At 37.5% G+C, this 144,179-nt stretch overlaps 8 protein-coding genes, 1 long non-coding RNA gene and 1 other non-coding gene across 11 annotated transcripts in view; 2 read left to right on the forward strand and 8 right to left on the reverse strand.

Moving 5' to 3' along the window:
* Nucleotides 1-2,865: 2,865 nt before the first annotated feature.
* LOC122089260 (nucleolin 1-like) lies at nucleotides 2,866-24,918 on the reverse strand. The gene is made up of 13 exons (XM_042658846.1): nucleotides 24,763-24,918; nucleotides 24,641-24,689; nucleotides 24,393-24,553; nucleotides 23,487-23,612; nucleotides 15,896-15,991; nucleotides 15,697-15,786; nucleotides 14,424-14,518; nucleotides 14,225-14,342; nucleotides 9,254-9,342; nucleotides 9,079-9,169; nucleotides 8,804-8,895; nucleotides 6,694-7,013; nucleotides 2,866-3,101 (listed from the first exon to the last, which is right to left on the reverse strand). The coding sequence occupies exons 1-12, from the start codon at nucleotides 24,784-24,786 to the stop codon at nucleotides 6,731-6,733; spliced, it is 1,314 nt and encodes a 437-aa protein (XP_042514780.1). The 5' UTR covers nucleotides 24,787-24,918; the 3' UTR covers nucleotides 2,866-3,101; nucleotides 6,694-6,730.
* Nucleotides 24,919-33,878: 8,960 nt separating this feature from the next.
* LOC122090250 lies at nucleotides 33,879-33,985 on the reverse strand. Its single transcript, XR_006143490.1, has one exon. It is a non-coding gene; the product is annotated as a small nucleolar RNA R71 (small nucleolar RNA).
* Nucleotides 33,986-59,621: 25,636 nt separating this feature from the next.
* LOC122089650 ((-)-germacrene D synthase-like) lies at nucleotides 59,622-85,912 on the reverse strand. Its single transcript, XM_042659364.1, has 8 exons — nucleotides 85,507-85,912; nucleotides 62,478-62,617; nucleotides 62,025-62,298; nucleotides 61,274-61,643; nucleotides 60,965-61,183; nucleotides 60,713-60,851; nucleotides 60,286-60,540; nucleotides 59,622-59,852 (listed from the first exon to the last, which is right to left on the reverse strand). The coding sequence occupies exons 1-8, from the start codon at nucleotides 85,910-85,912 to the stop codon at nucleotides 59,622-59,624; spliced, it is 2,034 nt and encodes a 677-aa protein (XP_042515298.1).
* A 5,706-nt stretch (nucleotides 85,913-91,618) lies between these two features.
* LOC122090088 lies at nucleotides 91,619-99,416 on the reverse strand. Its single transcript, XR_006143412.1, has 3 exons — nucleotides 98,936-99,416; nucleotides 92,064-95,149; nucleotides 91,619-91,969 (listed from the first exon to the last, which is right to left on the reverse strand). It is a non-coding gene; the product is annotated as an uncharacterized LOC122090088 (long non-coding RNA).
* Nucleotides 99,417-104,760: 5,344 nt separating this feature from the next.
* LOC122088550 lies at nucleotides 104,761-109,287 on the reverse strand. The gene is made up of 5 exons (XM_042657851.1): nucleotides 109,087-109,287; nucleotides 108,777-108,950; nucleotides 106,190-106,270; nucleotides 105,964-106,050; nucleotides 104,761-105,482 (listed from the first exon to the last, which is right to left on the reverse strand). The coding sequence occupies exons 1-5, from the start codon at nucleotides 109,103-109,105 to the stop codon at nucleotides 105,220-105,222; spliced, it is 624 nt and encodes a 207-aa protein (XP_042513785.1). The 5' UTR covers nucleotides 109,106-109,287; the 3' UTR covers nucleotides 104,761-105,219.
* A 383-nt stretch (nucleotides 109,288-109,670) lies between these two features.
* On the forward strand, nucleotides 109,671-120,081 carry LOC122088149. 2 transcript variants are annotated; one of them, XM_042657312.1, is made up of 4 exons: nucleotides 109,671-109,992; nucleotides 114,330-114,558; nucleotides 117,619-117,771; nucleotides 118,964-120,081. In XM_042657312.1, exons 1-4 carry the CDS (start codon nucleotides 109,771-109,773, stop codon nucleotides 119,641-119,643), a joined length of 1,284 nt encoding a protein of 427 aa, XP_042513246.1. In that variant the 5' UTR covers nucleotides 109,671-109,770; the 3' UTR covers nucleotides 119,644-120,081. The 2 variants fall into 2 exon arrangements, with proteins under 2 accessions (XP_042513246.1, XP_042513247.1); XM_042657313.1 differs by having other exon boundaries at nucleotides 109,904-109,992; nucleotides 114,330-114,373.
* Nucleotides 120,082-123,954: 3,873 nt separating this feature from the next.
* Nucleotides 123,955-124,530, forward strand: LOC122088675 (mitochondrial import receptor subunit TOM9-2-like). The gene has a single exon (XM_042657992.1). It carries the CDS (start codon nucleotides 124,018-124,020, stop codon nucleotides 124,315-124,317), a length of 300 nt encoding a protein of 99 aa, XP_042513926.1. The 5' UTR covers nucleotides 123,955-124,017; the 3' UTR covers nucleotides 124,318-124,530.
* Nucleotides 124,531-126,934: 2,404 nt separating this feature from the next.
* Nucleotides 126,935-130,567, reverse strand: LOC122090166 (cellulose synthase A catalytic subunit 4 [UDP-forming]-like). The gene is made up of 7 exons (XM_042660013.1): nucleotides 129,893-130,567; nucleotides 129,513-129,650; nucleotides 129,296-129,421; nucleotides 128,991-129,203; nucleotides 128,269-128,778; nucleotides 127,709-128,059; nucleotides 126,935-127,516 (listed from the first exon to the last, which is right to left on the reverse strand). Exons 1-7 carry the CDS (start codon nucleotides 130,550-130,552, stop codon nucleotides 126,935-126,937), a joined length of 2,580 nt encoding a protein of 859 aa, XP_042515947.1. The 5' UTR covers nucleotides 130,553-130,567.
* A 19-nt stretch (nucleotides 130,568-130,586) lies between these two features.
* LOC122089651 (cellulose synthase A catalytic subunit 4 [UDP-forming]-like) lies at nucleotides 130,587-132,312 on the reverse strand. The gene is made up of 3 exons (XM_042659365.1): nucleotides 132,182-132,312; nucleotides 131,034-131,106; nucleotides 130,587-130,744 (listed from the first exon to the last, which is right to left on the reverse strand). The coding sequence occupies exons 1-3, from the start codon at nucleotides 132,269-132,271 to the stop codon at nucleotides 130,587-130,589; spliced, it is 321 nt and encodes a 106-aa protein (XP_042515299.1). The 5' UTR covers nucleotides 132,272-132,312.
* Nucleotides 132,313-139,831: 7,519 nt separating this feature from the next.
* Nucleotides 139,832-144,179, reverse strand: part of LOC122089652 (cellulose synthase A catalytic subunit 4 [UDP-forming]-like) — a 4,691-nt gene continuing 343 nt past the window's right edge. Inside the window, exons 2-10 of the mRNA XM_042659366.1 lie at nucleotides 144,000-144,088; nucleotides 143,564-143,696; nucleotides 142,866-143,478; nucleotides 142,460-142,597; nucleotides 142,242-142,367; nucleotides 141,940-142,152; nucleotides 141,168-141,683; nucleotides 140,603-140,953; nucleotides 139,832-140,413 (exon numbers count right to left, since the gene is read on the reverse strand). Coding sequence (XP_042515300.1) covers nucleotides 139,832-140,413; nucleotides 140,603-140,953; nucleotides 141,168-141,683; nucleotides 141,940-142,152; nucleotides 142,242-142,367; nucleotides 142,460-142,597; nucleotides 142,866-143,478; nucleotides 143,564-143,696; nucleotides 144,000-144,088 — 2,761 coding nt within the window. The remainder of the gene's footprint in view (nucleotides 140,414-140,602; nucleotides 140,954-141,167; nucleotides 141,684-141,939; nucleotides 142,153-142,241; nucleotides 142,368-142,459; nucleotides 142,598-142,865; nucleotides 143,479-143,563; nucleotides 143,697-143,999; nucleotides 144,089-144,179) is intronic.

Below are 144,179 nucleotides of genomic sequence, written 5' to 3' on the forward strand. Positions count from 1 at the left end.
TCTTTGGCTAGGATTTCTCCCTTGTCTAGTCAGATTGGCTGTCTATTGTATTTTTTTTTTTTTTTTCTATTTTCATATATTTTTAATACACCTAAAAAAACTATAACCATGTAGCTTTGTAGGGTTGGTTTGGGTTTGAAAAAGAGGCTCCCTATTCAATTTGGATTTACACATCCTATCTCTTGAACCGAACTAAAACCAAACCAAAAAACTGAAACCGAATAAATTGGCTCCCTTATAGACATTAGCTGATCTTGGATAACTAGCTAATAGCCATTCCAATTGAAAATAAAAGTAATGCATCAGATAGTTCCTTCCAAGGACCAAGACTTTCAAGGAGAGGGACACCCATGGAACCTTCCCTTTTTATTCACAACTAACGGATCCACATATGTCCCTAATCCAAACCAGCAAAGGTGGCTTTGGTTGAGGGCTGGTCGTCCTCATTGCACTGACATCTGCAAACCCTACCCACACCTTTCCTTGAATATGGAGTCCTGCACCCAGGAGGGCATGGAATAAGATTGCAGTCAGGGTCAAAGGAACACTTCATCCCCACAGAGATGCCTTCTTTTGTTCCCACTTTCGTCACTCCATGCACCCTCGAGAGCAGACCCGCGTGCAAAGAAACAAAATATAAATAAGATTAGTTACTCAAAAATACATAAGAGAGAGAGGGGGAGAGAGAGAGAGAGAGAAACCTGAAGCAATGACCAAGAAAACAAGTAAAATGGCTAGCTTGATATTGAAGCCTTGTCCATGGTTTTCAGTTTGGTAAACTTGTGAAAGAAGCGGTAATAGATTTTGTGCTTATATTTGGTGGTGGGGTTGTGCAAGGGAAGGGAGCCTTATTTATAGGGAGAGACTTGTCTAAATTTGGTGAGATTTTAATTCCTTATTTTCATACTTTAATTGATTTTTGCCTTTTCTTGGTAAAGGATGAATAGCAAGGGAAAAATGGGATAAAATTTGGCTGCTATCCATACTTTTAGTAAAGTCACGTGTACGAGAGCAATATTTAATGCTGAAGTAAAATCTAATAGCAAGCTCCGTTAATTGATTTTTAATTCCAGTTTTAACCTTTCATTAATAAGGATAAAATAGAAATCAGTCCCACAAGTTTTAATAATGCCTCTTCTGGACAGCCCCTCCCTGGCTCCCTGGCCCTGCACTGCCACTGCCGAATCGGCCAGCCCCACCCATCCTCCTCTCTATCCCGCCCCGCTTCGCTCCCTTGGATTTTATTCCCAATCCACCGTCTTTTTTTTTTTTTATTAGATTAATAAATAGCTTAATACATGCTAATATTAACTAAAGTGTTCATAGCCTTGGCCTAGACAAACCATAAAAAGTACCTGAGCCAAAAATGGGTTACAAGTAACTAGGGGATTACGCTCAAAAGCCACGATGTGATACTACATCTAGAAAGAAGATCATGAATCTTGTTAGCATTGCTCCAAATCTCAGCAATGCTCCATCCCTTCAGACTTGCCTGCTTCAGTCCAAGATATAATGCCCTTGCACTTGCCTCAATAATCAGTGGACAATAAGACTCGATCCCTATGGATAATAATACAATAAGCACATCCTGATTTCTTATTCAAACTATCACACATGGTAGCATTGATAAGAATACGATAATCCAAATTCAGAAATTCAGGGATTATAGGATTGATAGGAAGACATCACCTGTTGAGGATTCTGTTTGCACATTAGACTTGACCATCATTGGGCAAAAGAGAGAATAAGGTGGGGGTTTCATTTGGGGATGTTTTCTGAAAATAATATCATTTCTTTGAAAAAAATAATAAAATCGAGTTCCTGAATCATATGGTGTTTCCCATAAAATGATATAGAAGAATAAATTTTGGTCATTGCCCAAATAGTTGAAACCCCTACTTGCAATCGTTGCCTCACAAGAACTATGAAACTAACTTAAAAACATATCAAATTTGGTTATTAAATTTTAGGAGAGAGATAGGTATACCTATATTAATTATGCTAATAGATAGCACCAATAGAATCACATGGAGTATCATTCAAGAAATATTTGGGTCATTTTAGACAAAGGAAAGAGAAAGATAGACACAACGGATACTACCATACTTGATATGGGTGGCATACTCAACCCTTTCCCTTAAATTTTGCCAAAACTTACAATAAACTTTCTTTACTTTGAAAATTAATTAATATTTTCACTAAAAACAAAACTACAATGACACTTTTTAAGTTACGAAATCATAATTAGAATACTTTTTGTTCCTTTTCAAAAGTCATTTCCCTATCTTCTACTAACAACCTAACAGATCCATAAAAATTTATATGAATGGTTAATTTTAGGTTGAAACCATCTTTTCTAAACGAGAAAAAAAAAAAAAAAAAAAAAAGCTCCATGCCACGTGCCGATTCAAACCCACACCCCACAACCTTTGCTGTTTTACCAGAAACAACCAACCTTTAGAGCACATAAAAATTCAACAAACCGTGAACTTTTAATCATGTCAGCTTATTTCAACAAGCCAGACTAATTATAACCACCGACCATGATTTGAGGAATTAGCTCAGCCTGAATCGGATGTATATCAGCCCTGCAAGATCTCAATTCTTTACTAATACTAAATTGCTGGATTGATACAGACGAGAGTAACAAGGTAAAACCATGGTGGCGACTGGCTACACCGATCTGAGCAAGCCCTTGAAAGATTTTGGGTTGCCTCGGAATGAGCTCACCAATGCGTGCTGTTAAAGCACGCCATGGAGGTCGCAAAATAGCCCAAAAACAGATGTAATTTTTAAGTTAAGATAATGAACTAGCTTCTGGGGCCCCAAATATTCTTCAGCACGCCTAAATGACTTGCTCAATCATAAAGATATAAATTATATCGCATTCAGTGAATTATGTCTAAATGACTGGTTCAATCATAAAGATATAAATTATATCGCATTCAGTGAATTATGTCTAACAAATAAATCAATTATCACCTGTCATAGATGAATAAAAACACACTACACATCTAAATCAACTAAAAGATGGGGGGAAATGCCGTAAGGTACGCGCAAGGAGGTAAAAGTTCAAAATCCCTCCAATATTTCGTCTTTCCCTGCATTTGCATCACAGAATGAGAGAACTGATTAGGGCAATAGACATGAAGCATAACACATACAAATAAGGAAATTGAAGTGCAGAGAATAATAGTCTCAACGAGAGAAAAATGTACAAGACTTGGAGGAGACTTTATTGAAAAGTAAGCTTCTACAGGTTCAAGGGTAGAGTACATATATGATTTAAAGAACATGGCAACAAACTGATAGACAACACCACTTCCAAATTGGTCAACTCTGTTTTGGTAGATCATGAAATGGACATAGAAAGTTAAAAAAATAATAATAATAACAGACTTTGTATTTGATTTATGGGAGAGTTCTCAGAGCAAACGGCATCTAGCACAGAAGAGGCAGCAAGGTCATTTCATGTGACAGAGATAGCCAATAGTGCTAGAATATCTAGCCCCGGCGACTCAAAGAACCTTTTCCCTTCATTTATTATTCAATCCATTCCCCAACTAGGATATGACTACACAATATGAAACAAACCATACAATCCACCACACAAAAATCTTTACCCAAAAACAAAAGAAAAAAAAACTACTGGTGGAAAGAGAAGCAATTCCTACCCATGTTAACAACTTTACAGGCAAATATAGCCCAGTCAAGAAAATACCCAGCAAATTTTCACTAGTCTGGGAGTAGGACTAACAATGACAATGTGTTCTAAAATAACATAAGCATTCTGGTAAATTATGAGGGGGAAACCGTCTACAAACCAAAAATACCCGTTTTTAAGGGCTAAAGGACTCGTTTATCTCTCAAGCATGTGCAGTACTATGAATTCAAATAATTGAATAACACAACTTGCTGATTCACCTTTCAACTTTACCACTACATTTATCAGCAAATTCATCTTGAAGTGCAACAATGATTTAATGTTTGGTTATCCATGACTACTTGCCATATGGCAAACTTGGATGGATGAAAGAAATTCAAGTGACCCTACACCCATCACACGGATCATGTTTCAGCTCAACACAAGGTAAGTGCTTAACATTGGGTTCACATTTTTATAAAATTACTAGAATTCATTTCATTGCAATGGAATCTACTAGCGTTATTGCAATTTCTATTAACCTGTGATCACACAGTTTAACCACCCACATCACACTTGTTTTGAGCAGAAGTCTGACCAGTAATATGTAAGTGGAGTCCTTTATCATAAGGACCACCTGCTTTCATCCAAATCTTCTATGCCAAACATATAGATGTTGCATTTTTGCTTTTTTCTATATTCATTCATTATAATACTAATCCATATTCATCAAAAAGGGAATCTCAATCATTTAAAGAATGAAAACTAATTTTCGCGAGATGTGCCATCTAGAGAAATATCCCTGAGACTGACTGAATTATACCATGTAGAAGTCTGACTAGACCAATCCAACCAATGGATTACACTCTGGATTTTATCAGTGAACCTCAACCAACAAATGAGTGGAGGCTTAATGTGCAATTTCAAACACTGAATAGATAGGTAACATGAATCTGCTAGATGTCAAATTCCAAAACCAGACTCAAAAATCAAATATCAAATACAAACTGAAGTATCAAAGCCAAACAAAATCATATGACCCACAAAGTATTAAACATTTTCCCTAAAGGACTACAAAATATGACAAAAACTAACTTGTTCATTGTGACAAATGGTGAAAACCTATTGGGCATTAATTGATCAAACAAAAGTGAAGTGGACAGCTTGCCCAAAATTTTTGTCACACGGCTTAATAAATTTTGTGCTTACATCCCAAAAAACAGAGTAACTTTCCTCAAATTTTCAGAACCATATGGCAGATAAAAGCACCCAAACAAATAAAATGGATATTAACAAGGAAGCATATAGACTAAGGTATAAGTAATCTCCTCTTTTTCTCCATTCTTGTGCTCTCCCCTTAACTAGGTAGGTTAGGCATATGAGTTGTATGCGGATTATATATTTATTATTAAAAAAAATTCTTTAAAATTGGTCAAAAAAATTTAATTTCCTTCAAATCCTATGAAATTGCAGAACATAGGAACATTTAGCATAACAGCATTCATGAAGCCCAAATAGGGAGGCCTCATTAGAACTGAATTCACCAACTAATCAGATGATTGTGTACACATTGAATCATTGAATAACCTACATAGGTGATATAAAAACTTCCATATAAAAAATATGCTAGAGGGTTCTCTGAATAACCTACATAGGTTATAAAAAAACTTCCATAGAGTAGTGCACCATAAGATGCAGAAAAACGATATTGTACATTAAAGGGTAGATATGTGAGGAAAAAGAGAGAGAGAGAGAGAGAGAGAGAAACAGAGGTGCTAGCATACCCTACCCCAGCGGCTCGGAGAACGTTCTCCCAAAAAATACATACCATGTTGCAACATTATCTAGAAACAACAACTGGGGGGAAAGGAAGCCACAGTATCATCATCTAATAAATAGATTGAAAAGTGTTCCTACTTGCCCATTGTAGGAAGTTTCCCTCCATGCCTCTATTTTTTTACCATGTGGACAAGATGATTTGGCACTCTGACTGGGGAAGACAATGAATCCCTAGATAGGTGGGATCTCAACCGCATTGTCCATCACGAATGGAGCTCTTCCCCTTGTTTGTTGAACAATCATTATTATTCAAATTCACTTTTCTAAAGAACTTCTCAAAGCAAGCTAACAAAACACTTCCAGAAGCCAGATTTCTTAAATTTTAAATACCAGCATGATAGGGCACATGCCCTGCTGCCAGACATGTTTAATTATGGAACATCATAGTGATGAGTTAACCACACTTAAACTTCGTTTACACAGCCGACACGATGACACAAGGATATTGCAATTGCAGATTCTTTTTCTCTGAAAATTAACTCTTGCAACACATGCTTATGGGCAACCTAGACAATTAATATTGAATGTATCGATCCAATTTAATACCCTACTAAAATAGATAAACTTAAGTTAAAAAAAATAATAATAATTAATTTAATTTATTACTGTAAATTTCCAATCGAACCATCAAAGAAATGGTTTTAGCAATAGTAGAATATAAAAGATTTTGCGAGTTGATTATTTAAAAACTAGTGAAACCAACCAATGATCATTAAAATAAAAATTGGTAGAAAAAGAATTTTAGCAACTATGGCTCAGAAGGCTCAAAATATTGAGATTCTTTTATATGACTGAAAAAACAAGTGATTAAAGATTAGTTAGTAAAGGGTTGAGGCAATCTCATGGACACATAAACACACAAATAGGGCAAGAATAAGAACTTTTGCAGATTTTCAAAATAACCTAAGAAAAACAAAAGGTAGCATAAAAGCAACAATCAAATTTAAGAACACAACTAGTTAAGAAAAAGGGGTAGGGAGAGAGGAGGGAGTGAAAACGTTGGCTTTATAAATGGCATTCCAAGCGCATGAAACAACTCAGCCTTATCCCAACTTAATGAACTCGGCTTTTCAAGAGCATGAAATTGAGGTCAACTGGCAAAAAGTGAACAATGTAAATGAACTACTCGGCTAATTTAATACCAGCACAACACAACCCAACAGACTCTAATCCATGTTTTAGAATCCAAGATAAAATTAAGAATTTCTAACCTGTCCCAGCAGCTGCCATGCCTGGCTAATGGGGTGTTCAACGTCCCCTGGCACCACGCCCTGAGTGGCCCCTGCCACCACTTCGACCACCTCCACGCCGGCCACCAAATCGGCCATCACTATCTCTACCACCCCTTCTGCCACCGCCATCTCTACCACCCCTCCTGCCACCACCCCTCCTTCCACTGCCACCACCATCACGACTATCAGTCCTTGGCTTTGCTTCTTCCACCACCAATGAATTACCTCCAAGTTCACATCCGTCGAGTTCTAGAGCCTTTGAGAAACTATCCTCATTTGGGAAGTCAATATACGCAATCCTAAAAATAAAAGATCAGACTAATTAGTGCCAAATACAGAAGATACCCTTTTTATATATATCCAAAGATCCATGCCCATATGCCCATGGACTATCTAGAAATGTACCCATCTAAGCAATAAGGCCTATTCTGTTTGATTTCTGCACAACTATAATGGGGCAGAAGGAACTATGTCAAGCGATCATTTAGGTACGCCTAAAATTGTAAGAGTAAGGACATTTGGTTCATTTGTCCTCGCTCCCCTCACCAACCAAGAAAGGTCTATATTCTTCATTTTGCAATCTCCTGCAATAACAGCATTCTTCAACGCAATCAAGTAATATCTACCACCAGCCTGAGAATTCTAGACTGGCAATGAACTACAAAGAAAAATAAACTGTATGAGGAAGAAAATAGAAAAACAGGACGAGCCAAAGGCATCTCTAATGCTAGCAGTAATTTTTGGAATTTAAAGATTAGACCCATTGCGAAGGTCATGGAAAGCATAGGACAGAGATGGACCACCAAAAGCTCTTTTCTGTGAGGTTAATGATGCATGTAATAGTGACGTTTTTCTGACCATCCCATATCAGGTTTTGTCAAGTAACCTATTGGTAAAAGCATCAACTCAAACACTAGATTTTAATTGTAAAAAATGAAAGTATCGTATGGGACCAGAGTTTGCTTTGTTAGTCCAGCCTAAGGTCATTTGAAAGTCTTCTTTTAACTTCTTGTGTATCCCATATTGCCTAAATGGAATTTTACACAACACAAATACTAAGGTCATTTCAAAGTCATCTTTTAACTTGCCGTGTGTAAATCCTTCCTACTCCCTTCCTTCTATCCTACACTAGTCGGTCTATTCTACACCCATAATCTGTTATCCCATTGGTTAATGGAGTCCAATTGGACGTCGGAAGACATTATTTTGATCCACTGTTCCATTTTATGGTCTTGGGCCTATTACTTTTTGGGCCTATTACTTTTGGGTCTATTAACATAATGGGCCTATTTTTAGAAAAAGTCTTCTTGTTAAATATTTTGCATCTTAATGTTTAGGTTAGTTTCCTTTTAGTCCATTTCTTGATTTGTTTCTATTTTCAGTTTTATAAAAGACATAGATTAGATTGGGTCCATATTGATTTACTAATTAGGATTGTTTCCATTTTGTTAAAAGACTGCTCAATATGGTATTATAAAATCAGTAACTTCTAGAAAGTTTCATTTTGGTACAGTTTTGGATCATTTTACAACCGCAGATCAATGTTGAATTGGCTTACAGTAAATTGTCCACAATGGATGATGCAGTACTGGTGAAGTATCAGGTAGAGGAGAGTATGAAAAGGGCCTACAATCGAAGGAGCTCCCTAGACACTTTCTAAGGGTGATACCGTGATAGTGCAAGTAAGCAACCTTCTCAATCAGAGAAGACATACAGTAAATTAGAGGCCAAAGGGTCTTTAATGGTATCTTCACGACCAAACCACACTTTTACTCCTCATGTGTGTGGTTCCAACAAACCTTATTCAAAGACAAGGGCATAGATAAAGTACTTCACATGCAATGGTATGAGCCATTCAGTTTCTTTGACCGATAAGGATTCTCTCAGCCACTGCTTCAGAAGAGCAATAGAAGAACGAGATAGTTTAATTATAGGCAGAGTGAGAGCCTATTGGTTGGAAGAGGCATTGCGCATGGCACAATGGCTTAATAAGCATCTATATGAGCCTCGGAAGAAACAATTTTGCGGTGGGATGGGGTAGGATAATAGAAGGGAAAAAAATCAACGGAAAAAAGGAAAATGTGCATACCCCTTAGGACCACCAGTTTCATAATCCTTTGGAATAGACACCCTTGAAATTTCCCCGCAAGATTCAAAATGCTCTTCCAATGCGCTCCGAATCTGCAATCAATAATAAAGTGAAAAACTCATCCAATAAACATAGCTGTAGGTAATATGTAAACAAAGACTCCACAGTGTAGGAGCAATATTTATACAGCATATTAACATTATCAAACACACAATTCCCAGGCATTGCCTCGTAGGCAATGTTTTATCTGTAGGTGATATGTTGCATAACCTTACCTGATCCTCTCCAGTAGATGCATCAAAACCGCGTACAAATATAGTCCGGGCCTGGCCTTTACCTCCTTTTTGGTATGAGTTGCTCTCTTTGCTGTAAAATGACAAGGTCAAGTGCAATTGAGATAATTCACTCTATGTAGTAAGAGACAGTGGTAGTATGAAGAGCCAAAAATACCTGCTATGAGGGGTAGAAGAGCCCCTCTCACGAGCAATGTCAAGTTTTACAGGCCGACCCAATAAATCTTGACCATTCAGTTCAAGAGCCTAAAATGTCAACAAAGTTAACAGGTAAATATTATTGCTCCCTCGAAATAGCACAAAGTTAAGGTGGAACAGCCAAAGAATTTGAAGTAGGTAATAGTGAATTGCTGTAATCAATGCAAGGGGTAGATGGTAAAGCTAATAAGTTATCACCAATGTGGGCAAACATTTTGGGGCATCAAAAAATAGAAAGGACTGTCTTTGCGGGATGGAGTATTTATTTTCAAATAGATGTAATCTACTAAACGCACCAAATCTGCTATTTAAAAAGCCCCATGTGATGATTGATGACAATAGGTGTCATTTAGGGCAATGCCCAAGCATGGTATGTAACCGAAGATGACATATTGATTCATTTTTAGAAGGGTTCCATGTTTCAGAACTTTAAGTTACCATATCATGTTTCAGTTCATTTCACAACTGTTATTTTTAAAGACCTAACGGCTCATCAGCCAATTGACCTCACTCCTGGGAAGAGGAGTCATTTTGAATCAACATATAACTATTAAAGACTCTAGACTACTATGACTTTTTTTTTGGCTGAAATAGACTATGATGACTTCAAATAGCCTTCCAAATAACAATGCTGACCAAAGCACCAGACCTTATTGATGTAGATAAGTCACTTGGGCTTATTTTATTGCAAATAAGTCTTGGGTTGTGTTATGTATGTGTTGGGCCTTTGATCCCATAGGTTTTCTTTGAAATGTGCCACTTTAATAGGCCTCAAATACGGGTAGAAGGTAGGAAAACGGGATTTTATTTATTAGTTTAATTAGTTTCTATTAAATTCAATAAAGGCTCATTAAACCATTAGTTGGTTGTAAAGTCCTATATGGACTATTAGTTAGCTAGTCCTACTCCATGTTGGAATCATAAAGTCAAGTCCTAGTCCTATTTTGGATTCCTAGTTGTAGTAAGAGTGTCTAGTTCTATTGGGAAACTAGCTCCTAGTTGTAGTAGGAGTGTCTAGTCCTATTGGGAAACTAGTTCCTAAGTAGTTTGATTGTTATTCTGCCCTCTATAAATAGAGGAGCCTATGTACTCATAATTGGAGATTGGAATGAATGAATTATTGAGTGATTAATCTTTAGCTAAAAAAATTGTGATTGAGAGGTGAGATGCCTAAACCTTTGAGGGGTGTGATACCCAAAACCTAAGGGGTTAGATGCCTATTCCTTTATTCTCTTTCACCCTTCTCAACCCTCCATCGATTTTTCTTTTTCTATTTTTATTTTCTGTTTATTGTTATTCGAAGTTCAGACCTGTTAAAGCATACAAAATCAGAATCAGCCAGCCAAAGAGTTCTTGTTCTTGAAGCCAATCGACCCTCATTGCTACCCAAGTTTGAGATCTGATCTACAGATCCTTTGGAGGACTGATTCTATACTCTAAGATCAATCGATCCTCTCTTGAAGGTTATCTGAAGAAGACAAGTTGATGTTTCTGCAGAATTCTTCACATTCTCTCTCTTAGGTCTGAAAATCAAGAAAGTGCGTAACTCCATAACCAGTAGTCTGAAGCCTTTCATATTTGGGGGCTTTTTGTGCCCTCCCTAGGGACTATCTACACCCAAAAGTATAGCTCAATCGGACTCCCACAAACCTGGCCGCACCTTTCTCTCTCCAGCTCTATAGAAGATCTTCTCTCTCCTATCAGGCTGGGTTTTGGGCTGGTTTTGCTCCTATATGGGTATTGTATCCTTGGGGGTTTATTTGATGGTATTATTTCTTTGTTTCTTGCTCCTATTTGTATTGTTTGGGGTTATAAACTGCGCAGTTAGTTACTTGTAATTTACTCCTGCATTAAGTGGTATCAGAGGTACGGTTGAAGAAAGCTCCAAACAATCTATCAAAGCCTAACTGAAGATGGTTCCATCAGTTCGTTACTTTGCTGGACAAAGGGACACATTCTACATCCTTGATTGGTTAGATTCTCTGGAGGAATATTTTGACTACTATAACTAGACAGAGACACAAAAGCTTCAAGTTGTTTGTTTTCGGTTGATTGGTCATGCTAGAGATTGATGGAGAGTCCATGAAAAGCGACTCCGAGTTTGAGGACATGAGCCTAGGACTTGGGAAGAGATGAAGTACGAGTTAGTGACACAATACCTCCCTGTATATTTCCAAAGAAGGCTCTTCCCTCCACAGGATTCCCATCAGAATACATCCACTGCTGCCCAATCTAATGATCAGCCACATTATTTTCATGGGGAATTCCTTAAATGGATGCGTGAATTGGATATGTATTTTGACAAGTACAACTTAACAGAGACACAAAAACGCCAATATGCATATTCCCAGATGAGTGATTGTGTTCTAATGCAATGGAAAGTCCGTGAAAGGCAACTTCAAGCTCAAGAATGTAAACCTAGAACGTGGGACGAGATGCAGTATGAGTTGGCAGGCATGTACCTATCTGAGCATGAACGAAACATGTACTTCCTTCTACCAGATGTCCAAAAGCCACCCACACTTGACAATAATATGAAGGAATCATCGGCCTCTATTGCGAATGAGCAACAAGAGAAGACACCTCTGACCAGTGAACTAGAGTCAAAAGTTGAGGTTAGTGTTAAAATTTTTTCATCCATTCCTATTGTTGAGGAAGAACTAGTCATTGATGTTTCCATCAACGAGACTCATGTGGGATAAGTAGAAAGCAACAAGATTGCCACAATGGACAATAAGGTTGAGACTAGGGAACTTGACAATACAACAACTGTGATGATTGTGAACAGCCAAGAGGAAGATTCTAAAGAGTTCAAGAATGAAGTTGTATTTGAACCATCAAGGGAACCGATTAGGAACCACCAGGTAGATGAACCAAAAGAGCTTTATGTTGCATTGAAGTTAAAAGAGATCAAAGGTGCATATGTAGATGACCCTATGGATTCATCCGAAGATGTTGAAATTGAGCATGTGGAGTTTGTCATCCAATTAAAGTATATTGAAGATCGAGCTCCTCGCATTCTAGACTACATCTTTATCATCAAAGAGCTACCTGAATTCTACGGCTTGAAGAGGGACGTACACCATGATATAATCACCCTCACACTCTACAAAATTCGATGATGAATTTTTTCTAAGAGAGGGCGAGTTGATGTAGATAAGTCACTTGGGCTTATTTTATTGCAAATAAGTCTTGGGTTGTGTTATGTATATGTTGGGCCTTTGATCGCATAGGTTTTCTTTGAAATGGGCCACTTTAATAGGCCTCAAATATGGGTAGAAGGTAGGAAAACGGGATTTTATTCATTAGTTTAATTAGTTTCTATTTAATTCAATAAAGGCCCATTAGACCATTAGTTGGTTGTAAAATCCTATATGGACTATTAATTAGCTAGTTCTAATCCATGTTAGAGTCATAAAGTCAAGTCCTAGTCCTATTTTGAATTCCTAGTTGTAGTAGGAGTGTCTAGTCCTATTGAGAAACTAGCTCCTAGTTGTAGTAGGAGTGTCTAGTCCTATTGAGAAACTAGCTCCTAGTTGTAGTAGAAGTGTCTAGTCCTATTGGGAAACTAGCTCCTAAGTAGTTTGATTGATATTCTGCCCTCCATAAATAGAGGAGCCTATGTACTCATTATTGGAGATTGGAATGAATGAATTATTAAGTGAGTACTCTTTAGCTAAAAAAACTGCGATTGAGAGGTGAGATGCCTAAACCTTTGAGGGGTGTGATACCCAAAACCTGAGAGGTGAGATACCTATTCCTTTATTCTCTTTCACCCTTCTCAACCCTCCATCGATTCTTCTTTTTCTATTTTTATTTTCTGTTTATTGTTATTCGAAGTTCAGACCTGTTAAAGCATACGAAATCAGAATCAGCCAGCCAAAGAGTTCTTGTTCTTGAAGCCAATCGACCCTCATTGCTACCCAAGTTTGAGATCTGATCTACAGATCCTTTGGAGGACTGGTTCTATACTCTAAGATCAATCGATCCTCTCTTGAAGGTTATCTGAAGAAGACAAGTTGATGTTTCTGCAGAATTCTTCACATTCTCTCTTAGGTCTGAAAATCAAGAAAGTGCATAACTCCATAACCAGCCGTCAAAAACCCTTCATATTTGGGGGGTTTTTGTGCCCTCCCTAGGGACTATCTACACCCAAAAGTACAGGTCAATCGGACTCCCACAGACCTGGCCGCACCTTTCTCTCTCCAGCTCTATAAAAGGTCTTGCTCTCTCCTATCGGGTTGGGTTTTGAGTTGGTTTTGCTCCTATATGGGTATTGTATCCTTGGGGGTTTATTTGATGGTATTATTTCTTTGTTTCTTGCTCCTATTTGTATTGTTTGGGGTTATAAACTGCGGAGTTAGTTACTTGTAATCTACTCCTGCATTACGTATTCTTTTGCAGGAAATTTGAGTTATAAGACCACTAAATATTTGGTTTTCTCAATGAAGTCTGATGTTTTCTATGCGAACACACTAATCAATTCTGCTCAAAACAGCCAACCAGACCCTCTTGTTAAATGTTTGACAACTAATCTGCGCTAGCCAAGCAATTAGACTCAAGACTATTGTACAAGCACAAAACTATGCCACAAAAAAATAGGGTAGCCAAAGCAGAAACCCTAGGAAATCACTAGAAACAAAAAGCTGTGATACCATAGTAAGTCTTGAACTACCATGGCATAGGAGAAAATTGTGAATTTGGCACCACCCCTTCACATACACATGACACACCATGCAGTCTTTCTGAGAATTAAATAAAATAAACCTGAAATTTGTGGTTATAATTACAAGGCAAGAGATACATTCACCTGACTGAAAATTTTTTGAGGAAAAAACCCTAAAAATTAATCCAGATTTTGACCAGCTAAAACATAATCAAGTTAACCCCTTTTTTCTTGTTTTGGTGGGCATGGAGGGGAAACATTTACCTTCTTTGCTTCTTCTTCAGTGGAAAATTCAACATGGCCAAATCCACTAAATCTTCCTTCTTTATTTGTTGAAAAACGGACATCAACAATTACACCAGCATCTTTGAAGAATTCCTCCCTTTAAAAAATAAGGTGAATAAAAGAATACAAAATGCGAAACAGAAAGAATGCCTCCCATTCAGAAGTAATAAATACATACACATCATTTCTTTCGATCTTGAATGATAGGTTCCCCGCAAATAATGTTTTCACTGCCCCAGGAGTTTGGACATTTGTGGTAGCTGGAGTCATGTGCTGCATAATTTCGAAATGAGTTCAGTACTCCAAATAATACAGAATACCACCAATATAGCTTGCATAAAGAAAATAAGTAGAATAATTATGAGTACATCTTCCTCCCCAAAATTTTATCAGCTTGCTAAATTGTTTTCCCTGGGTGTTGCAAAATCTGTAATTACTTCATCGGTGTTTTGCTTGATGCACAAAGATCATCCATTAGCCACCAGGTTAAACACTAAAAGCATTAAACAGCAAGTCCTTGATCATATGAGGCTCCCTAGGACTCAAAACAGCAAAAAAATAATTTTCATCCAGATTTGTGCTAGCTAAATTCTACCTTTATGGTTTTTGATGAATCTACTAAAGACCTAATGTTTCCACACAATTGCACTTGAAGATCTTTCCTTCTTTTCTGTTGTAACAGAACAATTTTATTAAACAGGAAACTATACCACATATTACAATCAAAAGAAGAGATCCCTTTGGAGTAAAAACCTTAAGCACATCAATGATGACAGTGACTTCAAGTTCTGTCATTTTTTTCCTCAAGCACAGAAAAAGTTTCACGCTGCCCACATAAACAATTCAGTGTTGAATTACTACTAGGCCTTCTCTCTTGGAAGAAAAATAATCACTAAGAAAGCATATAACTTTCATCAAATCCATTTTGACTTGACCAATCTCCGAGCGTACTGGTCGAAGTCTTCGAATCTCCAATCAAAGTTATCAAGAACTTTGAAGGCTGCAAGAGTTCCAGTTGGGCCCAGGCAAGTACTTGGATGATCATGATACAAACTGGACCAGATCCTGTGAAACCCAAAACTTACATCCAAGTTTCCCTATCCTCCTTTGTGTTGGTACTAGAAACTAAATACAGGCGGGTGTTTTAAGTTCTAAACCAGGATTAGATGGGAAGCGTTACCAGACACAATAAAGGATCCCAGATTCAAGTCTGTATCATGGTTATCGGCAGTAGCATTTTTCTGCCATCGGTGTGAAACAAAAGTGTCTATTGGGATGAAAGAATGGCAAAGGATTGTACTTAAACAAAGGGGCAAAGGATGATCAGATTATGAAGTATTTAATTTTTGGCATTTACCAGTAGACAATGGATTCACTATTCCTTTTACTTTACTACTTTAGGAAGAAGAGCTACAATTAAGCGCAGAATTAGGTCGAAAAGCACCACTTACTTTGTTCTTCGGGGTCTTAGCTGGTTGCTCCTCCTCACTTTCCTCCTCGGATAAAGAATCCTCAGAACAGCTACTTTCCTTCGTTGACTGCTGCAGATGAGTTTGCAAAAAAATAAATAAATAAATAAATCTCATTGAGCATAAAAATGTTTGTAGATTAAATTATAAACTTGGTCAAACATTAAATTTACAAGCTTACTTTCTTCTTTGGAGTCATAGCAGGTTCTTCTTCCTCACTTTCCTCCCCAGATGAACCATCTTCAGAACCATCGATTTCTTTTGGTGCTTCGGTAGGCTGGTAGAAGGACATGGGGCAATATCAACACACAAGATTTTTCAAGCATGCGAATAATGATATATCTTCTAGCTAACAATATTTTTTCAAGCCGATATACTTATAATTTTAAGATCCTCTAACCTTACTTCTTATGCCACTGAAGGCTCATCATCAGAACTTCTTTTATTTTCCTTTTGGATGGGGGCGCTAGTACTGTTATGACTTGTGAGATCACAATATTTTTTCTTGGTAACATGAGATGGCAACATTGATTGTACAGATTAAATGATGAATAGCTTCATCCAAGTTTAGAATATAATAACTCCATGGACCAATGAATAGAAACTTTAGACATTTATGCAAAAGATCAATCTACATTTGCCAAATTCAAGATACAAGGCAAAGCAAGTCTATTACATGCTTTGATGCTTTTGCACCAATACTCACAGACTGTCTCTTTGCATAGGAGGAAGAGGAATATGTGGGTCCCACTATTTCACATTTCAAAACAAAAACAGAAATATAACAATGACTAATATGGACTACACAAAGAAAACATGTCGCCCAAAGAGGTAAGGGGGAGTGTAACTCCTCTCCCTGCATGGGGGAGGACCTGGAAATCGACCGCTATGAAGACACTAATATTACTCAAAAGGAACCAAAAAAATTGCCACTAGGATCATTCTACTTATGTATTTGACAACAAAACCTGCTATTATGTTTTTGTAATCACATTCTATTTGTGTGTGAAAAAACTATTATGCTCTTCCAAGTGCTTTAATGAGTATACAGAATACAAGAATTGTGAAGCGTGTTCTTGAGCCAGAGCATCAAAATATGAAGATATCATCTACTCAAGAGAGTCACGGAGTGGAGCTTAAACTAGAAGATACAAATCAAAGCCATCCATGAGGATTCAAGCAACTCGGATCAAGAAATGGAAAATCATTTTAGTTTGCTTGAATGTATCCTAGGGGTTGGTTTCATCTTGCATGTATCAAGATGATCCTAGTATGTAATGATATGTATACTCAAGCTCAACTCATCACCTATGGACTTAAGACTGGAATACCTAAGATAAGTGATTTATAATGTAGACTAAGTCAACTAGACCTAATGGTGACATATATCATGAATCTTGACGTAGTACACGGTAACCTGAATGGACCTTATTTTGGTTCACTTTGCATGGTCTGCAAACCAACTGAAAAGTCTGTCCAAGTGATGTGCTTCAAAAATGTGAAAATGTCCATCGTTGAAAGCGCAATACGGAAGCACAAACTCAATTGATTCAATCAAAAAATCAGCAAATTTATGCTCCTCCAAAGGAGATTCTTCAAAGATAACTAGAATCATTGTCTTCCATTATCAGTGGTTATTCATCTTGTCATTCCCCGCATTATTATTCAACAACTGTATTCAATTTTTTGAACAAAGATCCCATACGATCAGATGTGATCAGCAATTGGTTATTGAATTCTTTACATTGTCATTGAGGTTCTTCGATATTCGAGTGCTAGTAATAATGTAGGACTAGATTTGAAAGCTCAAACTAGACCCAAACAATAGGATCTTGTAAACCAAAGAACAACCAATAATCACCCAACAGTAGACAGCAGACAACAGTTCAGAAATAATAGCTAAACAGTCCTTGTAAACCAGTAGTTTAAGCACAGAATTCTGGAATTCCTGAGAACAGAAGTATACCAACAAATAGGGGCCCGTTTGATAACGTTTCTGCCGTTTCTGTTTCAAGAAACGGCAGAAACATAAATTTCCATTTCTAGAAACAGAAACGGAATTGAAGGTGTTTGATAAGTCATGTTTTTAGAAGTCGATGGTAACCAGTGAAAGAATTGCCACAAGTCGTTTCCAGAAACGGCGATGGGTCGTTTCTTGAACCACAAATAAGTAAAAATTTCTATTTCTATTTCTAAAAATAATTGAAACGAAACAGTTTTATCAAACGCTTTTTGCTCCGTTTCTGCTGTTTCTGGAAACAAAAATGGCAGAAACGCGCTTCTTGAAACGTTATCAAACAGGCCCTAGGACTAACCAGTAACAGGTATTTGATAGTAACAACTCACGACCAGTCAGAAAAGAACACAGAAACAGATCAGCCAAACCAGATCTAGAACTTGGGCAAAATAACACACTCGGCCAGAACTGAAAATAATGTCAGATCAGTCAAATCCCTGGTCTGATGATCCTCAAACTAGGATTGAGCCCTCCCCTAATCTGGTCTAACAGTCGACTAAAAGTTGAGCCTCATCAGGTGGCTGATTCCTCAAATCAGTGAGCGATCGGTAGGTAGAAAACTGGGTTTCTAAAACCATAATTTTAAAATACGAACAGATTACTTATATTTCAATACCCTAGGTCAGAACGACCTCATACTTGGATCAAAGGAAGCCTCCAAGGAGTGAATGACTCGACCCAAATTGTAGAACAAACCAGAAACCAGAAGTACTTCAAACCACATAAACCGATTGTGAAAATTAAGAATTTTTGGGCAGAATTAAATGTCTAAGTACCTGGACTGTGGAGCAATAATAGTACTTGTGTAAAAATTGAGAAATAAGAAAGAAGAAACTGTAGAACCCTCCTGGACTTCACGCCACAAGGGGTCGCTTGGATCAAACACCAAACCCTTCTTCTTTGATCAAACACAAAGAAACACTCCAGAGGAGAAAGCGCAACAGCATCTTTTTTATTCATAAAATTCGTGGGCTACTAATGAGCCTTCTCTTTATTTATAATAGTGATGGGGGAGTGAATTACAAAATAGAAGGTTCCTAAAAGGGAAACAAAATATTCTCCTAATACAATAGTTACTAAAAAGAAATTAGAAACTAACTAAAATTAGAAACTAGTTGAAAAATAAAACTAACTACTAATGACTTGACTCAATTAATAGCTTGACTCTTAAGGAAACAAATATAACTCAAATCAAACCCAACTAAAAAAAGGAAACTAATGAAAAATGGAAACTAACCGGTAATCCCGTACTCAATCTTAGAGCCCCCCTTTTAGACCCATAAAAGTGGTATATTACACTCAAAACACATGGGATCAAAGGCGCAACATATATAGAACCCAACCCTAGGTCTATTCCTAATAAAACAAGCCTATTTTGGTAATTAATCTGCATCAAGTAAGTTCTCTTGCACAAGTTGAAGTTGATAACAGATAGCAAAGAAGGTAGGATCTATGGTCCTAATGGCTAAGTTTGGATTTGATACCATTTAATGCAATATGAAGAACCAGATTATGGATCTCAGATACAAGCAAGCCCAATAATCAAATCTATGATAAGATCCAAGATAACGGAAGCAACTACGTTGTAAAGGGTAGAATTCAAATCGATGTAAAGGGAAAGAGAGATGAGATTGATCTATATGGGAGGAAGAAAGAAGAGAAAATAAGAAGTCAGATACGGGGGGATTAATGTCCAATGCACTGCATTGGACATTAACGTCCAAAGGTCAATTTCAACCCATCGGACTACCAATTGCTCTTTAAGGACCTTTTAAATTTACACATAGGCACATCCATAGGGGATTAATGTCTAATGCACTGCATCAATATATCCACGATTGGCCCAGCAAAACATCTATCAACTTCATAGGTTCACATCACATCAAACTTCCTCCTTGTACCTCAAGCTTTAGCGAAATTAAATATTTGAGGTTAACGTCCAAAGTGTTGCCATTTAGCAGAGAAGCCTTGCAAGGTTGGGTATGCTTATCTCAGCCGGCAATGCCCGGCATAGGGTTGGGACACTATGTTGACACAATTCCCGCTTGTAATAATAACTTCAACAATCTTAAGCCACTAGACAAGCGGGTGTAGAAGATTCAATGTCTCCAATGCTCAGCCATTACAATGTGGCTAAACACAAGGACCCCAAGGGCTTCTCTTCCTCTTCCTCCTCATCGTCATCATACACCCTATCATCATCAAGCTGACATGCATCATGTTCCTCTATTGTATCGTCCTCAAACAATGGTGCCAACACCATTATTCTTCCTGATAGGGCAAAATTTGGTAGTGTCATGGTAGTAAAGGCTGCATTGCCTTTGTTGACATGGGTACTAAAGGGTTGATCTGTAGGTCTAGCAACTACAATGGCTCTTCAATACCACCTGCATTGAGAACCAAATCCCAAGAAGGGAGCTTCAAGTTTTCCTCACCCATATAGCCTTCTGAAAATAATCCTACAAGTCATACAAGACATGGACAATGATTCCCTCAACCCTTACTTGAACAGAAAAACCAGCTTAATTATCCTCATCGATCCCTAGACATAAGATAAATACATCAAACTACTCCATGTCATTTGCAATAGAAAAATTACCATGTCATAGGGTACTGCGCTTATCATGCAGTAGAGCTCTAAATGTAGGAGAAAGATATTTAGACTTTTAACTCTTCCTTCATCTCTTCCTATGCCATAGGTTATGTGCCACTAACATTTAAATTACTCGTACATCCTCCACCACTCCTTAGCTGGACCTATCAACTTGGCTCATGCAAGATTTAACTTTCTCTCATCAACTAAATTGTACCAGTCAAACTAGTCATCTAGAGAGGCATGCCACTCATAGAATACTTGGGAATCGAGTTTCCCGTTCTTTGAGTTCCAACTAGTTCCAACTTAGCCTTTTGGCATCACCAGACCATCGATTAGTAAAATCAGTTTCCGCAATGGTGTGCAAGCATCATCTAGAGAGACATGCTCTGTACGGACTCTGTGCAGCTCTTCCAAACATCCCAGAGAGTTGTTGGCAGTAGAATAAGAAGACAGTCCATCAGCTCTGTGGATATTAGGGTGGTCAGGTCTAGGAAAATGAGAAATCCCATCCCTTTGCTGTCTTAAGGCAGTCATTTCATCAAACAATTCTCTTTCAGCCACCTGACTAGTAGAATCTTACGGACTGACCATATCAAGGTTCCTTGACATTGTAGGCATAGCCCTGATGTCAAATTAATTGGTTTACTATTCACCAAAGAAGTTAAGGTTCAGAAAAGGAGGAGAAATCCAAAATCGAAGGTAGGAAACTGGCCCGAATTAGGAGAAATTTAGTAACTGCGGAAACAGTTATCCAATTAGGCTAATCCTCCAGTCGGGTGGCCAATGTAACAAAGAGAATAAGCCAGTAAAGTACGATGAAATCTGATGGTCTAATGAAAGCTTGAGAACTGCAATATCAATGGGCAGTCTTTAGGCTTTCAGATAAGAAATCAATTAAGGTAGTAAGTAGATACTTTAGCAAGCAATTGAAATCAGAATCTCAGATTTGAATAAGTATAGCTGCAGTAGGATTACAGAGTTTGCTAAGAAATTTTAGGTTTGAAATCAGAACTAAAACTGGAACCGGAAACTAGAAACCAGAATATCATATTGAAGGAAAATAGAGCAGAAACCTAACTAACAGAATAGTATATAAGTGAGCAGAACATAAGTACCATTGGTAGAGAAGTGCAGAAAACTTGACCTGAATTTTATGGAGAGTAGTAATAAAAGAAAAATATAACAATTAAGGAACCCACTTAATTTATGATTGGACATATGCTAGAGCTTAATCTGGAATCCCACCGGGCCTTCACTACTGAATCTCACAGTAGTATAGGGTCCGAAATACACAAAACCAGTAAAGTAAAGCCTTCATTCAATCATCAAAACCATATGGCAGCTGTGTAGCCTCTTACGTTTATTATAGACGTGTAAGACTGGTTCAGATTGGAAACTCCAATCACAGTCTATATGGACACGTCCTAATGCTACTAGGACTCAGATAAAATAAGTGAAATTTTGATTCCAAACTGGTCTGGAATTTATAATTCATATGCCAGCCTTGACAAAATAACATAATAATAAGGAAATTAAAAATAAAAAATAAAGGCCCTAAACAAGCCCCATGATAGGAGATTCCAGAAGGAATCAGAACTGAAAACAGGCCATAAAACCTGAAAACTGGTTTAGAATAAAAAGCAGACCTAGGGAAAACCTTCAAGCTCTTCAAGCCAATACAAGCCCTACTTCTTCCTCTGATTTTTCAGTTAGAATCTGGATTCTGCATCAAAGGTCCATGATCCACCCCACCTACCCCATTGTCTGATGAATCTCTCTGATGAACTTTCAGTAGGTTCTTTTTTCCTTTGTTATTGTTGACCCAGGCATACACCTTTCCCTGGCAATGGTTTCTAAGGAACTGGTAGAAACTTGGGCAACATGTTTCTGCTCCCATTTGCATCATGATGGTCAAGACACCAAGCAATCACAAAATGGTCAGAAACCCGACAAAAAAGACATTCAAATAGCAACTGCAAAGTAAGCCCAGAGGAGAAAGCCAAGAACCTCATCCTCCTCAGATTCACTCTCAGAAAAGCTGCTACATGAATTTTCTTTCCTTTTAGAAGCTGGGGGAGGCAACCCTGATTTCTTAGTTTGCTGAGTGGTCTTAGCTTTAATTTTATGCTTATTACATGATTTCATGATTACATGAAAATGAGAGTGGAATTTTAGAAAAATTAATAAATAAGAAATCATTAGAGGGCTAAGTGAAACAGAGAATATAACTTTAGAACAACAATAATTATCAAACAAAGAAATCCCGGCATCATTCGTCATCTTCCTCGGAATCATTCTCAAAGGAATTATCTCTTGATTCAGCTTTCTTGGGAGTCACTGCAGGTGCATTCTTTACGGCAGGGGAGTTGGGAATTTACCGGCTTGCTTAGTAACCTTTGGGGCTTTCTATAGGCATAAAAATATAATAATCCAAGTCAATAAACATGTAGAAGCCTGGTTTAGCATCATCTATGAACCAGTTCTGCCAAAGGCTTTCATCTGGTGTTAATGATAGCATCAGGCCAACAGATGATTGTCAAGGGAGATCATTTGCCAGGGAGTCACATTATGTGATATTGCACAGGTGATATGACTACTGATTTATTTATACATACATACCTTAAATATACAAATATATACAAGTTTCTTTGATGTAATAAATATGAAAGTTCTAGAAGAAAAATCAGTTGTGAAATTCATGCTACAACCACATTTACATATGATGCAATGTCAAATGTTTGGGCTTAGAAAGTCCAGAGGACAATTCACAGGGTCGGCTGAGTAATCAGAGAGGTTTATCGACTATCCATGACAGGCAATTTCACTACTCTTCTGTAGACACAAGAAATGTTCCAACATTACAACGTAATGTGAAGTTTTGACATTAGTTAGAGGCATGTTATAACAATGCAACCACAATATGCAGCCCCCACCACCCCCCCCAAAAAAAAGGACCCCAAATCGTCCCTTTTGTTAGGTATACGAAATACATTTATTCCTCCTTTGCTCAGAAGTAATTCTGAGCAAAAATTCGTTTCCATTTCAATAATCCATAAATTAAAGAAAGAGCAAATTTCTTTTCTTCCCATGCTAACCAAATGTAAGCTTAAGAAATCCTAATGGATAAATTTACACCAGGGAGAAAAAAGAAACACTCACATCATCCTCATCTGAATTGTTATCTGAATCAGAACCATCACTTGATTCATCTTTCTCCTTAGAAATTACAGCATGGCCATTTTTAGACTTAGCAGCTGGCAACTTTGTGACCTTTGCTTCGGTTTCCTAAGAACATATTTAAATGTCAACAGTTACAATGCAATTACATAGCACGTTACAAACTTGATTCAAACCATAAAAATTAAAAATTAAAAATTAAAAATTAAAAATTAAAAAAATGAAAGAGTAAATCTCAAAAAAAAAACCCAGAAATATCTAACTTTGTCTGTGACTGATGCTAACTATTTATATTATTTATCTTTTTAGCCTTAGCAGCGGGCAATTTTGTGACCTTTGCTTCAGTTTCCTAAGAACATATTTAAATGTCAACAGTTACAATGCAATTAGATAGCAAGTTACAAACTTGATTGAAGCTATAAATATGAAAACAAAAAAACAAAAAAAAAAAAACAAAAATGAAAGAGTAAATGAGAAAAAACCCAGAAAATATTTAACTTTGTCTACACATTTTGACTGATGCTAGCTATTTAAAATATTAAAAGATAACCCTTCATGCGAAAAAGGTCAACAATAAACAGTAAAATATTCATATAATCTTCCACCCAAGCTGCAATCCGAATCAGAACTGTGACTAGATTCATGTTTCTTTTTCCGTAGCCACAACAGCTGGCAACTTGTTTGCAGTCAGAACGGGTTTCTTAGATCACATAGTTGAATACGATGATTATAATGTTACCATACAACAAAGTCACTAACTCCATTGAAGCCAGAATCTAAATAGAAAACGAATAAAAGTACTACAGGTATGAAACTATGATTGATAAAACAAAGGCAAAAAAGACGCAGACATAACAAAACCCGGATTAGAAAAGATTCAGAACAGACCTCTTCGGATTCAGATGCAGAGTGATCCTCCGAGCTACTGGGTTCTTTCTTCTTTATCGTCTTAACGACTTTGTTCTGCTTCTTCAGAAGCTGTACCTCAGCTATCTTCTGCTTCTTAGCACTCACCATTTTCTCTAAGGTTTCCCCGGCATTCCTCTTACCTAAAAACGAAAACAAAAGAAAAGCACCCAAACATCAATTCATTCCCATGAACAACAAAACAGCTTATTAGGTGAAACACCTAATACCTTTCTTTCCCGATTTCGCAGGTGGAGTAACAGAGACAGCTTTAGCGACCTGCAAGTAATCTTTACTTTAGAAATCATCAATCTACAAAACCTAATAACACGAAGATGACAGAGACGGAAACCTGTTGAGCTGATTTCTTCCCCATTTCGAGCAACGGCAAAAAAGAGTAAGCGATTCGAGGTAGGTTGAAGTTCCAAAACCCTAAGAGGCTTATTAGGGTTTTAGAAAAAGAGAAGGGAAAAGCAAACTCTGCCTACACTTTTATGGATGGCGGGATTTGTCTGTGGGTGCATAATGCTCCGTTAGGTTACCGTTAGTGGAGTGGGTGGGTGGGAGGGAAATTTGAGGAATTGAAACCCGGGTTGAACAACGGCAATGAGTGAACTAACGGAGGTGTTAATCAGTTCGGTTCTGGTTCGATTAAAGATTAAATGAACGTAAATGGAAATTGAACCGATTATTAATCTATTTTTTATTTCTCATATCAAAATTGATTACAATCTGACGATTCCGGCGTTGCAAGAATATGAAGATCTATCAAAATTGACAGAAACAAAACAACAATGAGAAATGAGAGAGCAATAGAGTAAAGGAAGAACAAGAGATAGAAAGTGTGAGGGTCAAATTTCCATGTTTGCCTCTCTCTCTCTCTCTCTCTCTTGTAAGGAATATTGAAATTCATAAAGCAACCAGCCTATAAGGAGGTAACACCTACATATTGTCATCACAGTCGACCACGTGTCTAACAATTTCTTCCCCAAGCCACACGTCCATTACTGTTGTAACATCCAAGGGGTAGCCTCCATTAGCAGATGAGCGACTCATGACTCTCGGCGAGGACCACAATCACGGAAACGGTTACAGGGGCATCCTCGTCAAATAAAGTGGGAGAGAGCCCCTTGCCCCCTTCTAGTAACCATTGAGGCAAGCAACAACAAAAAAGAAAAGAAAAAAAAAAGGGAGGGAGGGAGACCCACTAGAGGCTCCTCCGGTCACATCTCTTGTTCTTTGTGCGGTTCCAACAAAATAGGAATACGTATCATCAAATAGTTTAGGAAAATTATCTTGTACCACTCCTATTTTAAAACCTTATATGATGTATCACCCTAATTTGTCCAAAATATCTAGTACGTACCTTATTTTATGAAAAAAAAAACTCTTAAATCCATTATGTTAGATCAAAATCTCAAGTGATGAAGTAGTAAGGTTGTTATTTTCAAAATGACAAGTTTACCCTTCAACTTCCCATTTTACCTTACAATGTAAAAACCCCATTTCAGGTGACCAAACCTTCTTCCCCGATTCAGGCAACTAAACCTTCTTCTCTGGTGAATCGCCTCCTCTGAAGGTGAAGTTCACAAGAGGATTGCAACCTATTGTGACCTGAAACCTCTTCCAACAGTGTTCATCTCTTTGATATATCTAGAGCGATTTATCAGCATTCATCTCTTTGATATATCCAGAGCGATTTATATTGCTATTTATAACAAACATTTATCAATCGCTTTGATGTTTTTAGTTGGGCTTAAGGAACTCATGAAGATTCTGTGACCTGGAAAGAATATTGAACTAAGTACCTAGTTGTTAGTGTCGCAGCTGCTTTCGTAGTTATTTTTTGTGTGTGTGTGAGAGAGAGAGAGAGAGTTTATATATCCATCTACCACTTGGTCAGTGAATATGAACAATGAAATGAACATGGGCAAACCTTTTGGGCTACTCTCTATCGAATCTGCCAGTGTCCAAGAGGTAAGAATTATATAAAGTTCTTACAAAAAAAAAAATGAATTATATAAAGTGAGAGAGCCATAACATTCCGCTCCATTCCTTCACGATGTGAAATGATGAACAACAAACATAGAACCATAGAAGATTTTAAGCCTCACCGGGTAAAACACTGAACCTTGTCTTCTACCCCCATTCACTTTTTTTTTTCCCCTAAAAACCTCAAGAAGACCACTTGATTCTGTAATCTACCCCATTCTGGGGAAACTCCTCCATGGCAAACAGTTCCAATCTGTTGGTCTTCAGCACCTTCAGTCCTCAAACTAAAATGCAATTGCTTTGTTTTTTTTTTTTTTTTGGGGGGTGGGGGGAATCAGACTCAGATTTTTAGGTGTAGATCGTTGTTTTCTTTGAAATTGAATATGTCGGTTTTTGGCTACAAATTCATTATAGGGTTCAAAAGTCTGGTCTTTGAGAGCAAAAAACAGAGGGGAAAACAATGAGAAATAGGTTTTAGTTCAAATCTCATTCTAGGGTCAAAAGAGTCATTGCCATCTCTAATCTAACGTGTTAGGCTTTAGGGGTATGTTAGATATTTTGGGCAAATTAGGGTGATATGTCATGTAAGATTTTAAAATAGGGGTGGTACAAGATAATTTTCTAATATTCTAATATTTAGTTAGTTTAATGATTTAACTATTTGTCGGTTTACAAGAGATGTTTCTCAATTAAAACCAAACTGATTATTAGACTTAAAAACCAAACTAAGTATTAATAGTTTGATTTCAGATGATCCATTTTGAGTTGGTTTATTGGTTATAGTTCAAAATGGACATACTTTTTTTTTTGGTAGGCAGTGGACATACTTAACTAATGCTTTTTTGTAGGGTGGAGTAAACCTTAACTAATGCACTTTACCATGATCATGACATGTTTAGATATCTAGGTTTGTGATTGATCCAAAAGTTGCTAAACAATATTATAATTACAACCATACCATTACTTTCACACACCGTCAAAAAACTTATAGGAACTCCCTTCCCTTAAGGTTCTACTATGTGAGCTCATAATTTTGTAATACAAAATCACGTTAGATCCATTGATATATTTTTAATTTTTTTAATTTTAAAAAATAAAGTTTATATTAATTTTTCCACAAAAAATGTTGTGAGTAGAATAATTAGAGATTAACTAAATTTATATATAACAAAAAATGGCTATAATTTGGTCCAAAAGTACAAACTACACATTTAATACGAGAAAGAAAGTTTGACATCTTAAAACAAGTAGCTACGTGGAATATATCTATAAATTTGATTATGTTAATAAGCATCTCAAGGGTCCTTCTACCCACTGGGGTCTTATTATTGTCAGTATTTCCAAAGAAAGTTGCCCTTTAAGAGACATCAAATGTTATAAATACTTCACCCTCAGAGAGGATCTCTATGTTCCTAGCGTCTATAGGATCTTTAAACCAATGGGGAGGGAAAGGGGAATTCCTTAGCCAATGGGGGCAAAAAGTTATTTTTTTGGATCAATGGAAAGAAAGTATAAAAGTTTGGATCATTGGGAGGGAGGGGGATTTTCTCAGACTAATAGGAAAAAGGTGAAATTTTTTGGGCCAATAAGGTAAAAAGATTCTTTTCCCAGGCCAATGGGAGGTTGCAGTGTAGGGTACACTAGCGGGGTAGTGCATATGCACAAGTGGGTGAAGAGAGAATCCACCAGGTAAGTGGAATACAAATCCCGGTCATTGATGGTAGCACACGAGGTTGGGTCAAGGTGCACTGGTTATGCATGAGCATATGTGGGAGACTGGCAGAGGAGGCACAGTGGCTGGCAAGGTGCACGGGGCATGCAAGCAGGCTGGATTGTTACTGCACACAGGTTGCCCTGTGTGTGCAAGGGTTGGCCTGCGGCTACACGTAGGCTAGCCTACAGGCATGCATGGGGTGTGCTGTGGGTGCTCGCAAGGCTTGCTACGGGGGCACGCAAGGCGTGCATGGGGGTGTGTGAGGGTTGCCAATTGGCTGGATGGCCAACGCGCATAGCATGCGTGCGGGCTAGCCTGTTGGCTGGTTGGCCAACCCTCACAGCATGCGTGCAAAAAATATGATTTTCCAGGGATGATTGTGGGAGATCTGATGGTTTAATTTTGACGTACCATAAATCATTGGAATTGTATTTTCAAGCACTATCCATCCGTATGGTCATCTTGACTAGATTGCTCCGTATATAAAATGTCAAAATTGGACCCTCTTTTCTTCAACACGGGGTTTTTGGGGTTTTTTTAGGTAGGGGATGTTTCCAAGGGAATTTGGGGTATTTGGGTACGTGGGGGATGTTTTAGGGTTTCCAACAAGCTGACCGGCATATGTGACATGTGTGCGAAAAAATCTGATTTTTTTGGGACGATTGCGGGAGATCCGACGGTCCAATTTTGATGTACCATATATCATCAGAATCATAATTCCAAGTACTATGCATCTGTGCGGTCATCTTGACCAGATTCCTCTGTATATAAAATGTCAAAAATTGGACTCTCTTTTTTCTCACATGGGATTTCAAGGTTTTCAGGTAGGGGGGAATGTTTTCAGGTTTCCTTAATCAATTATCATCTTGTTGATCAGAAGTCGGAAGTTACATCCAAGATTCAATCCTGCAAAAGTTTTTAGTATTTTAATCTTTGACTTTTCCTTAGCTGGGCTTTACAGATGCCAGTTCAAGGAATTTGGTCTCCAGGCTTGGTCTTTCGAACCAATCTGGACTATCTGGGACTGATGGTTACAAGAGAGGAATTTGCTACTCTTCCAATCTTGCAATAGGCAAAAACATTTAATTCTTGGATTTTCCTTAGTTGGGCTTCAAATGTGCCAGGTCAAGGAATTTGGTCTCCAAGATTGGGTCTTTTGAACCAATCTGGATTATCTGAGACCAGTGTTTTCAAGAGAGGAATTCACTACTCTTCCAATCTTGCAACAGGCAAAAACATTTGATTTTTAGATTTTCCTTAGCTGGGCTTCACATGTGCTAGGTCAGGGAATTTGGTCTCCAGGCTGGGTCTTTTGAGCCAATCTGGATTATCTGGGACTAGTGGTTACAAGAGAGGAATTCGCTGCTCTTCCAATATTGCAATAGGAAAAAATATTTGATTCTTGGATTTTCCTTAACTGGGCTTCACATGTGCTAGTTTAGGGAATCAATAATGAGATCGGGCCACTCGAAACCGATTCAAAGAGATTGGCCCACCTGGGGCCAGGTAGATGCAATTGGGCCACTTGGAGCGGGGTGAATGCAATTGTTTCTTTTCTTTCTGTGATTCTTGATTTTTGGCTCTTTGATTTGGAATCTTGATTTGCTCTTGATTTGGATTTGATTTGAAATCTTTGAACTTTGAATTTTGGCTTTTGATTTGGAATCTTGAACCTTGAATTTTGACTTCTGATTTGGAATCTTGCTTTTACTTTTGATTTTGACTATGAAAAATTCTTTTACCCATCAATAAAATTTTGACTTTTACCTTCCTCTTTTCCATGTGATTTAATTTTCACCAACCACTTTCATGTGTTTTTATCTACCAAGTAGATTTTACTTTCCATATGATTTTGATTTTTTACCTGCCACAAATTATTTTGAATTTTGTTTTTTGGTGGTAAGAATTTTTTATTTGTACCTTGGAATTGGAATCATTTTTTTTTTTTGGGGAAAACGAATTTTTTCCATAAAATGGTCCCCCCTCCTCTGTTTATTCCTCATTCTGAATTTTCTGAGTTAGGAACGATTTGTGAGTGAGTGAGTTTGGGTTTTTAGAATCTTCTCGAAGATCTGAACCATTTCGCATTTTCTCAAGTTTCTTCACATTTCTTCAAAGATCTTCGAGTTTTCCTTGATGTTCTTCATCTTCTCCTTGAAGATCTTCATAGTTCTTGAGGAGGGAGTTATTTGGAGAATTTGACATTTTTATGGGCGTTGGTGCTAATTTGGGAACTTCTTGGTGTTTTTTTTGTGATTTTGGAAAATATGGCTGAAAGAAGAAAGAGAAAAACTTGTGGAGAAATTCAGCTGGATGGTTGCAGCAGTTCCTCTCAAAAGGACGAGAGCCTTACAGACTGGTACTCCAGACAGACTCTGCATAACACCCGAAACCATATCTACAACTCCACATGGGGTTCTTGAGTAAGTCTTTACATTTCATTTATTGTTTGCTCCTTCATTCATTTTTTTATTATTATTTTTATTGTTACCCTTTTTTATTAGCATGAAGGGGGGTACCACCAACCTTGGCCCTGTATGGCCATCAGAACATGGTTTGGTCATGGTACAAGATACCTCGTAGAGTGAAGGAGATGGTTGACTCATCCTGCCTAAGTCGTTTAGCTTTCATAGAGACCCAAAAATTCATTCTAGCACTGGTAGGGGCCTTGATGGAGCGATGGTGGCCGAGTACCCACTCATTTCATCTTCCTGTTGGCGAGATCACCATCACGTCTCTTTGCTTTTATGCCTTGACGGGCATACCATTTGGGGGGAGACCCTTGACCCTTCCTGAGACTTCGATTGCCAGGGAGTTTGCAGACTTGACAGGCATTGACATTATAGCTGATTAGACACATATCCGCCTTGGTGAGATCAGTGCACATTGGTGGAGAAATAGCCTATTGGTAAACCCCGGCAACATAGCACAGGTGACACGCTCTTTACTTTTGTTTGCTGTGGGTCAGTGCCTCTTCAGCGACCTTCGAGGGGGGTGGATATTCGCCTGGTAGCCTTCTTCCAGAATCTTCGAGAGGTAGGTTCTTGGGATTGGGGCAGGGCAGCCTATGCATATCTGATGAGCACATTTATGTGTGAAATCTAAGGTAGTAAAACATGTATTTTACATATTTAAAATGGAGTTACCTTGGGTTTTACTCTCTTTTTGTAGATTTTATATTTTCGAGGCCTTAAGGACTATCGGGCGTTATATATCCAATTTTACACATAAAAAGGTCCTGTTTCTTTTCATGGTTACGAAGAGGACAAAATTCTGAGCAAGATGAACGTGTTCAATTAAAAATACACATTCGTTTGGTCAACCGTACAAGTGATTATTCTTTTCGGGTCAGAAAAAGAATAATGGATTAGAACTGAACCGAGATGCCGAACCAGCCTATTTGTAGTTGTCCCAGAGGTACAAGAAATATTCCAAATGCCAACAAGGATTGATGAACCACACCCTTAAGTGATCGAAGATTCTTTTTTGGTAACAACTACCTAGCGTAGTTGGTGAGTTGTGGTGCATAAAATCTCTTCTTTATTAGGAGGTCTCAAGTTTGAACCTCTTAGTTGCTACTTTTTTGTGGAGGTTTTTTTTTGGAATATTTTCTCTCTCCTACTCATCACTCAAAGGAGCCCGGCCAAAGGGTATCTTACGCAAGAGGAGAGAGAAATAAGGAAATAAAAGAGAAAAATAGAAAAAAGGGAGAAAAAATAGGAAAGGAAAAAAAAGGAAAAAATTAAATGAAAAATCATCGAAGAGGCTGCCCACTTTTGAAGGAAAGAGAGAGAAAGAAATAAAAAAATAAAAAAAGAAGGAAAAAGGAAGCAAAATCGTTGGGGATTCCCTACTTCCTACGATTCTCTCTCTTTTCTCTCCTCTACCTTACCACAAAATTGTCCAAGGGGATCCGCCCTTAGACATCCTCCTCTCTCTCCTATTCCCTATAAAAAGGAGTCCACAAAACCCTAAAGGGTGATCCCTCTCTTCCTCTCTACTTCTCTCTTCTTATGTTTTTTTTACTTGCTTTTTCTCTGGTTTTCTCTTTCTCTAGTTTTAGTTCTAGGTTTATACTTTAAACACTTTTGTAATTTCTTTTTATTCAATTAATGCAAGCACTTTTGTTTTTAATTCAATCTCTTATTTTTATTGTTTAAGCAATTGAAGTTGTAACTTTCAAGTTCTAGTTCTAGGCTTAGTTCTAGGTGACAAGAACAAGTTATGGAGCATGTCTTTCAAGTTCAATTTTTTTCTTTAGATTTGTTTACTCTAGTACTAGAAATTTCATATTTGGTATATTCTAGATCTGGTTTTTAGTACTAGTATCTCAAATCGATCAAGTTGAAGTTCAAGTAAGTAGGCCCCTTCAGTTGTCTTCTCACCCCCCCTCTTATTCCCTCTTCTGACTACCCTTTCTTTCTTAATTTAGGATTTTAATTTCAGTCGTTACATTACTGCTTTCCCTTTCCCCCAAGGTTCATGGCTAGTGTATGTGTTGGCTTTGCCCCTCCTAGCCATAGAACCATCATTTTATTATTTTTATTTTAATTGCCTCCCTTTCCCTAAAGCCAAGTAGAATAACCCTTATAAGAGTGACTCTCTGATCAAATAGGGAAGCTTATATTATGATGCATCATTAGGGCTAAGTAGAGAAACCTACTTGTGAGCTTCTCTCTAGCTTTATCCCCTTTCTTTTACTTTATTTTTATTTCAGCATTTTTTCCTTCATTGCTTTTAATTGCATGTGTTTTTTATTTTCAGTTATTTATTTATTTAATTTTAATTGCTTGGCATGCGTATTTAAATTCTTAGATGACGAATGGTTAGGACGTTATTTTAGATACATATGTTTAGGATGGTAGTTAGAATTAGATCACAACCGTTAATCAATTCACTTTTGTATTATTAAAAGAAGCCAAAAATAAAGTGGCTATTCTCTCTATGTTCAACCCATAGCTACACTGATCTGTATGCTTGCAGTGACATTTTAAATTTCAAAAACAAGTTTTTGACGCCGTTGCAGGGGAGACAGTTCCATGTTATTTTTCGCATTCTTTTGGTAAATCGGAGTGCTTTGTTTGCTTTGTATTGTTTTTTTTTTCTTCTATTGAATTCCTGAGAAGAACAACTTGCAATAATAGTTATATCAGTGGAGGCCACCATGCCTCACAGTATGATAAAGATAGGTTTCGCCCTGTAGCAGTACCTCAGGAATTGACCTAAGCAACCCCAGATCCCTGTCGGTAAGCTCCCAAAAAAAACAAGAGAGTTTTTCTTTCTATTCTATTGTGCTTGTCTTACTCTAGCTGTGGGTAGTTTTCTATTGCATGAGTGTATGGACCCGTGATTCTACCAATCTTTTAGTAAGAGTATCTATTTTAAGAATGACAGAACAACCTAAGCCTACTTTAAATGATAGATTCTACCCAGCCAGGGCAGCCCAACCTTCCTACATAGTTCTACCACAAGCCCAGGGTAATAATTTTGAACTCAAATCTCAATACATCGCTATGTTGCCCCACTTCCATGGGTTGACCTCTGAGGATGCATACCTATTTCTAAGGGAATTTGAAGAGGTATGTGTTCTAATTAAGATCCAACAATTTTCTGATGATGCTATTAAGCTTAGGTTTATCACTTTTGCATTGAAAGACCAAGCTAAGAAGTGGTTGTATGGGTTATCCACAAATTCCATAACCTCATGGGAACAGTTCATAGTTGTCTTCCTTAAGATGTTTTTCCCAACTCACAAGACCAATAAGCTTAGATGTGATATCCTTCAGTTTAGGCAAAAGCCTAGTGAGTTATTTTCCAAACTTATGGAGAGATTCAAGGATCTACTCCAAGAATGCCCTCACCATGGCCTAGACTTATGACATTTATGTTAAATAATTTATGAGGGTATTGATTACCTAACTAAACAAATGATAGAGTCTATGTGCCCTGAGGGATTCACATCCTTTACAGATAAAGGAAAGGTATGGGAATTCTTACTTGACTTAGCTGACAAAACCCGTGAGTGGGAATCAACCCAAGAGAGTGAAAAAACCATAGGAGGGAAATGATATTTTGTGGATGGGATAGTAGCCAAGGAAGCCCATTTAGATAGCCTAATCAAGAGGATTGAGGCTATTGTTCCTAGAGGCCATCATCAATCAATTTAGTTAAGATGTGTGCTTGGTGCCAGTCCCCTGGACATGTCATAGAAGAATGCCCCAACACCTTTGGGGGAACTTCTAATGATAGTGTTAATGCCTTATACTAGAATAATCCATATAGTAACACTTACAATCCAGGATGGAAAAATCACCCAAATTTCTCCTGGAATCAGGGCAACCAAGTAGGACCTTCCAATTTCTATAATCAAGGTCAACCTGGACCCCAAAGGCCCCCCTTTACACAACAATCTTTTTCCAAAATAATTTTTCTAGGCCAAATGTAGGACCGCAAGCTAGTTTTCGTAGGGTCCCTCTCCTATCATCTTATTAGCAACCCCCTGGGTTTACCAACACTGGAGAAATAAGTAGAATAAGTGACTTAAAAAAAAATATGGCCCTCCTCATGACAAGCCATCAAAATATTATGAGAGAACTTACCCAAATTGTCTTAATTATGCGTGAGAGGGAGAAGGAAACTTTACCCAGTCAACCAGAGCCTAACCCTAGGCATCATCAGCCTGTATTTTACAAGCACCAACTAATGCACCACTGAATGTAGTACAAGGTTAGACCCAACAAGGACCCTCCAAAAAATGTAATGTTGTTTATACCCTTAGGAGTGGTAGAGAGTACCAATAGAGTGTTCCTAATTCTTCCTCATCCTTTACTCCTATTAACTCTCCTTTAGTTGAGGACACAAGTGTGCCTCTTGTTCCAGGTTCATTTGATGAACCTAAAGATTCTTCTGAAACTAAAGATGATTTGGTTGAGGAAACCAAAAATGATTCTTCTGAAAAAGGGCAAGTCCCTAACAGTCCTTATGTTCCTTTTGTCCCATTTCCTAATCACTTGGTAAACAAAAAGAAGATTGCTTCAATGGATAAAATTTTAGAAGTCTTCAAAAAGATAGAAGTGAACATCCCTCTTTTGGATGCCATATCTCAGATCCCCGCCTATGCAAAGGTACTGAAAGATTTGTATTCACAAATGTATAACTAATGTGCCCCAAAAGGCATTCTTGGCAGGTAACATTAGTTTCATAATTACTCAGCTTATAGTAGCCAAGTATAAGGATTCAGGGAGCCCTACCATAGCTTGTGTCATCGGCAACACCTAAATTGAGCATGCCTTACTTGACCTTGGTGCAAGTGTGAATCTTTTACCTTACCATGTGTACATGCAACTAAAATTGGGAGAATTGAAAGCCACTAGAACTACTCTTCAGTTGGTAGATAGGTCTGTTAAGATTCCTAAAGGGATGGTTGAGGATGTCTTACTAAAGGTGGGAGAATTTATTTTCCCTGTTGATTTCATTGTGTTAGATACCAAACCCTTCTTAACCAATGATGAAATCCCAATAATTCTAGGAAGACCATTCTTGGCTACTAGTAATGCATTAATCAATTACCGAAATGATTTCCTAAGGTTATCTTTTTGTAATGAAACTGTTGAGTTTAACATGTTTAGGATAGGCAAGCAACCACATATGGAAGAAGAGATTAATATGCTTGAGGATTTTCTATATTTTTTTGATGATTTAATTACTAATTTTGATATTAATTTTGATTCAGAATTCTAAGAGTGTATGGATGAGTTAAATGATGATAGTGAAGCTTTATTTTCTGAAGTCCTAAGTCTTCACACATCTCTGGAGCCCTTAGGACCCCTTTCCAATTCCATTCCCAAACCTTTCATAGTTGAGCCCCCTAAGCTAGATCTTAAGGAATTGCTATCTAATTTGATGTATGCTTTCCTAGGGCTTGACCAGACTCTTCCTGTAATAATTTCTTCAAATTTGACTTCTAGCCAGGAAGAGGAATTACTTAAAGTGTTAAAAGATAATAAAAAAGCCCTAGGTTGGACCATGGCTGATATCGAGGGTATAAGACCTTTTATTGTTCAACATTATATACATCTTATGGAGGATTCCAAACCATCCATGGAACCCCAAAGAAGAGCTAACCTAGTGATGATGGAAGCCATTAAGAAAGAGATCCTAAAGTGCTTGGATCATGGAATAATTTATCCTATTTTTGACAACCAATGGGTAAGCCTAGTTCACGTAGCGTCTAAGAAGTCTAGTGTGACTGTAGTTCCCAATGCCAATAATAAACTAATTCCAAACCGTGTCCAATCAGGGTGGAGAGTGTGCATAGACTACATGAAACTTAATGCAGTAACCTGGAAGGACCACTTCCCATTGTCATTCATTGATCAGATGTTAGAGAGGTTAGCGGGACATGAATATTATTGTTTTCTTGATGGATATTCCGGCTATAATCAGATCCCAATTGCTTTAGAGGACCAATATAAGACCACTTTTACATGCCCATATGGAACATTTGCTTACAGGAATATGCCCTTTGGGCTTTGCAATGCCCCTGCTACGTTCCAACAATGTATGATGAGTATCTTTTTTGACATAAATTCTTAGAAGTATTTATGGATGACTTTTTAATTCATGAGAATTTCTATTATGAATGTCTTCATCATCTTTCTCTAGTTTTGAAAAGGTGCATATCTAATAATTTGGTTTTGAATTGAGAGAAATTCCATTTTATGGTTAAATCTGGTATTGTTTTAGGCCATGTAATATCCAAGGAGGGAATTAAAGTAGATAGAGCTAAAGTGAATTTAATTGATAATTTACCACCTCCTCAATCTGTTAAGGACGTCCAGTCTTTTCTAGGGCATGCGGGCTTCTACAGAAGATTTATTAAGAACTTTAGTCAGTTAGGCTGACCTCTCACTTCATTACTTACTAAAGATCAAACTTTTGAGTTTTATAAAGACTGCCTAGAATCCTTCAAGCAACTTAAGAAGGAGTTGACCAATGCACCCATTGTTCAACCACCTGTTTGGACTGAACCTTTTGAACTGATGTGTGATGCTTCAGATTTTTTCTTAGGAGTGATTTTGGGTCAAAGAATTAATAAGTTGCCCACTGTCATTTACTATGCTAGTAGGACCTTAAATGATGCACAACTCAATTATACAACTACTGAAAAACAATTTTTAACAATTGTGTTTGCATTAAAAAAGTTTCGGTCTTACTTAGTTGGTTCACATGTGGTGGTGTATACTGATCATTCTGCTCTTAGATACCTAGTTCAAAAGAAGGATGTCAAAGCCCATCTCATTAGGTGAGTTTTACTTCTACAAGAGTTTGATTTAAAATTAGGGATAAGAAAGGAGTTGAAAACCTAGTTGCAGACCATTTATCTCGGCTTCCCAATTCCTTGGCTGTTGATTTTCCAATCAATGAGAACTTTCCAGATGAGCAGTGCAGTGTCCAGTGAACTATGGTTTGTTGATATTGTCAACTTCTTAGTTTCAAGTGTGACTCTGGATCACTGGTCCACCCAAGATAAGTATAGGTTTCATTCCCAAATTAAATGATTTTTCTGGGATGATCCTTATTTGTTTAAGATATGTCTGGATCAAATTATCCAACGATGTGTTATTGATCATGAGCAGCATTCTATTCTCTCTTTTTTCCATGATCATGCATGTGGTGGACACTTTGGACCTAAAAAGACTGCTGCAAAGGTTCTCCAATGTAGATTTTATTGGCCTATTGTTCTTGCCCTTTGATAGACTTTTGAGTAACATAGGTGATGTCAAACTCTGATAGCAAAAGTAACCAACAGGCCATTCTTCTGGTTAGGGCCGGTTTCTCAAAGAGATACTTGATTGGATCCATTATGGAGATTAAACGTACTGGATAAGCTACCATGTAGTGTCACAACCTTTTTTATGCTCAAATTAATGTGGCATAAGTTTTTTCAAAAGATGTGTACCGGGTCTCATACTCCAGGAATTTCTTGTTGAGGTAATATATGGCATGCTCTGCCCCATTTTCTATCTCTTTTTGTGCTAGCAATGAGCCCATGGAATATTCTCCCACTGATAAGTACAATAGAAGTGGCTCTCCTTCCACCAGTGGTGTAAATACTAGTGGGTTCATAAGGTATCCTTTGATCTTGTCAAAATCTTATTGGCATTGATCATTCCATTTCATGGGCTGATCTTTCTTCAGTAGTTTGAAAATTAGTTCACAGATTGTAGTCAACAAAGCCATGAATCTACTGATATACTGGATGTGACCCAAAAATCCTCATATTTGCTTCTCAATCCGAGGCGTGGACATCTCCTAAATTGCCTTGATCTTGATAGGGTCGACTTCAATGCCTCTTTCACTTACCAAGAAACCCAACAATTTTCCTGTTGTTGCCCTGAATACACACTTCTGAGGATTCAACTTTAGCTGGTACTTCTTGATCCTTTCAAAGAATTGCCTTAATGTGGGAATATGGCCCTACCGATCTTTTGACTTCACTATGGCCGTGGCTGCTCTTTGATAAGTTGCCCTGGCATTCTTTAGCCCAAAAGGCATCACCTTGTAATAATAAGTCCCCCATGGGGTGGTGAAGGCTTTCTTCTCATGATCCTTTGAGTGCATGCTTATTTGGTTATACCCCAAGAATCCATTGATAAATGATAACAAGGCATGTCCTGCTATGTTGTCCACCAATACATCAATATGGGGCAATGAGAAGTCATCTTTAGGGCTTACCTTGTTAAGATCCTAAAAGTCCACACACATTCGTACCTTGCCATCTTTCTTCGGCACTGGTACAATGTTGGCCAACCATTAGGGGTATTTTACCACTTGTAGAAATCCTACATTCCACTGCTTCACAACTTTTTCTCTGATCTTCTCACTCCATTCAGGCCACATTCTTCGAAGCTTCTGCTTTACCGGTTTTGCCCCTTGATAGGTTGGCAATTGATGCTGTACAATGTCGGGATTGATACTAGGCATATCTTCATAAGACCAAGCAAAGACCTCGACAAATTCCTTCAGAAGACTAACTATTTGTTCTGCTTCTTTGTCGTCAAGGGTAGAGCCAATTTTTACATCTTGAAGGCATTGGTCGGTTCCTAGATTAATAACCTGAGTATCCTCACGGATAGGTTGGGCTTTCTTTGGTTTGCATTGCTTTATTAACTCTTGATATTTATAAAGATCATCATCAGAAAAAGGAGGCAAGTCATACTCGGAATCAGAAACTTCATTCATGAAAGAAGGAGAAATAGACTCGACTTACACGGACTCTGGGCTCTCCTCGAGAGGAGAGGTTGACATGAAATCATAAACAACAGACTCAACTAAAGACTTGATAACTGGATTGATTCTTTGCCAAGGGTATTCGGCTGGTTGACTCGATAGCATGAGCAAACTTAAAGTCTTCTCCAATGCTTGTTCAGTTCAGGAGCGGGTCAATGGCTCGATGAATGAGTAGATGCGGCGAAGGACCTTCTTCTCCTTCTGAGAAAGTTGCTACTTTTTCTTCCATGGTTCAATGGTTCTTCTGGATAGGTGCCTGCTTCCTCACAAATACTAGCTGATCAACCTCATGCTCTCGAAAGCCGAACTTTCTGAGGGGTGAGGATTGGTGGAGACTGCTCAATCCTCTTTTTATAAAGTCCATCTTTTCAAGCCTTTTGAGGGATGCCATCCTAGTGCCTTGGTCACATCTTTGACTACCTTCACAGACCTTCCTGCTGCAGTTGATTTGGGCACAGTACATATAAACCATCATTCTCTGTGCTCTTCTTTGCTTTGCATATGCACTTCTTCCTCTGAAAGGATGAGGCTTGAGCTCATGTAGCTCTTGGGCTCTTGGTTCTTGTAGGAGTGATCAAATGTAGTTTTTTAAATCAATGGGAAGCTGTAGACTCCAGGTGAGCCTTATCTTCTTTTTCCATTCTCTTTTTAGGAGGACTCGAGGACTTAGTGCCTCCTTTGATTGGATCAATGTTGTAGGGTTACTAGATGAAGGCTCATTTTCAATTAGTACAATTTCTGCTATCTCGGTGATGTAACTGTCTTAATCACTTTCTTTGACTAGCATTTTCTGTTGTTCCTCATGAGTTACCCAGTCGAACTCATCTTAGATGAATACTTCAAATCCTGGTTGCAGCTTCGTGGCGGTTTCATTGAATCATGGCTCCACATTTCTGCAGAAGGGGAAATCTTCTTCCTCCCTTACAAAATATCCATTGAGAGTAGGGTAGTAAGAGACAGAGATTTTCCTAACCATTCTCAATACTTTTTGCCCCTTGGTGGTTGGAGGAGTGTACCCGAGAGCACTCTTTCCTTTGTTTATTGCCAAACTAGGCTGCTTTAGAACTCCTTGATGATATTTCCCTTGTCCTATGCCAGGAAAATATTGCATATTCTTCATCATTTGATTCACTGGCGGACTCCAGATGGCCTTATAGTTAGCCAGGATTTCCTCCTTTGGAACTTCTTTGGTAATGGCTGCACAAGTTGTTTCTAATTCAAAACCACTTAGTTGAACTTCTTGGTCTTGTTCTTCACCATTTTCAATATTGGCTAAGGTATTAACCACCTCAGGATCTCTGGCTACTGTAATTACCTTTTTTTCATGAATGAACTTCATCTTTTGATGGAGGCTAGAGAACACTACCTTCGCATGATGCAACCAAGGCCTTCCCAAGAGCATGTTGAAAGATGCCGGTATATCAATGACTTAGAAATCAATATCAAACTTCACTGGGCCAATATTTACAGTAAGGGTGAGGATGCCAAGGATTTTCCTTTTGCTATTGTCATATGCCCGTTTGGTTTGGGTAGTCGGCCTCATTTCTTCTAAGTTGATGCCAATATTCTTTGCCGACCATAATGGTAGGACATTTAAAGAGGACCTGTTGTCAATGAGCACCTGGAGAATCACTTTGTCAAGACATTCTACTGTGATGTGGAGGGCCTTGTTGTGCTAGGCTCCTTTGGGGATCTCTGAATCTGAGAATATCAAGGATTGTACTGCATATGTTGCCCCTACTATGTGTGCGAGATGTGTCAAATTTATCTCATTCGGCACCTCCACAATGGTGAGAGACTTTAAGACTGCTTCACGATGTGTGGGGGATGCCATCAACAATCCCCAAATTGAGATATTAGCCTGGGACTTCTTAAGTTGAGCCAAGACTGGGTTCTCTGGTTCTTTCTTCAAGTTGCTAGTTCTTGCCTCACTAGCCCTTGACTGTTCTACTGCTAAGGCCTTGCCCTTATAGTCTCTTCCACTTCTGGTCTCTATCACATTGATAGGTTTCTTTACAATGATCTCTGTGGGATAGCAATCTTCATCATCGTTATTTGTTATGGTAATTATCCTTACCATTGGATCATCTTCTTCCTCAGATTCCTCTTCACTACTTGGGTAGGAGGTTGAGGTCCTCCATAAATGTCCACAACCCTGGCTCGTACCATCTTGACTGCATTAGAAAGCCATGTAACTACTGTATCTAACATTTCTGTAAGTGTGGAATGTCCCCCTGTTTTCTCAAGGATTATCAACTGCTCGGTGTAGCATTGTTCACTGATGGCTACTTCTACTAACATTCGGTTAATTCCATTGACCTCGAGTTTGATGCCAACCAAACGATTATAGATATGAGCCATGTGTTCCACTATAGGATTCACTTCACCTTCAACAGTAATCTCATACTCTTCATTGTCTTCTGAGTCTGATGCCAAATCTCCCCCTTCCATATGAATTGTGAGTGCCAGTTGAATAGCATCTGTGTGATCAATCATTGGGTCATCTTCGCCAATTGCATACATAGAATATCCTCCCAGATCCCTGGGTGAGTAGTACCCTGATTCATCGTCATCATCAATGTGCCAAGGCCCCTGGTAGTCATCCCAATCCTGGTACTCATCATCATCTTGAGAATTAGAGTCATCTCCATCATTCTCATCTTCGCTCTCATCCTCATCGTCGTCGTCATCATCTTCTTTTTCACTAATTTCCCCCTCACTTGGCTCTTCATTAGATTCCTCTTGACCATCACATTCTCCTGCATCCAAATGCTCGTAGTATTCAGAGCATATGGACTGGAAGATTTCCATAGGGATAGACTTGACATCATTGGCTCGAAGTTGGATCAGACCAGATTCATCATCCTCTGTGTCACTCTCTATGTGGATTAGGAAAGCTTACTCTTTAACCTGCTCTCCCACTACTAATGCCATTACTGCTCTGATAAGGTCACCCATAACTTCTTCAATGTTCTCTGGGTTTCCTTTTGAGGATATAGTGGGCTGAATTAGAGAAGTGGGATCACCCTCTTGACCTTCTTCTAAAGCATTCACTGATCCTATTGATGTGGTCATCTTCGGGGAGTCTGGTAGTGCAAGCATATCCTTCCAATTGTACCCGTCCATCCATCCTTCTTTTGGGTTATTCACTAAACCTTGAGAATGGGATTGGTATGAGGGTGATGAGGGATATGAGGTGGGGTGGTATGAAGGTGATGTAATGTGAGAGGTAGGATATGAAGATTGGGGGTGATAAGGTGAGGAAATTCCTTCTCCTTGATAATGTGGTGAAGGTTGATGATACGGTGGAGGTTGGTAATCTGGTGAAGGTTGAAGGTATGGTGTGGTGGATTCTTCTATTGGTGGGGATGGATGAATGGAGGGTGACCAATCTTTTAGCTCTTCTTCTAACGACTCCTTCCTTTGGGGAGTCCTCATGGCTCTGGCTCTTTGACTCATAAGTCTTCTATAAGCGCGGGCATTCATGTGATTCTTTTGAGCTCAGAATTCAATGAGTTGAGTGGGATCACTCTCTGTTGTTTCTTCATCTAGATTGTTCACATGATCGGGAAGTGGATTGGTGCTGACATTGGGAAATTGCTTAATCTTGACTTCAATAGTCCCGTTGTCTACCAAGTCCTAGATCGCATGTTGCAAACTCATGCATCTTTCAGTATTGTGCACTTTCTGAGTGTGGTAAGCATAATAGTCATGATCCCTATACCAAGCTGGAGGAGGATTGTTGATCACTCTTGGAGCCACTGTCCCTAGAAATCTTTGTTTCTTTAGTTTTTCATACACTACTGTCATGGGCATTCCCAAATTTTTTTAGTAAACTGCCTTTTTTGATGAGGAGCCTTCTGGGAGGATGCATCTGCTTATATCACAAATGGTTGTGAAGGAGTGATAGAAGAAACTGACTGTTGGACGATACCTACCACATTGGTTTCGGGACCCTTTTCCCATCCAACTCTAGTGTTCTTGCCTGCATCTTGGGAGGATCCTTGATATTGGGCTTCTCTCAGAATTTTGTTTTCCACACTTGTGCCGGTGGCTTTTAGGGCATCAAAAGTCTGTTGATGTTGATAGTAGAGGACATCATAATAAGGCTTTGATAAATTCTCAATCAACGCCTTCACTTACTCTGCTTCTGAAGGCTGATCTGCCATCTTGGTGGCCTTATCCCTAAACCTCATCAAGAAGATGGTGAATCCTTCTCTAGGTTGTTGTCTCAATGTTTCAAGCTCTCGACGTTTCACATCCACTTTAGTATTGTACGAACACTGCTTGGTGAAGGCTTTCACCACTATTGTCCAATTCTGAGTTTGAGATGACTCCAACTGTGTGAGCCATCTTAGTGCCGGTCCTAATAAAGTTAACATGAAGGCTCGCCCCATCAGGTTGTCTGTAAGTTGCCATGACTTGGCAATGCTGAGAAAAACTTTGAGGTGAGCTTTGGGGTCTCTGAACCATCAAACTTGTTAGTCTGCCATTTGAATTTTTTGAGAATCCTGGTTTTATAAAAGAAACTCATTTCATCTGAATCCACTATTTGGTTTTCTGAACTCTTCCCTATTTGGAGCATATTTTTTAATTTTTCTAACTACTATCTGACTTTTCTTTCCCTCTCCGTTTCTGGAGGTTCCATCCGGATGAGTGCTGCAAACTCCTCTTCCTCGTCTTCAATCACTAACCTGGGAAGAGGGACCCTGGAGTAGGTTACTTGTTGACCATTTGGATGGGTAGGTGAGACTCCTCTCTGACTGGTTGGCCTAACTTGCTTTGGCTCTCTTAAGTCAACTCAGGAAGAGTTCCTGTGATGACCGGTAGGTCCGTTCTAATCCAACTCTCCAGTAGCTTTTGCTGGTTCAGCCCTGGGAGAGTTCTAAAGTGCATGCAGTATCTGGGCTATTCCTCTCTTGACTTCAGCCATCTTTGTCTGCAAAGTCTCTACGAGATGGACCCATATTTTCTCGGGTGATTCGGGGTTGTGTGGATCCATGCTAACTGGGCTATAATCACTTGGCGGTAGACAATCTCAGAGAGACGACAAGGATGATGTTGTAACCCGGCAGTCACTGAGAGGGGGGGTGAATCAGTGAGTTCAATTCTGGTACCTAAAAACCTGTCCGATGTCTGGCCAAGAAGAACCTGATATACCTGTCCCTGTTTGCACACAGTCGTATGCACACTCAGCCTCTCATAGGCACTTCCAAGTATGCACACCCATTCCACATTCCACGCACTTCAATATCAAATGCAAACAACAAGCACCCACAACACAGGGTTTTTACGAGGTTCGGCAATTTGCCTACATCCCCGGAGTAGTGCCTGTAAAGGCTTCGTACCTACTCAATACACTACTTTTGACTGCACCCACAGTCGGGAGCACCCACACCCAATTTTCTCAAGCCGAAGCTGAGATGGCACTCGTAGTGCCGATACAATGTGTAGCACCCACTACACGGGAGCACCCACTCCCGGTGCTTAGCACCCACTAAGCACACAATAAATAATACAATTAAATTGGGCTTATAACAATGCCCTATAGTGAAGCACTCATACATGCAAATTTCCCCCAAATAGACTACAACTATCACTTAGGCATTTTATCAAACATCTTGCCTACAATGATTTATAATAATGGAAATTTGGCAAAATTGAGGTTACCTTGGCAAGGAGTAACCGGAGATGCAATAATGTCAATCTCCACTTGATGCGGACCACAACCACGTTGTCTCGGTGCCGCCAATGCTTCAACCCCGGTTGGCACTTGGGTTTCTTGAAGCAACTCACAAGAACCAAATTCTAGGTTCTTCTTCTTTCTTTTCTCCTTGTCTTTACTTTCATGGAGCAACAATGGCATTCACATTCACATTCACACACACACAAAGAGAGGAAACAACTTCTTCTCTATTTCCCTCTTCTTCTCTTCTCTTCTCTTTTCTTTTCTTTTCTCTTGGCAACAACCAATATGACTTGCTACCTTGGTTTCCAGCAGCTTCCTAAGCCTCTAATGGTGGCTATGAATGAAGTGCAAGAGGATGGAAGTCTTTCATTCAAACCTTTAGCCTTCCACGAGCTTCAACTCGTTTTTCCGACCACCTCAGCAAGCCCTCTGCCTGATTTCTTCCCTCTGATGTGTAGAGCTCGGAGAGATGAAGAATCTCCAACTTGAATCACTCAAATCCGACTTAAAATGAGGGAGATATGACCTTTTGAAGTTGGAGCAATGAGATAGCCTGAAATGGAATCTTCGTACGAGTGGCGTAGGCTACACCGGCGGCGCGCGCAACAGGGGCGAAATCTGACCGTAGATCTCATATAAGAGATCTTATAATCCAAACCGTCCGATTAAACCAACGGACAACAGATCCAAACCGTTAGATTTGAATCTCGATGACGTCATCATGACGTAAGCGCTGACATCGTCAGAAGTGTTGTCGATCTATGATTGGTTGCTTTTCCGGATTTTAAGGGAGCTTGTCTTCCACTCACAAAAGTGAAAATGCATATTGACCGTTGGATCCGAATCTTCCATGATGGCTTTAATCAGATTTCATGAGATCATTAAGATCGGAATCCTTTTTATACCTTCTGTACACGTGCGAAACACAATAACATACCTTGATATAGTGTAGCGCCAGTGCATCAAGAATTATGCATCTAACCAATAAAATCCCACGCGCAAGCATCTATCTCGTACATATCACACCAAAATCTCAGCAACCTTTGGATGGGCATCAAACATACGTGGTCGAATCTTGGCCGTCCATTTCACTTCCCTTGACTCCTCTTTATTACAATCAAGCCCCTGCCTCCATATGTTTCAGTGCTTAAAGACCCCTTGCAACTCAGACCTTCAAAATCTTTAAATTACACAAAAGCCCTTCGAATTTCAAAATAAATTCCGAAAAACCCACCCAACACCGAGAGCAACTGATGGATTTTCGGTTTGGATTTTCGAACCGACTTTACGGAAATGCTTATAACTTTTTCATACGATATCCGATCGATATGAAACGAAGTGCGTTGGAATCGTAACTGGATGCTCTACGACTTTTCAGAAGACTCAATTATCTGAATCATCCATGTAAAAAGACCAAAATGCCCCTACACATTTCCAATGACGTATCTTTCTCATACGCAATCGGAATGCGATGAAATCAGAACCGTTGGAAAGATTGTATTTTTGTCGTATTGTTACATGTAGAACACTTCCTTTAAAAAAATCATCTTCAATGCCGAAACTGCCCTCGACTGCCATAAATGCCATAACTTCTTCATACGGTATCGGAATGTGACAAAATCAAATGCACTGGACTAAGAAAATTACAATCTATCTTTTTCATGAAGAACTGATCTTCCAAAAATGTCATTTTCATTGCCGAAAATGCCCTCGATCGTAAATAGGCCAATTTTGCCAGTTTTGACCCAGAAACCCGCACCACCTATTAATGATGTATTAAACCACTCCATGCATACCAAGCTGCTCTGTTATCTCATCGGTGACATTGGATACTGCCATGTCATCATTTTCATCCACGTCACCCAAACTGGCCACGTCATCACCGCCACGTGGCCGAGTTGCCAACAAGGACAACCATAAAACAACATTATTATCATCAAAACCATGATCTGGGGCATCATATATCTGCTCCATTGCCTTCTCCATCTCTCCTTCAAAGTGATATGCCACACCAAGCCTTTGCAATGAATCAATCAAGCTCAGTTTCTTTAAAGACTCATTAGCATGAGCCACTAGCATCCTCCTCACTTCTTTCAATTCTTCAACTTGTTCAAGGGAATAAGCTTCATTCGTCTTCTACAAAACATTGTTTCAAAATTCAGCTTAAGATTCCATAAAAAAAAAAAAAAAAAAATTCCGCTTAAGAAAACATATGCGGCAATAATAGGGCCTACCCTTAATGCGTTGCTCATATAAGTCCTTAAAAATTTGGGAGCAAATATACGAGCATATTCATTATGCGTCAAGCATATACATTATCCAACAAACAGAATAATATATAACAGTGTAGAATATGAATTTACCGAAGGGAAATACCTTTTTTTCTTTTGATGAATGAAAATTATATTAAAAGAAAAAAAAATAACACAACACTGCAATGGCTAACCGAGAGCTAGAGCCAAACAGAGGTCATACAAGAGATAGGGCCTAAACCCTTGAAAGGTAATCCAAATCATTTGGTTGGGGGGGGGGGGGGGAACAAAGCAACAACAAAAAAGAGGGGTGCAAGAAAATCCAGGGATGGGAAGAAAACATGGGATTGAGACAAAACAACAATAGAAAAGTGGGATCAAGCCTATTTTTGCTAGAATCAGGGAAAATTGCACAATATTAATATCTAAGTTACCTAAGTAATATATTGTATCCAAATAATAATAATTAAATTCTCGTTGTTGCATAAAAGAGAGGGTCTTTTTTATCTGCATAAATTTTGAATTACAAAACATAAAGATGGTTTTTATATTGTGATTTATAGCTTCAACAATTAAACCTAGGGTAAATATAGATTAAGTTTTGATGTTTACAAGTATAGTTTATGTTTAATGGATTGAATTTAATGGGCAAAGTAACACTGCTTGCCGTGCCCAAACATAGCTTCGTGTCAAAATACCTACCGGGTAGGGACAATTGGGTCTTTTCATCTCATCTGTATCTAGGCATGGGGAACACTAAATAGACATCTTTATTTCTCTTGAACTTAATAAATGTTATAAGGTAATGAGACTTCAATGACATTTTGAATCATGTATTGTGTGGGTGCTACTCTCTCTCTCTCTCTCTCTCTCTCTATAGTTGAGAGAAGGCGGAGAAACACCCCCGCCAAGCGATCTATTTACGAAAATAAATGTATGATTTGACAGAAGGACAGGATTTACAAAGAAAGGAGATGGGTGCATCCATCACACCTTAGAAAAGTATAAGTTGCAATAGAGATCCACAACTGGCCCCACCATTGATCTCTACCACTAAGAACACTAGAAGCCATCGGGTTTTCATTAGTAAATTGGTGAGGGCTTCATCTCATTTCTCACTTCTTTTTGTGTGAGGCTCTCCCTCTTGGCAACTCAAAATTGCAATTTTAAAATAAAATAATAAGAGAAGGGGTTTTTTTTTTTTCCTGGCATTCCATGCCACCAAGCATGGTTAGGTGCCTACTTTTATCACATGGCATATCGGATTAGTCTAAAATTTTTGGGGTACGTAAGTAGACCGGCCCTAAGGTCCATACATGTCAAGTTTTAATCCAAACAGAATTGTCCATGCACAACTGACCATTGAAAATCTTGAAATTTGAGATGGATCTAAAGTACTACTGAGGGGGAATTTGAATTTAATATATGATGTATCTAAACCATGCAATGAGTATTCAACTATAAGATTTATCATTCGATCTTATAATATAGTGGTATTAAGTATCCAGCCAACAAATAAAAAAATAAATCAATAACCAACTAATTACCATATTCTGATCACCAGGGGCATTTTTATGAAGCGATCACTCCAAATGCTAGGATGGAAATTAGCTAATGGGCGAATGATCTTTGAGTTTTCATTTGAAGAGGCAACAATAGAAGATTGGAGAGACATTTCTTTTAAGACAGCTAAAATAAAAGATAAAACTGAAATGGAGAAAAAGAGTTGATGGTCTAGCTTTGAATAAGATGGAACTGAAGTAGGTGCAACTATGAACGAAATGTGACCAGCTTTTATAGTTATATTGGCCTTTAGAATATTCTTCTATTAGCGAAGAAAACAACATAAACATGTTTCTTAAAATCATTTAGTCACCACAAAAGAAAAACAAAAAAATATATGTTTCTTTTTAAATCATATGCCACCTAAGCTAATTTACAGCTTGGTGGCGGCCAGGGAAAAAATGTAATGAACAAAACTTGGTTGCTACCTAAGTTACAGCCAAGGGAAATATAGGATCATAAGGGTATGGGTGAAAAATTCCAACCTAGGAGAGTATTTGCTAACTTGCCCCAAGAATCCTATTTACTTGGATGCTACCCGGGGTTGCAACAGTTTTTTGATAAGATGTAATGATAGAACTTTAAGCTTTGCATATAACCACATAGCTCTACGATGATATGCAACACATCTCTATAGGGTAGTTATTCTCCTAGGTTGGAATTTTTCACTCATACCCCTATGTTTCTTCACTTGATGAATGCTCAGAAAGTATTGTCCTTGACATTTTGGCTACTATCTACTCCTTGCCTCCGTGATTCTTGCTTAGCGAATGCTCTTTTGTCAGTCGGGCCTAGTCGGACTTGACCACTTGGATGCCTTGCACCGTGAATGCCCGTTTAAGTAAACGGACGTAGCTTTGGGGCGCATGATACGGTTTATAATCGGGTTGGTCGGTGTCACTCTCTAATGGAGTTTCCTTAAACGGGTCTTAACCAGGCTACAGACCTATTTGTTGGGTCCTGATTGACACTGAGAGGGGGGTGAATCAGTGTGCCAAATATTTTTTCACTTTCCAACTGTACCCCTGATGTGGCAATCACTATTTGCACTTCAATAGCACAGCCTATTGATGCTGCCCAGAGCTGCTATGTATACTACTGACCATTCTTACTGTTGCATGAAACTTACTCACATAACCTGTATTGCTGCCCAGAGCTGTCTCATAAACATCACACGGTAATCACTGTCACATACATACACAGTCGTATGCACATCCACACTGTACCACCAAGTGGTCAGGTCTACCAGATGTACACACCCATTCTGCAGTCAAGCACTCCAATCCATAATACAAATACGAGCATATACATCCACAACACAAGAAATACGTGCTTCGGCCAGTTGCCTACATGCACGGAGTAATGCCCACTGTCGGGCTCAACATTTACTTAATACTAGTTATGACTGCACCCACAGCCAAGGGAACACATTTCTAATTTCCACCAATGACATACAATGGCTAGGTCTTCACCCTAGTTTTTTCAGAATGATCTGAGAGGCCGCACCCACGGCAAATAGGTTTAGGTAGTTGTACCTACCAAGGAACACATAGCCCCTGTGTCCAGCACCCACTGAACACCAATAAAATAAAGTTGGGCTTATAACAATGCCCTATAGTGAAGCACTCATACATGCAAATTTTTCCCAAATAGACTACAACTATCACTTAAGCATTTTATCAAACATCTTGCCTACAATGATTTATAATAATGGAGATTTGGCAAAAGTGAGGTTACCTTGGCAAGGAGTAACCGTCGGAGATGCAATAATGTCGGTCTCCACTTGATGCGGACCACAATCACGTTGTCTCGGTGCCGTCAATGCTTCAACCCCGGTTGGCACATGGGTTTCTTGGAGCAACTCACATGAACCAAATTCTAGGTTCTTCTTCTTCTTTCTTTTCTCCTTGTCTTTACTTTCATAGAGTAACAATGGCATTCACATTCACATTCACACACACACAAAGAGAGAAAAAAACTTCTTTTCTATTTCCCTCTTCTTCTCTTCTCTTCTATTTTCTTTTCTTTTCTCTTGGCAACAACCAATAGAACTTGCTACCTTGGTTTCCAGCAACTTCCTAAGCCTCTAATGGGGGCTATGGATGAAGTGCAAGAGGATGAAAGTCTTTCATTCAAACCCTTAGCCTTCCACGAGCTTCAACTCATTTTTACCACCACCTCAGCAACACCTCTGCATGATTTCTTCCCTCTGATGTGTAGAGCTCGGAGAGGTGAAGAATCTCCAACTTGAATCACTCAAATCGGAGTTAAGATGAGAGAGATATGGCCATTTGAAGTTGGACCAACCAGAACACTCAAAATGAAATCTTCGTAGAGGTGGCGTAGGCTACACCAGCGGCGCGCGCAACAGGGTCTGACCGTAGATCTCATATAAAAGATCTTATAATCTGAGCGGTCGGATTAAACCAACGGACAATAGATCCAAACCATTAAATTTGAATCTCGATGACGTCATCATGATGTAGGCGCTGACATCGTCAGAAGTGTTGTCGATCTATGATTGGTTGCTTTTCCGGATTTTAAGGGAGCTTGTCTCCCCTCACAAAAGAGAAATGCATATCGACCGTTGGATCCGAATCCTCCATGATGGCTTTAATAAGATTTCATTAGATCATTAAGATTGGAATCTTCTTTATATCTTCCATACACGCGCGAAACATGCTAACATACCTTGATAAGGTGTAGCGTCGGTGCATCAAGAATTATGCACCTAACCAATCAAATCCTACGCGCAAGCATCTATCTCGTCCATATCACACCAAAATCTCAGCAGCCTTTGGATGGGCATCAAGCCTACGTGGTCGAATCTTGACCATCCATTTCACTTCCCTTTACTCCTCTTTATTACAATCAAGTCCATGCCTCTATATGTTTCAGTGCTTAAAAACCCCTTGCAACTCAGACCTTCAAAATCTTGAAATTACACAAAAGCCCTTCAAATTTCAAAAATAAATTCCGAAACATCCACCCAACACCGAGAGCAACTGATGGATTTTCGGTTTGGATTTTCGAATCGACTTTACGGAAACACTTATAACTTTTTCATACGATATCCGATCAAGATGAAACGAAGTGCGTTGGAATCACAACTGGATGCTCTACGACTTTTCAGAAGACTCAATCATCTGAATCATCCATGTAAAAAGACCAAAATGCCCCTACACATTTTCAATGATGTATCTTTTTCATACGGAATCGGAATGTGATGAAATCAGAACCGTTGGAAAGATTGTATTTTTGTCGTATTGTTACATGGAGAATACTTCCTTTAAAAAATTCATTTTCAATGTCGAAACTGCCATCGACTGCCACAAATGCCATAACTTCTTCATACGGTATCGGAATGTGACGAAATCAAATGCACTGGACTAGGTAAATTACAATATATATTTTTCATGAAGAACTGATCTTTCAAAAATGTCATTTCCATTATCGAAAATGCCCCTGAGCATAAATAGGCCAATTTTGCCAGTTTTGACCCAGAAACCCGCACCACCTATTAATGATGTATTAAACCACTCCATGCATACCAAGCTACTCTGTTATCTCATCGGTGACACTGGACACTGCCATGTCATCATTTTCATCCACGTCACCTAAATTGGCCACGTCATCACCGCCACATGGCCGAGTTGCCAACAATGACAATCATAAAACAACACTATTTAAGTCTAAAAGAGCTTTAAACGTGCCTATATTAAAATTCTTTTCTTAAGCGGGCTGAAGGCCCAAAAATATGTGCCACAAATCTTTAATAAATAAGATAAGTGATATGAAATTATGGTTGTTCTTAAAAAAAAAAAAAAAAAAAAAAAAAAGAGATTATGGCCATTATAACTTACAAATCAAAGCTTAATTAAGTCAAATCCTATTACAAAGCAAAGGGTAAAAAAACTTAATAAGTTTCTTACTAGTAGTGGCAAAATATGAATTTTATGAAGTATTAAAAGGGTCATGCTAGGTCGGGCTACAATGAGTCGATTTAAGTCGGGTGTATAAATGTGTTGGTATAGTCGGGTGCCCAACGGGCTAGCTACCTGCACCGTGAACGCCGATTAACAGCAAGAAGAGCAATCCCTACCGCAAGCATAGTACCATAAGCAATACCACAAGCCGTACATCATGGGTCTAGTTCTATGTGGACAATACTAGGCCTTAGACCCAAGAAAAATTATACAACATTGTTGTCTGGACTATTCTACCGACACATCATTTTACATTATTAAATTCATGATAACATGAATATTCCTTTGAAATCAAGAAATCAAGTTGCTTTCAAACAAAAAACACCCCTAAATTAGGGGTGTCAATCGGTCGGGCTGGGCCGATATCGGTTGGGCCAGTCGGGCTTGACCACTTGGATGCCTTGCACCGTGAACGCCCGTTTAAATAAATGGGCCTAGCTTTGAGGCGCATGATACAATTTATAATCGGGTCGGTCGGTGTCGATCTCTATTCGAACTTCCTTAAACGGGTCTTAACCGGGCTATGAACCTATTTAAGTCTAAACGGGCTTTAAACGTGTCTGCCTTAAAAAATCTTTTCTTAAGTGGGTTGAAAGCCAAAAAATATACGCCACAGATCTTTAATAAAGAAGACAAGTGATATGAGATTATGAGATTATGGTTTTAAAAAAAAAAAAAAAAAAAAAAAAAAAAAAGAAAAAAAGAAAAAAAAAAGGAAGAGATTATGACCATTACAACTTACAAAGCAAAATTAATTAAGCCAAATCTTATTACAAAGCAAAGGGTAAGAAAGCGTTACAAGTTTCTTATTAGTAGTGGTAAAATAAGAATTTTATATAGTATTAAAGGGATTAGGTTGGGCTGGGCTACAACGAGTCGGTTCAAGCCGGGTGTATAAACATATTGGTACAGTCGGGTGCTCAATAGGATAGCTACTTGCACCATGAACACCAATTAATAAACGTGTTGGTTTCAAGCCCAAGCCCGACGTGTTTATTAATCAGGCCTATCTAGGTCAGGCCATAAGCATGTTGGACTTGGACCTACCGGTGCAGGCTCAAAATTGACACACCTACCCCAAATTATCTTACACTATCTATAGGATGTGGTCCCCACACCCCAATAGATGGTGTGAAAGATGGGATGGGGTGGTTACTAACAGGGGAAGTGAAACACGTTCTTATTTTTTTACTATTTAAAACATGTTTTGCCGTATGTTTCCCAAAGATATCGGAAAAAAGGCAAACAAAAAGTATTCTTGTTCCATACATGTTTATAACGTATTTGAAACACTTTTTTTTTTAAGACTTGACTTGTTGGACATAATATCTTTTTAATTGATCTTCCCCCTCCCCCCCCCCCCCCCCCCCGGCCCCGGCCCCGGCCCCGGCCCCGGCCCCGATTGACCTGATTCTTTCACCAACATTAAGCTAACTCAATGGCCTACACTTTTCATGATATTACCTTCAAACACAAATTCAATGCATAGACTGCAAAATTGAATTACAAATTGATGCATTCGCTAGAAAGTGTTTCTAAAATGATGACTCTCAACTCCAACTAAACGTGCATCATTTCTATAGTTTTTGACTATGTTGACAACAATGAACGACATCATAGCTAAGCTATATTGCTCAATAAAATCTTAGAAAAGTGAGGTGTATGAATTAAAATTGTTGTTGGATGATATTCGATGATTTATCTTAGAAGTTATAGTAAGTCATGATTCCTTAATTATAAGAGTATATTATCGTTTTTTCCTTTCTTGAAAGCCGTACCATCTATTTTCTTTTTATTCACCATATCAATTATATTTATTCACTGTTTAAAATTCATACCGTACATTGACTTTTTTGCAAATGCCCTTTTTTTTTTTGCTAATTATGAATGTAAATCACATGTTTATAATGTGACGTACTTTTGCATTTTTTTTTTTTTTAAATCAGATGTAAATGATAGAGCTTTGAACTTTCCATAATATGCATATAAGGATTTTACCAAAACAAAAAATATGCATACAACGATAAAAGTTTTGTAAATTGAACCACGATTTATATAACAGCCCGTAAATAATATATTTTAATTAAAAAACAGACATTTTTTTTAAGGAAAACTATTAGATTACCCTCTATTGTATCAGTACTGGTTGAGGGCCGATACCACTACTTGACCGAATCAAATAAGGTATCAGTATCGGATCAAGGGTTAAAAAAAAAAAATGATGAAAAATAAAGATAAAATTGATCGATCCAATCTGGATCGGTATTGTATCACCACCTATATTTTATTGATACTTTTTCCCCCATTGCATCTTCCTTGACATGTTCTTTCCCATCTGCAACTCCCACGGCCTTTCCTCCCTCCCTTGTACCCACCCCTTCCTTCTCTGCAACCCTGCCTCCTCCTTCTCCTCCTCCTCCTCTTCAACATTCCCCTTCACTCCAACCCACGGTATCTGCTGCCCTTTCCAAACGGGAGAGGAGAGGGGTTGTTAGTGGAGATGTGATTCGGTTCACATTCTTTTTTTATAGAGAAAAGAAAACTAAGTCCATCACACAAATAAGAAAGAAATTACATCATTATAAGAGTTTCGTGTAGTATAAAATGATCTTGGTCACCCAAAAAGCAAGATCTTGCTACCACATCATTGCTAGGTTAACAAAAAAAAAAAGGTGTTTAGACAAAAGGCTATTTATGTCCAAAAAAAGTAGAACATCACTTAAGGGCAATGATGTGAAACTAAAATAAAAAAATAATGGGTAATTTACAGCGCCACTCCCTGGAGAATGCCATAATTATAAGAACATCTTCTCTGTTTCACCAAATTAGACTCAGACCCCTTATCGTTCGTCACTGTTAAGGATATACCTTATATGTTGATATCAACAACTATATTTTATTTTAAATACTAAAATGCCCTTATTAAATTTGAAGTACCTAAAATACCCTTGTAAATGGCAAGGAGGAAGAGGTTGGATTGGAGTATGTGGGGCTTGAGCTTTTAGACCACTGTAGTGAAGACTGGGTAGGAGAGGCTATAGGAGGAGCGCCACTAGGTTTCGCGCACGGGTGCCGCCATTGGGTGTCACGCATAGGTTCCAAGAAACATCATCTTCAATTCTCACAGGAAACAAAAGCGGTTAGGCGGTGCCAGTGGAGTCATCCAAGGGACAAACATGACAAGAAATCATCATCTGGGTCTTTTTCAACCCATGGCCGAACACTTCAACTCAAAGCAGCAGACATGACAAGATATTTGTATAGTTTCTTTTTCTGGGGTCTGTATTACATCTATAGAGCTAATGCACATTCAACACTCTGTATTGACTTATGAATCTCAAAACTTGTCTTAAATTGAAAATGAATTAACGACTTTTGTATCCATTCATGGAAATTTTGGTTATTTGAAATTTCAACATTGCCAAATAAGGACTTGTTTGTTTTTCCTGATGTGGTTACTGAAAGTCAGAAAATATTCGGAGTTCTCAGACTTCACAAATCTATTTTCCATTTGTCCGATTAATTTTTATTTATTTATTTATTCGTCCTATTGAAATGTAGCCATAAAGAAAATTGAATCTTATGATTCAACATGAGTAGAGACGTAAAGTCATCCAAGAGATAAACATACAAGAAATCAATCGTCTCAGTCTTTTTCAACCCATGGTTAATTACTTCGACTCAAAGCATCAATACATAACAAGATTTTTTTTTTCATAGTCACCTTAGACTCTGTTTCAAAAATTGAAATCATATTGGTCGATTTGAATCAGATTCTACGATGATTGTTCCCAACTTTGGACAATTTGATTGGAACAATTTTTAAGTTTTTTCTGGGTTGAATCCGTATTAATAGCTAAGTTACTTAAGTTATTTATTGTATCCAAATAAAGTAATAATAATAATAATAATAATAATAATAATAATAATAATAATAATAATAATTAAATTTTCATTGTTGCAGAAAAGAGGAGAGGTCCTTTTTATCTGCATGAAGTTTGAATAACAAAGCATAAAGGTGGTTTATATTGTGATTTATAGCTTCAACAATTAAACCTTGGGTAAATATAGATTAAGTTTTGATGTTTACAAGTATAGTTTATGTTTAACGATTGAATTTAATGGGCAAAGGAACATTGCCTGCCCATGCCCTCTACACCTAAACATAGCTCGGCATGATAATAACTACTAGGCAAGGGCAGTTGGGTCTTTTCACCCCCACTTGTGTCTGGACATGGAAAACACTAAACAGACATCATTCTTTCTCTTGAATTTAATCAATGTTTTAAGATAATGAGACCTAAATAACAATTTGAATCATGTATTGTGTGGTGTCTCTCTCTCTCTCTCTCTCTCTGTCTCTCTCTCTCTCTCTAGTTGAGAGAAGGCAAGAAACACCCCCGCCAAGCGATCTATGTACAAAAATAAAAGTATGATTTCCTAACTTGCAAAAGGGCAGGATTTACAAAGAAAGGGGACGGGGTGCATCCATCATACCTTAGAAACTAGCTAGAAGCCACAATCGGCCCCAACCATTGATCTCCACCACTAAAAACACTAGAAGCTATCGGATATTCATTAGCAAATTGGTAAGGGCTTCATCTCAACTCTCACTTTTTTTTTTTTTGGTGAGGCTCCCCTCTCTTGGTAACTAAAAATTGCAATTTTGAAATAAAATAATAAGAGAAGGGTATCTTTCCTTGGATTCCACATCACCAATCCATAGTCAGGTGCCTACTTTTATAACATGGCATATTGGATTATTCAAAAATTTTGGGGGTATGTACGTAGATAGGCCCTAATTAAGGTTGATAAGCACAATAATGTGTGAAATCTTAGGGATATAAGTGTACATTTTGCCCCACTTTGGATAGTACTACTTTTATTTTTCTTGTTTTTTTTTTTAATTTTCAAGTCTACAAGACAAAGTGTTTAAAGTGAATCAAGAACCAGTCCAAAGGTGGGACCCACTCATTGATTCTACATCTTCTCTCCTACAAAATCCTGAAGATTATTCTCTCTCCTTGCCACCTCACAAGATCTTGAAGATGCTATGCAGAGAGTCCGTTCTGATTTAATCAAGATTGTAAGATAATGATTAATATTGCAAGGAAAGAATAGAATTTGTTAATTTTGGAAACAGATTCTCTCTTTTCCCACACAATATCTCAGAGAATGAGGATTTTTACCAAGATTAAATTAAATTAAATTTTTTTCTTTTCTTAAACAAGACTTGTAGAAGGAAGGAGGCAAGACAAAAGTCCTATAAAAGCCCCTTCTCCCCCCCTCCTATTTATTATTATTCCCCTTAGTTTATTTTCTAGTTTATGCTTAGTTTTCTTCTCTCTCTCCCTCTCTCACTCTCTTTAGTTTTAGTTCTTCTTTATTTTTGCTTTAATCACTTTTGTAATAGTTTTTTATGTCAATTAATGCAAACATTCTTATTCAGCCTTTTATGTTTATGATTTATGCAATTGAAATGTAATTTTTAAAGTTATAGTTCTAGGCTTAGATCTAGGTGACAAGATCACGAGCCGTGGAACATATATATATATTTTTTTTCAAATTCAATTTTTTTTTTCAAGATTTGTTTTCTTTAGTACTAGAAATTTCAGATTTGGTTTATTCCAGATCTGGTTTTAGTACTGGTAGTATCTCAAATCACCCAAGCTTTCAAGTTTAAGCATTGATTCAAGTAAGTAGGCTCCTTTAGTAATTTTCTTTCCCCCCTCTCATTCCCTCTTCTGACTACCCTTTCTTTCTTAATTTGGGATTTTAATTTCAATCGTTACATTGTTGCTATCCCTTTCCCCCAAGGTTCATGGTTAATGTGTATGTGTTGGCTTTGCCCTTCCTAGCCATTGAACCATCAATTTATTACTTTTATTTTAATTGCCTCATTTTTCTTCGAGCCAAGTAGAGTAACCATTATAAAAGTGACTCTCTAGTCAAGTAGGAAAGTTTATATTATGATGCATCCATCGGGCTAAGTAGAGAAACCTACTTGTGAGTCTCTCTTTAGCTTTATCCCCTTTCTTTTACTTTATTTTTATTTCAGTATTCTTTTCCTTTATTGTTTTTTTTGTAATTGCGAGGGTTGTTTATTTTTAGTTATTTATTTATTTAATTTTAATTGCATGGCTTGCGTCTTTAAATTCTTAGATGACGAATGGTTAGGACGTTATTTTAGATACATATGTTTAGGACGGTAATTAGAATTAGATCACAACCATTAATAGGTTGACTTTCGCATTATTAAAAGAAAAAATAAATAAAGTGGCTGCTTTCCCTGAGTTCGACCCGTAGCTACACTGATCCGTAGCGAGCGGCTGGGCTGCCTAGAGAAGCATCATGGTCGGATCCTCCAGACATCGAATGTGTGTGTGTGTGAGAGAGAGAGAGAGAGAGAGAGAGAGAGAGAGATTACAATAAGTTGCAATGTTCTAGTAAGTACGAAAGAAATAGAAGTTTGATGAACATAACACATTTATTCATTGGAGATAAGAGTACAAATTCAAAAGATATAGAAGTAGATAATCTTGTTACAACAGACTCCATTTTGCACTTATTAATAAAGTATTCATCATTGCAGGTGTCTCCATTAATAAAGCCCAGCTGATCAAGCAAAGCAATTCACACTCTTTCAGTGAAGGGTCCCTTCTGGATGGTGCTGCACAGGAGTTGTCATTACTAGTACTACTACTCCATGCAATAAGCCCAGTGCTACATGGGTATTGGATCTACAAACAATGAGGTGATGGTCTCCTTCAACACTTCATGGGGAAGAGTAAAACCATCTTTATACTTGTAGTTGTAGATGAAATCAGTTATACGAAGAAAGTTGACACAAAGTAACAGTACTGGTGTTGGCACAGTGGTCGGTTTCATGCATGCTTCATTTACAACTTTATATGCTTCTGCTACTCCTCTTAAATTCATCATATACCCCTTGCTCTGAGATGATATCATATTGCTTCATGTAGCACTCCACAGCCGAACAAATATGCCCTCTCTCTTGCTCAAACTTCAAATATTCAAATTTTCTTATTGTGTTAGAATACGTGTTTGGGAAGCTAGCTTTATATAACTACTGTGCAGTGTGTGTTCTATGTAAGGAAAATAATTAATTTAAACCCCAAGAGGGCAATGGAGTTGGCAAAGACCTTCGTCTCAGGAATTATGTGGTTTTGAGTTTGACTCCTCTTATTTCCTTAGGGCCATTAATAAGGGGTGTTTAGTGCTTTGACTACTTTCAGTGAAAGTTAATGGTTCTCTTTCAACCTGGTATGACTCGATCCATGAGATTATAGGGTTTGTAAAGACCCGCGGGACTAGTAAGGCCAGGATACCCATTTTTAGGACAATTTTTTTTTTTAATTTTATTTACCTTGTGGGACGTCATATCATCCAAAAGCCTCCCAATTAAGTTTATACCCTTGACAAGCTTATTAGATTCATTCATTGCCCAATCAAAGGTTTCCTTTGTCACAACATCTCCTCTCATGCCAACCAAGGAAGTGACTATTAGACTGAGACATGGAATGCTAATTGATGCAGTTTGCATATACTCTTCGAATGTTGGAGTATATCCTTCATTAAACCATTTGGCCTCCATGAAGTAAGCTCTAATTTGTATTTTCATCTGAAATATATAATAAAACCAAACAAACCCAACTAGTGATTAGAATTTTAAAATTTTAACATTTAAAATTTGAATTGTCTACTTTATGTATTTGTAAAAACTGATCAGCTTTGAAAAGAGAAATTAACAAATAAAAGAATGACCCAGTAGTAGAGTTATTGATGACACACACCACTTTTTTTGCATAGTTAATACGATAAGATTGTCCATCCTTTCTGAAATCTTCCTCAATTTCATTGTAAACATCTAAGATTGCCGAGTAGAGCACCTTCATGTATTTAGGGAGTCGATTGATGGCGCTAAGATCCCACCTGAAAATTTAATAACAACAAACTCAGCCTTATCCCAACTTAATGGGGTCGGCTACATGGATCCATACGAAATGACAATAGTTAAGAGAAGATGCGGGCATATATCATCAAACCTCTCAATCGCATCTGTAAAGAGTTGGAGTTCTTCAAGGGTACCATAGGCATCATAGGTATCATCAATAATAGTAAGCAGGGCAGTAACTTTTGTTACAATCTTTCTTCCAAGAGCATAATGAGGTTCAAAATATATTCCCACTACAAAAAAATATGACTCCACAAGTCGGTCTCTAGCATAAGGTAGCTTTGATGCTAACCCTAATTCTTTCCACCATCTGCAATTATTTTCAGGTATGAATATCATTAATTAATGAGTATATTGGAATCTAGTTTTGCACGTTAAAAGAAATTTTCTAAAACCCTACTTTGAGAGTTGGGTTAGCTCCTGTTGGTGGATGGCCTGTAGTAAATTGAAATCTATTTTTGCAAACTTAAGAAGAGATTCATTCTTTGTCTTGTCTTCTTGGTAAGCCGAGATGTAGTGCCTAGCTTCAATCCTTGGTGGGCTGTTGCGGAGGGATTGTTTCAACGCATGCATCACTTGTGTTGCAAGAGGATGATCATTTGTGACTATGGAATTAAGTCTAGCGGTTGTGAACTCCAAGGCTTCATCTAGAATATCTTCTCCATGTACCCTCCAATGTGTTGCTTCGTATAAGCATAGCATCCCACTCACATCTTCGGTGAGGTCTTCCTTGAACTTACCATCGCTGCTCTTGAATTTGTTGAAAACCTCTGCAATTCAGCACCAACCAAAAGGTGACCAAAAGATAATAGTAAAAAGGGGAGGGTTCCCTCTGACGCTCGTGCGCAGTTTCGGGTGTTGGAGTGAGGTATTACGAGAACTCTGTCAAATAGGTGGTATTTAGGATCTTTTATGGGGAAGGGGTTGCCATAGTGTTTTGGGGTGGGGAATGGATGCCAAGGTCTGGTAAGCTAGTAGAAAACACCAATGGAGGCGTGGGTGGGGCATCATACAAGAGGGCCAAGGGTCATTTCAAGGGGGGAAGAAAGATATAGACACAGTGTGCCCAGCCTTTCCCAAGATCATGACCATATAGACACCAACATAGTAAGACCAAATAAGATTGAGTTATAAGCTAGCTAGGGACTTACCACAAGGGACATTATACCCTTGTTGTCTCAGTAAGCGAAACCGCAGAGCCACGGTATAAAGGTTATTATTATCGTCAAAACCATGATTTGGGGCATCATATATCTGCTCCATTGCCTTCTCCATCTCTCCTTCAAAGTGATATGCCACACCAACCCTTTGCAATGAATCAATCAAGCTCAGTTTCTTTAAAGACTCATTAGCATGAGCCACTAGCATCCTCCTCACTTCTTTCAATTCTTCAACTTGTTCAAGGGAATAAGCTTCATTCGTCTTCTACAAAACATTGTTTCAAAATTCAGCTTAAGATTCCATCCAAAAAAAAAAAAAAAAAAATTCCTCTTAAGAAAACATAAGCGGCAATAATAGGGGCCTACCCTTAATACGTTGCTCATATAGTGGTATTAAGTATCCAGCCAAAGAATTTAAAAATAAATCAATAACCAACTAATTACCATATCCTGATCACCAGGGGCACTTTTTATGAAACGATCACTCCAAATGCTACGATGGAAATTAGCTAACGGGCGAATGATCTTTGAGTTTTCATTTGAAGAGGCAGCAATAGAAGATTGGAGAGACATTTCTTTAAAGACTGCTAAAATAAAACATAAAAATGAAATGGAGAAAAAGAGTTGATGGTCTAGCTTTGACTAAGATGGAACTGAAGTAGGTGCAACTATGAACGAAATGTGACCAGCTTTTATAGTTATATTGGCCTTTAGAATATTCTTCACACAAGGGGAGAGGAGAGGGGTTGTTAGCGGAGATGTGGTTCACATTCCTTTTTTTATAGAGAAAAGAAAACTAAGTCCATCACACAAATAAGAAAGAAATTACATCATTATAAGAGTTTCGTGTGGTATAAAATGATCTTGGTCACCCAAAAAGCAAGATCTTGCTACCACATCATTGGTTGAGAAGAATTAGTTGGAACTTACTTTCTGCAATTCTTTTTTATCCATACACTCTCACACCCAAAACCCTCCTCTCCCATAAGTTTTGAATAAAAAACAATGGTGGATTGCTACTCTACCACCAAAATCAACTTCTCTCTCTCTCTCTCTCTCTCTCTCTCTCTCTCTCTCTCTCTCTCTCTCTCTCTCTCTCTCTCTCTCTCTCTCTCTATAGTTGAAATAGGCAAGGGTGAAGAGGAATTGGGTTAAAATGAGTTTTAGTGAAAAGGGTATAACAGTCATTTTAACTGTTGACTTAACAGTAACTTATGGTAGGGGGTTTGAGTCTAATTTGGTAAAATAGAGGGGGTGTTCTTATAATTGTAGCATTCTCCAGGGGGTGGCGCAGTAAATAACCCAAAAATAATTTTCCAATTCATTTGAGTTGCTCCAAATCTCCCTAAGTTGCCATCCTACATCGCTTGCCTGCTTTACGCCCATGAGAAGTCCCAAAATGCATGCATCATTGGTATTTCCTGTCATCTTATAATCAGCACTTAATGGGATACCTTTTTCTTTACCCAATATACAAAAAGTGTGGAGTATTTGTATTGCTTTTTCATGTGCCCTTGAAGCCACTCGGGTGTGTATTACCGACCTTGGTAGATGGACCCGGAGACCCGAGACCCGAGACATGCTGTGTGCTAGGTTTAGTTTGAGCTTGAACCATGTGCATGCAGAAAGTCACTAGCTGCTTGCTGTGATTAAAACTAAGAAAAGTGGTTAAAAATTCAATGATTAAAGACGGTTTAATGGCAGATTTAGTTAGTGAGATGTTTACATTTGACTAGCAATTCGTGAATATTATGGTGATCAGCAGCTAATAGTGATGATGTGTCAAAACCTAGCTTGAACCAATAAAATCGGTCAGACCAAACCAGAAAACCTAGATCAAATCAAACCAAAGTCTTATTGGGCTGATTCCGGGTTGAGACATGATGACCCCAAAACCAGACTGAACTGCAGTGGAAATCAAACAGAAACCAGCACTATACCCAGACTGAAATCAAAATAAAACTGTGAGAAACCGAAACCAACTCAAAACTCATAAGAAATCAGGTTATTGCATAATTTTGTATAAATGTGCATGGTAAAACTGAACACAAACCAGACCAAAATCAACCCGATTACAAACCGATGCTAGAAACAAAGCTGAACCAAAACCAGAACCAATCCAAAGGCATATTTTCTTATTGGTTTGATTTCAGTTTTACCATTCTCACGCTAAAACCGATTCAAATTGGATCAAAACCAGACCAGCCATGGATTTCATTTTCAATCTAGCTTGTAAACCTGTCCCTAATAGTAGGGATAATGGACAGAGACAATGTAACGTAAATATAACAGATATTTAATACTAGTTAAAAAAAAAAAAAAAAAACCGACCGATTGACAACCTATTGAAAATATATGATTCACCGATTGACACCCTTATGACACCCTATGGATAAGGGTGTCAATTGGTCCGGAACCAGGTATTCGGTCTGGTTTCGGTTTTGGTTCCAAAGACTGTTAGTGTGATCCAGAATTGGATCAAGTCCCGTTTTGGTTCTGAAAATTGGTACTCGTACCATATCTATCCGGTTCCGGTTTGATTCTGGTTCCTATTCGGGAACATGCAATAAGGGACAAAGGTCCCTAGCTCAATGGCTCATTGAGATTTGTCTCAAACGTGAGATTGGATGAGTACCAACATTATATCTATAAATAAAGAACAATAATTTCCAAGTTCCGTTTCAAGAAAAAACACAAACACATCAGAAAGATAAGAAAGCTCATACAAAAAGTTGCAATGCTATTGGATATTGAAAATCAAACAAGTGCAACGTTGTAGGAGATGGAAAAACCGACCTACTGTAATGTTGTTGAGAAGAATTGACCGATTGACCACTGAAATTCGTGAAAGAAGGAAGAAGGGATGCTTTCAATTGCAACTTTGTCTAAAACAAAGAGTCTCTGCTATGCCAATAATTGTGAGAAGAGGAAGAACATAATACTTCAAACTTAAAGAGTTATAGCTAAGTAGATTATTTAACTCACGATTCATGAGTCCCAAGGCAACAAAAACAAAAAAAAATAGGGTTTTACAATTGGACTATATTATAACTCTAGAAGACGATTTATCATTTAGGTGATTAATTATGTCAGTTTCCATATAAGTTACGTCAAGTTTTAGTTAAAGAGGAAAAAGTGACATTAAGTTATTCAGTTTGGTTTTGGTTAGATTCACCGGTTCTTGGTATAAATCCAAATCCGAACCAAACCGAATTATAAATACTTATTTTAGATCAAGGATTTAACCATATTATAATGGGTTGGATTCGATTCAGGTTATTCAGTCTAGAACTGGATTCGGTTTTTGGATTAGATTCCGAATTGACACCCTTACCTATGGATGTCTGTAACTATCTGATCAAATGAGCAATGCTGAAGCAAAGAAGAGTAACATAATGCATTTCGAACGTGGAATTGAATAAAATAGTTCTTTTTTCCATATTCGGATTTCCCAAACCTCATAATTCTATTTTACATTTTTTTTCTAGTAAGAAAATCTATTTTCCATTTGTCCTATTGGAATGTAGCTAAAGAAGGAAAAAAATTCTTTTTTATTTTTGGTAGATATGATTCAACATGAGTGGAGTCATCCGAGGGACAAACATGACAAGAAATCATCATCTGAGTCTTTTTCAACCCATGGCCGAACACTTCAACTCAAAGCACCAGACATGACAAGATATTTGTATAGTTTCTTCTTCTGGGGTTTGTATTACATCTATAGAGCTAATGCACATTCAACACTCTGTATTGACTTATGAATCTCAAAACTTGTCTTAAATTGAAAATGAATTAACAACTTTTGTATCCATTCACGGAAATTTTGGTTATTTGAAATTTCAACATTGCCAAATAAGGACTTGTTTGTTTTTCCTGATGTGGTTATTGAAAGTCAGTAAATATTCTGAGTTCTCAGACTTCACAAATCTATTTTCCATTTGTCCGATTAATTTTTATTTATTTATTTATTTGTCCCATTGAAATGTAGCCATAAAGAAAATTGAATCTTATGATTCAACATGAGTAGAGACGTAAAGTCATCCAAGAGATAAACCTACAAGAAATCAATCGTCTCAGTCTTTTTCAACCCATGGTTAATTACTTCGACTCAAAGCATCAATACATAACAAGATTTTTTTTTTTCATAGTCACCTTAGACTTTGTTTCAAAAATTGAAATCATATTGGTCAATTTGAATCAGATTCTACGATGATTGTTCCCAACTTTGGACAATTTGATTGGAACAATTTTTAAGTTTTTTCTGGGTTGAATCCGTATTAATAGCTAAGTTACTTAAGTTATTTATTGTATCCAAATAAAGTAATAATAATAATAATAATAATAATAATAATAATAATAATAATAATAATAATTAAATTTTCATTGTTGCAGAAAAGAGGAGAGGTCCTTTTTATCTGCATGAAGTTTGAATAACAAAGCATAAAGGTGGTTTATATTGTGATTTATAGCTTCAACAATTAAACCTTGGGTAAATATAGATTAAGTTTTGATGTTTACAAGTATAATTTATGTTTAACGATTGAATTTAATGGGCAAAGGAACATTGCCTTGCCCATGCCCTCTACACCTAAACATAGCTCGGCATGATAATAACTACTAGGCAAGGGCAGTTGGGTCTTTTCACCCCCACCTGTGTCTGGACATGGGGAACACTAAACAGACATCGTTCTTTCTCTTGAATTTAATCAATGTTTTAAGATAATGAGACCTAAATAACAATTTGAATCATGTATTGTGTGGTGTCTCTCTCTCTCTCTCTCTCTAGTTGAGAGAAGGCAAGAAACACCCCCGCCAAGTGATCTATGTACAAAAATAAAAGTATGATTTCCTAACTGGCAAAAGGGCAGGATTTACAAAGAAAGGGGACGGGGTGCATCCATCACACCTTAGAAAACTAGCTAGAAGCCACAATCGGCCCCAACCATTGATCTCCACCACTAAGAACACTAGAAGCTATCGGATATTCATTAGCAAATTGGTAAGGGCTTCATCTCAACTCTCACTTTTTTTTTTTTGGTGAGGCTCCCCTTTCTTGGTAACTAAAAATTGCAATTTTGAAATAAAATAATAAGAGAAGGGTTTCTTTCCTTGGATTCCACGTCACCAATCCATAGTCGGGTGCCTACTTTTATAACATGGCATATTGGATTGTTCTCAAATTTTGGGGGTATGTACGTAGATAGGTCCTAATTAAGGTTGATGAGCATAATAATGTGTGAAATCTTAGGGATATAAGTGTACATTTTGCCCCACTTTGGATAGTACTAATTTTATTTTTCTTGTTTTTTTTTTTTAATTTTCAAGTCTACAAGACAAAGTGTTTATAGTGAATTAAGAACCAGTCCAAAGGTGGGACCCACTCATTGATACTATATCTTCTCTCCTACAAAATCTTGAAGATTATTCTCTCTCCTTGCCACCTCACAAGATCTTAAAGTTGCTATGCAGAGAGTCCGTTCTGATTTAATCAAGATTGTAAGATATTGGTTAATATTGCAATGAAAGAATAGAATTTGTTAATTTTGGAAACAGATTCTCTCTTTTCTCACACAATATCTCAGAGAATGGGGATTTTTACCAAGATTTAATTTAATTTAATTTTTTTTCTTTTCATAAACAAGACTTATAGAAGGAAGGAGGCAAGACAAAAGTCCTATAAAAGCCCCTTCCTCCCCACTCCTATTTATTATTATTCCCCTTAGTTTATTTTCTAGTTTATCTTTAGTTTTCTTCTCTCTCTCCCTCTCTCACTCTCTTTAGTTTTAGTTCTTCTTTATTTTTTGCTTTCATTACTTTTGTAATAGTTTTTTATGTCAATTAATGCAAACATTCTTATTCAGCCTTTTATGTTTATGATTTATGCAATTGAATTGTAATTTTTAAAGTTATAGTTCTAGGCTTAGATCTAGGTGACAAGATCACGAGCCGTGGAACATCTTTTTTTCTTTTTTTTTCAAGATTTGTTTTCTCTAGTACTAAAAATTTCAGATTTGGTTTATTCCAGATCTGGTTTTTAGTACTGATAGTATCTCAAATCACCCAAGCTTTCAAGTTCAAGCATTGATTCAAGTAAGTAGGCTCCTTCAGTAATCTTCTCTCTTCCCTCTCATTCCCTCTTCTGACTACCCTTTCTTTCTTAATTTAGGATTTTAATTTCAATTGTTACATTATTGCTATCTCTTTCCCCCAAGGTTCACGGTTAATGTATGTGTTGGTTTTGCCCCTCCTAGCTATAGAACCATCAATTTATTACTTTTATTTTAATTGTCTCCTTTTTCCTAAAGCCAAGTAAAGTAACCATTGTAAAAGTGATTCTCTGGTCAAGTAGGGAAGCTCATATTATGATGCATCCATTGGGCTAAGTAGAGAAACCTACTTGTGAGTCTCTCTTTAGCTTTATCCCCTTTCTTTTACTTTATTTTTATTTCAGTATTTTTTCCTTTATTGTTTTTTTTAATTGCGTGGGTTGTTTATTTTTAGTTATTTATTTATTTAATTTTAATTGCATGGCTTGCATCTTTAAATTTTTAGATGACGAATGGTTAGGACATTATTTTAGATACATATGTTTAGGACGGTAATTAGAATTAGATCACAACCATTAATAGGTTCACTTTCGCATTATTAAAATAAAAAAAATAAAGTGGCTGCTCTCCTTGAGTTCGACCCGTAGCTACACTGATCCGTACGCTTGCAGTTACATTTAAAATCTCAAATAATTTTTTAGCGCCATTGCCGGAGAGACAGTTCCATGTTATTTTTCGCTTTCTTTTGGTAAATCGGAGTGCTTTATTTGTTTTGTTTTGTTTTTTCTTTTATTGAATTCCTAAGAATATCAACTTGCAATAATAGTTGTATCAGTGGAGGTCGCCATGCCTCACAGTATGATAAAGACAGGTTTCACCTTGTAGCAATACCTCAGGAATTGACCTGAGCAACCCCGGATCCCTGCCGATAAGCTCCCAAAAAGCCAAAAAAAAAATAACAATAAAAAAAAAAAGAGTTTTTTCTTTCCTTTCTTTTGTGCTTATCTTACTCTAGTTGTGGGTAGTTTTCTGTTGCATGAGTGTGTGGATCCGTGATTCTACCAATTGTTTAGTAAGAGTACCTATTTTAAGAATGGCAGAATAACATAAGCCTACTTTAAAGGATAGATTCTACCCAACCAGGGCAGCCCAACCTTCTTGTATTAGATTACCAGTTGCCACAGGGAACAATTATGAGCTTAAAACTCAATTCATCACTATGTTATCCCACAGAGAATTTGAGGAAGTTTGTGTCCTCATTAAGATACAACAGCTCAGTGATGATGCTGTTAAACTTAGATGCATTACCTTTTCGCTCAAGGATGGAGCAAAAAGATGATTATATAAGCTGCCAACTAATTCCATTACCACATAGGATCTGTTTACAGTAGCGTTCTTAAGAAAAAAATTTTCCTTGCATAAAATAAACATACTTAAGAGCGAGATCATGCAGTTTCGACAAAAACCTCAAGAGTCATTTTCTAAACTCATGGAAAGGTTCCAAGACCTTCTCCAAGAGTGTCCCCATCATGGGATTGACAAATGACATCTTTGCCAAATAATTTATGAAGTGATAGACTACCATACCAAGTAGATGTTAGAGTTTATGTGTCCTACAAGTTTCACAGGTTATGCGGACGAAAATGAAGCATGAAACTTTTTGGTTGACCTAGCTGAAAAGACAAGAGATTGAGAGTCTACTTGGGAAAGTGAAAGAACTATATGAAGTAAAGGATACTATGTCGATGGGATAGTAGCCAAAGAGGCCCATTTAGATAGCCTCATTAAGAGAATAGAAGCCCTTATCCCTAAAGCACATGCCCCAGTCCACCAAGTCCAAAATCAGGTCTCTATGTGTAATTGGTGTCACTCCCCTGGACATGTAAAGGAAGAATGCCCCAACAGTTTTGGGGGCAATGAAAGTGTTAATGCACTTTACCCGAACAACCCGTTTAGCAACATTTATAATCCAGGGTGGAGAAATCACCCTAATTTTTCATGGAGCCAAGGGAATCAAGGAGGTCCATCCAACTTTCACAACCAAGGGCAGCCTAGTCCTCAGAGGCCCAATTTTCCACTACTACCTAATTATTTCCCTTGGCCTAATCTAGGTCTTCAGTCAAATTTTGTTAGGCCCCCTCTCCATGCACCTTATCAACAACCCCCGGGGTTTATATCCACTGGAGAGGTGGCAAGAATTAGTGAGCTAGAGAAAAGCATGACCCTTCTCATGACAAGCTATAATAATGTGGAGAGGCAACTCACCAAACTTGTCATAATCATGTATGAGAAGGAGAAAGAAAAATTGCCTAGTCAGCCAGAGCTGAATCCTAGACATCAGGTGCTGACTCCACAAGGGCTACCTGCTCCTCAGCTCAATGTTGTATAGAATCAACAACACCAAGGGCCCTCCAACCAGTGTAATGCGGTATATGCCCTACGGAATGACCGAGAGTATCTACGGAATGGTACCACTCATTCTCCACTATCTGACCTTTCTATAGACACTCCGACTATCGAGGTTACTACTGTGCCTCCCATTCTAAGTTCGTTAGATGGACCTGAAGAGATTAAGGATGATTTGGTGGAAGCCATAAAAAATAAATCTATTAATGAGAGAACTTCTGACAGTGTTTATGTTCCTCCTGTCTCCTATCCTAACTGTTTGATGAATAAGAAGAAGACAACTTCAATGGAAAAAATTTTAGAAGTATTCAAGAAGGTAGAGGTAAACATCCCTCTTTTGGATGTCATAACTCAAATCCCAGCCTATGCCAAAGTCCTCAAAGACTTATGCACTCACAAGCGTACTATAAGTATGCCCAAAAAGGTGTTTTTAGCAGCTAATATCAGTTTAATGGTCATGCCCAAAAAGGTGTTTTTAGCAGCTAATATCAGTTTAATGGTCACACAACCTATAACAGCCAAGTATAAGGATCCCGAGTGTCCCACCATCTCTTGTGTCATTGGCAACACTCGTATTGATCATGCCTTACTTGACCTTAGTGCAAGTGTGAACTTTCTACCTTATTATATTTATCAACAACTTGGATTAGGAGATTTAAAAACTACTGGGACAACTCTCCAGTTGGTCGATCGTTCTGTCAAGATTTTGAAAGGGATGGTCGAAGATGTCCTACTTAAGGTAAAAAAATTTATTTTTCCAGTCGATTTTATTGTTTTGGACACCAAACCCTTCACCACTAAGGATAAGATCCCTATTATTCTTGGAAGACCATTTCTGGCTACCAGCAATGCATTAATCAATTGCTGGAATGGTCTACTAAGGATATCTTTTGACAACCACACTATGAAGTTCAACATGTATAAGTTGGGCAAGCAACCCATAATTTCTTCTGATGATATTGATGAAGATATCAATATGCTTGAGGATTTTTCTGATGATATTGTTCAAACTTTTGACACTGACTTTGATTCAGAATTCTAAGAGTGTATGGAAGAATTAGAGGATGATACTGAAAATTTCTTCTCCGATGTTTGGAGCCTTCATACACCCATGGAGCCCATTGGTCCTCTATCAAATTTTCTTCCTAGACCCTCAATTGTTGAGTCTCCTAAGCTTGATTTGAAAGAGTTGCCCTCTAACTTAAGGTATGCTGTCTTAGGAGAAGATCAAACTCTACCAGTTACTATCGCCTCAGATTTAACTTCAAGTCAAGAGGAATATTTGATCAAAGTTTTAAAATAAAACAAGGAAGCCCTAGGTTGGACCATGTCAGATATTATAGGAATTTGCCCCTCAATCGTTCAACATCATATTCACCTCATGGAGGATTCAAAACCTTCTAGAGAACCACAAAGAAGGGCTAATCCTATGATGCAAGAAGCTATCAAGAAAGAGATCCTAAAGTGCTTGGATCATGGTATTATCTACCTTATTTTTGATAGCGAGTGGGTAAGTCCAGTATACATGGTGCCAAAAAAGTCAAGGGTCACAGTAGTCCAAAATATTGAAAATGAGTTAATCCCTACCCATGTCCAAACAGGATGGCGTGTGTGCATTGACTATAGGAAGTTAAATGTGGCAACTTGGAAAGACCACTTTCCTTTGCCTTTCATTAATCAAATATTAGAGCGGTTAGTTGGATATGAGTATTATTGTTTCCTTGATGGTTATTCTGGCTATAACTAGATTCCCATTGCCTTAGATGACCAACACAAGACCACCTTTACATGCACCTATGGAACCTTTACTTATCGACGTATGCCTTTTGGGCTTTGTAATACCCCTGCAACGTTTTAAAGATGCATGATGAGCATTTTCTCTGATATGGTGGAGCATTTTTTAGAAGTATTTATGGATGATTTTTCTATCCATGGCTCCTCATTTTCTAATTTTTTGCATCATCTTTCTTTAATACTCAAACGATGCAAAGCGACTAATTTAGTCCTTAATTGGGAGAAATGTCATTTCATGGTCACACAGGGTATAGTGTTGGGTCATGTCATTTCCAAAGAAGGAATCAAGGTCGATAAAGCTAAGGTGGAATTAATTTCTAATTTACCACCACCCAAGTCAATTAAGGACGTTCGTTCCTTCTTAGGTCATGCAGGGTTCTATCATCGGTTCATCAAGAACTTCAGTCACATGGTTAGACCTTTCACCAATCTTTTGACTAAAGAGCAACCCTTCGAATTTTCTATTGAATGCCTCATGTGCTTTGAGAAATTAAAGTAGGTGTTGACTACAACCCCTATTATTTAAGCTCCCTTATAGATTGAACCCTTTGAATTAATGTGTGATGCATCTAATCTTGCTATAGGGGCAGTATTATGGCAAAGAGTTGATAAACTTCCTCGTGTTATCTATTATGTCAGTAGAACTCTCAATAATGCATAACTGAACTATACAACTGAAAAAGAATTTTTAGCTATTGTATTTGCATTAAAAAAGTTTCGTGCATATCTGATAAGTTCTCATGTAATTATTTATACTGACCATGCAGCTATCAGATATCTTATTTAGAAAAAGGATGCCAAAGCACGTCTTATCAGATGGGTTTTGCTTTTGCAGGAATTTGACTCAGAAATTAAGGATAAGAAAGACAGTGAAAATTTGGTTGCAGACCATTTGTCCTAGTTACCTAATTCTTTTACTGTGAATACTCTAGTTAACGAGTATTTTTGCGATGAGAAACTCTTTGCAGCATCTAGTGAACCTTGGTTTGTAGATATTGTAAATTTTTTAGTTACAAACAAGATTCCAGATCATTTGTCTTCCCAAGAGAAGTACCGTTTTCACTCACAGGTTAAGTATTTCTTTTGGGATGATCCTTACCTTTTTAAATCATGCCCTGACCAAATTATCTGGAGATGTATCTCTGATCATGAGCACCATTCTATTCTTTCCTTTTGCCATGATCAGGCTTGTGGCGGCTATTTTGGGCCTAATAAGACTGCAGCTAAGGTATTGCAATGTAGATTTTATTGGCTCAGTCTCTTCAAAGACTCCTTTGCTTATTGTAAGGCTTGTCCTTCTTGTCAGTCTTTAGAAAAAATCAGTAAAATGAACATGATGCCTCTCAACCCAATCCTCGTGGTTGAGGTTTTTGATGTTTGGGGAATAGATTTTATGAGCCCTTTCCATAAGTCATGTGGATATGAATATATTTTGTTGGTTGTGGACTATGTATCCAAATAGATTGAGGCTCATGCTTGTAAGACCAATGACCATAAGGTGGTCATTCAATTTTTAAGGGAAAACATTTTTTCCCGATTTAGTACCCCTAAAGCTATCATTAGTGATAAGGGAAAACACTTTTGTAATAAGCCTTTTGAGGTCATAGTGAAGAAGTATGGGATTACCCACAAGTTGGCTACCCCATACCACCCCCAAACCAGTGGGCAGGTAGAAGTGTCCAACAGATAGATCAAGCAAATTCTAGAGAAGACAGTTAACCAAAATCGAAAGGACTGGTCTAACCGTCTGTTGGATGCTTTGTGGGCGTATAGGACTGCTTACAAGACCATACTTAGTCAATCCCCATACCGTTTGGTATACGGGAAAGCCTGCCACATTTCTGTTGAGTTAGAACATTGTGCCTTTTGGGCGATTAAGAAATTTAATTTTGATTTGCCTACCACAGGAGCGCATAGAGATCTCCAACTATCTAAGTTGGAGGAATTGTAAAATGATGCCTATGATAGTGCAAAAATTTTCAAGGAAAAGACTAAAGCTTTTCACGATAGGCACCTTATTAGGAAATCTTTTATGCCTGGTGATAAAGTTTTGCTGTATAATTCTAGATTGCATATCTTTCCAGAAAAACTTCATTCTTGGTGGGAAGGTCCTTATCTTGTGCAAACAGTATTCTCCCATGGTGTCATAGAGGTTATGAATCCATCCACTCAGAAAATCTTTAAAGTTAATGGGCACCGTTTGAAGCCATTCCTTGAATTGCCTTCAATGCATGATGCAGAGGTCATGATTCTCCATGAGCCTCTTTATGATGATATTTGATTCAATTTGATAATTTTCTCTCCTTTGTCCTTCTTGTTCTATTGTCTTATCATTTTTTTTTTCTTTTTTTACATTGAAGACATTGCATAATTTAAGTATGGGGGAGGGTTTGACTGTTAGAACTTGAGGTTACTTTTAAGAGTTTTCCGATGCTTTATACACACCCTAAAAAAAAAAAAAAAAAAAAAAAGAGATCTAGGACCCATCTTGGTACTATAATCCCTATTGGGAGGATGATAATGAATATATGTCTTGAAGTGAGACCTCACTTAAATGATTTAGAGATATTTGTCTTAAGGTGTAGGACCATTTATTAGTTGGTGTCCTTATTCTTAGGTTAGGAGTTGAGACCATATTCTTGGCATGATATAAAAATATATGATATGGATATGTAAAGAAAGTGAAAATTGTTCAAAAAGTAGAAAGTAAGTGTAGAATTTCTAGGAGCTAGACAGAATACTGTGCCTCATGAAGCGGGGTGTTTTGATCAAACCTCTTAGGAAGGAATACTTTCGAAAAGAACTTAGCATCACTGTCTTTGTTGGCATATGCATAAAGCGAAGCTACTTAGTAACTTGGGTTTTTGGTGTTTGCTCCACCATGTTATTCAGGCCAAATGCAGTGGAGTAGAATGAGATCTCTACTTAAAAAAAAAAAAAAAAGATACCATTGTGCCTTGTTTATGATTGGTTAACGCTCCAAAACCCTAGTTCATGATCTCTACCTTACAATGTGGTTTGCCTTAGGATTAATCGTACTTTAGAAGATACATGGGTCGTCCCTATTTGTGATTTGTGATTGTTCCTAAATCTAGATGGAGTATTAAAGTTCAAGTGTGGGGGTTCCTCGGTTGATGTGTTCTAATTGAAAAAGGGTGTGTTTTGTAGTTATTGGAAACTTTAAATGGTAATTTTTCAAGTTAATTTGAATTTTGGGTGTATATTCACTGCAAACACCCACAAGACACAACTTGTCCACTAGGGTAACTTAGAGGTTTAAAGGCTTGTTGCACGTGTTAAATACAACCGTGATTCCTACAAAAGTGACTTAGGTTTTTTCTTTCATTTCTTTATTTATTTGTTTTGCTCGAGGACGAGCAAAAGTCAAGTATGGGGGAGTTTGATGAACACAATAATGTGTGCAATCTTAGGGATATAAATGTATATTTTGCCCCACTTTGGATAGTATTACTTTTATTTTTCTTATTATTTTTTTTTTTTAGTTTCCAAGTCTACAAGAGAAAGTACTTAAAGTGAATCAAGAACCAGTCCAAAGGTGGGACCCACTCATTGATACTACATCCTCTCTCCTTGCCACCTCACAAGATCTTGAAGATGCTATGCAGAGAGTCCGTTCTGATTTAATCAAGATTGCAAGATATTAGTTAATATTGCAAGGAAATAATATAATTTTTTTATTTTGGAAACAGATTCTCTCTTTTCTCACACAATATCTCAGAGAATGATGATTTTTACCAAGATTTAATTTAATTTATTTTTTTTTCTTTTCTTAAACAAGACTTGTAGAAGGAAGGAGACAAGACAAAAGCCCTATAAAAGCCCCTACCTCCCCCTCCTATTTATTATTATTCTCCTTAGTTTATTTTCTAGTTTATGCTTAGTTTTCTTCTCTCTCTCTTTAGTTTTAGTTCTTCTTTATTTTTGCTTTCATCACTTTTGTAATAGTTTTTTATGTCAATTAATACAAGCACTCTTTTATTCTTATTCAGCCTTTTATGTTTATGATTGATGCAATTGAGTTGTAAATTTTAAAGTTATAGTTCTAGGTTTAGATCTAGGTGACAAGATCACAAGCTGTGGAGTATTTTTTTTTTTTTTTTCAAGATTTGTTTTCTCTAGTACTAGAAATTTCAAATTTGGTTTATTCTAGATCTGATTTTTAGTACTGGTAGTATCTCAAATCACCCAAGCTTTCAAGTTCAAGCATTGATTCAAGTAAGTAAGCTCCTTCAGTAATCTTCTCTCCCCCCTCTCATTCCCTCTTCTGACTACCATTTATTTCTTAATTGAGGATTTTAATTTCAGTCATTACATTATTGCTATCCCTTTCCCCCAAGGTTCATGGCTAATGTATGTGTTGGCTTTGCCCCTCCTAGCCATAGAACCATCAATTTATTGCTTTTATTTTAATTGTCTCATTTTTTTGAAGGCCAAGTAGAATAACCCTTGTAAGAGTGACCTCTCTGGTCAAGTAGGGAAGCTCATATTATGATGCATCCCTCTAGCTAAGTAGAGAAACCTACTTGTGAGTCTCTCTTTAGCTTTATTCCCTTTCTTTTACTTTATTTTTATTTCAGCATTTTTTTCGTTTATTATTATTTTTTTAATTGGTTGGGTTGTTTATTTTGAGTTTTTTATTTATTTAATTTTAATTGCTTGGCTTGCGTCTTTAAATTCTTAGATGACGAATGGTTAGGATGTTATTTTAGATACATATGTTTAGGACGGTAGTTAGAATTAGATCACAACCATTAATAGGTTCACTTTCGCATTATTAAAAGAAAAAAAATAAAGTGGCTACTCTCCCTGAGTTCGACCCATGGCTACACTAATCCGTACGCTTGCGGTTACATTTAAAATCTCAAACAAAGGTCCCCTGTACATGTCAAGTTTTAATCTAAACAGAATTGTCCATACGATAACTGATCATTGAAAATCTTGAAATTGAGATGGATCTAAAGTACAACCGAGGGGGAATTTGAATTTGATATATGATGTATCTAACCATGTAGTAAGTATTCAACCATTAGATTTACCATTTGATCTTAATACAATGGTATTAAGTATCCAACCCCAACACCCCCCCCCCAAAAAAAATAAATAAATAAAAAGACCAACTAAATACCATATCCTGATCACTGGGGACATTTGTGATGAAGAGATCACTCCAAAAGCTAGGATGGAAATTAGCCATTGGGCGAATGATCTTTGTGTTTTCAATTGAAAAGGCAACAAAAGAAGATTGGAGAGACATTTCTTTTAAGACAGTTAAAATAAAAGATAAAACTGAAATGGAGAAATAGAGTGATGGTTTAGCTTTTGAATAAGATGGAAGTGAATAGCTTTTATAGGTATATTACCCTTCAAAATATTCTTCTACTACCAAGAAAACAGCATAGACATGTTTGTTTAAATCATTTAGCCCTCCTAATAGATATATATATATATATATATATATACAAAAGTTTTATGGTCGGCACTGTAGCTAACCGTATTGATGATCGGGAGTAATTTCATCCGTCGGATTGACATCAACAAATCTCACTCATTTATTAATTTTATACCCCATACTACATAACTCACTTTATTTCGAGCGAAATACGATCCCAATGTAATACTTCCTAAGAAGTAAAGAATACAGTCTCATTCTGTTTTTACATTTCATTCTGTCTCGTCGATAACTTCATTCTGACTGTACCTCCATCGCCCTAAATCGTGCGTCTACGGAAATGTGGTTATCCTTCATTATCAATATCAGAGCTTCCTCTCTACAACTGGTTTTTTCTTGCTAAGCATGTAGAAGTTTGAATTTTGGCATATGAGTTATTTTTCAAGTGATCCTCACTCCTCATCCCAATTATTTTTTGGTTCAAGTCTCTTCCTTTTACAAGCAAGACAGCTTTCTTGTTTGGGATTGTTTACTTCTGGATTGATCTATATCATTCGGATATACAGAAGGATCAGAGACGTGAAGAGGGAGACCTCCCTTCTCGAGTTCACAACAACGATGCTTGTTTGGATACAGGCATTACACGTCTGCAACAACTTGGTTACAAGCAGGACCTGAAGCGTGATCTCTTGTAACCATTTTGAACTCCCCTTCTCGTGTGTTTATTTTCCTTTTTTGCTTTTGTTCAATGCCCATTTCATTATGAGTGGATGAATCATGGGAGTTTTGTTGATTTCCCTTTTTGGTGTAATTATAGTTCATGGTTCTTATACGAATTTTCAGGGTGATTTTGAATTTTTAAGTTCTCACTTTTTATTATATCAGTGCTTACAGGGATAACTACCCTTTACAATATTGGGCTTACACATGGTTTAAAGTATCTCTGATACCGATACGATACCCTCCGATAGGTATCTTAAATTTAGCCGATCGATATGATACACACCGATACGATACATGAAATTTTTAAAATCCTTTCGTATCGATATATATCCTATGATACATATCGATATATACCAATACACTATCGATACGTACCAATACACTATCGATACGTACTGATACTCTATGAAAAATATAAAATCAAGGTGAAATATACTTTTTGGTATCTATCAGTACATATCGGTGAGTATTTGTATGTATCGATTGATACATATCGATGAGTATTAGTACATGTCAGTGAATATCGGTATGTATCGATCAGTACATATCGGTGAGTATCGGTATGTACCGATACAGTGCGCTACGGCCATATAATGGCCAAGATGGGTATTTTTTCAAAAAACACGATTTTTGAGGTGTTTTTGTTTCAAAGTTGCTGCCAGTCATATTTCTCTCTAACTAAAGTGGAAATCAAGGTTTTGAACAAGGATTTTACATTTATGGGAGAACTACAAACCTTGAATTCTTAGTACGATACCCTCAATTTAGTGTTTATGCATAGTACATGTTATCAATAGTTTTTTTTAAATAAATTTTTAATGCAAAAGTGTTTAAAAAGGTATTTTATATCCATTTATGTATGTATCTTTAGCGTATCTTAGCGTATCTCCGATACGATACGATACCCTCCGATACGTATCTTAATTTTGGTCGACCAATACGGCGATCGATACCGATACTTTAATCCTTGGGCTTACATATGGTGGCCTTGTTGTTATGACTTATGGGTGGTTGATTGCTGATCTTTTCACCATGACTTCACCATGATTGTTGGGTTATCAATTGCTGAGATATGCGCCTCTTACCCAACCTCATGTGATCTCTACTACTAGAGAGCTAAGCTTGTTGGCAAGGATTGGGCGCCCTTTGCCTTATAATTGACTGGATGGTACTTCTTTTCTGCTTCTCTTTCTCTCTTCTCATATCTATCAACACTTCAAACAAGCTGAACTGATGATTTTGACATTGATTTCTAGCCCAGTCAAATCTAGACTTATCCTATGCTAATCTGAGATTTAGGGGACATATGAAGAATTTTGAATTGACTGTTGTTGTTGATTCAAATGGGATATCCTATGGATGCATGCAAGGTTTCATGATTTTTGCACTAAAAATAAGAGACCCATAAGGAGTTTGAAAATTTTCTCTTATAATCAAATTCATGATGAGGTGGTGACAGAGTCTTTACTAGGTTATCCCAAGAGAAAAAAGGGTTTCCTATTAAAGCTATTTTTTGTTGAATTGGTCTATGTAGAAACGCAACCCTAAAACGATGCAGAAGATAATGGAAAAACAAAACAAACAATGCACACGGATTTTACGAGGTTCGGAAAGGTTGCCTAGGTCCCCGGTGAGATGAGATCCTGCTTCACTATCAATAGAGAATAGGGTTACAGCTAGCGGGACCGCCGTCCTGCCTGTCTAGGTGCTGCACCAGTACTCCCTGGATTAAACTGCGACGGAATACAAGACATCATACACCAACAATCTCCACCTTAACTTGAATTCTGTCGAGCCTCCTGTAAAGATAACTTGTAGACGTCTTCATCATTGTACCTCATTAGAGGTACAAACCCGCACCTGTTTGGTGCGTCCCTCATCTTCAACAATGAGTAATATTAATCAAGTCCAAACAGGACTCGAACTTCTCTGTAGTAACTGGCTTTGTAAACATATCTGCAGGATTGAGATCTGTATGAATTTTTCTCAAGTGAATACTGCCTTCTGACACAAGCTCCTTGATCTTGTGAAATCTCACATCAATATGCTTTGTCCTTGCATGAAACACCTGATTCTTTGCAAGATGTATGGCACTCTGACTGTCACAATGTAACACTACACCTCCTTGCTCCAACCCCAACTCACGAACTAGTCCAGCCAACCAGACTCCTTCCTTGGCAGCCTCAACTGCTGCCATGTACTCTGCCTCTGTAGTGGACAATGCAATTGTAGACTGAAGCATTGCCCTCCATGATATAGGTCCACCAGCTAATGTAAACACATACCCTGTAGTAGACCTCCTCTTGTCTAAATCACCAGCATAGTCAGAATCAACATAGCCTGCCAATTCTGTAGAACTTCCCTTGCCACTGAACATAACACCTATATCTTTAGTCTTGCTCAAATATCTGAAGATCCACTTAATTGCATTCCAATGCTCCTTCCCTGGATTACTCATGTATCTGCTAACAACACTGACTGCATGAGACAAATCCGGCCTGCTACAAATCATAGCATACATGAGACTCCCAATTGCGCTAGCATAAGGGACTTGAGACATCTGCTCCACCTCCTCATGTGTTGTAGGGCATTCCCTTTCAGATAACTTGAAGTGGCCAGCTAACGGAGTGCTAACCGGCTTAGCATTTTCCATATTGAAACGCTCTAGCACCTTTTCAATATACCTCTTCTGAGTTACCCAAAGTTTACCTGCATTTCTATCTCTAAGGATTTCCATGCCAAGGATCTTCTTAGCGGCACCAAGATCCTTCATCTCAAATTCAACACTCAACAAAGACATCAAAGAGACTATATCATGTCTGTTCTTTGCAGCAATGAACATGTCATCAACATAAAGCATCAACAAAATAATGGAATTATCACTTGATACTTTATAATAAACACTATCATACTCACTTCTTGTGTAGCTAATCTTCATTATGTGGGAATCAAAACGCTTGTACCACTGCCTAGGAGATTGCTTAAGGCCATAAAGGGACATCTTAAGCAAACAAACATGGTCTTCCTTTCCCTGCACCTTGAAACCTTCAGGTTGTTCCATGTAAATCTGTTCTTCCAAGTCACCATGAAGAAATGCAGTTTTCACATCAAGTTGTTCAAACCCTAAGTCATACATGGCCACCAAAGCAAGTAATACCCTGATCGAAGTGTGTTTCACCACCGGAGAGAATATTTCATTGTAGTCTATCCCCTCCTTCTGTGCATAGCCGTTGGCTACAAGTCTGGCCTTATACCTTTCCCGCTCCTTCTCAGATGTTGCCTCTTTCTTACGAAAGACCCATTTACACCCAATGATTTTTCTTCCCTTGGGTTTTTCCACAATCTCCCAAGTCTTGTTCTTCTGTAAAGATTCTATTTCCTCCATCATAGCTATCATCCATTTATCATGTTGTGCATCACTCAAAGCATCATGGTAGGAAGATGGATCACCTGTACCTACAGTGAGGGCATAGGCAACCATGTCCTCAAACCTGTATCTCATAGGTGCTTTGTGAGTACGCTTCCCTTTACCCTTTGCCACAGTATAGGGAACTTCTACTGCTTCTTGTTGTCCTGGTAAGTCACTTGATGACTCATTCTCTCTTGTTGTTTCTAACTCACCTAACTCCACTTGCATAGTAGAACCTTCTTTATTTTCATTAACTGCTTGTGAATTGTAATTTGACTTCACTATATGAGACTCATCAAACACAACGTCTCTGCTAACCATAACTTTCTGTGAACTTGGATCCCATAACTTGAATCCCTTTACACCTTTCTTAAAACCAAGAAAGATACATTATTTAGACTTTGAGTCTTACTTGGAACGCTGCTCACTCTCAACATGCGCATAGGCTAGATAACCAAATATTTTTAGAATAGAATAATCTACTGATTTTCCTATCCATACCTCTTCAGGAATTTTACAATCAATCACCTTTGATGGAGACCTATTAATGAGGAAACATGCCATGTTCACTGCTTCTGCCCAAAATCTCTTGCTCAACCCTGCATTTAGCCTCATACTCTAAGCTCTTTCTAGAAGTGTTCTGTTCATCCTTTCAGCTACACCATTGTGTCGTGGTGTCTTTGAAACCGTGAAGTGACGTGTAATCCCTTCAGCTTTGCACAATTCTAGAAACGGTTTGTATGTGTACTCTCCTCCATTATCTGTTCTCAAGTATTTAATTTTCTTTCCTGTCTTCCTTTCTACCTCAGCCTTCCATTCCTTAAATTTAGTGAACACCTCACTTTTATGCTTCATGAAGTAGATCCAGACTTTCCTTGAGTAATCATCAACAAATGTCACGAAGTATTCTGCCCCACCTTTAGATTTTATTGTTGAAGGACCCCATACATCACTGTGTACATAATCAAGCATCCCTTTACTCTTCTGTTTTGCAGTTTTGAAACTAACCTTGCACTATTTTTCGAACACACAATACTTGCAGAAGTTCAGTTTACAAGTTTTTACTCCCTTCAACATTTTCCTTTTATGAAGTTCCATCAATCCTCTTTCTCCCATATGCCCTAACCGCATATGCCACATATAGGTATCATCTGTATCAAATACTGCATCTATAGTCACAGATGCTCCACCTATAACTGTGCTCCCTATGAGTCTGTATAGGTTTCTTGCTAGCTGTCCCTTCATGACAACCATTACACCCTTAATAACTTTGAGAACTCCACTTTCTGCTATGTACTTGTAGCCATTTGAGTCAAGTGCCCCCAAAGATATTAAGTTTTTCCTTAATTCTGGTACATGTCTCACATCTGCTAAGGTTCTTACTATCCCATCAAACATCTTGATTTTGATAGTGCCTATCCCAATGGTCTTGCATATTAGGACAGACCCACCATTATATGGTTGATATGTATCAAACCAATCCTTATGTGGACACATGTGATATGAACATCCAGAATCTAAAATCCAAGAATCAGAAGGTTGATTCTTACCTGATGATATAAAGAGTACATCTCCATCATCTCCATCTGAACTGTCAGCCACGCTAGCTTCCTCGAATGTCTTATCTACACCTTTTTTCTTTAAGTCTACCTTCCTCTTCAAGCACTCTCTCTTCAGATGACCTTCCTTCTTGCAATAGTAACAAGAGACCTTTGTTGTTGCCCCTTTTGATTTCGATCGACTCTTCCCAGATCCCTTCTGATTTGATCTTCCTCTTTCCTGCTCCTTGTCACCTCTGAAAAAACCTTCTCCTTGAGATTTTGTACTATTGGCCTTCTTCTTTGTATCATTGGACATGAGGGCAGCTGCGACTTCATCCATCTCAAGGGTCTCCTTCCCGTACAAGAGATTCGTTACTAGGTGATCATATGATTTTGGGAGCGACGACAGCAATAGTAATGCCTTGTCTTCATCCTCGATCTTAACCTCTAGGTTTGCAAGTTTATTTACGATCTGATTGAACATGTTAAGATGCTCTAATAGATCCGTACCTTCCTCCATCTGTAGAGAATACAATTGCTTCTTCACGAACAACTTGTTCGTTAAGGACTTCGTCATGTAGATGCTTTCAAGTTTCGCCCATAACTGCGGTGCAGATTCGATACCCACAACATATTGTAGGGCATCATCAGAAAGATTTAATCGAATAGCACTTACCGCCTTTTCCTCCATCTCTTCCCAATCTTCGTCAGTAACTTTTACAGGTTTCTTCGACTTCCCCAACAACGTTTTCGCCAAACCCTGCTGTATCAGAAGATCCTTCATCCTTTGACGCCAGAGGGTGAAATTGTTCTTCCCATTAAACCTCTCGATGTCATACTTGACATTCGATCCCTTCCCTGCCATCGTGATAGTAAACCTTAGAAAACGGAAACCTAGAGCTCTGATACCAATTTGTAGAAACGCAACCCTAAAACGATGCAGAATATAATGGAAAAACAAAACAAACAATGCACACGGATTTTACAAGGTTCGGCAAGGTTGCCTACGTCCCCGGTGAGATGAGATCCTGCTTCACTATCAATGGAGAATAGGGTTACAACGCTCGTCCTCACACCTCTCAGTATTGCTTGCATTACAGAGAAAGAAACCGCCGTCCTGCCTGTCTAGGTGCTGCACCAGTACTTCCTGGATTAAACTGCGACAGAATATAAGACATCATACACCAACAGTCTACACTTCCTCCTTAGAAATTGGGCTCACTATATTGCTGTTCAGTGCAAGGCTGACTTTAACATCAATCCATTTCCTTTTTGCAATCTATTGTTAGTAACTATTTGATGGTGTCGAAGTCCTTCTGCCATGTCCCCTGCTTTAAAGGAATTCAGGGAGAATAAAGTAAAACCTGAAGTTTAGTAAACTTATATCTGAAACTAATTACTTAGTTATGTCCTTGATATACTTATCTTCACTATTGGGAAGTTTCTGTTAGACTTCTTGTTTCATTGCCAATTGATTCTGAAAGCGGGACACATCAATGCATGGAGCTTCTTGATAAGAATTTTGTTTTCGAAACAACCATAAGATTGTTCCTCAAAAACTCTTGTTTAGACCATGTGCATAGACTATGATTTGTGATTTTTAATTAGGATGTGTGGTCCAACCTTTTACTTGGTTAGCATCTCTGCTAGTCAACTTTTAACTTTTTGTCACCCTTATGAAGGTGTTTAAGAAAAATCAGAATATTCATCGTCATCCTCAGGTAATAGTAGTAACCATCATTAGATAGTAGTAGGCAGGCGTTTATGAAGAGTTTACTCTCCTTGGCAGCCTACTTTCATCACAACGATAATGGTTCAGACACATCAGGCTACTTTCAACTCTCAGAAAGACCATGTAACACCCATAGCCATCATATTATTGACATAAGTTCTTTTGGATTCAAGTCCTTCCTAATTACATAGCAAACTAGCTAATAAGAAGGTGAATTTTGATTGGTAAACCTTTCAACAATATGATATGTACCAAAACATAAAGTCCTTTTTGCCTTTTATCTTTCTGATTCTTGAGGCTGAGTATTGCATTTTCCAGCTGTCCAATTTAACTACAAGTTACAAAGTATTTGTGTTTCCCATTGACACCGGGTGCTTTCTTAATTCCTGTGTCTTTCATGGCTCTTCTCACCAGCTGCATAGATGTTTGATAACAGTACATTGTAACCACAATTATCGGGTTCCATCTCAAGAAGCTCTCTTGCCACCAATTCCCCTAAACTTGAATTTCTATGAAGCTTGCAGGCAGCAAGTAGTGCCCCCCAAACAATGGTGTTAGGCTTGATAGGCATGCTATTGATAATTTCGAGTGCCTCTGCAAGAAGTTCAGCTCGACCAAGGAGATCTACCATACATCCATACTGTTCAACTTTAGGAGCTAGCCTGAAGTTGATTATCGTTCTATCAAAGAGCTTCCTCCCCTCTTTCCCCAGTCCAACATGACTACAAGCATGCAGAACTCCTATGAATGTGAAGTCATTGGGGTCATGTTCTCTCAAGTTAAGAGAAGAGTTCCAGAGCATCCTCACCACAACCATGCATGGCTATACCACACATCATAGCATTCCACATGCATATGTCTCTACTAGTAGATGCATTAAACAGCCGCCATGCCTCATCTATGTCAGCACACATTTTTAGAATGGCATGTGCTTGAGGGATTGGACAAACTTGTGGCAGCTGAGACTCATTATGTTGTTTCAATTGCTGTATTTCTGAGTTATTTTTCTTGAATCTGATTTCAGTTAATTGTTTTTGCTACTTTTGTTAATATTCCAACATATTTTGACCTTTGAAACATGTTTATTCTGGTTTTTAGTTTCTGAAAAATTCTGGTTCTGCAACTTTGTTCATGGGTTTCCTTGATCAATTAGGATGCATTGGGAGTCCAAGGTGCTAACAACAATATGCGCCACTATAAAGCGGAATTTACATGGTAATATTGTTGTGTATAACCAAAATACAATCACAATTCACAGGTTCCTTCAATTAAGGGTTAATGAAGTTCCACAAGGATTAACTTTTTCTTATGTTTAATCTTTCACAGCCAGTAGAGGTAGAGGGCAGAGGGGAAAAATAAAAGCTCTTAACAGTGAATAAATACAACTATATTAGATATGACACTAAAATTTCTGTGTGTATTTTCCCATGTAGGAGCTGGATTTGATGATGAGTCCCTGCTCGTGTCACAAATGAGCCTCATAATTTTTCTAACTGATCCATCATTGGATTGACTGTAATTTAGTAAGCCTGATGGGATCAATTCAAGCAGGTAACCTGGAATCAGGTGATTAAATAAGGATTTTCACTTTTTCTTGTTGTTTTCACAGAGAATCCTTGATCTCTTGGTATTTTCACCTCCTTTAATCTCCACCACCATTTAATTCCTAAGAATGATAAGGACCATAGGGCATAGATTATATGGCAAATCCATAAATGAGGCATTTGAACATAAAACTTTAGTCACAACTATACATGTGATGCATTCTATCATAGCAACTTATTTCTGGTGTGATGCAGTGGACCAGCTTGCAAAGCTTGTGAAGCAGGCTGAGTCTGCTGGCCGGAGAATTTGTCGGTCCTTGTATCATTGTAAGATGGTCATGTATGGGTCACAAAATCGGCTGGAGGAGATGGAAAATGTACTCGATGAGATAGGGAGATTCAATATTGATCCCTCAAAGAAGACATTCGTCATCATGTATAAGGCCTACTTAAGGTATGGCCAAAGGCATAAGTTAGATCAATTGCTAGGGATAATGTGCAAACATGGGTTTGGAATTCCATTGGATGCGCCTAGAAGAATGTAAGCTGCTTCTTTTCATTTTATCTGGCGTACTTTGTCAGTAATTGCTCTTTCTGTATCTTCTAAGATTGACAAATAAGTGCATGATCCTTCTTTTTTTTGGGGGGGGGGTTAATTTGGATGATGTTTTTTTTTTTTCCTGGCTAGTTCATATCATTGTTCATTGTTTCCCTTTTTAAAATGTGGTTAATTGATCATTGCTTCTATAATATCAAAATTAGTTCTTACCACCCCAAAATATTTAATTCTCACGATTACTAGATTTGCTGTCAGATTACAACTGTAAAAGATACCTCTTCTTTTCATAGAACTGTCAGCATTTTGTTCTCACCACACATTGACATGGATGAATGTCTTTATGTTTCCTAATTACTGCATTTTTGGAGACATTTGATGTTTGTAATTCCAAATCATGATTTTAACTTGATTGGACCCGTTTTCTATCATTTTCCTTTCCAAAAGTTTCTTGGATATTTATGGTTGATGAGATGCCATCTGGCCTTGTTTCTTGGACAATTAGACTTAACTTCAACTCTTCACAATAGAACATGAGCTTTTTTTTTTTTTTTTTTTTTTTTTTTTTTTTCATCTTTTCAGTGAATTCAGAGATTTCATTTTGTTTCAGTACAGAATGTGATGGTGATGTTTTGCAACTCTGATTTTAGTCACTCTTTTGGCAATTGCTGTTTTTTTAGTATATCTGACAAATGCAATTCTGTCCCCCCTCCCCAAACCAAACCAAAAAAAAAAAAAAAAAAAATCATATTACTGCCCATGCTGATTTTGTCATTTTCTCTTCCTTATTAATAATTTATTATGCTATCTAAAAAACAGTTGGAAGGAAAAAATGTAAAACCAGAAATTTTTCCTAGGTCATTGGTACTTTTATGTTCTCTCAAGGTGTGTTTGAATGTGCACCTGATCTGCAGATCAAATAGTCCAGTAGTTAAATGGTTTTTGCATTTTATTATTATCAATTGTTTTCATCTTTTTCCTGTGGAAAATTTATTGGCACCTAGCATATTAAATATTGTAGCTAATGACATAGATATTGACAGAAAGTTCTTTTGGAACTTCACATTTTCTTAGGAATCAGCAACCTCTGCTTGTTTGATGGCTTATCAAAATCTGGGTGAATTGGAGATTCTGGATCTCAATTCAGGGAAACCATGATAGATTCAACTCATCTCTACTTCTTTATATCTTTTTTACTATAGAAGTTCTCTTAGTAGTTAGTACAAAGAATCAATGTTTTCTAGTGTTATTTGCATTTCTGAATGAATGTAGGGGTCTAAAGTAAAACTATCGTGGAAAATATTAGAATTTTAACACATGTAAGTGGTTAAATTAATCAGTTTCCTAGACAATGCTTTGATACGAAATATTTGTATTCCACCTACTATATTGAGTTTTTTAGAACCTACTAATAAGTTAATCTCATTGTTTCTTGTTTCTATTCTTACACTAAAGTCATAGAGAGGTAGACAAGATGGCCAACCAGAGAGAAATGGAAAACAAGGGAAACAAATGCAATCAAGAGATTACAGAACTATTCATTTCACGAAAGAAGGTTGCTGCCTTAATGAAGTTGAATTTGACAAAGAGCAACAAGGGTACATCCTCCATGTCCTAAAAGAAATCAATCAATCCATATTCTCGAAAGACCAGCACAGGGTCTCCTCCGTCTCCTCTGTCGGGAATGGAAAACTCTTGACCTGTTCTCAACAAATGAAATGCAAACAAATCAAAATTTCCAAGGCATGTCCCTTTGAAATTTGTGAATGAAAGGGACTGTCAATTTATTTATGAGATGTATGGTGCGTGGTTGCATTTGGAATTTTTGATAATTTTCACTTCATGAGATTTTAATTTGTGAGAATGGAAGTTGATTAACAGATTTGATGCATTCAATGGATGAATAGATCATGGATGTTTTACTGTTATTTCTTACTTAGGATATAGATCATGGATGATCATGTGAGGAGGCATGATTTGGTTTCATACAATGCAATAAATAAAAAAATGCTACAGGTCATAAATTTCACCACTTATATGAGTCTTTAGCTCAAATAAGTAGAGCACTTGGGGAATTCCCAAGAAATGGTGATTCGAATCCATCAAGATTCATTAATTGTTATTGAGTTTAAATTTTTTTCCCACTTAGGTCACGAGATATGGATTGGTTTTATAAAGAAAGAAGAAATAAAATTAGGGTAAATTGTTTCTTTAAAAATATTATTGGTGGTCAATATGTTTTCTATTTGTTTGGGGAATAGATATCTCTTGATATCAAGATTTGAAATGTTGGTTTTTTTTTTTAGTATAAGATCCATCTCTCTCTGAAAGTTTGTTTGATCGGAGAAAATTAACTAAGATGATTTTTATTTTATTGATTTTTTAATCTAAAGATCTATTTTGTTGTATCATAATGTATATGTACATTTTTATTTTCTTAAGGTGGTCTGGGCTCTTGGAATATACTTGATTCATTTTGAAAGGATTTGTCAAGGCTAGCAAAGCTTGTATTTATTTGTTGGCACTGCTTTCTCAATATAGACACTTGACTTTGTAGGAAAAATCATTGGTTTATGTTTTGAAATTAAAAATTGTATTTGATATCATAGAGAAGGCAACATCAATTCCATTCAAGTTAAAGCATTTGACCAATAAATTTTTTCAACATGCTAGCTTATGTGACAAGTGAGGAAGAAAAAAAGATCATTTAAGTTACAGTGTCTTCCCAGCAAAATTTGATTGGTGTTTAATATTTATTTAATTTTAATGAAATAATAAATGAGGCAACATAAGATCTACTCGGGTCAACATTTGGATCAGTTCCCCTAGATGACACATCAACGCTTAGAAAGGATGGCCAAAAAACTCCAACAAACTAGTTCAAGTTGTTTGTAATAAAAATACATTTGTGTTTACAATTAAAATAAAACAAAATTAATGTGGCATAGAAAATAAAAATTAAAGTCAGTTGTTCGAATGGACAAGAAATACTAACCCCTTTTCATGACAAAGATGAAAAATCAATTTCATCTATTAATGCTTCGACACTCATTGAAAAGGAGCGTCAACCGTAACAAGCCAATTTGAAATATGGATGGTAGAGTAGTTGCGAATGAAGGAAACGCTAACTTAGTGGCAATTGTTGTTTGATACTAGCTTTGCTAATGCTCTTTCACTTTTTTCTCATTTTGATTTGAGTGTTTATTGTGACCAATGAACCTATTGATGATAAAGAGTCACTGTATTTTCATATCTAAATGAATCTTTAGTCAAATTTACTCTTTCCTAAAATATGATAGTTTCTTCACTTTTTTCCGTATTGATGGATATATATATATATATATATATATTTTTTTTAAATATTACTAGGCTAGTAGAGAATGCATCATAGTGCCCACTCTAGTTGGCATTTAGACAGTCCCTTATTTGACATATCAGTAGATATGAGAATTGGCCAAAAAAAAAAGACACACACACACACAAATTATTTAACATAAAGGATAGAACCAGATGCAAAAAAGAAAGAAGCTTGTAGGTGTTTGGTCTGAAGACCTAGTGGCCCTGCAACATACAAAATATTTGTTTATCCTTTTACATTTTACATTCAAAAATAAAAGATTTCATCAGTTTTGAAATGTCATTAATATAGAAAAAAATGGATTATTAGTATGGAAACATAATACCGTCGCTTAAAATGGTGTTTTATCACGGTTATATATCGTTGTCATTATTTTACTATAAATGACGGAATATGCATATTGTAACCCAAAGGGGTAGCACAGTTGGTGAGCAACGAACTTGGTACGAGTTGTAAACTTGAACATCCTAAGTTCGACTCCCACTAGGCACACCTTGGGGCACTCACACATGGGTGTTTAGTGCTCTTCACAGCTTTCAATAAAAGTTGAATGGTTCTCATTCAGCCCCAGTGTGACCTGGTCCATACGGTTGTGGGGTTAGTATAGGCTCGCGGGACTAGTCAGGCCAAAGGCTTGGATAGTGCAGTTGTGGGGTTGCGTAGTTGGTGAGCAATGAACTTGGTTTGAGCAGTAAACTCGAACATCCTAAATTCAACTCACACTAGACACACCTTGGGCAACTCACACGAGGGTGTTTAGTCACAGCTTTCAGTGAAGTCGAATGGTTCTCATTCAACCCCGGTATGACCTGGTCCATATGGTTGTGAGGTTAGTATGGGCTCGCAGGACTAGGCCAAAGGCCTGGATACCCATCATTAGCGGAAAAGAAAAAAAAAAAGAATATTCATACTGTTGTAACAATTCATTTTTACTACAGAAAAAAATTTCCGTTATTAATAGTATACCTTTCTAAAAAAAATATATATATATATATATATATTTATATTCAAAAAATTAATTCCTATAATAATACATCCACGAAAATAATACATCCACGAAAAAAAAAAAAAAAAAGAATATATACAATTTGATTCTCAATATGCAATATACTATTATGATCTTTTTGGTGCAAGACCTCTTTCTCAAGCAACAACTCAACGCAAATTTTCTTTATACTCCTTTATCAACTGCGTAATGCTAACTTTTGCAACCCATTCTGCCACCTCATTGTGAATGACCACCCCTGTCTTGCTACTCTGACTTGGTCATTTCAAACGCATCATCATCCCTCGGAGGAAAATAGAGTTAGTGAATGCTTCCAATTTGTGACAAGTGACATGCAACCCAAGAGTGGGCTCATCAAATTGAATCTAGCAGGAAGCACTAGTCCCCTTTAGACTTCAGTTACAGTTTCCCTAGATAAGGTTTAATCATTAGTATAGCACAATTGTGAATGGACCAACATAAAGTGAATTAAAAAAATGATATCTAAAAAGTTCAAGTCCTTACTTCATAAACTGGAACAAGTTTTCTCTACATCCTTGGTTCGTTTTTTCCTACAGCAAGTAGGAAACAAATACAATGAGTATTGGAAAAATTTCTCCACACTTGTGTATTCACTAATTGCCTTGTGAGAAGCAAATGGAAAAAAATTGTGTTTAGTCCCAAAGGTGTTGAACAATGGCCTGGGCAGCAGCTCCCTCTGCAGATCTTCCGTTGCACTCTCTCACTTTCTTTCTCTTCCACTTTTCTTCCACCCTTCTTCTTCCTACCTCTCTTTCCACTCCAGCTGTCTATAAAACACTTCTTAATCTCTGGAATTTTCTTCTAAAAATTCTGAAACATAACACAAAGAACAGTAGTATATATCAAGATGCTCCTAGAAGCTTCCTTCACAGCTGTCAAGACTTCTTCCTCTCCTGCATTCCTTCTTGCTCTTTGGATATTGGACTATAACCAAGAGAAGCTAGAGAAGATTAACAGTAAGCTTCATAGTGTAGCAGTCCAAATTATTCTTGACATAAGACCTCTAAAGAACTTCAAATAGATGAAAATATTTCCCATAAACAACATAAAATTTGTCCACTCACTGTTCACAGAACTGTAGCAAACTTTTGTTTTAAATGAAGCACATAATAACCAAAATCAGATGCGAACCACAATATTTGTGTTGTCTCTGGTAGGGGTTCCAACTGAAATTGCAATTGGATAGCACACAATTTTTAGTAAGCAAATGTATTCCAAACTGAAAAGGTGGTGGGGAGTAGGAAAAAAAAGGTACAAACCAGATAAATTACGCCTCTTGGAGCTCTGTTTTCACATTCTCAAGGCCACCAATATCAAACTTTAAAGGCATTTCATTTTCCATGCACTCCCCATCTCTGTTCCCATCTCTGTCTCTCTCACTGTGGAATGTCTCACAAAATAGCACTTCAAAATGATTATAACAAGATTTTATTTTCATTAATTATGCTTGTCTGGTCATTTCATAAAACACAACTGAAGGACAAATATTTTCTTCTGTATGTGAAACGGGATAGGTGTGGCTTTAATAGGGAAAAGGCATTGTTAAGTTGTTTTTCCTTTTTCCTTTTTCCAATAATGAGTGGTGATTTACAAGAAAAAAAGTTCTTGGGATACACCTAGCCTCCTAATTTCCTTAAGGTCTTTTTCTCTTTCTTCTTACCTTTTTACCTATTTATCTTTGGTGAGGGTAACCTACTCCTTGAATTTGTCCGGAAAACCAATTCTATATAGGGATATACCAAATGCAGCAGTAGATGATCCTGAGAATCAGGAACATAGAGAATTGTTTCTCTCAAGGAATTATCCCTGCAAATCTGATTATTTGACCAAAGTGGCCAAGAACCAAATCTACAAAGCAATTATTTTCAAAGCCACCTGATGCATCAGCAACAATGAAATATGCACTACAGCAGCACAGCCACAGAACAACACCATAAAATTGATTTTTCTATTCAATACACATGGGACATAATGACTTTTGCATAAAACCACAATGGAATATGCATTACACCAATATTTTTTATTTTTTGGTAATCATTACACCAATATTAGTACTAGTATAAATGAATTTTTAGCTGTTTAATACACATAATGTATTATGATATTTAGAATTTGATTATTGATCACCAATGAAAGTAAATCTTCTTCTCCTCTCATTAAGAAAATGGAGAGATATTCTTGAGATTAAAAAAGAAAAAAAAAAAGGTTTCCGTTCATGCATGGTAGATTTAATTTCCTTCCAACTTCCAAAATCCTATTTAGTGTAGCAGGGAAGGGACCAGAAAGTCACACAGCTTCTATGTCTCAAGAAATTGAATCCACCTAATGGATTCACCTACAATAGAGATAGAGAAGCTTCACTCTCAGCTCCTAATGGAAAACAAGAAGATATGGAAAGGGAAATTTCAATGCAAAGAGAAGATAGATTCTTCACCAACAAATGCTTTAAACCCTAGATTCATCCCCAAACACAGAACATATCAAATACAGGGGAGGGGGTTCGTCAATGTGAATCTGAGCCTCGCTGGAGTTGTATGGCTTCGCTCCCGTAGGTTAGCTTCAACTGAATCACTGTTCTCCTATGTTCTCCGCTCCCGTAACTTTGTCGGCTGTTGCAGTCGAAGGTTGAAGATGAATTTCGTTCCAAGTCAAGGGTATGAAAGGTTTGGTTTTAAGTAAAGGGTGTTTTTGCAACTTCAATTTTTAAAAAAGGGTATTTTCAACATTAAAATGGTGAAATCACCAGCTAACAATTTTAAATTAACAGTGACTAACGGATTGGACTTAATTGTAACAATCTTTTAAACTATAGGGGAGAGGTGTGTAAATCGCTCAAACCCTTGGACCCACACGTAATTTCGGCAAACTACAGGGGAGGGGGATGTAATTATATATATATATATATATATACACACACACTAGTAAAATAGACACGTGCAATAGTTCTACAATAATCTAAATGCATTCTAAAAATTATCCTTTGTAAAATTTATTGTTCTAAATATTTGAAAGGCTCAATCTATTTCAATATAAATTATAAAGAAAAGAAAAATAAATTAAACATGAGTTTAAGATACAAAAGATTAGAGGAAGTAAAAAGAAAGACAAAACAGATTATGAAGCAAAGCTAAACTAGTTTGAACACAAACTTTGTAAAGTTAGATTACAACCTCGAATCCAACTTCTCCAATTGATTTATTTGACTGCAAGTTCAAATTAGAGTATCTATAATAGAAGCAAAATCAAACACAAAAAATAGAAAATAACCACCTCCGCCTTGACGGATTGTGTTTTATTGTGAGTAATAAGGGAGATAAAAGTGTTATGGAAAATGAAGAAAAATAGAGAGTAGGATAGAAGAATAGAGAGTTAGAGGAACGCAAAACTCCATACTTGTAAAGTAGACAATGGTCATTCATGGTGAATTTAGATGGCCATTTGTTGGCAAGGACAGACAAAATACGGAATACACAATCGAACATTGTGTAGACACCTAATTTTGTCACCCCCCAGTGATGATGACAATAAGAAGAATTACACATATCGCGATCTGCGGAGGCTCATGGTACCTACATATTGGACAAATTTGCTTTCAATATTATAAAAGATCCCATCCAAGTGGAAATTATTAAGTAGAATTCCATCAAACACACAAATTAAAACTCAAACAGAGTGAGAAGAAATTAAAACTTATCAATGTCCTTAATCACCAAGGAAGTATATAAAACCTATAAATACATTATTGGGAGAATGGCATGGAAATTTATTTGGACATCCGTTAGACCAAATAAAACCCATGAATGCATTAGAATGTAATCAGTAAAAAAAAGAAAGTAAAGAGAACATAAATTGCGTATGTGTTGCCATAGCGTTTTAGGTTGTAAATCGAATCAAATAGAAAATAATAATGAAAAAGGAAATTGCAATAACTCACAATACAAAGCTCTGTTTAATTCTACCAAGGGATAAAATTAAGGATGAATCGAGAGGACTTGTCCTAGACAAGTTGCATCTCTTTCCATTGACATATTTTTGGCTCACTATAATGAGTTAGCATAGATAGGATTAGTAAAAATACATGTGCAAATGCACATGTGTGTGTGAGCTTCAAAATGTCCACATCAAACTAAATGTATTTCAATCATATATGATATCCATTGAAGCAATTAGTAATTTAAGATGATTATTAAATATTTATTTTTAAAATTTTAAATAATGATAGACAACTACGTCATTGTTTGTAGAAAATCATATATAATATCCATAATGTATGTTTGTTTCAAACTATGATAAGGAAAAAAAAAAAAAAAAAACTAAATAAGTGGGGATATCATTTTTATATTTTGCGATGAGGGTGGTCTTACTCATAGATTCATCCTCTTATTGCCGGGGGCAAAAGAGAACAACAATTAGAATTTCCTTCTAAAGCATTAAATATATGTAGCATCATAATGAAACAATCCATAAGATAAAGAAGAGGCCCCAAAAAAAGGCATACTAAGGAAACAAGAGGTTATGATATCTCACCAAGCTCCCAAAAAAGGAAGAAGAAGAAGAAGAAGAAGAAAAAAAAAAGAAAAAAAGAAAAAGAAAAAAAAAAACCCTTTATATTATAAAATATCATATCAGCTAGTGCAAATGATAGTTCAACACTATAAAATGCTGATAGAGTTGATCAATAGTCTAATATAAATTTTATGAATGCAGGGCCATTATAAATTAAGGTTCTTCGATAAAACAATGTATGGACGATCCAATCAACCTTCTGAAATCCAAGATCTTATTGTAAGAAAATCCAAGAGATCCAAAAGTCCAATTACAATAAAGACTGACAACAAGTACTTTAGGAGGCTAGAGGCAAATGTTGGGAGGTCTTTCAGACGAACTATGAGTTAATCTTACCTTATACCATTGTTAAATTTTTCAATAAAAGTTATATACTGAACTATCATGCAAATTACTTGAATGCCTTATTAAACTATTAAATAAAGGATAGATTACAAAATGGATGGAAGGTCTTTATGCAATGAAGAAATATCTAGAGTCTCAAAAGAATAGGATTCTTGTGACATCAAAAATTTCAATACCCATGGATTAATTCGTTAATTTGATGGCACGTGTCTTCATCTCCCTATCATTACAAAAATTAAAAGATATAAATTATGTGAAGTCTTAATCTAGACATCAACAAACTCAATTAAAAAAGAAAAAAAAAGGCATAAAAACTAAACTAAGTACCAACAAATTAACAGAAGGTGCTTTACATTAAATAGTAGAATTTTCATTTAAGTTTTTCTAGGCTGTTGCTTCATGCAAACTTGCTTAGATTCCAGAGTCTAGAGATAATGGGAAGAGATATGTGTAAGGAAGGATAAGATAGTAGAGATAGATGTGTGTAAAGATAATAGAATAGAAAGAAGAAAGAAACTGATACATGTTTCTATTCATCTAAATTTTGAGGTGCTGAGTAAATTCTTGGAGATATATCTAGAAATAAAAAGGACAAAGTTCTTCATGTTTACGGGAAATGAAAATATGAAAAAAAAGAGCATCCTCTCTCTCTCTCTCTCTCTCTCTCTCTCTCTCTCTCTCACACACACACACACACACACACACTAAAAAAATCCATCCTAAAAAGTGGGCAAACATTTTACCATTAGGTTTCTTACATATATTATAACTTTGCTAAGTTTATGGTATGGCACTAAATATTTGCTAGTGGCTTCTTTCTAGCAAAGCAACAACCTAATGCGATTGGAAAATATTCCTACTCCCACCAATTCTCTATGAAAAATCAAATTTCATTCCAAACAATTTGTCCTATAGTTGTTTTTATAATGATTATCATTATTCCTCCATATCAAGAAGAAGAATAATAGATAAAATTGGGTGTGGGGGTGGGGGTGGGGGTGGGGAAAGAAAACTACTTTACAAAGAGAAAAAATTGTTTAAATAGAAGGAAAAGAAAAGTAGTATACATCATATTTGTCCCCAAAGACATTCAGCTATATTTTTACTGAGTAAAGCAAAATGGTACAGTGCAAGGCTATTCCATGGTTTGTCCTTCAGGATTGGCTTTCTCTGCAACAGTTCCTCGACTTCATCCCTTAGAAGATAACTCATTATTATAGGGAATCAAACCATGTTGCTGATTATCTTGCCAAGCCTGCAGCAAAAACAGGCGTCTCTGGAACCATGGAGGAATTTCCCTCATATGTTTTTGAGGAAATTACTTGTTATCAAAGTCCAGATTTAGATTTTGCAGATAGCTTTGGAGGGTCCCTGCTGATGGCAATGCCGAAGGTGGGGTCCTTTCTTAGCTAAGGTTTTCTTCTTCATGTACACTATTTTTTGTTATCTTCCTTGATTAATACAGTTCAAAAAATAAAAAAAATATAAAGGCAAAATGGTACCTTTCTCTTAAATGTTTTGTTTATGGACTAATTTCCCAACCAAAAGAACAGAGCTCTTACCCCAATTCTAAGAGGTGAATTTAAATTCTATAACACATTAAAGGAGGGAAGTGAGACACCAAGGTTGAAGGTATCTGCAAGAATTTTACATCGCACTATGAATCATAACAATTGCCTTTCAGTTATCTCAGCATTAAAATCAATATCCTTTCTCTTCTCTTTTCTTTTTATTTTTTTATTTTTTTATTTTCATACTCTTGCTACAACTTGTGTCTTTCAAGGTTTTCAAGCCTTTGAATTAAAACTTTCTTTCTTACCACCTTTCTATCAATGAACCTTGACTGATTTTGCTCCTTGCCAAGAAGTCAGTATTGAACATAATGAAACTGAATGAATACACCCAGAGGAAATAATTAACTACGAACCTTTCTGACATAAACCATGCCCAAGTTTAAAAATATTGGAAAATCCTAGGGGTGCTCACGTTTAAATTGGCAAGGTAATGGTATTGTTGTTTATGATCAATCTTATGAATCTCAGGTATTGAAATTGCACTTCCTATAGTGTAGTTTTTTTTTTGCACCCACAACCCCACACCCCCCCCCCCCCAAAAAAAAAAAAAAAATTGAATATCAGCTTAATTCTTTTCCTTTGGCAATGTTCCTTTTTTGCAATTGGATCAAAGAATGTGAGGATTTTATTTGTTACATTCACTTTAAATTTCAAAAGTTTCAGAAATCAAGCAACGTTAACTTAATAAATTAATGAAAAAATCCCACCTCAACTATTTGGAATCCACTATAGGCTGTGAATAAAACAATAATGACACCACTCAAGGATCCAAAATCAAAAGAGGAATTCAAACATGGCATAAGAGCACAACATGAGAATTGAACGAGATGTCAATCTTAGGCAACAAATTAGTTGGATAGAAAGTATTACCTCATAAATCATCTTATATCTCTTCGAAGTGCAGCAACTCACCCTCTACCATTTTCTGTGAGAAAAATAAAGAAATCCATGGTTCCTGTTTTGAGGTAGTTTTCTAATCTGACCCAACAGGAAAAGGAAAATCCCTTGTTATGGGGCCATTGCATAGGTGTTCTTATAACACTTTTCTATAATAAGGTTAAAAAAAGTTAGCTATAACTCAAAATATCTCAATTATATGAACAATAAAATATTTCTACCCAATGAATGTCCAAAGTAAACGACATAGTTCTGAATGCAACAATTAGGAATTTAATTAAGACACAAGTAAAGAAGTAGAAATAACTTGTGGAATTTCAAAATATAAAAAAATAAATAAAGATCAAGAGGAAGTAATAAGCCTTTCAGTCCGTTCAAAGAAAAGCGTTTGCTCTTGAAAGCCATCGGCCTTGGATGAAAGGGTATGACTTCTTTGGGACTTCAGAATCTTTGAACCTCTACTCCAAATGCCATGGGGATTGCCATTGAGAAGAGAGAGAGAGAGAGAGAGAGAGAGAGAGAGAGAGAGAGAGAGAGAGAGACGTATAAGAGTGCAATCCCTTTGTACGTCCTTCTCAAACATGCCATGAGAAAATAGTATAAATCAGAGCACAATCTCCATATATATTTACTGCAATGACTGGTTTTTTTGATTGTGTATATAAGGTTCTCCTATTGATCCCCTATAGAAAGTGATTTTCCCTAATATAGAAAGTGAATTTCCCTTAAAAAAAAATAGTAAAATAAGAGTGCAATCCCCTTATATATTTACTGCCATGAGTGGGTTTTTTTTGTACTTGTATATAAGATTTTCATATGGAAAGTGATATCCCTTATATAGAATGTGATTTTCTCTCTAAAATAGTATATATATAAGAGTGCAATCACCTTATACTATTTAAGTACCAAAAAAAGCCAACTCATCGCAGGGAAGATCCACATATGTAAGAGATATGGTCTAATTGTATATATACTATATCCTTTCGTCCCTTATATATACTATTTTATATTTATAAGAATGGAAGATTTAGAGAGAGGTGGAGGGTACCAAAAAAATAGAAAGATTAAGAAAGAAAGAAAAAAAAAAAAGAGAATGAAGAAATTAAGGTTTTTAATTTAAAAGAAATGGTAACATAGTCCAAAGAAAGATTAGCCATGAAACATTAATATATGCTTTTATAATTGTATGATATATATATATATATATATAGAGAGAGAGAGAGAGAGAGAGAGAGAGAGAGAGAGAGAGAGAGAGAGAGAGAGAGAGAGAAGGAAAGCGCTATTATCAGTAGGAAGAGCAATCCATACCACAAGCATAGTACCATAAGTAGTACCACAAGTCGTACATCATGAATCTAGTTCTATGTGGACAATACTAGACCTTAGACCCAAGAAAAATTATACAATAGTGTTGTCTAGACTATTCCATAGGCACATCACTTTACATAATTAAATTCATGATAACATGAATATTCTAGAATATTCTTTTAAAATGAGGTTGCTTTCTAACAAATAGCATCCCCAAATTAGGGGTGTCAACTGGTCGGGCTTGATCATTTAGATGCCTTATACTGTGAACACCCATTTAAATAAACGGGCCTAACTTTGGGGTGCATCATATGGTTTATAATCGGGTCGGTTAGTGTTGGTCTCTAATCGAGCTTCTTTAAATAGGTCTTAACTGGGCTACGAACCTATTTAAGTATAAACGCGCTTTAAACATACCTATCATAAACTTTTTTTCTCAAGTGAGTTGAAGGCCCATAATATGTGCCTTAAATCTTTAATAAGGAAGAAAAATGATATGAGATTATGGTTGTTCTTTCAGAAAAAAAAAAAAAGAAGAAGAGAGATTATGACCATTACAACTTATAAAATTAAGCTTAATTAAATCAAATCCTATTACAAAGCAAAAGATAAGAAAGCTTAACTAGTTTCATACTAGTAGTGGAAAAATAAGAATTATATATAGTATTAAAGATGTCGAGTTGGGCCGGGCTACAACGAGTCAGTTCAAGCTAGACGTATAAACGTGTTGGTTCGGTTGGACGCCCAACGTACTAGCTACCTGCACCGTGAACACTATCCCAAATGTGTTGGGCCGATCTAGGTCAGACCATAAACGTGTTGGGCTCGGGCCTACTAGTGCAGGCTTCGAATTGACACCCCTATCCCAAATCATCTCACACTATCTGTAGGATACACATTCTACAGATTTCGTTCTTTACTCACATTGTAGAACTTCTGCAACAGAAATCAAGCTTGCGTTCAAGATCTGAGAAGACTGCAAACACATTTGAAACGAGATTTGGTCGGTGTTCCCATTAATTTTGATGTCCTTAGGTCTCTGAAGCAGTTAGATATAACATATTTACAACTACCAAGAGACTGTAACAGATGAACAAGGAAACCAATGTTATCTTATCAAGAAAGAATTGAAAACGGAAATGGAGATATGAAACAACTGATTTGAAGGAAGGAAAATCAATGGTTTTTGTTGGATAATTGTATTACAATTTCTTATAAAAATAAAACAAATTGCAATACAAAGCTTTTGCAGTAGAAACTACTATGATGTTGTAGTATTGATCCTTGGCTGAAATGAGACAGGGATAGACTTTAAATAGATGTTGAATCACCACCACAGTAACTGAAGAAGCTTCGATCAGAATTGAGGTTGAATCACACTTATAGTGCTGCCTTTAAGGTAATTGATGCTCTCTACTGCCAAAAGTTATTCTGCATCTCTACCTCTAAGAGAAAACAACCTTCCACTAGAAGATGAGACAGTTCTTCTAGTCCCTTCTAGGAGCAAAAAGCTACAGCACAGCAGCCCCCTCTAACCTTACACAAGACTTAGAGAAAATAGAAGAAAGAGAAAGACTTGTATGGTTGCAAAGAATAGAAATAGATGGAGTGTCAATGTGTGAATGTATCTCTGCAAGGTATTTGATTGGGTTTATATAGATCCAAAACTAACCTTTGCATTCTCTTGGATTCCCCAAGAGTAACCTCCAACTAATGGCAAGTTGATTGGAGAATAATGTCATATGGACATGAATTAGAAATTAATTCATTAAATTAAATTAATCCCAATCAATTCCTTAGCCCACCTCCTCACTCATGATAATGACCATGAATGAAATTTAGAGCTCTCATAGGGTGTTATTGACCATTTTCTAGCCCACCTCCCCACTCATGGTAATGACCATGAATGGGCTTTAGGGCACCCACATAATGACATTGACCATTTACCTCCATTTGATAATAACATATGGCATGAATTAAGAATTAATTTCATAAATGAAATTAATCCCAATCAATTCTCTTTGCCCACCTCTCCACTTATGGTAATGGCCATGAATGGAATTTAGAGCACCCATAGGGTGTTATTGACCCTTTTCCACTACCTTGACCCTAAGGGTCTCACACCATTACAAGTCATAAAACACAAAAGAAAAACTTCATCTTGAAACTTAATTATAATAAAATAAATATAAATTCTAACATTTTTCTAAATGGTTAATTGGTTTGCTCTCTATTTGTGATCGACTGCACATATAACAAACAGATTTTTCCGCTGGGTTAAGGCTGAGTTTGTTTACAGATTTTTCTTACAAGGTTTTTGATGAAACGTTGAGAATTTTAAAACCTATAATGCGCTTTTGCCAAATATATATCCAAACAAGGTTCTCATTCTCATTTAAGAACTCAATCTAAATCGTGAGAATGGGAATGTGCATTCTCAAAATGGGAATGTGCATTCTCAAAATGGGAATGCATTACTCAACACAACCTATCATCCTAAGAGATTAAAAGGGGTAGAAAGGTCATTTCCTAGAGGGAGAGGAGAGGAGCGCTAGCAGAGATGTTGCTCATATGTTATTTTTTTTGATAGAGAAAAGAAAACTAAGTCCATTACACAAATAAGAAAGAAATTACATCTTTATAAGATTTTTTCTTTCTGGTAACTTTATAAGAGTTATTGTTAGTTAAAAAGGATTGTTTCTCGATCACCCAAAAAGCAATATCTTGTAATAGAAGCACCACATCATTGCTGGTTTTATATATATAAAGGGTTTGGACAAAAGGCTATGTACTTCCAAAAAAGCTTAAGGGTAATAATGTGGTATTAAAATAAAAAAAAAAATAAAAAAAATTCATCTAGTTCATTTGAGTTGCTCCAAATCTCCCTAAGTTGCCATCTTGCCTCCATGAAAAATCCCCGAATGCAAACATAGTAATTTGATATTTCCTATCATCATATTATTAACACTTAATGAGATACCAATGTATATACAAAAGCCCATGCTGAGAAATGTAAGCCACAGCTCCTCCACATTTGATTGATAGATGAGGTGTTTGTACTTTAAAAAACCGAAAAAAAGGGAGGTTTGTACTGCTTTTTTCATCTGATGCCCTTGAAGCCACTCGGGTGGGTATTACCGAACTAAGTAGATGGACCTGGAGACCCGAGAGACCTGGGACATGCTGTCTGTTAGCTTTAACCATCTGCATGCAGCAAATCACTGGCTGCTTGCTGTGATTAAAACTAAGAAAAGTGGTTGAAAATTAAATGATTAGAGAAACGGTTTAATGGCAGATTTGGTTAGTGAAATGTTTACATTAGACTAACAATTCGTGAATATTATGGTCATCAACAGCTAATAGTAATGAGGTGTCAAAACTTAACCCGAACTGGGTAAAACTGGCCAGACCAGATCAAACTGAAGCCTTATTGGGCAGGTTTCAGTTTGAGATATGATGACCCCAAAACCAGACTGATGTACAGTGAAAACCGAACTGAAACCAGTATAAAACCCAACCAAACTGATTGCACAATCAAGACTCATAAAAAATCAGGTTATTGCATAATTTTGTATAAATTTGTATAGTAAACTGAACACAAATCAGACCAAAACCAATCCGATTATAAACCAATACAAAAAATTGAAGCCAAATCAAAACCTAAACCAAACCAAATCCATATTGGTTTGATTTTGGTTTCACCATTTCCACGACGAAACCGATTCAACTCAAATCAAAACCAGACCAAACCGACCGATTGACACCCCTAAGGAGAATGTATGAAAGTCGTCTTCATCCATCCATTGTTTCTCAAAATTTTCAATTTGTTCATGAACAGTGCTGGCCTTGTAGAATGTTAAGGGTCGTAACAAGCTATTTATTCTGAATTGCAATATCTTTACTAAGAATATGCTTGACCAAATTGTCAAATGCTGTGTGTGCTACCTAGCTTTTATTAGTCAATCTGTACCGGCAGTCGGTATAATGCTCAAAGGAGATGGATCTATTTACTAATTTGGATGTAAACATGAGGCTACAAAAATTGCATGTTTCTTGGCATAATTTGGAAAAATTTCACCTGAGACGAGCAATCTTACGATGCTCATTTCGTTTGCCCGTGGTCTCATCGACTAATCCTTAATTGCATCAGTTGGATTACAACAATTTTAATTTCATTCAATCCTTACTGTACGATGAAATGCCACTGTGACTCTGCAGATATGTGGTTATACTTCTAGATGGCCGTAACCATCTGATCTTATGGGCGACGCTTGAGTAAAGAAGAGTAACATAATGCATTTCAGTAGGGATAGATGCTTACCAGCTTCGAACATCTCCTTATGACTGAGGATCATCACAATTAATTTGGCCAGGGCCCAATAATATCTGCAGTTACAAATCTTTCCTATGATCAAACTTCCTCAATTTTTTTGTTGCTTGACAGATCACCCACCTGTTTTGTTAGATTATACTCATTGTCACAAGAAAACTTGATACTCAATTCTGATTCTCAGTTTCATTTTCATTTATATGCATACCCATGCAACAAAACAACAGGGTTACTCCCTTTGGGTACAAAGAACACTAGACAACATGATTACTCTTATAGGCCCTGAGCTGTAAAGGACAGTCTCCAGTTTTTTGATAGATGACATGGCCATATGCCTCTACTTAAGAAGGGAAAAGAAAAACTGACAACCCAAAGCCAAGCCATTGAGAGGGGAAGAAGAAAGGAAAAAGCAGGGTGGGATGAACTCTGATACTGAAGAATATCTAACTGGTTGTAAGCCCCTATTCCGATTCTTACATGGCGAGAAAAGCATAAATTGACAACCCTATTCACATACAATACCCATAACTATGTCAAACAACTTTGAGCCTTTTTAACATTATAATCCAGCCATAATTTGGTTGAGGGCAAACTGATCCACTTTGAAGTCATTAAACATTTAAATTGGCACCCAGCTTGGCTTCTCTTTTCGAAGAGATGTTTTCCGATTTGGAACTGTTAGCTGTGGACCTTTCTTTTCAACAGGGAGACTCTTATGATCAACAGATTCATGTGACCCTCTTCTTGTGCTCATGGGAGTTGCTGCTTTAATGCAGTTGACCTTATCTTGGGCTGGTGACTTTTGGTCCAAATTAGACTTTTTCAAGTTCGAAGATAGAGCCCTTGCAGAACATTTTCTACTTCCAATCATCCTATCATTATCTGAAACCAAAATGAATAATAATTATGTCAACTTCACAGCCATTATACTCCTAACTGTGAGCAAAACATGTGAATAGCTGTTCCAGCAATGCTTTTTTCCCTTCCTCATTTTACTTTCCCTCAGGAAATTGAATGGAAATTTGTAAAGGAATTAATCATGCCACTCTTCAATGAATAAAAAAGTTAAAATGAAAATTTCTAGCTTAACCGTTTTCTGATGTTTTCTTCCCAACAATTTTCTGTAATGTCAGTTCATACCGGATCCTTCAAGTTGTATCATTTTGATTTGCATGTCAACTTCATTTCTAATTTCACACATATAATGTAGTATTTTGGTATGAACAATCTATATAAAGTTAATTGCTACTTCATTGAAAGTGGAGTCAGATGAAAAATTTTATGCAAACAAAATTGGAAAAAAAAAAAAAAAAAAAAGAAATAGAAAAAGAAAAAAAGAGGTGACAAAGTGAAAAAGAAGTACCAGGACTAGATATGACAGCACGAGGGCGTGGAATTGAACTAGCTCTTATTCTGGTATCTTCATCAATTTCTTTATTGTTCTTCCCTCCTGTAAATCAGGATGTTGTATATAACAAATAAGTTAAAACACCATTTTTCATATGGATAATTACAACATAAAATTAGTCTAAATAAAGGTAAAACCAAATGAAAATATTTTGGTCAAGGGAGATAGAATTAAATCAAACCTTTAGACATGGGTATGGATGGTGCTACCTCAGCTGGGATTCTTACAACTGATGGTGAGAAATCATTTTGAGACTTCTTCCCTGCATAGCAGTCATAAAGAATAATGTAGATTTACTTGTCATTACCATTTACCAACACTTGGAACAGATGCAAGTAGAATACAACAAGCCTTGCCACATTGAAAAAATGAGGAATCAAAACATTAATCCTTTTCGCTCACATTACATTCATATATGGTTACAGGGTTGAAGCAAAAGTTAAAAATTCAATATGTGCTCTAAATTATCATATTTACACGCTTTAATTGGGTAGTTTTTTGGGACCAAATATAGGTCTATTTGCAGGGCAATAGTTATGGGCTTGAAAGGGATTTCCAGGCAGCCTAAGCAAGACATTAGAGCCCACATGGATTCCTGAATCCATTAATATGTCTTCTACTTACAAGTCGATTAGATTTGGTATTTAAAGTTATCTTTTATTCTATTGAGTTTAGGAATGCTGTTACATTAGAACCCACATGGATTCCTGAATCCATTAATATGTCTTCTACTTACAAGTCGATTACCTTAGAATCCAAGTTGTCTTTATGATTCCTTTTTGTTTTTTTCTTCCCCCTGTTGTTGGGTAGATTTTTGAGCTATTAACAACTTTGTAAATATGGAAGAGAACTAGAGAAGAGAAAGCGTTGTGAAGTATCTTGAGTTTAATACATTTTTAAGCCCTCTTATTTTTCGAACTCAAATTCAAATTTGAGATTTTATTCTTCTGGTTGAAGATCTGACCTTGAGAACAAGATGAACCAATCACAAGGTAAAACATTTGGCTATTACACCATTCCATCAATGAACCTCCTAATCCATTCTTTCTCGATAACAATCTAGCAATTCAACTCTCACAGGCCCCTTAATTAATTTGACCACTAATTTTTGCTATTATTTGACCATGTCCTTTTGAAACCTCATCAACTCCTTATTGCATGACTATATCAATAAATTCTAGCCCAAGTGGCACCCCAAAGGGCCCAACCCACTAATCTTGTAGGCCATTCCTGCATATAGATATGCAGATGTGTTTTTCCACATGGAACTGTCAACTTAATAATGACTTACACTTCCATTAAACTTGAAATTTTATTGCTTCAAGCATAAGAGACAAAGAGTCATGCGGACTATCTTTTCCATGCATCTTATTTTGTTTTCCCTTTCTTGGAAACTACCCCTCCCTTCAGACTGTTTTCCTCACAGCAGTAGCAAAAGAAGGGGGAAAAAGAAAGGCAAAAGAAGAGGTTATGCCCATTCAAGCAGTTTCAAAGATAACAGGAACAGAGAAGCTCAATAGTGTCTTTCTTCTTTGTCATTCCCACTCTCCATTCTCTCAATTTTTATCCATGGTAGGGGCTACAGCTCAACTCAACATTTTTTTTTGGCAAACTAAATGGGATGGTTACATGGATCCTTTATACACATTCAACTCTGTTTAAAGCCATGTTATTTGTCAAACAAAAACAAATATTTTCTCACTTCTTCCAAGTCAATTTTGGTTTACCCCTTGGTCTTTTAACCCCTATAATCAGTATCATATAGCTCCTCCTTTACGGTGCATTCAGTGGTATTTTAATAATCTAGAAGACACTAAGGAAATTTTGTGGTCACTAGAATTACTGCATCAGTTCAGCAAGTACATAAAGTGTTTATTCAGTAGTTGCTGCCTTTGTAACTGGGTGTGTGTGTTATTTTTGTTTTAATTAGAAAAGATTAATTGCATATGGATGCCTGCTGTACAAGTGAAACTATTTCCACATTCTTGCTTTCCCTATTATATGACCTAATGCATTCATTTATCATCATATCCTGGTTCTGAGAATTATCAGGATTTGAAGAACCGCAGTATGAATTTTTCATCCTTGTCAGTGGTTTATTTATTGGTAAGCAATCAACACAAATCCATAGAAGAAATAAATGGGATCGATACATCAAGAATACCAAAGGTGTGTCCAGAAAACCTAACAGTTTTAATACAGCTCTGTACCAAATTCAAAATCCAACAGTTTGGCAGTTAGAAATCATATCTAGAGTCTGATGTTTCCTTCTCAACTGAAGTAATTGAGTCTTATCAAATAGCGGAAAGAAATGGGATTACGGAATCACTGAATCAGATAATAGAAAGTTACATGATAGATGGTTTAATCTTCAGTGTACATAATCTAACCAATATTAAAATGAAGGTTAATCTAGCCTAAACATTTGTGAGATTTCACCAGCTTGGAAAAAAGGAGGATGGCCATATTTAGTGGAATGTTCAATTCTGATTATAAAACAGAGAAAGTTGAAATAAACAGATCCAAACAATAACAGAGCCCAAACAATAAACTAATCCAAACAAAAGACGACCTAGAAGGAGCAACGAAGAACATGGAATTATCTTGATCTTTAGTGAATGAAAAATAATCAAACAAATACCCGACTTCTCAAAATTCAATTAATAATTTGAACCATGGGTAAAAAGATTTCAAGCTCCAAATGCCCAAAACGATTAAACTAATTAAGTAAGAAAAAAAGCAAAAAATAACCAAATTATACAGCACACCTCCATCGATCGGTGAAGAAATTCCGTGTGAAGATTGCTCCTCTAAAGAGACAGATTCTAAAATCCTGAACAAGGGCAATGAACACGTCTCCTCTTGTACAAAAGAGTTGTCCTCATCTACAACGAACTCCTCATCTTCTTCTTTCTCTTCCCTCACTTTCACCCTCGGATACACTTCAAAATTAAACAAACACAACAAACCCAAATCAGAAAAACCATATATTCTGATCTAAGCTTCTCGATCAAAAAGACAGAAAACCAAATCAAAACAGAGAAAGAAAGGGAAGAGCAAATCCAGAAGAAAACTTACTTGTTTTGCTTTCTTCCATGGAAGTTCCTTTGCCGCTTGAAGGGTCCGAAGATTTAAACAGAAGAGTTCAGAAATCGGCCCCAACTGGAACTGGAGAAATCACATGGATCGTTCATTGAATCGAAAACGTAATCGAAATGAAGAATTGAAACCGAAGTAAAGAAACATATTTTCTGGGAAGCTGATGCAATCACGCCATCGGCCTGCAGGATTTATGTGCACTTGGCCAGTAGTGGGACCCCACTCTTTCCTTTTCAAAGAAATACGTCTCCCATAATTACTGTTATACCCCCACTGTTTAGTCTTATTTTAATATGTAGTTAGGGGTGATCCGTCCTTTGACGGATTTCGTTTGGGATTTTTTTGTCTCTTTCAGTTCATAAAGTCAAAGCCTATGAACCAAAATATTAACGCGTGTTCCATGTCGGCTAAGTGTAAGCCGGGACGCATGATTCGAAACGTGTCATATCCATAAATAATGAATCCTGACCCTCTGATGATAATTAGGATGATCGTTACCGTTCAATTGAAATTTAGCAGGCCATTTCTTTTTGGTCCTTATTGAGTAGGGTTAGGGTTTTAAGGAGCCGTTACATTTCAAAAGCGGTTCCCGTTGGAGAGAGTACTCTGCAAGTTTGTGGCCTTTGACCTATACGGCTGACCGTGAGCTTCGTAGGTAGCAGGATGAGGGTTTCTGTAATGTGGAAGAGAACGAGATTGAGCTCAAGATGTAAGCTTCGCTGGTTCTTCTCTTCAGCTCGACCTACTCGTATCGAAGACGAGGGTGATTGGTTTTATGCTTCCGAATGGTGGGGGACAGACTCAGATGGACATACCGTCCTTCGGTCCAATTCCGACAGAGGAAATGGTGTCGTGTCTGTTGTTGCGTATCCTTCTTCCAGACCGGTCGGTTTTCCTTTCTTTTGATTTTTGAATTCGGAGGCTTTTTGATCTTGTTTTGTATTCTATAGTGATATAATTTACGTGATTTTAGATTGCAGATTGACCAAAATGGATGAATTTTCTTTGTCTCAAATCTCAATTTGACGTTTAGAGGCTGGTAAATATATAGTTTTGCAGTGTGTCGCCATAAGAAGTCTAAATCCCCTAAACTAGCCCTGGAGTAAATTATAGAGTAATTTGGCGCTGATGAGTTCCTACGATCATATACGCTTAAATTTTCAACATTATGCGACACCATTGGATCTAGCTGCTAGTTCATCACACAATGTCTAAGAAAAAAGATTCGTTTATTACTCTGAGTTGATCCTTAGTAATTGTAATAACAGGGAAAAACTCACATGAACTCTCTAGCAGTACCCTTGCTCTAGGTACGCGAGGTTTGCCTAGCAAACTTAAAAAGTTTCTATCTGGTTGTCTTTCACCCAACTGGGACTCACTTCATTCATCCGGGCCTAAAATTTCTTTCCAATTGATCAAAGGATGATAGTCTTCAGCTCCTTGAATTTGATGGACCTCTTCTCCCTTTTGTCGAGGACAAACTGTTGTAGATTTTTCTTCTTTCTAGGAATTCCCCTCTGCCCTTTAGATGTGTAAAATTTTTTGGAGATAACCTGTTTTGGGTTGGACAGTGTGCTGTATTGGTGACCATTAGGCCAATCTGAATCCTATCATAATCCTCGTCTTGGGCAAGGAGTTTTATCTGTGCCCAACCTAGTTTTCATGTCGGTTGTCCACATCCATCTTATGAGCATCTTATACCCAATGTCCAAACTGTTAGGGGTTCCTCTACCATAAGACTACATAATAACAAGGCCATTTAATGTAGACTAGGGTAGGTGAACTAACCAAGTCTCAACTGCAGGATCTTTTTATCAGAAGAACAACCAATAATCACCAATGATTCCAATAACAGAACAATAACCAAACTGATAACAATTTAAAGATCAAACAATCGATCTCAGAAATTAACAATTCTGTAACTGAATAAACAGCAGGGAATATAGGACTGAAATCATCAACTAATGAAGTTCAATCAATGAGGAATAGTATCAGCAACCAATCAGCAACACCCAACAGAAATCGATTCACAATCTGGGCAGAGATTGCAATCAGCCAGAATAGGAGAATTTGTATAACAATAAAATTCCAGGTCTGATTGACCCCAAATTAGGATCGAGTCTCCCTTTCCATTGGCTCAATAATCGATCCAAAGATTAAGGCCATCCGACGGCTGGAACTCCAAAACAGAATTGGGGCAGTAGGAACAGATCCGGTATTTCCAGAACCAGAATTCAATCACAGTTTAGACCTCTTACCTGATTTGATGGAAAAGTAATGGAGCCTTATAGTAACCTTAAAAAAGAACGGAAACACTTGAAGAAGAAGAAAAACACTTGTAGTTGATCCTCCCGGGCTTCCCACCGCAAGGAGTCGAATGGATCAAACACCACTTCCTTCCACTATGATCAAACACACAGAAACCTCCAGAGGAGAAAACTCAGCAGCATCTTTTTTGTTCATAAAATTCGTCTGACTCGTAATGAGAGCCCTTCCTTTATTTATAATAATGAATGATGGGGGTTATATAAAATAGAAACTAACTTTAGTTTCTAAAAACTGAAATAGGAAACTAAAAATTAGAAACTCACCTAGTTACTAAAACTGAAAATAGAAACTTACAAAATAGAAAGTCCGTTGGTTACTAAAACTAGAAATAGAAACTAGGAAATAAGAAGTACTGAAATTAGAAACTAAATAAACTGGATTTAGAAACTAAATAACCCCATCAATGCCCAACTAAAAAGGAAACTAATGAAAATAGGAAACTAACTAGTAATCCCGTACTCAATCTTAGAGCCCCTCTTTTAGACCCATAAAAGTAGCCCAATACACTCCAAACCACATGGACTAAAGGCCTAACACATATACAACCCTACCTTAGGCTTATTCCTAATAAAACAAACCTATTTTGATTATTAATTTGCGTCACCATTGGGACGTGGCTTGCTACGTAAGGCCACATTGGTTTTAATGCAGTAAATTTCAGAGGTATGAGATATCATATAGTTTTCCTTGTACTTGTTTGTCTTATGATTTTTGACCAAAATAATATGTGTATGGTTTCCAAGGTGTAAACAAGAGTTTTTTCATCTGCCTGATAGCTTCCATGTTTGCTTTTGGTACCGAAAAAGATGTTAGAACTTATTAAGGTCAATGGTAATAAATGCTAGACAACAACAACAACAACAATTCAGCCTTATCCCAACTAAATGGTTGGTTACATGGATCCGATCAAAGACAACAAAATAAAAATAAAAGTAAAAGGAAAGGAACACACCACAACAAAACGGAAAAATCTTACCTAAATGGGGTCAGATGGATGGATTCTTGCCCTCCGAAAAGGTCTATCCAAGGTCATACATGGGACCAGACCTACACTATGCATGTCTTTCCTCACTACTTCACCTATAGTCATTTAGGCCTGCCCTTAGCTCTTTTAGATCCTTCAATCTAAATCAAATCACTCATTGAGGCTCAAACAACTTTCTTGAAGCTTATCATGAATTGGGTTCACTCCTAAATCAGATCTAATATGGTCATTCTTTATTTTGTTCTTCCTAATTTTGATGCACATCCATCTCAACATCATAGTTGTCATGGCATTCCTAGTCATCGCCAAGGCGGCGATTTGGCGTCCTGACAGAAAAAGAAGTTCATGGCAGTGCTACGATTTACGTGACTCAAATGGTGGTCGCCATTGGCTGATAGGCATCGCCATGGACGCCAGGTCACGCCTGATTCACTAGGCAGTCGATTTTTTGTAAAATGCAGGGTCATTTTGATAGGGCTATGTTGGTTTTTGATGATTTGATGTTGCTTAATGTTGGTTTTATTTGTTATAGGGTATATATTGTAAGGCTTGTAGCATGCTAAATAACTTTAGAAAATAGGAGAAATAAAAAAGTAGCATATTAAATAACTTTAGAAAATAGGGAAAATAACAGTGACACATGGACAATTTGACCGCCATGGCAACGCCATAATGGGTAATTCATCGCCAAATCGATTAGCCACCCCTCCACGGCCTTGGATCGATTTGACGCCGTGACAACTATGCTCAACATCCTCATCTCTAGTACATATAACTTATTTATATGACACTTCTTGACAGCCCAACATTCTGCATCATACATCATAGCTGGTCGAACGACTTTCCTACAAAGCTTCCCTTTAAGCTTTAAAGGAATACGTCGGTCACACAACACTCTGGATGCACCTCTTCACTTCAGCCATCCCACCTTAATCCTTTTTGAAACATCATCATCTATATCACCTCTTTATTTACATTTGACCCGAGATACCTAAAATGATCACTTTGTGGTAATGAATTAATTGTTTGCCAATAAAAATAGTCTGACATCGTGAGGGACACGCGTAAATTTTTGGAGATATGGTGGAAAAATATTTACCAAACAAGTTCATTGCTAGAGGAATTAATAGGATTCATGGCCCTTGGAAGCAAAGCTCCCTGTGACTATTTTCCAGCATATTGTAATGGGTCCATCTATAATTCGTACAACTGTGAGAATCCTAAAATTCTCAATTCATAACCATAACATGAAAGCAGTGATTTATGTCAATGAAAGTGGCATTATGTGATATGTAAACCTTCCACCTTTTTTTGTCCTAATCTATTTTAAAAAATTTTCAATTTAACTTGTGTTGTATATGGTTTGCTATCAGTGAAATAGACAACGGGAAACTATTACAACTGTTTGGCATACATACAATATTTACTTATTTTGTTAGAAGTGCATGCATGTTTCTTAATGATATAATGAGTACTATTGCGATTATTTTACTATTGCTCATGTCATTGTTTGGCATTTTATCAGTTCTACACTGTCATGAAAGGTTAATGCATTTCATTTCTTTGGTCTTGTTGGTGAGTTCATTTCATTGATATGATTATGCAACAAATTCATGTAATAAGAATAAACCTTTTGGCTGCTGATATTGAGAGTTGTTGGTGTAATCCTGCAATGACTCCGGATCTCACCCAATAGGCCTTTCTCAGGAATTGGTTATGTCCCCTTTTCTAATGTTTTGGTCAGATCAGCATTATTGTGTAATAATTCATATTTTCTTAAGTTGCCTCATTTTCTTGCCTTTTCTTATACTTTTGGTTATTCAGATCAATCCTCATTGTTTGCTCGAAGTTCATTCAACTGTCTCTAGCACACACTTAGATAAAATGACTAAGCGAAATTGTGGTACAGGGTGCAGTTTACTGGCCAGAGACTGAACAATGGCTTCGGCAAAGGTATGCGCAGGTACACCCAGAGCATGAAAACAATGGACAGTTTACAATTCTCGGTTATCAATGGCGTGTTCTTCGCTTTAATGACACCACTCGCCAAAGCACTGTTAAAATAATGGCTGCATGCAGGAAATCAGACCCTGCCTCTGTCTACTTAATGCCACAGGCACATTGTTTGGCTGTTCCATGTAATTTCCCTGGCTTTTTGCCGAGTCATCTTTTTTTCCAGTCCTCTAACAGAGAACTGGTAAAGTTCTCTTTGCAGTAGAGGTAATTTCAGAATCGTGTAGTTGTTGGATTAAGGTATTTATTCCAGAGAGGTGAAAAAATCAGCATTCAGCATTCATAACCCAAATTACATACACATGACAGAATCTTTTTGAGAAATTACACTCAATAACATTACTGCTTGAGATTAAGGGTGCGTTTATTAACATTCTGAAGGAATGTTTCCGGTGTTCTTCTGTTCCACTGGAATACAAAAACAGCAGAAATGCGTTTGGCAATGCCGTCTCGTTTTTGTGTTCCAGACTTCAACAAACTGGGCACTGAGAACAGAAACGGTGGAACCACAAAGAAAGAAGCATTTCTCCCAAAAATCCGGGTAACAAAATTATCACAAGAGACATACTGATGTGGATCCGGTCTCCAAAATCGGAATCATATCGTTTATGGGCCCACCAAAAAAAAAATAAAAAAAAAAGAAAGAAAAAATTCAACGTAAGCAAACCAGTGGCAATCTTGTAATTTCTGGTACAATTTAAAACCCTTTTAGAGTGAAATAACTGACCAGGGACAAAGCTGGAATTAATCCCAAAAGAAAACTTCAGTTCTGGAAATTAATATGGTGATGGGGTTAATCTGAAGTAAAATTTTAAAAGCAAGGACTTTACTGTAGAACAAGGGACAGGGGCTTAGTTGTAATAACAGAACTCATTCTTTAAAAGGCAATAGAAGAACCTTCTTTTTTTTTGTTGTTCTCTGGTTGTCTTTCGTTCTCTCTTCACATTAATTGGAAACTAAATCATAATAGCTATCTCTTACTTAAGGTACGAATAATAAAAGATTGCATGAAAATAGAAATAAAATCCTAAAAGATCCTACTAGAACCAAAACTCAAATGTGGATCTTGTTCATCTCCTTCTGGATAGCTAGATGGGTTTGCATCGGTCCATGGGTGTGCATCTGCATCACATACATGGCTCAAAAACGGGTTGGGAGGGTGTTCCCATCAAAAGAGAGGTTGAAATAGTGAAAACAACACCCTCAAAAGTTCATTACCAAACATTTTTTTTGCCCAGAAATATTTTCGAAGAACATAAACATTAGTATCCTGTAGACAGAATCACTCCGATGGAACAGAGACCTTACCAAGTGTACCCTAAGTTGCAGCAGGAGTTTAGTTAGGCTAGTTGGCTATTCAATAAATAGGAGAGGACACATCTTATTGATTTTTTACCCCTAAAAAATTGAATTGGAGGGTTGGAGGATTTTCCATGTTTTTAAGTCTGACTACTAGTGTGTTTGCACTTCACGAAATTCTCATCTTGGAGGAATATTTTTTATATGGCTGGCTATTCTCTTGTTTTTTCCCTTCCCTTATCTGTTCTGGCTCCTTGCATTCAGGAAGCTACCTCACTTCTGCAACTATTATGAAGCATACACTTTTTTTTTGGTGATTTCAATTTTCTTGTAAATATGCTTCCTCCTGCTTTTAAAAGTATCACATTTCATTTTGGGTTTTTTATGGAAGTATGTAATGTGGAAAACTTCACATTCTCAGCTGCTAATTTGTATCCCACTTTTGCATAGAGTAATTGGGCTGAACCAAGCAGTTGTGCATGCGGGCGTGCATGAACACCTAAATTGAAAATCGTATGTGTGATAACTGATAAATGTAAAATGACTTGTGGATTGTGGAACCTAAGTTTCATTCGTATAATCTTGTGCAACAAACCTATAGCTGCAATTACGAAGTTTAATGTTGGGAGATCAATAAGAATGTCCAGTCATCTGATGTTGGTCCATGTCTTAAGAATTGTTCTTTACCAATAAATTGCTTATCCTTTTTAGGATTATTGTGTCCAATTTCTCATATGGTTGGACTTGTAAGTTGTAAGTTTGGACTTCTTTTATTTATAATTCCTGTTCTTGATTAGGCCAAGTTGTTGATATACTATATACCTATCTCTATGTATGTTCCAGATGGTGTTAGGTATGCAACCCAAGATTTTTTTTTGTTGTTCTTGTTTGGTATGTGACCCAAGATTTTTAATCCTACATCAAAACCCAAGATTGTGTTTCTAGGATACAGATTATGCTATTATCCTCTAGACTCTGTATCTGTTGGTTTCTAATTTTAATAAATTATAATACCTTTCACTTGTAAGCGAGATAAGTCGGTTTGCACAAAGGCCAAAGTGAAAAACATTTGATTAAAACTAGGATGCAGATTGTGCCTATCCTCTCTCTCTCTCTCTTTTATTTTATTATGATAATCGTCTGAGTTTTGATTCTGAGAGTTAAATCCCTCCCAAAATAGCATTTGGGTCACTGTACTGATAGAATGGGAGAAGGAAATGATAGTTATCTGCCTCTTGAGTCCTTTAAAAGACGCCACCATGGCTTCTGGCATTCTTTTTTTGCAAGCTTCTTTATCCTTGCAAACCATTGTATTGATGGTCCAACTGGCTGCAGACAACACCTGCAAAGAGCAGCACCATGATTTTTTAGGTTGTAATCACTGGTGTTCCCATTTTCTCTAGAATTTGGAGTATCAACAAAACTTCTTTCACAGATGATGTTTTGTAGTTAAAGATGTATTTCTGAACAAACATTTGCAACCTTGTTCAATTTTCTAATGGAAAAACTCTTTCAAGAAAATGGCATTGGTCAATCATAAACACTTGATGCATTGATCCTGACTGTTTCTATTCTAATTACTGGGGCCTTCACTGTGTAGAACAGTAGACGTTACTTTTATATGCTATTGACAATGCATATATTGTATAGTGGCACATAACGAAGTTGAGCATGGCTGAATATCTTTACTGTGCTGTCTATTAGATATCCTAATTTTTTTTAATTGTTCGCTATCTCTAGTCTCTACTTGATAATAATTTCATCAATACAGCAACATTACCTTTGTTACCCAAAGCAATAGGTTTTTTCTAATTGTTTATTTTGTTGTTATGGCTATTTTACTGCCCTTTAAGCTGATATTTGATCTGCATTGCTTCGTTTTGTAGATTTGAAAAGTATGGTTTCAGTTGGGTTGGCTACCTTAGCATCTTGCAATTATAATCTGATGAGTGCTATCAATGGAAAGAAATCTATGCGCATCCTGTGTGTAGGTCATGGTGGAGGAAGTCTACCTTTATTTTTGGCTAGTAAAATTCTAGGTGAGAAGACATTCACTTTTCATTTCTGTCATGTCCCTTTTGGTTTTCTTTAGTGTTCAATAAACAGAATCAGTGAACATCAACATCATGTATAGTAGTGTGTACATCACAGATGTACAATCAGTTGGCCTCTTATCTTGAATAATTTGATTGAATTTTGTTTTTTAATAATTGTTGCCTGCATTGTTGGTGTACTATATAGCAATAGAGTGACTCAAAATACTCTTTATTTCTTCTGTCAATTGCTAGATCTTTCTTTCTGATTGTTATTAATGGATTCACGATCCATACTTGCTGCTGTTTTTACATTCTTTTGGGTTTCAAGTCAGGGTTTCATGTTTTGTTTTTTAATTTTTAATTTTTTGATCATATGGATCTTTTTTCAATCAGAGAATTGTTCATTAGTTCTTGCTTCTTATTCTTATTCCCAGACCTGCAGCTGCCAAGACTAATAGATCTTGATCAGAATATTTATATCCTTAGAAGAATCATCTACTATTAGATCTGTTTAATCTTTTCCTTCACTTGAAATTATACTATTTATTCACTTAATTTGCTAGCCAATTACTTAATTCATCCAGGATAGATCCAGGATTGAGTTTTTCCAGAGAGAAACCCATCCCATCCACCTGCACCTAATAAGTACAATCATAGAACCTTCTGAGTTTTATTATCAATTTCCAGTTAAAATTAAAATTCTCTTCAGTTTCTATTTTCTCCTTAACCTATAGTTCATATATTAGAAATTTCCTGTTCTTCATAATTTCTTTCACTCCAAGCTATTCTTGTAGGAGAAAATTTCAGGGTTGTACACTTGGGCCACATAAGTCACTTTGCAGTTGTTAGAATCTTCCTTCATCAGAGTTTTCCCATTTTCTTTTGCTTTCCTTCTGTACCGAAGGTTGCCTTTCTAACGTGTTCTTTACTTAAAGCAACAAAGACACAGAAATGAAGGGGGCCTTGGAAATCAAAAGGGAAAAGGAAAATGAATTAATGGTAAATGGATGCTAGAATCCTCTTTGATAAACATGGATGACAATGGAACTGAAAGTTGTCACATAGGCTGGTGTTTATTTCATCGATTGTCTTTTAGAAATAAGGAAAAGTGCCATTGTTGGTTGGACATACTATCCTGGTTTTGAGTTAGCAGCATATGAAAATTTACTAATCCCACGAATTCTTTTTTCTTCAGGGGCAGTTGTAGACATCGTCGAAATTGATCCTCTTGTTATCTCAACCTCAATACAGGCAATGGGTTTCCCAGCTTTTGCAAGGATGAAACCATCAGGTGAACGTGCACTTCCAAAACCAACATTCACTGATCAGGTGCTCTGGAAAGGAGTCCATGAGAGGCTCTTCCTCTATGAATCAGATGCAGAGAAGTTCATTGTTAACAACTCCAATCTTTATGACCTTGCCTTTATTGATGCTTATGATGGTGATGACACCTTTCCCCATAAGCTTTGGGACCCACATTCCCTGTTTCTTGAAGCCCTTAAGAGCCGGCTCCATCCTGAGCATGGCACCGTTGTGGTGAACCTCCATGCAGATTCTGACATCATGAACCCAGACGGTAGTAGTCCTTTATTTGAGCAGCTTTTTCCAATGGGGAAGTATGTTTCGCAAGTCTGCCGGGCATACAAGGATGTGTTGACGGATAAGGGTTGCTCGGGGTTGGGTTTCATTGTTTCAGCCCCTTGGGTCTGCAACCAATCTCTTGTTGTGTGTCGAAGTTTGGGGATGGATGTTGTCTCAGACACAAATTTAGTTCTGAACACTCTCACATCCAAATGCCTTGAATTGGAAAATGCTCTCAACTTGCCATTCTCATGTGTACAATACATAAAGAGAGGATTTGCTCTGGTTAATTAATTATCAAATACGTTATACACAAGGATCTCATATACAAAATTTGGGAGCCTTTGATGTTCCCTGCAGGTTTGCACCAAATTTTAACATAAGTTTTGGCTCAGCAATCATAGATCTCCTCCATTTTTTTTTCGGACAAGAAGCTTCCTATGGTGAGGTGTATGTTTCTGGTTTTTGTAGTTTTTCCAATTTTATCACATCATTGCGCCATCCATGAGGTAGAAGCTTAGAGTTTCTTCGCGGGTAGAGAAGCTTAGTTGAGAGTGTGTGTACAAGGGGTATTCAAAGTGGGAGAGGGCTTGAGGCAAAGCCGAACCATGTAAATCTTTGTGTTTATTATTGCTTTGATTATTTTGAAGATTATTTCCCAAGTCTGGAATAACTCATTCTTACATTTGGAAATATCTTCACCCCTAAAGAAGAGAGATTTTTTGGAAGACATCTTGTATTTGCATTCTTATTTTTTATCTTGTATTTTCAAGTTTATTTGAAAGAAGATTGACAGAATGGTTGACTTTACTGTATGACGCAATTCCGTTCCATGGATTTGTAAGATGTGTTCTTCTCCGTCCATGTGTGTTTCATGTTGAGATGAAAAAAGTTTCTTTCTATCCAAAAAATAAAAAAAAAAACTTAAATGTATATTTTCTGTGGTTCTGTATTTGCTTTTCCCTCGTTGTCTTGAGCTACAATTTTCTCCAAAATAGAGCCAAGAAATCTTCCACACCTGTTGTTTAGAATTTTGGATTGAAAGAGTTCATTCAAACACCCTTCCTTTTCTTCTAAATTTCAATAAGATTTGATTGAAGCAGACAAATTAATTTTGCTACATCTACAATGAAAATTCTGAGAGTGTTGTGCGTCAAGACCAAGAGAGATAGAGTAAGGAACGATTGCATTAAACGCGATTTGAGAGTCTCTCCTATCTAAGACAAGTTCTGTGAAGCTGGTTGAGGAGGTATGATCATGTCCAACGGGGTCCTATGAATGCCCCGGTGAGAAAGAGTGATCAGATTCAATTGGATAGAACCAGAAGAAGTAAAGGCAGACCCAAAATGACGATTGATGAAGTAGTAAGAAAATATATGCATATGGTGTGGTTCAATTGTAGTATGACCACGGATAGAGTTTTGTGGAGGATAAAGACCCATGTAGTTTTTTTCTTTTTGATAAAAAAGGACCCGTGTGGTTGACTCCTTGTAAGGAATGTTCATGTGATGCTTCTTGGACTATTGTTTACTATGTTGTCTACCTACTTTTTATTTCATCTTACCTTACTTATGTTGCTCTTTATATTTTTATTCATATTCAGATCCATGTAGCAGACTCCATTTAATTGGGATAAGATTATGATTATTGTGTTGTTGTTATTGTTCTCCTCAAGAGTTCAATTTCCACCATTAAAAAAAAAGAAAAAAAGAAAAAAAAAATCCACAAATTTATGTGGCGGTTTTAGGATCGAATTATTTTGGACAAAGTGGATCCGACGAAGGGAATCCCCATGCCTTTTAATCGCCTAGAATACAAAGCACATTAGCTTTTCCTTTTTCTCCAAATCACGTTGCTGGCCCAGGCCAGGCCAGGCCGGCCATCAAAGGTCTCTCTTCCAAGTTGGTACCCAATTGTGGTTATCTAATGGAACCTCGATGGTCGGACCAGCATTTTAATCCGGTTAGATACCTTGAGGATTATATTTGTCTAAGAAACGGTTTAAAAACTAGATGACACACAGTGTCACAGTTTTTATATTTGTCTCTCTGTGCTGGTAGAGAGAGAGAGAGAGATCATTACAGAGTATTTGATTGGAAGAGGGGGGGGGGGTGTTCTCTTTGGATTCTGTGGACTGACCCTAAAACCTAGAAAATCACTCAGATTGAAGCGACTAATGAATCAACCAAGGAACCAAATAACCAATCAGAAGTTGTCTCGGTGAAGAAATGAAGATCTAATGAAGATGGAAGACGATTAGTTATCCAATATCCACGAAGTACTACATCTATAAATACTCCCCCACCTTCTACTTCTATGGAAAGCATCAGAGAGCTATACGAAGTGCAGGTCTGATTGAGATTAAAATAATATTCTGATTTGGTTGTGGCATTAAGAGCTTTAGACTAAGAAGATGGAAAAGAAGAGTGGCTGCTGTGGCTCCTATTCTTACTCATGTGGAACAGGGACAACAGTTAAGGAAGAGCCCAAGAAGGTTGATGTTAACAAAGAAGCTGTGAAGGAAGAGGCCAAGGGAAACCTTGCTGCTTTTGGGACTACTGCTGGTGTGGTGTCTCCAAAAGTTGAAGAAAAGCCTAATCCTTCAGTTGCTGCTGTTAAGAAAGTTAAACCTGTTCAAGTCAATGTAGGATGCGGGGGTGGTGGTGGTGGTGGTGGCTGTGGATCTGCTTGAATATTGCTTACCAACTTTGAATAATCAATGTGTGTCAGGTCTCTACTGCATTATATAACTTTTATGTAAGGGTACTACGGTGGTTGATTAACTTGCTTATTAGTGATGTGTTAAGGGTATCTTTGATAGGGAAGGTTTTGTCAGGGTTTGAAGGTTTTAATTTGTTTAAGGGTATTCTATATTATTCTATATAAAAGGGAAATATTTAGAAATCTCTCTCTCTCTCTCTCTAATTGGATTGAAATGGTATCCATTAGTCTAACAGCTCAAGCCTACTAACGAAGTGGTCTTGTTTTTAGCTCATTTGTTTAATGTATCTATGAACGGGAAACAAAATATCACCTTCTCTAACAATAACATTGATGTACAAACAGTTTTGTTTAATATTTAATTTCTTCTTCTTATTAAAAAAAAAAAAAATCTAACCCTTTCCTTACCAAAGAAAAGAGTAGCTGGTCCTCTAATGTTTGATCAATATATCCCTAGAAAGATGACCTAAAAATACAAGAAGGAGTCGCCAACACTGTCTTATAGGTCATACTCGCATATTAAACTAGATTCATGTCATTGACCCCATTATATTTGGATAAGACTATGCTTGTTGTTGTTAAAAGTTTTTGGCTTGCCATTACCTTCCAATGAGGCTATCATTTTGGCCCCATAGTATTACTCTTTGGCCTATTGTGTGTGTGTGTGTGTGTATATATATATATATATATATATATATTTTTTTTTTTTCTTTGCTAACGACGGGTATCCAGCCCTTTAGCCTAATTAGTCCTGCGGGTCCATAGTGACCCCACAACTGCATGGATCAGTCATACCGGGGTTGAATGAGAACCATTCAACTTTCACTGAAAGCAGTGAAAAGCACTAAACACCCCCAGTGTGAGTGGCTCAAGGTGTGCCTAGTGGGAGTTGAACTCATGATGTTTGAGTTTACAACTCGTACCAAGTTTACTGCTCACCAACTACTATACAAGTTTGGCCTATTGTATAGTAGGCCCAGCACTTAGTGGATTTTTTTCACTATTAATGGCTCAATTTCTAGCCAGCATTTTTTGCTTCTTTTAATTGGCACAATTTTACAGTAAGATGCATTTCATATTACTTTGAAGAAACAAATATTTCCTTGCATTTCCATTCATGAAGAAGATGTATTAATACAGCCCTAATCAGTTAGTGTTTACAAGTAAACTTAGAGATTGGATTACATTCTAACTCTACCAAAGATAGGTCTCCACACAAGGAACATACCAGCAATAGGAGTCTTTACATGAGAAATATATTAGCAATAGGATTCTAATCAATATGAGAACTTAATATCACATGTGACGTGGATTTGAGTAGGGCGCACGACATGCATTATTATACTTTAAAAAAAAAAGGAAAAAAAGAAAGAAAGAAAGAAAGAATGCTCCCTAGTGGTGAGTTCCTTGTGCCCAAACATAGGTAAAATGACCCCCCCCATTTAGTACAGAAACCCCACATCCACTTGATGAATATGACTCCAATATGGTGCAAGTACACATTTGACTACTAAGAGCACCTAGATACTGGTGCTCCCAGCAATTGAATGTGCACCACATGGAACATAAGAAGGGTGCTTGATGCCCATGTGCACCTAGATCTAGCTCCTCTCCTTAGCACACCAGGTCTGCCCATAACTAATTTGGGTGATTGCCACATGTCTAGACGAGGTAACAAAAGTCATTGAATCATCGCCTGAACAGGTGGCAATCACCTAGGTAGCTATGGACAAGACTTGGGCAATTACTGCTGAGGAGGGGAGTCAAAACTGGACCTTCATTGGCCCGCTAGCGTAGGAGCCGCCCCTGATTCTTTTGCAAGTACCAATAGAAGTCGACGAAGTGACGTGTGCCCTGTCCCCTCCTAAGTCTCCAGTACCGAACATTCTATCGTCTAACGGCCTCTCTCTCTCTCTCTCTCTCTCTCTCTCTCTCTCTGTCTTCTTCATGGCGGTTCAGAGCAGAAGCGGGAAAAGCAGCGGCGGGAACAATGGAATCCTAACTAGGTTTACTAGCACTGTGTCTGAATCACACATCGTCAGCTATGGCAAACAAGTAGCCTCTGATGCTACATTCGTAACCAAAAAGCTCCTGAAAAGCACCGGGAAAGCAGCTTGGATCGCAGGAACAACGTTCTTGATCCTGGTCGTTCCTCTTATCATCGAAATGGACCGAGAGCAAATGTTGACCGAGCTCGATATGCAGCAGGCCAGCTTGCTCGGCACCCCACCCTCACCTCCCAAGTGATCAATTAATCGTCAGTTTCAGGTTAGAGACATCGAGTCTGGTACTCTGGCTAGGGTTTTGCTTTGTTGAATTTTGCCTTTGAGGTTTTAGTTTAGAATCATTTGTGGAAGGATGTGGTACAATTGCTAAAAGGATCCTTTTGAGGGTTTTTGTGTTTCTTATTGAAGTGGATGGAACTACATTATTTTTTAATGGATTCGGGGGCATTTTCTATTGGTTTTTTTCTTGGGTTTAGCTTGATAACGCCTGAGGATACTCTTCTTATGTCTCGCTGATAGATTTTGAAAATTTTACCTGGATTAAATAAATACCATAATACATTTGGAGACATTAATTTGTAACCAACATGGAGACTGGATTTGGGTGTATTGCGGGGAAGTTAGCCTCGTGGAATACTGGAATTTTTGCTCCAAGTGGAAGACTGTATAAAACCCTTGAACAATGCTTAGGGAACTCGAGTAGTGCTCCTTCGAGATCGAGGGTCGAAAGTCTTCACACACTTTCGCCGTCCCACCTCTGTTTGCCCTAGCTTAGTTTTTTTCTTTTTAATGTTTGACAAATTGAATAAGATTTCCAGCTTGTTGGAAGTGCAAAATGTAATTGAAACTTTAAAAGAAAGAGATAATTCTGTAAAACTTATCATCTTGGTTCAATTATTTAGCTAGATTTGAGCAATGCTTGAATTTACATGAGATTCATATCACAATGTGAAAATTTGTTTGTTTGTTTTTTAATACTGTATAAAGGAAAATAATCCTTTTTTTGTCAATAATAATTTGATGTTTCTACTCCAAGGCTATGAATAAGTGAGGCAAGAATGAGTGTCATGTGTTTGGGAACTAGACCTTGTTAACTAAGTCAAAATTTAATGGCTTTGGTTCAGAAAGATGCTTACTAGCATTCTTCTCACACTAATTTTCATTTGAAGGAATGAATTTTCTTTTAATTTTCACTTTTTAATGCATAGCTCTTCAGGTTTCGTTTTTATGTCTCTTAAATGGCTATAGAGAACACTTATTCGATTAATGCATTCTTATTTCATGTTTAACTTGATCTCAGAGCTTGCATATACAATGATTTTTTTTTTGGGGGGGGGGGGGGGTAGCATTGGAAGTTTTGATGGGAAAACACCAAGGAGAACTTATATCTTCTTTGTCTGTGTTGTCATCTAATGATTATGATTTCCAATTGGTGGATTTGTTGGATCAAAGGCCTCCACCTCCCACAGGTCAAGTGGCAGAGGATGTAGTTTTGTAGTTAAAATGGCCCTCTCAAGCACAGGTGCTGATCCTGATTCATGACCTACCATGTGTTTTGTCGCACAAGAGTTATCTACTCACATCTTGGCATATCTGGACTACTTAACGCAAGCACTCTGAAACTTTGAAATAGTTAAAATTAGATCCATGGTTTCAATCATATCAAAAGGCTGTAGTCTTCACGTACAGGGCAATGCTTTTCCACATAAATTCATCCTCTACTGAGCAAAATATGCTCGTAAGAAACTCATTTTAAGCAAAAAATTGCCAAGAACTCTGCCCTTTTTGTTGCCTTCAATTGATTTGCTTCCCTTGAATTCTTGAAGGATCTCCCAAGAGTTCAAAGTCACAGTAGAGTTGCCAGTACTTAAGGTGTTAGGTATCTCGAAAGCTCTTCAAACAATTTGAACTTGGTGAATCTAAGATGGGGTTCACACATACATATACATGATTAATGTGATTCAGTTAGGTACTGGCATGCCATAAGGTTTCTGCTTTTACAAATCCTTATATGTTCATGTTTCCTTTACGTAGTTGAGGCTCATCATGTTGGTTCTCTCTGTATTCCAAGGTATTATGTTATGTAGTAAGACTAATCTCTCAAGTCACATACTGTTATGCTTTCTGCAATCCTAGTTTAGCTGTAATGTAAACAAACTCAGAGTATTAAGGAGTGATTATTTTTCGTTGGAGCCTGTACTAGGAGGTTCATGTTCTTCATAGAGCAAATATAACACAAAATATTTGGAAAATTGACCTACCATCTTGGGCCTGGCTGATGTAAAGTATGATTAGGCCTAGATAGTCCTACGTATGCAGTGTTTTGTTTGGAGAACTTGAAAAATATATTACTAAAACTTACTTAGCTCGTTGAAGTTGAAAGGGAATTTCCCTTGCTTCTTTGTGGGTATCCAGGTGTAGAAGATGACTGGTGAAGTGTGGATCATGTTGGTTTAAGTATTGCAAGTGGTTGTGATATATTTCAATTATGATCCCTTACTTCAAGTTAGTGTAACTAGGAAATACATTTCATACGCTTTGGTTGGTGTCCTAGAAAGAGGGAAGATTGGGAAAAAAAGTGGGAGTTGGGAGGGGGGAGGGGGGGGGGGGGAGGGGAAAGAAACTCAAATTTCATAGCTTTTGTTGTATTTGTTACACTATAAGAACCAATGGTTCTCATTTCAGAATAGAATTGCAAAATTTTATCACAACAGCGTAATGTCACACCTTCAGCAACTTTGTACAACAACAATGCTTTTTAGGTCTCCTAACATTTGTGAAGACACCATAACTGATAAAAGAAGCAGAAACTGCAGGGACTGGAAAGTGGAGAGGCGGTCAAGGGCCCAAAGGCATGACTAACATTCAACACCACATGGTTTAAGAATTGGTCCAGTCTGCTTAGGCAAGAAAGGGTCAATACGAACCCAAACCAAGGAGAAAATAGATGCAAGAAGAATTGACCAGAGGACAATAATGGTTGGTGTCTTGTTTTGCTTCCCCATCAATCCTTTGAGGAAAGGATAGAGGTGAACAATGACCCAGAAAGCAAATAATAACTTTCCAAATAAGGGGCCCCATGAGCCATACCCATTGTTAATAGCATCGGAAACTCCAGCGACCACTCCAACCATATTTAAGATAATTAGGGTGGTTGGTGGGATGAGAAGAGTAGTCCATTTGAAGTGATACAGGTCCCCAGACTCAGAATCCTCTGCAGCCTTTGAAGTTACAGTGAAGTTGGTGTCAACTCCTGCAAGGACTTTAAGGAAACCTTGGAAGACTGCAAACAGATGGGCCGAGACACCTCCAATCACCCAGAACTGTTCATTGCGCCACCAGTCATGGATACTGACACCACTCCACCGGAGCTCAAGTACACCAGTCGCGATAATGGAGAGGAAGAGAGCCATCAACCATATACTAGCGAATTTGGTCAGCTGTGGGACATGGGAATTTTCCAGTTAGAAACTAAATGACAGCCTGGGGTTGGATAATGAACTATTTAAATCAAAATTTACTATAGTTTTCTACTTGGACCATTTGGTCTGAACCAATTTGTTCATAATAGAAAAGAAACTACTAATTTGCAGTACATTAAGCAATTTATAAAAAAATATGCAATAACTTACAGTGGGAATGATGAATTTTCCAGTGAGAAGACAGACAGCAGGAATAGTGCAATAAACAAGCAAGGGAATGGAAGTGAATGGGTAAACAATGGTGTTAGTATAGGCAAGTCTCTCCAACCGCTTCAATTTTCCTCCATAGCCGTACCAGAGAGGGCAGTGACGGCTAAGGAATATTTCAACCGATCCAAGAGCCCACCTCAGAACTTGGTGTAACCTATCAGAAAGATTTATAGGTGCTGAACCCTTAAAAGCAGCTCTATTGGGCATACAGTACACTGACTTCCATCCTCTGCAGTGCATCTTGAACCCTGTCAATATATTTTCTGTAACTGATCCATAAATCCACCCAATCTGTGAAAAAAATTCATTGTCAGAACTTAAAGTAAATGGAATTTACATGAGTGGTTGGATTAGTGTATGCTAGGGTGAATACCCAGGGTTAACAATCTACGGGCCCTGCTTTTGTTCATTCATGAATTTTTACTAATCGTTGTTTTTGCAGTAGTACAGATCATGCAGGAGAAGAAGATGAAGCAGCTAAAAAAAAGTATTTGAATTACCTCTTTGCCCCATTCAGTTTTTGCTTCATAGCCACAACTGATAAGATAGATAGCCTCCTTAAGAAGGGTTTTCTTGTTGGTCCCCCGAGGAAGACCACCTTCTTCCATGAGCGTTGATGCAATGAACACTGGTGATTCCCCGAACCGTTTCTCAAAGTCCTTCTGTGACATGAGGGAAGATTTCTCAAACTCCTCATAACCTTCAAGCCCTTCCTCAATCTCTTCAAGATCAAAGACTGGGGATCCTTTCTTGCTATAATTCTTCATTTTCTTTTTCTTGCCATAAACCCCTCCAAACACACCTCTCTCTCCTTTCGTTGACTTCAACTTTGATTTCCTAGAACTGCAACAACAACAACAGCAGCACCAGGAAGGGCAGCAGTCACGAGCCCTCTTTGGTGGCTTTTCCAACACCTGTGGGTCATACCCGTACAATGCCGGGCGGTTGAAGACACAACCAGTTCCTAAATATAGTGGTCCTTGGATCCCATCTAAACCTCTCATGTTGATCTACATGGAAAAAGGAGAACAAAAAAAAAGTTTTATGGAGCAGATGGTCACTGAAAACTGGAAACTACTTGGACATGCATTTTTCTATTACGGTCTGTGCCTGTGCTTGAGACTTGTTAATCCATCATGGTTTTGGAATTTCTTAATGATGCTATCAAATTTCACAACCTTACAGCTGTGAATGTAAAAGAAGAGAAATGGTGTAGACTTACATCGAAGAATACAATGTTTCTGTTAGCATATCTATCATGATGATCGATACCGTCAAACCTCTGTGGAAACTGGACATAGCAGATCTTTTTTCCATGCTGAGGATCCATCAAAAAACACATAGCTTCCCTTACAGCCTTGCTATTGTTGATGTAGTTATCATAATCAAGGTTCAGTATGAATGGTGCATTGGTCAGTACTGCAGATACCCGGACCTAGTGATCACAAAACACAATACCACAGCTCAACATAAAACAGATAACCTGATATTTTTATAACTCACATAATGTTATTGTGATCTACTCACCAGAGCATTCATGGCACCAGCCTTCTTGTGGTGTTGATGTCCAGGTCGTTTCTCACGCGATACGTAAATAAGTCGAGGAAGCTCCTTACCTTCCACATCATGCCCACCTTCACTTCCTAGGTATTCCTGCAAAATTTTGAGGAAATTTATAAAATTTGATCACAGTGGAGGGCATATCAGTTCCTTGACAATAGTAAGAAGTAATATAATGTCCGACCTGAATCATTCCTGGATGATCTCGATCATTATTCCCTGGCCATGGAGTCCCATCTTTCATAACCCAACCTTCGTCTGGTTTCTTTTGGGCCTTTGCTACCAAGGCATTAATCCTCACCTTGAACTCTTCATACTCTCTCTACAAGTTCAGCACACGCCAAATAGCCACTTACAATAGGATGAGTGAAACTAGAAAGCCCAGATCAACTCCCCAGGTGGGGAGTGGAGTTATTTTTCCCTAATGGGATTTTACCGTCCATGGGATATTAGATCATGAGATCACAAGTCCAGTGAGATCTCATGTGACTCAACTAAAAAAGTTATCCAGAAAAATTCATGCTATTGTTGAAGTTATATACATATTAGGAGCTTATCCCTTACCTTCATGGCTCTACGTTCCTTCACAAAAGTAGTCTGAACCTTGTCCTTCAAGTATTCAATCTTCTGTGAGAAGTAGAACTCAGGAGCCCGTGGCTCAATGTTGTATTTCTTGCAAAATGGTACCCATCTCCTCGCAAACTCAGTTGTTTCTGATAATGTATCAAAGAGGAGCATTGAAGCACCATCATCTGACACATAACAACTAACCTTCTCAACTGGGTAGTCCACAGAAAGGATTGAGAGGATTGTATTAGCTGTTATAATTGGTGGTTCCTTCAATGGATCCACTGTACTCAGGAAGATATCAACTGGTGCAAGACGGTTAAGCTTGCCTTCACGTTCAAAACGCAATGAAAGTTTGTCCAAGTAAGTGTCACGGTTGATGGGGTACCACTTGGGGAACTGGTCTACTATCCATGAGAAGGCAAGCCATACTTCACAAATGACAGAGATGAGCCATAGGGAGTAAGCATCAGTTGCTGGGGTAAATATACGGAACCAGAAGAAGAATGCCAGGATGATTAGTCGGAGGATAATGACTATCCGATACGGGCTAATCTTGCTCGATGGTACCGGGACTTTTCGCCATAACGGTTTCCGGGCTTCGGCCATCCTAGGGGAGGAAGAAATATTATGTTGGCGCTGCAGTAAAACTCTCATAAATTATATCCTAAGAACAAATTAGTTATAAATCTTACCGATAATCATTTTCTTCGCCTTGATCATTTCCTCCTCTGTCGTCTTTGCTCACTAATCCTCTCTTTTCTTTCCTTGCTCTCCACTTCTCTTCCCTTTCTTTCCATTGATCAGTATTATCCAAGTCCTTATCACCTTCATAATCTTTACCAACAGCTAGACACACATTGCAATAAATCACTCATTAGATAAAGTACAAAGTATTAAGAAGGAAAAGATCTCCCAACGAGAGTCCAGATCAGCTTTCATGTGGGAGAGGAGTGTGGAATCCCACGGACCAAGGGGTATTCGGATCATGAGTCAAAGTAGTTAAGGCACCATTGATTCGTTGGGTCTGATACGCAATGAACAGAGGGGTCTCATGTTGAGAAGTCAGCACATGGGGAGAGGATCTAGACTCAATGAATTAGGGGAAAAAAAGAAAAAAAGAAAAAAAAATACTCACTGTTCCAAGCAACGGAAGCGAAAGCTGGCTTATTGGGCTGTTGCTGTTGTTGTTGATTATAATCCTCATTTTCCTGTAAAACTCAAACACCTTAGATTTGATTTCTCTAACAGTCCCCTTTAGTATTTATGGTTTCAATAATTTAAGAAAAAATTGGAGACATTTATTAACACATAGCACCTTTGGACCAATGGAGTAACACCCACGGTTCGGTCATCATGAAGTTAATTAAGAATAAAAAGATTGATAATAACTATTAGAACAAAAAGATTGATAATTGAATTAGGATCCAAAAATGGAGGGTGACTTGGGTATCCGTAGGTTAAAAGATGTGAATCTTGCCATGCTTCTAAGTTAAATGGCTTGATGGTAGCTGATTCCTTAGAGCAAGCTAGATATCTAACCAAGGAGGGATTACAAAATCATCATACTTAATTTTCTTCCTCTATCTAGCTAGGGATTCGAAGGGTGTGGGATTTTGTAGACATTGGTGATGAAAAAACTATTAATTTTTGGACTGATTGATTAAAATTTCTGTCACTCGAAGAGAGTGTCGTTTATACACATTTTTTTGGGAATGTCGATTTGCGCAACAATGGCAGATTTGCTTGCAAAACATGTTGATGCTTTAAGAATATCTATCATTTTGGAGGTACCTCGATAGTTTGCTTTTGCTGAAATAAATTGGGATGCGTTAGGCAAGCCTCGTTTTAGATTTACATGACGTGTAATTTAGGATTGGTTTTCCTATCCGCTGATGGCTACACCGAAGGGGAATATATAGACTGGTGGTGGTGGCCTGGGTCTGGGTGCCATATCTTTGCTCATTTTTGATCTTGTAATTCTTTCAAAAAAAATTTTTTTTTTAAAATAAAATCTCATTGCTAATTAAAAAAAAAAAAAAATCTTAGTAAATTTCTTAGAAATCAATTTCGTAAGTCTGCGTATTAGATATTTAGACCTTCCCTTATGAAACCAGATTAAGAGCCAAGTTAATATTATAACCAATTTCACGTTATGATATTGGTTTTCCAATTTGGCGTCTGGGTGACAGAGGCTGTTACTCAATTTCACGTAAACAATAGAGCCAAGTTAATATCATAACCAAAAGATATGCTGAAACTGAAGACTGACGAGAAAGGACGTACCTCTGCGTTACCATGCAACACATCAAGCTCGTTTCTTCCCTCAGAACCTGCAACTAGACTGGTCATGGTGGGCATGTTGGCAGACGCCATGGTTAGTGCAAGTGAAGAATGAGGAAAGTAGAGATGATGGATCGAAGGCTTGTGTGAGGAAGAGAGAATGGATAAGAGCTTTTATATATGAAAGGTGAAGTGAGACTTGAGAGGACGTTGTAGTTTCCTTACCAACTGAGTTGATAGGGAGGTCGATACTCTGAGTAGCTTATTAGGGGTGTTAAAGAAGAGAGTATCTTTGATAGGGAAGGTAGGATTTCATTGATGGGTATCAAGTTAGTGAAGATATGACAATTCAGGTAGGATATCTCCTCTATTTCCCCACGTTCCCTCAAATCAATTCAAGATTTAATATTTTCATTTGGGTATTACTTCCAAATTTCTGGATCGTTCTCCTAGTCTTGGATTTTTTTTATAACCACAAGTATAAGCCTGACCTTATGGAGATAAGAAGAGTCGACCTCAAAACTACACATTTCTTAAGCCAAAGATTTCTTACCAACTTGGCTACCCCTCGGGTATTCTCCGAGTCTTGATAATCTTTGAAATGTTTAATGGATAGCATTTCTTGGAGAGTTACGCATTGTTTTGGTGAAATAAAAAGTTGTGGATTCTCTAGCTAAGGTCACAACTGCTTCTGGAGCTGATCACTCTTGGGAGCCTGGGAGGTGTTCTCCCCGCTTTGTTGCATATATATGACATCTCTAACGAGTAGATAACCGCAACCCCTCTGCAAGTCCTCTTCCTCCTCCAGTTCACCATCCTCCATCTACTTGGTCGATGAGCTCCACACCACCTTTGCAAGTCTGCATCTTTTTCCACCTGAATATAAGAACAACTGTGAAGCTTTCCCAAAATGGAGAAGAAAAAAGGAAAAAGTATGACCATCGTGATGTCTCATCACTTATGATGATGAATTTTATGATTTTAAATAAAAAGGTTATGATGTCTTTGATTACCTTTTGTCATACTATGACATAAAATATTTTGAAATTAAAAAAAATCGAAGTTATGACGAGTGATAGCTGATATGATGTGGTGGATATATAAATTATGTTTTACAATCTTCAGTTATTGTGTTGGAAAAATTTACCTAATACAATCCCTATATGAGGTATTTTCTTGTACAATCAGAAGTAAAATAAATAAATAAATAAATAAAATAACATCTTAAAATACCCCAACATGCTTAAGAAATACATCCAAACTTCTTTATCATTGTCTTCTATGCTAGCTTTGTGATTACCCTACCCACGATAATATTTGTGAGAGAGAGATGATTTTTGGTCGTTGTACAACATACATTGAAGTAGGGGTGTCAATTCTAAGCCCGCAATGGTAGGTCCGACCTAGATCGACCCTATTAATAAACTTGTAGGGCACAGATGGGCGTTCACAATGCAGGTAGCTAGACCGTCAGGCGCCCGATCGAACCAACACGTTTACATGCCTGGCTTGAACCGACTCCTTGTAACCCGACCCAACCCGACCTCTTTAATGCTACATAAAATTTCTATTTTGCCACTACTAGTAAGAAACTAATTAAATCTTCTTACCTTTTGCTTTGTAATAAGATTTGATTTAATTAACCTTTGTTTTGTAAGTTGTAATGGTCATAATCTCTTTTTTTTTTTTCAAAGAATGACCATAATCTCAAACCACTTCTTTTCTTTATTAAGATTCGTGTCACATATTTCTGAGCCTTCAACCCACTTAAGAAAATAATTTTAGGGTAGGTACATTTAAAGTCCGTTTAGACTTGAATAGGTCCTTAGCCCGGTTAAGGCTTGTTTAAAGAAGCCCGTTTAAAGCCCGACACTGGCTAACCAGATTATAAATCGTACCATGCCCCCCAAAACTAGCCCGTTTACTTAAACAGGCATTCACGATGCAAGGCTCCCAAGTGTTCAAGTCCGACTAGGCCCGATCAAAACTGACCTAACCCGATCGGTTGACACCCCTACACTGAAGTGATCGAGAAGGCCCAAGTTTGCTTTAGATCCAGATGCTATGACAGTCACATGGACATTAACATTATAAGCAATGGTACCCTCCTACTATGCTGAATCTAAGGGTGTCAAAATGAAACAAAAAATCGAATATCGGAACCAAAATCAATAGTTTACAATGGAATAGAATTGGACCACAAAGAAATGGTGTTTTTTGATTTGATAAGGTATCTTTTTGGTTTGTTCGGTTCAAAACCGAAAAACCACTAACACTAACCTAATAGAAACCATTTATGAAAAACCAGCTGCACTGGATATTAACTGATATAAATTTTAAACTAACGAATCCCTTTCCCCACATTTATTTCTATTTCTCTATTCTCTTTCCCTTGATCTAATATGAAGCTTCACCAATACTCATGAAACAATATAGTTTCCCCCACATAACAAGGATACGAAAAATAGAATCCTGATGTTTAAGTAGTAAACACGCCAGCGCAATCTTCTGTTTATAAGCAAACAAAGGGCAAACACAAAGCAAAGTGCTACACACCGTGTATAAAGTTATCACATCACTAATGATAAGAATTATTATCCAAAATTCTTGATTTTTTTATGGAATGTGATGTCGCCTCACAAGCCACAAATGTAATATATCAATACATGAAGTAGAATAAATAGAATTAAAAGGAGCAAAGGTGAAACCTAAAGTGAACTGAAACTACAAACCACATGTAACTCGTTTGTAAACAGGACAACGTAAATTGAATAGAAACCAATAAAATTGGACTGAATGCCAAAAGGTTTTGATTCTGGCTGAATCTTATCCAGTGCAATTTGATTTCACCTTGTCAGAGTGTAAACCAAACCAAAACTAGACCAAATAACCGAAATCGATTGACATCCTTAGCAGATTCTCTATTAATTCTTCCTAAAGCCCAGACCCAAACTTGGATGTCCCCCTCAACACTACCTTCATCAGGGTTGTGTTCTTATGTTCTGAGTGAAAAGGTGGGAGCTTTCCATGGACCTTGAGTAAGCCATGGCCACTTTGATGTCATTGCCTTAGGTAATGCCAAACTTCTCATTGGGTTTCTCCTCTACGCTGATGATGATGTTGAGGTTAGGTTGGTCATGGAAGGTGCGGATGTTGAGCCCTTGGACCTTGTAGGAAGGGACCTTAATTTGGCTTGTAGAAGTCGTAGAATAAAGATGAGACACATACCAAAATGAGGTTGGGTATGCATAGGAAGCCAATTACAAAAGTTGAGAGAAGGATGAAACCCTTTCAAGGAGATGCCTGAGGCAGTGCGACCACATAACCTTTAGAGTTACCCATCCAACTCAAGCGTAAGCTCAAAAACATGGTTTCCCTTAATGCATGGGACGAGACCAAGTCAAATTATAATAGCTTGAGGGTCTACCGGTTTTGACCGTCAAATACTTTTGGCATTGGCTCAGAATAGCCCGACTTAGGTTTAAGGCTACCACTGTTCTAAAAGTCATGGCATATTTTGGGTTTGGGTTCTCTTTATTTATGGATGAATTACTTGAGTTCATTGGATACACCTTTTGGTTATGATGATCCATTTTTCTGAAATTGAGTGAGAGAAGAAGGAAGAAGTGGGGTCGGGTGCGTTGGAATAGTAGAAGAAAAGAAGCTTCCACTTGTACTCTAGAAAATCAAAATGTGTAAAGAGGATAGAATAAGACTTTTACGAAAATGTTGGGGGTATTTCAAGGTATTCAATCAACTGTTTTTGACCAACTGCATGAATAAATAAACTTTTGGGGATTTAGTAAATCTTTTTTTGGGGACATATTTTTTGTGAGGAGCACACCCCTGTGTGCACAAAGTTCATAATGATCACTGTAACTCCACCGGGTTGATGTACTAGCGTGCACTCTCACTGGCTAGGGCACTGGCGAAGGGGCCATACTGCCAAATAGAAAACATATCTCCATTTTTGTAGGAAAAAGAAACCTAAAAGACAATGAGGCTCCTACGCCAGACATAATGAGAGAAGAAATGATCGTACCACCCCTCATGAAAGACACTTCTACTAATACTCTCACTGGCCTTGTGTTGGTGTAGGGTCACACTACCTTTTAGGAACCTTCCATTTTCTTTAAATATTTAAATGGGGTAAACAAAACTGAAGTAGATCTACCCAATTGTCTTTAAAAAAAAAAAAAATAATAATAATAATAGAGAGAAGCAACGTTTAGTCTCTCTCTACCTCCAAATATGTTGGAGAAACCACTATATATCATCATAGAGTTATTGATGGGTGGTGGTTCTCTTTGGACTCCGTGTGGACTGCAACGTGTGTGACCCTAAAACCTAGAAAATCACTCACATAATTGAAGCGACTATTGAATCAACCAAGGAACCAAATAACCAATCACAAGTGCTCTCGGTGAAGAAATCAAGATCTTATCCTGAAATGTGAAACGGTAAGTTCTGTAAATTTAGAGCATGGAAGTGAGCATAGGGCTCGGGGAAGAGGATTAGTTTTATCCAATATCCATCCATGGATTCCATCTATAAATACTCCCTCAGCTTCTTCTGCTGTGGAAAGCATCAGAGATCTATACAAAGTGGTCGTCTGATTGAGATTACAGTAATATTCTTTGAGTATTAAGAGCTTTTAATTACGAAGATGGAGAAGAAGAGTAGCTGCTGCGGCTCCTATTCCTACTCGTGGAGCAACAGGGACAACAGTTAAGGAAGAGCCCAAGAAGGTTGATGTTAAGAATGAAGCTGTGAATGAGGAGGCCAAGGGAAACCTTGCTGCTTGTGGGACTGCTGCTGGTGTGGTGTCTCCTAAAGTTGAAGAAAAGCCTAAGCCTTCCCTTGCTGCTGCTAAGAAAGAAGAACCTATGAAAGTCAATGTAGGATACGGGGGTGGTAGTGGTGGTGGTGGTGGCTGTGGATCTGCTTGATTATTGCTTACCAACTTTGAACAATCAATGTTGTCCTGTCTCTACTGCATGATATTACTTTTATGTTGTAAGGGTACTTAGTTAGGGCCCAGGGTAGTCGCTTATTAGGGGTGCCAAAGGGTGTCTTTGATATATAGGGAAGGTTATATTAGGGTTTGAAGGGTTTAATTTGTTAAAAAGGTCTTCGATATTATTCTAAACTCAAACGTGTTTAGAAAATATCTCTCTATCTCTTTCCTCTCTCCCACACATGTTTGAGTTATAAAGGATTTAATTTATTAAGGTAAAAGGTTTTATACAGAACCATGCATCATGCATAACCATTCAGCTGTTGGATGGGGATGAGGGTTTATGGCGCACCCCTTACCATCATTTAACCGCGGTGTACATGATTGCACACCATGCCACAAAAACTGTCCCCCATTTGTTCTAGGTCAGCTATCCGTTTGCGTTCCCTACTCTTAGATACAGTACCCTGTTTAGGCTATAAGCTGTCTTGGCCCAACAGCATCAAGTTTAGGCCCATATTAACAGGTCAGGTTGGGTTTCGTTTCTTTTTTCGACCTAGTGTATAGTAGGCCCAGCACTTGTGGATTTTCCTTCATTATCAAGGGCTCAATTTCTAGCTTGCTTTTTGCTTCTTTTCCAGTACCGTGCCGGCCTGCCGATAACTCGCGAGTGTCTTCACCTTACATGCTTTCTATGTTCCAACGCTCTCTCCCTCATGGCGCCTCAGAGCAGAAGAGGGAAAAGTAGCGGCGGGAACGGTGGAATCCTAGGGTTACAAGCACTGTATCCGAATCACTGATCGTCAGCTATGGCAAAAAAGTAGCCTCTGAGGCTCTGATTCTACATTCGTAACCAAAAAGCTCCTAAAAAGCATTGGGAAAGCAGGTTGGATCGCAGGAACAACGTTCTTGATCCTGGTCGTTCCTCTTATCATCGAAATCGACCGAGAGCAAATTTTGACCGAGCTCGATATGCAGCAGGCCAGCTTGCTCGGCACCCCACCCGCACCTCCCAGTTGATCGATGAATCCTCAGGTTCAGGTCAGAGACATCGTGTCTCGTACTCTGGCTAGGGTTTTGCTTTATTGAATTTTTCCTTTGAGGTTTCAGTTTAGATTCATTCTTCGAAGCATGTGGTGCAATTGCAAAATGGCCCTTTTGAGGGTTTTTGTTCTCTTATTGAAGTGGATGGAACTCAAATCTTTTTAATGGATTTGGGGGGCATTTTCTACTAGTTTTGCCTGTTTATTGGGTTTAGCTTGATAACGCCTGAGGATACCATATTACATTTGGAGACTTTAATTTGTAACCAAGTTGGACCTTCTGGAATACTGGAATTTTTACTCCGAGTGGAATACTGTATAAAACCCTTGAGCAAAGCTTAGCGAACTCGAGTAATGGTACTTTGAGGTTGAGGGTCGAAACTCTTAAGTCTTCATGAACTTTCGTCTTCCTGCTTCTGTTTTCCCTGGTTTAGTTTTCTTCTTTTAATGTTTGACAAATTGAATAAGATTTCCAGTTTGTTGGAAGTGCATAATGTAATTGAAATTTAAAGAAAGAGACAAGTCTGTAGAACTTATCATCTTGGTTCAATTATTTAGCTAGATTTGAGCAATGCTTGAATGTTTTCATGAGATTAAAATTTGTGATTTGTTTTTAATCCTGTATCAAGGAAAATAATCCTTTTTTATCGTGATAATTTGAGGTTTAACAAATCCTTATTGCTCATTTTTCCTTTACTGAATTGAGACTCATCATGTTGGTTTTCTCTGAATTCCAAGTTGTTATGTAGTAAGACTAATCTCTTAAGTCACATATTGTAATGCTATCTACAACCCTAGTTTAGCTTCAATGTAAACAGACTCAGAGTATTAAGGAGCCATTATTTTTCGTTGGAGCCTGTAGTAGGAGGTTCATGTTCTTCCTCGAGCAAATATAACACAAAACGGCTGAAGGTAGAAGGAGAAGAAGAGATTTTACAATGCCCTAAAGAAACCAATGCCCTTCCGATCACACAAAAAAAAATCTAATTGTGGAGGAATCCCTGTGAAATTTGGAAAATTGACCTAACATCTTGGGCCTGGCTGATAAGTAAAATGCACTTTAGGGATGAATAGGCCTAAATAGTCCTACACATGCAGTGTTTTGTTTGGAGAACTTGAAGAATATATTGGTAAAACTTCTTAGCTCATAGAAGTTGAAAGAGAATTTCCCTTGCTTCGTTGTGGGTGTCTAGGTGTAGAAGAGGAATGGTGAAGTGTGGACCATGTTGGTTTAAGTATTGTAAATGGTCATACTGTGATATATTTCAATTATGATCCCTTAGTTCAAGTTAGTGTAAATAGGAAATACATTTCATGAGCTATGGTCTTTGGTGTCCTAGAAAAAAGAGGGATGATTGGGAAAAGGGGTGGGGGGGGGGGGGGGAGCGGGGAACAAAAGAAAAAGAACCTGCATCAAGAAACCCAAATCTCATAGCTTTCGTTGTATTTGTTACACTATTAGAGCCAATGGTTCTCATTTCAGAACAGAATTGTAAAATTTTATCATAACAGCATAATGTCACACCTTCAGCAACTTTGTACAACAACAATGCTTTTCAGGTCTCCTAACATTGGTGAAGACACCATAACTGATAAAAGAAGAAGAAGTAGGCACAGGAAAGTAGAGAGGCAGTCAAGGCCCCAAAGGCATGACTAACATTCAACACCACACGGTTTAAGAATTGGTCCAGTCTGCTTAGGCAAGAAAGGGTCAATACGAACCCAAACCAAGGAGAAAATAGATGCAAGAAGAATTGACCAGAGGACAACAATGGTTGGTGTCCTGTTTTGCCTCCCCATCAATCCTTTGAGGAAAGGATAGAGGTGAACAATGACCCAGAATGCAAAAAGTAACTTTCCAAATAAGGAGCCCCATGAGCCATACCCATTGTTAATGGCATCGGAAACTCCAGCGACCACTCCAACCATATTCATGATAATTAGGGTGGTCGGTGGGATGAGAAGTGTAGTCCATTTGAAGAGATATAGCTCCCCAGACTCAGAATCCTCTGCTGCCTTTGAAGTTACAGTGAAGTTGGTGTCAACTCCTGCAAGGACTTTAAGGAAACCTTGGAAGACTGCAAACAGATGGGCCGAGACACCTCCAATCACCCAGAACTGTTCATTGCGCCACCAGTCATGGATACTGACACCACTCCACCGGACCTCAAGTACACCAGTCGCACTAATGGAGAGGAAGAGAGCCATCAACCATATACTAGCGAATTTGGTCAGCTGTGTGACATGGGAATTTTCGGTTAGAAAGTAAATGACAGTCTGGAGTTGGAAAATGAACTAATTAAATCAAAATTTACTAGAGATTTCCACTTGGACCACTTGGTCTGAACCAATTTGTTTATAGTAGAAAAGAGCCTACTAGTTTCCAGTACATTAAGCAATTTATTAAAAAATGCAATAACTTACAGTGGGAATGATGAATTTTCCAGTGAGAAGACAGACAGCTGGAATAGTGCAATAGGCAAGCAAGGGAATGGAAGTGAATGGGTAAACAATGGTGTTAGTATAAGCAAGTCTCTCCAACCACTTCAATTTTTCTCCATAGCCATACCAGAGAGGGCAGTGACGGCTAAGGAATATTTCAACCGATCCAAGAGCCCTCCTCAGAACTTGGTGCAACCGATCAGAAAGATTTATTGGTGCTGAACCCCTAAAAGCAGCTCTGTTGGGCATACAATACACTGACTTCCATCCTTTGCAGTGCATCTTGAACCCTGTCAATATATCTTCTGTAACTGATCCATAAATCCACCCAATCTGTGAAAAACATTCATCATCAGAACTTAAACCACATGGAATTTACATGAGTGGTTGGATTAGTTTATGCTATGATGAATACCCAGTTTTAAGAATCTAATTGCCCTGCTTTTGTTCAATCTTGAATTTTCACTAATCATTGTTTTGCAATAGTACAGTTCATGCAGGAGAAGAAAATGAAGCAGCTAAAAAAAAAAAATTATGTTTGAATTACCTCTTTGCCCCATTCAGTTTTCTCTTCGTAGCCACAATTAATGACATAAATTGCCTCCTTAATGAGGGTTGTCTTGTTGGTACCCTGAGGAAGACCACCTGCTTCCATGAGTGTTGATGCAATGAAGACTGGTGATTCCCCGAACCGTTTCTCGAAGTTCTTCTGTGACATGAGGGAGGATTTCTCCAACTCCTCAAAACCTTCAAGCCCTTCCTCAATCTCTTCAAGATCAAAGGCTGGGGATCCTTTCTTGCTAAAATTCTTCTTCATATTCTTTTTCTTGCCATAAAACCCTCCAAACACACCTCTCTCTCCTTTCTTTGTCTTTGACTCTGATTTTCCGGAACCGCAACAACAACTGCCACACCAGGAAGGCCAGCAGTCACATGACATCTTTGGTCTCTTTTCCGACACTGGTGGCGGTGGGTTGTACCCATACAATGCCGTACGGTTGAAGACACAACCAGTTCCTACATATAATGGTCCTTGGATGCCATCTAAACCTCTCATGTTGATCTACATGGAAAAAGGAAAAGAAAAAGTTCCATGGAGCAGAAAACCACTGAAAACTGAAAACAGATTGGAGTTGCATTTTCTATTATGGTCTCTGCCTGGGCTAGTGAGCTTGAGACTTGTTAATCAATCATGGTTTTGGTAGTAGATCTTAATGATGTCGACAAATTTCCACATATGGGTGCGACAAGGCCTTGAACTTACATTTGTAAATGGAAAGGAAGATGTTAATCAAAGAAGAGAAATGGTGTAGACTTACATCGAAGAATACAATGTTCTTGTTAGCATATCTATCATGCTGATCGATTCCATCAAACCTCTGTGGGAACTGGACGTAGCAGAACCTTTTTCCATGCTGAGGATCCATCAAAAAGCACATAGCTTCCCTTACAACCTTGCTATTGTTGATGTAGTTATCACAATCAAGGTTCAGTATGAATGGTGCATTGGTCAGTACTGCAGAGACGCGGACCTAGTGATCACAAAACATAACACCGCAACTCAACATCAAAATAGCGAATCTTATCTTAATATATAACTCTCATAATGTGATCCACTCACCAGAGCATTCATGGCACCAGCCTTCTTGTGGTATTGATATCCAGGTTGTTTCTCACGCGAGACGTAAACAAGTCGAGGAAGCTCCTTACCTTCCATATCAAGCGCACCTTCACTTCCTAGGTATTCCTGCAAATTTTAGAGGAAATTTATTATTTGTGGTAAGAGCAGAGGACATGTCAGTTACTTGAGAAAGAGTAAGGATTAATATAATGTTTGACCTGAATCATTCCTGGATGATCTTGAGTATTGTTCCCTGGCCATGGAGTCCCATCTTGCATAACCCAACCTTCCTCTGGTTTCTTCTGACCCTTTGCCACCAATGCATTAATCCTCACCTTGAACTCTTCATACTCTCTCTACAATTTTAGCACACACCAAATTGCAGCTTTCAATAGGGTGAGAGTGAAATAGGAAGAGTCCTAATTAGCTCCCCTCCCCAAGTGGGGAGAGGAGTTACCCTCCCCACATGGGATTCTACTGTCAATGGAGTATCAGATCACGAATCCAAAGGTATCCCATGTGGGTCAACACATTGGGAGAGGGTCTAGACTCAACTAGGAATGTACTCCAGAAAAGTTCATGCTACTGTTGAAGTTATGGTCATACGAGGAGCTTGTCCCTTACCTTCATGGCTCTACGTTCCTTCACAAAAGTTGTCTGAACCTTGTCCTTCAAGTAGTCAATCTTCTGTGAGAAGTAGAACTCAGGAGCCCGTGGCTCAATGTTGTATTTCTTGCAAAATGGTACCCATCTCCTTGCAAACTCAGCTGTTTCTGATAATGTATCAAAGAGGAGCATTGAAGCACCATCGTCTGATACATAACAGCTAACCTTCTCAACTGGGTAGTCCACAGACAGGATTGAGAGGACTGTATTAGCTGTTATAATTGGTGGTTCCTTCAATGGATCGATTGAACTCACAAAGAAATCAACTGATGCAAGACGGTTAGGCTTGCCTTCACGCTCAAAACGCAAGGAAAGTTGGTCTAAGTAAGTCTCACGGTTGATGGGGTCCCACTTGGGGAGCTGGTCTAGTATCCATGAGAAGGCAAACCATACTTCACAAATGACAGAGATGAGCCATAGGGAGTAAGCATCAGTTGCTGGGGTAAATATACGGTAACGGAAGAAGAATGCCAGAGTGATAAGTCTGAGGACAATGACCATCCGATACGGGCTAATCTTGCTCGATGGAATCTCGACTTTTCGCCATAACGGTTTCCGAGCTTCAGCCATCCTAGGTAAGGATGAAATAAAATGTTGGTGTTGCAGTAAAATTATCATAAATTATCTTCCAATAACAAATTAGTAATAAATCTTACTCATAATCAACTTCTTCGCCTTGATCATTTCCTCCTCCCTCGTTTTTGCTCACTAATCCTCTCCTTTCTTGCCTTGCCTTCCACTTCTCTACCCTCTCTTTCCATGCATCGTTATTGTCCAAGTCCTTATCACCTTCAAAATCTTTAACAATTAGATACACATACATTGTCACATTGCAATAAATTACTCAATAAATAAAGTACAAAGAATTAAGAAGGAAAAGATCTCCCAACAAGAGTCCAGATCAGCTCCCATGTGGGAGAGGAGTGTGGAATTCCACCGCCCAAGGGGTATTCGGATCATGAGTCAAAGCAATTAATGCACCATTGACTCGTTGAGTTTGATACCCCATGAATAATGAGATCTCATGTTGGAAGATCAGCATATGGGGAGAGGATCCAGACTCAACTGGGGGAAAAAAAAGGAAATACTCACTGTTTCTAGCAACAGAACTGAAGGCTGTGCCATTTGGTTGTTGCCATTGTGGTGGGTTATAATCCTCATTTTCCTGTAAAAACCAATACCTTATTTGATTTGTTTAACAATCCCCTTTAGCATATATAGCTTCAATAATTTAAGAACGAATAAATTAGTCGTGAGGAGAATTGATTTGGA

This window comes from Macadamia integrifolia, chromosome 9, assembly GCF_013358625.1.
Source record: "Macadamia integrifolia cultivar HAES 741 chromosome 9, SCU_Mint_v3, whole genome shotgun sequence".
Lineage (NCBI taxonomy): Eukaryota > Viridiplantae > Streptophyta > Magnoliopsida > Proteales > Proteaceae > Macadamia > Macadamia integrifolia.

Coding starts and splice junctions, on each gene's coding strand:
- LOC122088550 (XM_042657851.1), bottom strand. Junction 106,271..108,776: donor TTCTTCACCGATCGATGGAG/GTGTGCTGTATA, acceptor ACTGCTATGCAG/GGAAGAAGTCTCAAAATGAT. Junction 105,483..105,963: donor TGCTGTCATATCTAGTCCTG/GTACTTCTTTTT, acceptor TTTTGGTTTCAG/ATAATGATAGGATGATTGGA.
- LOC122089650 (XM_042659364.1), bottom strand. CDS start 85,912: ATGGTTGTGGTGAGGATGCTCTGGAACTCTTCTCTTAACTTGAGAGAA. Junction 60,541..60,712: donor TTAACTATGCAAAAAAAGTG/GTGTGTGTCATC, acceptor TATATATTTCAG/ATGAAAATACAAATTAGAGC. Junction 59,853..60,285: donor ATGATATGACGTCCCACAAG/GTAAATAAAATT, acceptor ATATCATCTCAG/AGCAAGGGGTATATGATGAA.
- LOC122089260 (XM_042658846.1), bottom strand. CDS start 24,786: ATGGGGAAGAAATCAGCTCAACAG. Junction 15,787..15,895: donor CTATGACTCCAAAGAAGAAA/GTAAGCTTGTAA, acceptor ACTCATCTGCAG/CAGTCAACGAAGGAAAGTAG. Junction 9,170..9,253: donor TCTTCTACCCCTCATAGCAG/GTATTTTTGGCT, acceptor GTCATTTTACAG/CAAAGAGAGCAACTCATACC.
- LOC122088149 (XM_042657312.1), top strand. CDS start 109,771: ATGAGGGTTTCTGTAATGTGGAAGAGAACGAGATTGAGCTCAAGATGT. Junction 114,559..117,618: donor ACATTGTTTGGCTGTTCCAT/GTAATTTCCCTG, acceptor TTCGTTTTGTAG/ATTTGAAAAGTATGGTTTCA. Junction 117,772..118,963: donor TTTGGCTAGTAAAATTCTAG/GTGAGAAGACAT, acceptor TTTTTTCTTCAG/GGGCAGTTGTAGACATCGTC.
- LOC122090166 (XM_042660013.1), bottom strand. CDS start 130,552: ATGAGAGTTTTACTGCAGCGCCAACATAATATTTCTTCCTCCCCTAGG. Junction 129,204..129,295: donor CTGGTGCCATGAATGCTCTG/GTGAGTAGATCA, acceptor TGTGATCACTAG/GTCCGGGTATCTGCAGTACT. Junction 128,779..128,990: donor GAAACATTGTATTCTTCGAT/GTAAGTCTACAC, acceptor TTTTCCATGTAG/ATCAACATGAGAGGTTTAGA.
- LOC122088675 (XM_042657992.1), top strand. CDS start 124,018: ATGGCGGTTCAGAGCAGAAGCGGGAAAAGCAGCGGCGGGAACAATGGA.
- LOC122089651 (XM_042659365.1), bottom strand. CDS start 132,271: ATGGCGTCTGCCAACATGCCCACCATGACCAGTCTAGTTGCAGGTTCT. Junction 131,107..132,181: donor TGTTGCATGGTAACGCAGAG/GTACGTCCTTTC, acceptor TGAGTTTTACAG/GAAAATGAGGATTATAATCA. Junction 130,745..131,033: donor CGCTTCCGTTGCTTGGAACA/GTGAGTATTTTT, acceptor ATGTGTGTCTAG/CTGTTGGTAAAGATTATGAA.